The 144179-nt window shown below is 35.8% G+C and overlaps 1 protein-coding gene across 1 annotated transcript; it reads left to right on the top strand.

Moving 5' to 3' along the window:
- Positions 1–53638: 53638 nt before the first annotated feature.
- Positions 53639–118734, top strand: LOC149812053 (phosphoglucomutase, cytoplasmic 2-like). Its single transcript, XM_089993508.1, has 19 exons — positions 53639–53729; positions 53841–53956; positions 55334–55415; positions 58834–58889; positions 79703–79816; positions 80747–80809; positions 102195–102314; positions 102393–102493; positions 104977–105036; positions 105164–105263; positions 105364–105521; positions 105616–105711; positions 114582–114645; positions 114725–114806; positions 115409–115584; positions 115692–115768; positions 117767–117899; positions 118332–118448; positions 118528–118734. The coding sequence occupies exons 2-19, from the start codon at positions 53876–53878 to the stop codon at positions 118597–118599; spliced, it is 1752 nt and encodes a 583-aa protein (XP_089849634.1). The 5' UTR covers positions 53639–53729; positions 53841–53875; the 3' UTR covers positions 118600–118734.
- Positions 118735–144179: the final 25445 nt, after the last annotated feature.

Genomic DNA, 144179 nt, shown 5'->3' with positions numbered 1-144179 from the left:
AGTTAATTTCATTTTAAACTCTGTAAAGGCACTAAAATATGTTTTATTCTTTATTTGAATTTAAATATGATTATTATATAATATATTTTATGGCCTTACTCAGAAATGTATTATATTTTCAATCTTATTTTAATTCACTTAAAGAATGAAATATGCTTTTCAATATCCAATTTTCAAAATTCATTGATTCATTCATCATTTAGGATAGAATTATATCGTTTTTCAAAGTATTTCAAGTTTTTCTTCAAAATCCAAGTGATTTTGAGAGAATTCTTCAAATATCTTCTTCATTTCTCAAATCAATCTTCAATTCTTATTTATAGATTCAAATTCATCTTTATATTCGCAATCATGTTCTATTTCACAATTCAAACTTCAATTTCAAAGTCCAATTTTACTTTGAAATTACAAATTCACTTCTAGATTCAAAAATTCAATTTCCAACTCGTATCAAATTTCAAAGTTTGATTCAACTTTGAAATTCCAAATTCATTTTTAGAGATTAAATTTCAATTTCAAATTCAATTCCAGATTTTAAATTCAATCAAAAAATCAAGATTCATTTCAAATTTCAAATTCAATCTCAATTTCAAATTTTACTTTTAAAGTTCTATTTCAAAATCTAAATTCAATTTCAAATTTCAGATTCAATCTAAGTTTCAACTTCTATTCTCATTTTCAAATTCTATTTCAAACTTTCATTGTCTATTGAGTCTTCCTTTTTCAAATCAAAGATAAATTCATTTCAAATCTCGGATCTCAGAAATAATTTAAATTTCAGAATTTCAAGTTATCTTTTCAAAATCTCATATTCATTTTAAACTTCTAAGTTTGCATTCAGATTGCAAGATTTCCGAGTCAAGTTCAAACTTTGTAAAACCATTCCTTTAAATATTTTCAAACTTATTTCAAAATCACCTGGAAAATCCAGATTTTTTTGAAGTATTCTTCTCAAAAACATACATCTTTGCATTGGCATTGCACAAGCATGATTCTTTGTGCATCCTAGACTTAGAATAAATTCTTAGATAATATTAAGGCAAAGCAAAAAGGCATAAAATCGATCCTTGGTTTGATTACCCTTGGTAAAGGCGCCAGGAACGGTTGAACCTCGTACCGACGAGCGAATCTCGTCTCTCCATCATTTTCTCGCAAATTTTTAAAACAGAGGCGAGTAATTTCAAAAACATTTTCAAAATTTAGGTCAAGTGAGACCCTGCAAAAGAGTTTCTCTCTCTTCTTCCTTTTCTTTTCTCTCTTCTTTTCTATCTTTTATTCCCTTTTAAAAGGGGAATGGAGGCTAGAAAGGCAAAGAGAAGGAAAAGAGGAACGAGAGGAAAAAATTTTGCGTGATCACAGAAGTGGCGACCGTGATGGGATCTCGTCTTCGTCCGATTGGATTTGTGCATTTGCTTTTCTTTGACATTATCTAAGTCTTTATTCTACAAATGTCAGCTTCATTTTCATGCAAACCTTAGGAGCCTAGATTCTGTCCTAGCTGACATCATTGCATATAGGTTTTAAGTATGGTTTGGTAGGACTATATTAAGGAGATCTATTCATGCTCACTGAGACTTAAGTATGAAATACAACTCTCCTCAATTCTAGGGATTGAATGCAAACAATGTAAGCAAGTGTATGCTTCTCTTCATTTAAATTCTATTTCTTTAGGACTTGCATTAGAGCTATCTTGTTTATTGCATGTTGAACATGTTTTCAAAAAACATCCCTACCTATATTGTCTTGGTCTTCACGTTGTTGGGTTGTCTCACTGAACCGTAGTTCGGGAGAGAGCCTCACAACTGGACCACCTATTTGGGTTAGTGCCCCCCTACCACGTACCTAAGGGCCTTAGTCCGAGGTATATCGGTAGGTCCTCAAGGATGTTGGAAAACCATTACCTTAAAATCGGAGAAATAATTCTTATGCCACGTACTTCGAGCTTCGGCTTGAGTATATCAGCGTATCTTGATTGGAATCAGATGATCTGAACCTTAGAGTTATGATTAAGGTCCTACAAGCCTTTTTCAAATATTGCATTTTAGAGTCAGCTTCTAGGAAATGCTATTTTGTGCATCATTGCTTGTATAAATTGATTCTTTATGGATATTATCTTGTAAATTCTTATTTACTTCACTATTTCCAAAACCCTTGATGCTTATTTCACAAAATTTCTTTTATTTTCTCAAAAATCTAGGATTGTATATTTCTCATTTCTTTATTCTTTCATAATTTTCATGGACATTCTTTTAAATGTTTCCTCTATCTTTCAAAAGTCCAGGTGTATTTTTCCTTTTTTCTCCTGATTTATTCAAATTCTTTTGATCTTACCTGCAATTTTTCAAATATCCAAATCTTTCCATCTATTTTCAAACTTTTTCTTCTTATCTCTCAATACATCTTTCAATTTTATTCTTTGTAATAAAACCTTTTTGTCAAGAGATGTCCTTTTTAGCATTTGTTCATAATTGTTTATTCCTTCTCATAAAGAAACAATGTGATTGTCGCAATTCCTGTGACGACCCAATCCCTAGTAATGGGATACCTTTTGTCAATTTGATTTCTTCTTTCATCAAAATTTCTTCCAAAATTTTTCTAAATATCCCATTTTATTCTACAGAAAACATCAATATTTCATCATGGTTCAGACAAGGGCAGGAAAAAGGACAGTTCAACAAAGTGACAGTGAGGTAGAGGAAATGAAATCTCCTCGATCATCCAGAGGACGTGGCCCAGAAGTAGAAGATGATGTAGATCCGGCCATGTACAAAGTATTCCAAAAAATGATGGCAAAAATGATGTCTGAACAAGCTGGGGCAGGTTCGAAGAAAACATCCTCTAAAAACAAGATCAAGAGAAAGCCAGTGAAAAAGCATGTCAGAATCAACAAAAGGAGAATCCAGCAGGACATCACTTCTAAGGGTACAGAATCGGCAGAGGAGGACTCCGAGGAAGATCAATTTGTATTCATTCCAAGACATCTGCGACAGACCAAGAAGATGGCAGAAGAGCCTGAATCCATAAACAAGCCTAGAGATGGGGCCCCGACAGAAGATTCAATCCAAGCACTGACTAAGATAGTCAAGGATCTACAAATCCGAGATAAGGGAAAGAAAGTATATATCAGGCAAGACTTCTACCTCGGTTTAGATGGGGACAACAGCTTGGAAGACCTCCCCAGAAAATTCATTAAATTTGATGGATCCGACAACCCAAAAGCTCATCTTGCAATGTTTTTCGCAGAGTGTGCCAGATTCAGTGAAGACAACCACGCTCTTTTCTTGTGTTTCCCTCGCAGTTTGGAGGGCATAACAGCTAAGTGGTATGCAGAGCACATCAATCTCGTTGAGCTGCGAGATTTTGACAAAGTTGTTAATCTGTTTATGGAGCGATTCATGTTCAACACTGAGGCACTGCCAACCCTCAATCACTTATATAATCTGAAGCAGGAGGACAAGGAAAAGGCCATAGATTTCATTCGGAGGTGGAGAGACACATGCAACAAAATGAGAACCCCCATCTCAGAGGAGCACGCTCTCCAAGTCATCCTGAACAACTTTTTTCAGCCTCTCAGGAGTCTTATTTCTACCTACCCATCAAAGTCGTTCATCGAACTTATTGAACGAGCTGAATGGCTCGAGATGGGAATGGATAATGGAGTCTATGATGGTATCACCCTGGCAAGGAGCAATCAAGATGGGAAAAAGAAAGCCCATTTCACTCTTTCTGCTAGTTCCTCATCCGACAACAAGGGTAACAAGAATGATCATGGCAACAATTCAGAAGGTTTCAAAGGTCAAAAGGGAAAGTTTTTCAATAATTACAAACCTTCACAATCCAATCCTTAGCAGTGGGAGAAAGATCAGGATAAACCAAAGCGCAAGGACTGGAGTCCCGACAGCGAATTCACCCCTCTGGAGCAGACGCTCGAGGAGGTTCTGGAAAATTTGCTCACGAAAAATATGATCCGTCTGCCAAAAGTTGTCGATCCTCCAGCAATCATGGGCAAGTTCAAAGAACAGTTCTGCAAGTTTCACCGAGTAGTGGGGCATGACACAGAGCATTATTTTTTTCTCAAAAATATCATTCAGGACTGCATTGATAAAAACATTCTGATAGAGGATGAAGACGAAAAGCAGCCCGCTGTCCTGATCGAGCCTTTCCCAGACCACTCAAGGAACAGATGATACCAGAGTTTTTCTGCTTTCCTCCTTTTTCTTTTAAAACAGTTGTCTTGTAGGGGCAAGTTGGCCCTAGTCTTTTGCGATCTTTTGATCACGTACTTGTAGATATTCAAGTTTTTGTTTCCAGTTTTTTCTTATCAATGAAATGTCAATTTCCTTTATATCTCTGGTATTCAATTCTTCTTTCTTTTGCCATACTGAGCATCTTTTATTATTAAAATTATGTTTACACTTCAAAAAATCTTCTTTGCCGTCAAATTCATATTCTTTTCAAGATGAGGGACAATCCCAACATCATCCACGAGAGAAATGAAATTACCTATGAGGGTTTTTCAAAATCATAAAATTTTCTGCAAAATCTTCATCATGATCATAAAAAGTTCAAAATTTTGGTCCAATCTTTTTCAAAATCAACCATCGTGTTGATCTTCCTTTTCAAAATCGGTTTCAAACCATTATCTTCAAAAAAACAACCCTCATGATGATCTCTCTTCAAAATCAACCCTCGTGTTGATTCTTCTTCAAAGATCAGCTCTCGTGTTGATCAACCTCGCAGTTGATACTCTTTCTAAAAATGATTTTCTCATTAACATTCTCACTTTAAAGATCCCACGTGCAGGCAGGATCAAAAAATTCTTTTCCTCAATTTTTTCTTTTCATTTGTCAATTTTTATCAGTCTTATCAATTTTATTCATCTTTATCAATTTTTGGCAATTTTATTGATTTTTCATTAATTTCATTAATTTTTCTTGTCAATTCTTATTTCAATTACCGTTTTCAGGTTAAGGGATAAACCTGATGCCTCTTTTCAATGTGGTACTCCTTTCTTCTAATTTTCCATTCAGAATAAGGGATAATCCTGAGACCCCTCATAGGAGCAATAATGCTACCTATGAGAATTCTTTTGTAAATCAATTTTTCATCAATTTTCCTCGATTTTATAAATTTCTGTCAACTTTTATTCCTTTTAAAATTTTCTCAAAATTCTTATTCATTTTTCCATTCAGGATAAGGGATAATCTTGAGACCACTCATAGGAGCAACAATGCTACCTGTGAGAATTCTTTTACAAGACAATTTTCATCAATTGCTTCAATTTTCCTCCATTTTTATCAATCCTCCATCAATTTCTATCTCTTTTCATCAGTTCTTCTTAAATATTATTCTTTCTCGTTCAGGATAGGAGGTTAATCCTGAAAATCAGACCACATACAGCTAACTATGATGGTCTATTTCAATCCACAAGTTGAACTCTTCTTTTAAATTGTGATCCTTAGGTTGAACCCCTATGGAACCAATAGTTTGTAGGTTGAACCCATGCTAAACCAGAGTGATTTGTAGGTTGAATTCTCGCAGATCCCAGATCCTTAGGTTGAACCCCTATGGAACCAATAGTTTGTAGGTTGAACCCCTGCCAAACTAGAGTGATTTGTAGGTTGAATTTTCGTAGATCCCAGATCCTTAGGTTGAACCCCAATGGAACTAATAGTTTGTAGGTTGAACCCCTGCTAAACTAGTGTGATTTATAGGTTGAATTCCCGCAGATCCCAGATCCCTAGGTTGAACCCTTATGGAATCAATAGTTTGTAGGTCGAACCCCTGTCGAACCAATATGGCTCACCGGTTGAATCCCTTTGTGAACCAAAAGTCCTTCTCAACTTAGTGGCTCTTTAGGTTGAACTCCTACGGATCCGCAGTCCTTAGGTTGAACCCCATTAGGACCATTCCTTCAGTCGATCTTTAGGTTGAACCCCTACTGATCCGCGATCTTTAGGTTTAACTCCTACTGATTCGCAGTCCTTAGGTTGAACCCCTTTAGGACCATCCCTTCCATCGATCTTTAGGTTGAATCCCTACTTATCCGTGATCTTTAGGTTGAATCCCTACTTATCCGCGATCTTTAGGTTGAATTCCTACGGATCCACAGTCTTTAGGTTGAACCCCTACTGATCCATGATCTTTAGGTTGAACTCCTACTGATCCGCAGTCCTTAGGTTGAACCCCTTTAGGACCATTACTTCAGTCGATCTTTAGGTTGAACCCCTACTGATCCGCGATCTTTAGGTTGAACTCCTATTGATCTGCAGTCCTTAGGTTGAACCCCTTTAGGACCATTCCTTCAGTTAATCTTTAGGTTGAACCCCTACTGATCCGCGATCTTTAGGTTGAACTCTTACTGATCCGCAGTCCTTAGGTTGAACCCCTTTAGGACCATTCCTTCAGTCGATCTTTAGGTTGAATTCCTACTGATTGGCGATCTTTAGGTTGAACTCCTACTGATCCGCAGTCCTTAGGATGAGCCCCTTTAGGACCTTTCCTTCCATCGATCTTTAGGTTGAACCCCTACTGATCCGCGATCTTTAGGTTGAACTCATACTGATCTATAATTCTTAGGTTGAACCCCTTTAGGACCCTTTCCTTCAGTCGATCTTTAGGTTGAATCCCTACTGATCAGCGATCTTTAGGTTGAACTCCTGCCGATCCGCAGTCCTTAGGTTGAACCCCCTTAGGACCATTCCTTCAGTCGATCTTTAGGTTGAACCTCTACTGATCCGCGATCTTTAGGTTGAACTCCTACTGATCCGCAGTCCTTAGGTTGAACCCCTTTAGGACCATTCCTTCGGTCGATCTTTCGGTTGAACCCCTACTGATCCACGATTTTTAAGTTGAACTCCTACTTATCTGCAATCCTTAGGTTGAACCCTTTTAGGACCCTTTCCTTCAGTTGATCTTTAGGTTGAACCCCTACTGATCCGCGATCTTTAGGTTGAACTCTTACTGATCCGCAGTCCTTAGGTTGAACCCCTTTAGGACCATTTCCTTCAGTCGATCTTTAGGTTGAACCCTTACTGATCCGCGATCTTTTAGGTTGAACTCCTACTGATCCGCAGTCCTTAGGATGAGCCCCTTTAGGACCATTCCTTACATCGATCTTTAGGTTGAACTCCTACAGATCAGCGATCTTTAGGTTTGAACTCCTACTGATTCGCAATCTTCATTTTGAACCCCTTTAGGATCAATTTTCCTTCAACAAGTCAATCTTTAGGTTGAATTCCTACTGATCACGACCCTTAGGTTGAACTCCTTTTGGACCAATTTTCCTTCAAAAAGTTGATCTTTAGGACAAACTCCTTCTGAACCCATCTCATTTTCAAAAATTCATTTGTAGGTTGAATTCCTACTGATCAATATTCTTTTGCGGTTCTCAGGTTGAATTCCTATTGAACCGAATTCATTCTTCAAAAATCCAATCTGTAGGTTGAATTCCTACTGATCCACATTCTTTTACAGTTCTTAGGTTGAATTCCTATTGAACCAAAATTCAATTTTCAAAATTCCAGTCTGTAGGTGGAATTCCTACCAATCAAATATTCTTTTGTGGTTCGCAGGTAGAATTTCTATTGAACCAAAATTCATTTTTCAAAATTCTAGTCTATAGGTTGAATTCCTACTAATCAAATATTCTTTTGTTGTTCTCAGGTTGAATTCCTATTTGAACCAACTTCATTTTTCAAAAATTCCCTCTATAGGTTGAATTCCTACCGATCCATCTGTCTTTTGCGGTTCTTAGGTTGAATTCTTATTGAACCAAATTCATTTTTCAAAAAATTCAGTCTATATGATAAATTCTTACCCATCAAAAATTCTTTTGCAATTCTTAGGTTGAATTCCTATTAAATTAACTTCATTTTTTTAAAAATTCAGTCTGTAGGATGAATCCCTACGGATCGAATATTCTTTGCGGATCTTAGGTTGAGTCCCTATTGAGCCAATGTTGTCTGATAAAACCAATGTTTTCATGTTATTTTTTCCAAAATTCTGCTAAAGGTCCTATCAAAATCTATATTGAGTAATTATTTCACAAAAGATTCTCGAAAATTTTGCCAATCTATTAAAAATGTGTTGATTCCAATATGTTACTGCACAAAAGAATCACTTCAGACTACCTCTAGTATTCTTTTCAAAAGGGTGAAGCTTTTTGCAAAAAAGAGTAAAATTCAAATCTTTTCTCTGTTGATCAACCAAGAGGATGTAAGAAATATTCTCGGTATTATTAGCGAAAGAAATATTCAATGATGTTGAAAAGCCAGAAGCGAATCGATATTGATCATAGCTATGGCGCGTGTTTAAAGACGATTTTCTGGCAATCAGACAGTGAAAATATCCTGAGCGATAAAAAGAATCCACTCAATCCATATCTCCTCATTCATTTAAGCTGCAATCAAATATCGGCAATAGGGATCTCTCAATTGTCGTCAAGATGAAGGCGAACATGCGAGCTAGACTCTCGGGGCCAAAGAAGATTTGAATCATCTCCGAGATGAAGGAGTTTGTGATGGATCCTTCTAGGGAACGTTCAGATCACCGTCAAGATGAAGGCAACTGCGTTGAACCTCCCGACAAACCCTAAAAGATAATTGATTGTTGCTATCATCAAGAGATTTTTGACCAATGAGCCAATATCACCAGTATAATTCCTAAGAAAAAGAAGGATAGGAGCATCTCCAAGATGAAGGAGCTTGTGACGTACCCTTTCCCGAAGAAAAAAAGAAAAGTCAAGACATCTCCAAAATAAAGGATGATGTAATAAACTTCTCCTGAAACCCAAGAGAGCTTAATGTCTCAAAAAGAGTGCCAGAAAGATCATTATAGAAAAAGTCTCAGGATATCAAACTGTCAAAGCTACCAAAAATCATCTTTTCTCGTGCAAAATCCTTTCATCAATATCTTTTCACTGCTTGCTTTTATGAAATTAAGAGTATTTTTTCTCTATTCATGTCAAGAAAATGGATAACTTCCTTGAAGAAACTCAACAACTTTAAAATTTGAATTTGACTCTGGAATCCGAGAAGTTAACCTCATTTTGGAGGAAGTAATCTAGGTAAAAAGAGGGAACATCTTTCGCACATGCATGCACACTTTCAAGCATTTGAATCGATTGCAATTTCATCTTATTGACAAAAATTTCTAGTTATCCAAAAATGAGATAAAAGCTTAATATCTATTTTGATACATCTTAGCGTTGTTTATAATTTTTAAAGAGGATTGCCTCATTCTGGTGAGGTATTTCTCTCAGTCCCATCATGGTTTTCCCCATCAAGGAATCCATGCTTTGTATATCCATTCAAATAAAAATTATACCTGAACCTCGTCTCACGAGGTATTTTTCAAAAAATGTCCCATCGCGGTTTTTCAAATATCTTCGTTCCATCCAGAATAAGAGCTAAACCTGAGTCTTTTCAAAAAAACTTGTTTTTGTCTCAGCCATGAGACTTCTTTAAAATCTCTCCTTCTTACCATTTTGGGATATTCATCCCAAAGTCCAATCACGATTTCATCATTTTCTTCTGTCCAAATTATCTTCATTCTCGAGGATCTCGTTTCTTCCCAAAACCTTTCAGGATAAGGTATCAAACCTCAGAATAATGTTTTACAAAAATAAATTCCTTCACACCCAGTTCAGACCTTCTAACTGTGCATTTTAAGAAAATTTGGTGTGTTTTCTTTGCCGCTAAGCTCAGCTTACAACAAGCTTAGCAGCAAAGAGGGGCATCTGTGAACACCCCAAAATTTCTGAAAATTTCAAAAATTCACTTTCTGCCCTTAACTTCCAGCTTCTGAATAAATCGAGTCAATCTTTAATCAAAATTCCATTTCTGACCCAATTTCTGATTCGAATCGGATATCTGGATCCAATTCTGATCCCGGATCTCTTATTCTTCAAAAAAAATCAATTCTTTGAATTTTCTCGGATGTTTTACCCAATATTTTCTGAAAATCTTGGATCCAGATCCATTTTGAGGTTCATTTTCTGAAACAAATCCTGCATTTTTCATAAAAAACTCATTTTAGAAAATTTTTAAAGTCTTAAAACAAATATTTTGTAAAATTGCTTCCAAAAACCTCATTTGGGTCCTGCTTGTTAAAATCTCACATTCTCCTTACATTTTCGGATCTTTCTTCCAAAAATTTAGAAAAAGGGTAGTTTGTCCACTTTATGAAATCCCCTTTTAGCTAAAACCTCTTTTTGAAAAGCTCTTTTTCTGAAAACCTCTTTTTAAATTTTCTGAAAAAAGAGAAATCACTGTTGTAAAAATCGTAACCGCTCATCGTTATAAGGAGTCGAAGGCTCCTCTTCTATTCATCCGTCTTCACCCTACCATTGCCTTATTTTTTTTTTACTCATCTCTCCCCATTTTCTCTGCTTCTTCTTCTTTCTTTGGTTTCCTTACCCATTTGGTTGAAGGGAGCCAACCTCACCTTGTTGCAGCATATAGGAGCCACACTTCCTTTCCCTCAATCGAAGCTTAGTCACAGTGAGCATCCCTTTGCCTCTGTGTTTTCTCTGATTTTCCTTAATTTTTCTTGTTTCCTTTTCTTGACCCCATTAGCGCACCCTTGAAGGAATTGGGTTGTTTATTGCAATATCAATCCCTCTCTTGTGCAACAGCAAAAAGGAATTTCCTAGTTCCTACATTTTTTTTCTCTTTCTTTCATATTTTGTTTATTTTCTTTGCTTGTTCTACGATTAATTTCTATTCCGCTCATATTGTTGGACTCCATGATCCAATAATCCTAGTCCAATTCTTTTGCTAAACTGTGCTCTTCTTATGAATTTTGAATTTTCTAGATGATCATTGTTTTGGCGTTTGATTTCTCGCCCTTGTTGTTCATGATATTTTGATTTCCATTGGTATTACTGCTGCTAGATAATGTTTAAATCTAATATTCATTGCATTTCGTTTAAAATTTTATGTGATTTTCATGTTCAGACCCTATGTTGCAATATGATGTCATTTTCTTTCATCTGTGTGATTTTATCTATTTATTTTCCATTTAATTTTTGGTTTGAAATTTTACCTTATCACATTTTTTTTGCTTTAATTTTGTTTTCTCTTCTCTTCATTTTTTTTAGGGCATCAAGGATGGGTTCGATCTGCATATAGCAGGATCGATCCACTTATTGCTATATCAATAGGAAGCCTTCGATTCCAACATATTTCTTTCTTTTCTCTATTTGTTATATTTGTCTTTATGAGTGATTTCCATTCTGTATCTTACATTTTTTTCCCTTTCGGCATAACATACTATATCTTTTGTTACCCATCCGCTATGTATTTTCCCCACCTCTGGATTTCATTGCCAATAATCATTTTGATCCATTGCAGTAATCTGTCTTCATCAGTTGATTTCGCTTATTTCGTGTCTTATAGTTTTCTCTTTGGGGTATGATCGATTCATTTCGTTTTGTTTGATTCATATATTTTGATTGATTGTCGCCAAGAACATTCAGAATCGATTTGATTTTGTTTGTATTTTCACCATGTATTGGTTATGTTTTATGCACATACTACCAACGCCTATACTAGATACCATCATCTGATTGGTAACAGTACCTTGTGTATTGTATAGCAAAAACACTTGAGGTACTAACAGCCCACAGCAGGAAGTCAGGGGACAGGGTATCCCATTGCATCATCGTTGAGTATAAAGGGATACATCTTCAAAACTTTGTCCAAAAGATGCATAGTCCAATGGGAGAACATGTTTAATAAGAAATTTGAGAGATACCACAGGGAAAATTTTCAAATTCTCTCTTTAGGCATAGACTACTATGGGTCCCTTTGCTCTGATTGGTTCCATTGGAAAATTAAGCCTCATAAAAAGTTTCAGATGGACCTATTCGTGTGATTATTCTCGAATCATCAGATACTCTAGGCTGTATGTATCTGAAAACTTTTGGTTTATTGTTCTATATCCTCTCTGTGTCTCGGCTACCCTCTTACCTGTTTCCTTTAGAATTTGACACTTGATTGGTCAGGAATTGTTTACCCGATTTTGCTCTTACCTTTGTTCACTTTCATTTATGGTAAAATTTTACTGCAATATACCTAGAAAATGTTGGTCTTGCTATAAAAATAAGTTGATGATTATCATAAATATTGTTTGCCAGCTCTGTTATGCTTGGCGTTGAGCAAATCATTCAATACAGGAGAAGATGTTCATAGTTGTCATCTTCCATATCGCCTTTCTCCACCCCTTAATATATCAAGCGTGCATATGATGCTGCGACATACTGATATTTTGTATGGGTGAGCATCACTGTTGATGTTAATCTAGGAGGCATTTATTGGTCAACCCTCATTCATTTGCCCTGATGTTGATGGTATATGATACCTACGACTGGGTCATAGCGTGACAAGTGACCATTGGGTCTAGATGGCATGGATACCCTTGCTAGTTTTCAATATAACCCCAGAAGTCTTATCATGGGGCTTTTAATCCCATATGTGCTTCTGGGCACAAACATGTCTTTCATTTCTGATACAAGGGGATAAAATTCAAATACTAGGATCCCCCACAACTTTGGCAGTATGGTGCCCATCGAGATTCAGGTGATATTTTTGAGAAGCATTGTTTATGGGTTACTGCAGTATGCAACTCGAAGGCTTCGGGAGTGGGGTTTTTTGTTCATAATTTTGTGAAGTGTATCTCTACTGAATTCCTATTTTATATCAGTCTTTTAATTTCGCTGATTTTATACTCTTAGTCAGTAACCGGATCATGTGTTGCAGTAATGATGCATCTTGTATTTATTACATTCTAGCTTGCATAATAGTTTTTTTTTTCATCGTCTAGATCACTTCATTCTGAGAGTTCTTGCAACCCCATCAGGTGATTGCTAACTTAGTTACATATTGTAGCGAGTTACCTGACATTCCTTATCATAAAAAGATCAGCACATAGGTTAGGGCTAAGATGTGTTCTGATATCAAGCGTAAATTTGCATTTTTCCTTTCTCCTGGGCCGTCAAAGTGGGTTTGTTCACTACTGGATTGGATTCTGGTTAAACAAGAAATGTACATTTTTGCTGCTAGAACAGATCTCCAGTTTTATTGTGATACGCATTAAGCTATTTGATTCACTGTATAATATATATCCTATATATTGCACAATATTCATCATCTTACAGCATCTCGGTCTCATCAAAGCCCAATACAACATCGGTTAAACTTGCAGCTATGGTTCCAATTCAATCTGCCCTAATATGTGTTATGGGAGCAGAATGATTCATTTTGATAATCTTTGATCAGTTGTTGTCTGATATGGAACAACTTGATATATTTTGAATTATGGAGAAAGGTAGGTATTGAAATCGGGTTCATGTTGCAACCACCCATCTCATCACATTCCATCATTGCTATTCGGCCTTTCATTTCACATATCTTACTGCAATTCTATCCTTCTGCATAGCAGTCACCTGAATCATACCTTGTGCATAACTGATGTATGCTATGCAATCCATTCAACAGTACTATTTCCTTACCTTTCAAAGTACACGTATTTTAAAACTACTTTTGCATTACATTTCACCACATGTGCATATCATACTAGGTTGAGGTTGTGCATTTCATTACTTCATTAGACATTCCCTCTTAATCCACTGTACTTTCTTGTATATACATATTATATTTGGTTCATTACCTTTTTACCTAAATATGACTCCATTCATCCACCCTCCGCAGTGAATAATTTCCTGCATTTTCCATTTCATATATATTTCCCTGTTGCATCCATCATATTTCATGATCGATATAGTATGATAATCGGCTCCTTTGGTCATACCCTGCTCAGGCAAAGTCAACATTGTAGGCACCGGGAGGATCAAGTTGTTAACTATTTCTATAAATTACTACAATTTGGTTACATCTCCATTCGTTGGCACTTGCGCTAACTGCCTTTGAGACAGCAATGGCAATAGATTTGAGCAATATATTCTTTATATCTGTGGCATTTACTGCAAATCGGCCTACTACATTCCACAGCAGCCAATATCTTCTCATCTACGTATGCACAGTACCCCAGCTCATAACCTGTACCTATCTATCCATCACCATCACCATCACACTGCACAGGTACATTGCATCATTCATCTGCAATTTTCTTACACTTGCTATCACCCTCTGCACTCTCATTACCAATTGTACATAACACCTTTACCTGCACCCCACATAACTGCCCTTCTCTGCTACCTGACAGCATCATACCCACCTTCACAAGCCACAGCTCTGCACACAACATTCACTTCCTGCACTATCTTCACAGTATGTATACATGGCTATCTACCCATGAACGATGCTTTCATAACCCTCCCTATTGATTATGTTTCATCGTTAGCATATCCCCATATATGCATTGTTCACCCTTCATCTATTGCACTCTTATGCTCTCCTGCAACTTCTTGTGCTCACTGCACATCACCTTCCTCACTGCACAATATCTCACTTTATGAATTTTCCATTTCATAACACTTGGCATCACTCACTGCCTCATCTCACCACTACATAATATCTTCATACCTCTTACCATATCCATCTTGCACTTCACAAATGCACAACAGCCACCCTACAGTTTGTTGTATCTTCATAAGCACAGTAACATTGTGATTTCATGACATAGCAATGTTGTATTTCCTGAATTAATATTGTGGCCCTTTGGCATTCACAACAGTTTGCAAACTGTTGTGATTTCATGCATATCACACAACAGTTCGATGAATCACTATGATATCATTGGCTTAATGCAATCTCATAGGCATATCACGGCAGTTCTGCTATGATATTCATTTGCATATGGCCGAAAGTCATGGCTATACTGTGACCAAATTGCCTTGATTTCATGTCTCCCATAACAGTTCCATAAACTGATACACTTCCATCATCATTGTATGTACGCTTCTCATTAGACATACACGTTTTCTCATTAGCTTGGTGCATTATATACACATTCCAACATACATTTTATCATTAGCCTAGGCATGACCATATGCATGTGAGTTCTTAGCATAACATTTCCTATATCTCTTCATATGTTGCATTTTGCTTTAGGCTAACCCTGTTTTGCAGAAAATGTATGGGAAATGTTTTTTCTTTCCTTAGCTTAGAAATTGTCATTTTCATTTCAATCTCAGAATTGTAATAGCTAGATTATAATGAGAAATTTACATTCTTTGCACTAGATTAGAATGTATGAGCATGCATATCTTCTAGAATTGCTTGTTTTCATATCATTTTATCTTTTCTTTCATAAATTCACAAATGGTGAAACACGAATGGCACGTGCACCATTCTAATAAAAGATGATTAAATCCTAAGTTGACGATTTGCATTTATGGCCTTAGTCAAAATGTGAACAAAACTTAGGGTTTTCATCTTTTATGGAATAACATTGGATTCACACTAGATCTTCTTTCAAAAATCATCATATTTTTTCTAAATATTTTCTTTCTTTATCAGAGTTTAACTTAAAATTAACTCAAAATATATATCAGTGGCCATAGTCAGGATATAAATTGAGAGTTAATTTCATTTTAAACTCTGTAAAGTCACTAAAATATGTTTTATTCTTTATTTGAATTTAAATATGATTATTATATAATATATTTTATGGCCTTACTCAGAAATGTATTATATTTTCAATCTTATTTTAATTCACTTAAAGAATGAAATATGCTTTTCAATATCCAATTTTCAAAATTCTTTGATTCATTCATCATTTAGGATAGAATTATATCGTTTTTCAAAGTATTTCAAGTTTTTCTTCAAAATCCAAGTGATTTTGAGAGAATTCTTCAAATATCTTCTTCATTTCTCAAATCAATCTTCAATTCTTATTTATAGATTCAAATTCATCTTTATATTTGCAATCATGTTCTATTTCACAATTCAAACTTCAATTTCAAAGTCCAATTTTACTTTGAAATTACAAATTCACTTCTAGATTCAAAAATTCAATTTCCAACTCGTATCAAATTTCAAAGTTTGATTCAACTTTGAAATTCCAAATTCATTTTTAGAGATTAAATTTCAATTTCAAATTCAATTCCAGATTTTAAATTCAATCAAAAAATCAAGATTCATTTCAAATTTCAAATTCAATCTCAATTTCAAATTTTACTTTTAAAGTTCTATTTCAAAATCTAAATTCAATTTCAAATTTCAGATTCAATCTCAGTTTCAACTTCTATTCTCAGTTTCAACTTCTATTCTCATTTTCAAATTCTATTTCAAACTTTCATTGTCTATTGAGTCTTCCTTCTTCAAATCAAAGATAAATTCATTTCAAATCTCGGATCTCAGAAATAATTTAAATTTCAGAATTTCAAGTTATCTTTTCAAAATCTCAGATTCATTTTAAACTTCTAAGTTTGCATTCAGATTGCAAGTTTTCCAAGTTAAGTTCAAACTTTGTAAAACCATTCCTTTAAATATTTCAAACTTATTTCAAAATCACCTGGAAAAAACCAGATTTTTTTGAAGTATTCTTCTCAAAAACATACATCTTTGCATTGGCATTGCACAAGCATGATTCTTTGTGCATCATAGACTTAGAATAAATTCTTAGATAATATTAAGGCAAAGCAAAAAAGCATAAAATCGATCCTTGGTTCGATTACCTCTGGTAAAGGCGCCAGGAACGGTTGAACCTTGTACCGATGAGTGAATCCCGTCTCTTTATTATTTTCCCGCAAATTTTCAAAATGGAGGCGAGTAATTTCAAAAACATTTTCAAAATTTAGGTCAAGTGAGACCTTGCAAAAGAGTTCCTCTCTCTTCTTTCTTTTCTTTTCTCTCTTCTTTTCTATCTTTTATTCCCCTTTAAAAGGGGAATGGAGGCTAGAAAGGCAAAGAGAAGGAAAAGAGGAACGAGAGGAAAAAATTTTGCATGATCACAGGCGACCGATACAAACTGTATCATTTTGAATGGTGTAGTGGGCTGCCATTACGAATGTGCTCGTTTGGTTGCAAAGGCTATGTGGGATCTGACCCCTGATACAGATTTGTTGTCAGAACTTTTGCAGAAGAACATGGAGCTACCACCTTCAGATAATACTTTTGCATCTGTTGTTGTTGATTTAATATCTGAAAGACCCTCTGCTGCACGACAAAGGGTGGTCCGATAATAGACGACGATAAAAGGTGGTCCTGCAGCATACGACAGTAAAAAGTGGTCCGGCAACGGACAACCGCTAAGGGTGCTCCCGCAGCAGCAGACAACCACATTCATTTATAAAATGTATAAGTGCTACACATTCTTTGCTTCTCATGCAAAGATCTGCAATGTTGGGGAAACAAAACGCAGGCTTGTGGAAGCAAACAGACAGATCGAGTCTTCTCCACAAGTGTGAATAGATGGAAACGACGCAACGATGATAGTGGAAGTAAAACAAACCAACTCAACACAACACATGGTGATTTACGTGGTTCCCTCTCAACTGAGGTACGTCCACGGCGATAAATAGATCAACACCTTCCATTATCTTTAAACAAAGATTACGAAGTAGCCAAAAAGGCATAAGCCTTACAAACACACAAGGTGTAACAAATGAACAAGAGGATATACCTCACTCAAGAACAAGGAACGAATGATCTAAATAACTAGCTTGATGAAGCTATCCTGAAAGAAATGTAATAACACTTCTTGCTCTTGGTCTCTCCACACCCTTTCGCTGCTCTTAAAGTGTTTCTCACAGTGTCTCTCTAAAGTTCTGCACGGTTTTTGTTTCTCACTCAACCAACTCTAAAATAGAGGGCGAGACCCGCAATAAATGCGAAAAGACTAAAAGTCTTGCACAACTTAGGAAGCGCCTGCAGCGCCATATAAAAAATCGCTATTCCAGCAATATTACAAATCGACACTCAGCTGAACCCAAAAATCGCTAACCAGCAATACTGAAAAAACATTATTCAACTGAAGTCCCAAATCATTGTCCAGATGACAACACAAATTGCTAACCAGCGATACCCGCAGATGCCACAAATCGCTATCCAGCGATACTCTAAATCGCTATTCAGGGATTACGAGTTTCTACTTACGCAGCTCCAAGCACTAACCACAAATTGTTGCCAACAAATCACTGATCCTCGAACTCTGATTAGCTGAATCGTCATTCAGCTGAGAGGACTTCCAATTATTGCTATCCAGCGAATACGAAAAACGTAGATGAACATCAACATCACCCCATGCAGAATATTTGCGCTTGCTCTGGTATGGCGGCAACAATTCAAGATGATTATGGTTTCTGACCAATGGAGGGTCCAACAATAAGAATAGATCAAAAAGTAGGGTTTAGGGTTTATGTTGTAGGGATTGGGGTTTCAGGTTTATGAATCTACGATTTGGGGTTTAGAGTTTAGGGTTTAAGGTTTAAAGTTTAAAGTTTATGGTTTAGTAATATATTAAGGGTTTAGGGTTTAGCATTTAGGGTTTAATATTTAGGCTCTAGGGTTTAGGGTTTATGTTGTAGGGATTGGTGTTCACGGTCTATGATTTAAGGTTTGGTGTTTAGGGTTTATGTTTTAGGGATTGGGGTTTAGGGTTTGTGAATATAAGGTTCGGGGTTTAGGATTTAGGGTTTAGGTTTAGGGTAATATATTTAGGGTTTGGGTTTTGAGTAATATATTTAGGGTTTGGGTTTGGGTTTAGTGTTTGTCGTATCGATATGTAGTACATTATGTGATATGTATATCGATTTGTGTATTTAAATCGTTGCTTTGTTAGCAATTTCTAATAAAATTGATGCACAATATTTGAAGTATGAATCGTTGTAAATATATATTATGTGTTTGCTAGAGTCAATAATTATGATATTTGTCGTATGAATCGCGTCAAAATAAATCAATTTTGTTCACAAATAAAAACTTCTCTTATCGCTGTGGACTATTATAATTTACAAAGGGCGAACATTAAAAGCCTTTATCGACTGAAAGAATCGCAAATCACTTATTGTGATGTTCATTCAAGGAGGGTGAGCAATACAGCGATTTCTGAACAACAAATATTTCTTATCGATGTTGACTTTTATCATTTTTGAACGCCGATTACATGTCTTTGTTGAACGCATATATCGCATATGGGTTTTGCGATTTGCATTCAATGACAATGAGGAAATTGTGATTTCTAAACAACAAACATTCCTTATTGTTGTTGACTATTATCATTTAAGACAGGTGAACTTGGCCAACCATTATTGATCGCGTACATCGCAAATCTCTTTTGCGAGTTTCATTCATGGAGGTTAAGCAATGCAGCGATTTACGAACAACAAAATTTTCTTATCGATGTTGACTTTTATCGTTTACGAAGGCCGAATATTACAAGCCATTGTTGACCGCATGAATCGCAAACCTATTTTGCGATTTGCAATTACGGTGGATTGGCATAAGAGCAATTTCTGAGTAGCAAATGTTTCTTATTGTTGTTGACTTTTATTATTTAAGACGGGCGAACATTACCATGCTTTGTTGAGCGCATACATCGCAAATCTTTTTTTGCGATTTTCTTTCAAGGAGGGTGAGCAATACAGCGATTTCGGAACATCAAATATTTTTTATAGATGTTGACTTTTATCATTTCTGAACATCGATTACATGCCTTTGTTGACCGCATGAATCGCATATGTGTGTTGTGATTTTCATTCAATGATGACAGAATATTGCGATTTCGGAACAACAAACATTTCTTATCGTTGTTGACTATTATCATTTAAGGCGGGCAAACTTAGCCAGCCATTGTTGACCACATACTTCGACTGCCTCTTTTGTGATTTTTATTCACGGAGGTTGAGCAATACAGCGATTTGCGAACATCAAAATTTTCTTATTTCGAAAAATATTTTTATTTTCTAAGGACGATAATTTTTAGTTTTTCCATGGTAACAATTGCGAGATTTACTACCATGATTTACGAGCTTTGCATTTTAGGTTTAGGGATTTTTGGTGGAGGAAACTGGCGGTATAATATACGATACAAATATTATCTTACAAATCGATATACAAATCGAATAATATATTTCCAATCGATCTCGATGCTATGATTTGTCTAATCATGATATCTTTTGACGAGCTTCATTTATTTAATGATTTTCCTATCGATATTTACACAATCACCGTCGAAAGACCTAAAAGATGATGAAAAACATATCCAAATGAGTCTTGTAATAGTGATTTGACTAATTTGCCTTAACTCTTTGATGAGTTTTTTAAAAGGAAGATGAAATGACATTTTTTAAACTTCATGACTGCGAAATGCAATTTATTGGCGCTCGTATATGAAAACTGGCATTATTTGTTTGAATACTGGGGCCTGTGAAACGACATTGTCCTTATATAAGAATGACACGTCGCACAAGTACTGGATGGTTTGATTATCATATGCTTCGTGAACGAGCAACAGACAAACCGACAATTCCTTTATAAACCTCGAGTTCGTCATTTGAACATATAACTAGCTTCATCGTGAATGGGGTATCGTTGAGTGAGACGAAGACAGCTACACGACCCGCGATGGTGAATCAGGCGTATATTGTCTAAACATCGTGTCCATTTTCATCAAAAATCATCTCTTTTATGTCGTTTATGTGATTTGTGTTTTGTACTGTATAATGTAATTTCAATATCGTTCATTGAAAATTCTGCTAGTCAGTGGAACATCCACCGAAGAAGTTGGGTGAAAACTCAGTCAATCACTTCGGGACAACATCAAACGGATGCACGATGAATTCTCACAAGGCAACATGATCAGTAATTTTGTTCGTGTGAAACCAGTAGCAATTATCTATTTACCTAAGCCATGTGTATGTATGTTAACAAGTTCATATTTGCTGCAAATAGACTATGTCCGATTTCGTCAGTTATATTAAATGCAACGCAACAAGCAAAACTATAAGCATCGTCATCCCTTATTTCATGGTATATTGGTTCTATTTTATGTTTATTTTAGTTATTGATTTACTCTTGTTGATTTGTGTTTTAACATTATTTTAACAATGTTTCGGTCTACAGACTATCGTACGTCGATTGTCATGCTCCAATGGATTTCAAGACGGCCTACCATACTGGGTTAACGATAATCATTGTGGAGACCTTTTGTGTAGTGAAAAGGTAAGTAAACAAACCTCTAGTGCAAGGTTACAGTATAACAGTCCTAACACTCTGGGTTAATGATAATCATTGCAGAGACCATTTGGGTTAATGATTTGCGGATATTGATTCCTACACTCTGGCAATCTGAAAAGCATTGGGTCTTATACGTGATGGATTTACATGAGAAACAACTATGGTGTTACAATTCGTTGGATGTAGACGGTGGTTCACGGCTTGACATTTCGCATCTCGTAAGATTTCATCTATAAGAGTATCGTATCATGTACGGGGGTCATGAATTTATTTTCGTATGCATCAATCTCAGATCAGTTTCGTCAAAGCCATTTTGGGAGTCGACATTAGCGAGTGGATCTATCGCATGGCTTACAATGCTCCTTTACAAAATAATGGCGTCGATTATGGCTTATTTGTAATGAAGTATATTAAAGTGATATACAACGGTGGAGAACCTTATTTCGACGTTGTATGACATTTATTGCCCTCTGTTATTGGGGATTCAATGTATATCTATTGGTGCCACATTACATTTTTTTGCAGGTTGATATGTCTGGATGGCAGAATGAAGTGATCTATACGAAAAATTGATGGCATTTCTAATTGTGGAAGAGAAAATAACACAGCTGGCAAGAGGATCTAAAAGGCAACGAACGACGGGACCCACAACTTGATGTTCATCAATTTCAAGTTGGTGAAGCACTATGAACGCAAAGATTGTTCAGCTTTGAATATTTGCATGAGAAGCAAATAATGTGCAGCGCTCATATATCGTGTAAATGATTATGGTTGTAACGTATCATTGAAGTTAACTTGATTTATAGAGACAAGAAAGAATTTGACTGTTATATAGTAAAAGCAAATCGTTGATATGTTCGCCCCTCGCAACTAATAATTGTTGAAGCCCTATCGATCGAAAAAAATGTTGGGTATACATGATAAATCACCTTAAAGTATAAACATCTTGTAAAATACGTTATCATTTTCTTTGTCATCATTTACGAATCAGTGTGATCATTGCAAAAATTTTCCTCTTCCTTTTTAGGGAAAGAGAGAAAACTTCTCGCAAGGTCTCACTTGACCTTTGGAAAAAGATTTTGAAAATTTACTCACCTCCGTTTTGAAAATACGGGAAAATGGAGAGACGAGGCTTGCTCATCGGTATGAGGTTTAACTGTTCCTAGCGCCTTTACCAGGGGTAATCGAACCAAGGATCGAATTTACGCCTTTGCTTTGCTCAAATTTTTCTAAGTAATTATTTTAAGTCCTAAATGCACACTGAATCAGGCTTGTGCTATGAAAATGCAAATATATATGTTTTTGGAAAATACTTTAGAAATTTTGGATTTTTCTGAGTGATTTTGAAATGGATTTGAAAAATATCCTTTAAGAAATGGCCTTGAAGTTCAGAAATTGATTTTTGTATTGAAATTTACTGAAAAACACTATAAATCACGCATCGATTTACTGAAAGACAATGTAAATCACAAGAGTGATTTACTGAAGAACATTGTAAATCGCACAATGATTTATTGAAAGATATTGTAAATCGCAATAGCGATTTACTGAAGAACACTGTACAACGATTTATTGAAAGACATTGTAAATCACATGACGATTTACTTAAAGATGTCATAAATCAAATGACAATTTTGAAGATCAAGAATTTGAAATGAATTTGAATTGAAAGTTTTGAAATCGAAGATTTGTAAATCGAATTCAAAGTCAAGTTTTTAGAATTCGAGATCTGGATTGAATAGAGAATCGAGATTGGGATAAAGAATTGAATTAAATATTTGAAATTGAAGGTTGGAATGTAAAAATGGAAGTTTAGAAATAGAATTGAAAAATGGAGATTGAAAATAGGTATTTAGAATAGGATTTAAAGTTAAAGGGATTTGAAAATGAAATTGAAAAATCAGTTTGGATTTATGAAATGAAGTAAAACAATGACTTTGAATTTAGGAATGAAAAACATTGGCCTTTTATGCCTTAGAAATAAAGAAAATTAAACAAAATACACACATATGATGCATGATTTTGTGAAAGCATTTGAAAAGACATTTTTGGAGTTTTAGATTTTCGAAATTGGGTTTGAAATATATAAGTGATCTCCCTTTTTACATATTTGAAAAATGATCTCCCGTTGGGGAGATATGATTCTTGCAAAATGAACTAAAAACCTGTTCAACTCAAATAATATAGAGTATGATAGAGTCTTGGTTTTTGACCCAAAATAGGTATGAAATAACCATAAAATTTGATAGAAAATTGGCAGAAATAAACTAGACTCAATAACAAAGACACCGCTTTTTACGGATTTGAAATATGATCTTTGGTTAGGGAGATATGCCCCCGACAAGTTGGTCTTGATTTAATTAGCGATTTACGCGTGATGACTTACTGAATAACACTACAAATCGCTATAGTGATTTGCGTAAGATACTACAAATCACTTTAGGGACTCGTTGAAGACCTGACAACACTATAAATCGCTAATGGGACTCGTTGAAGACCCGACAACACTAAAAATAGTTATAGGGACTCGTTGGAGACCCGACAACACTGCAAATCGCTTTAGGGACTCGTTGAAGACCCAACAACACTATAAATTGTTGTAGGAACTCGTTGGAGACCCGACAACACTACAAATCGCTGTAGGGACTTGTTGAAGACCCGACAACACTAAAAATTGTTGTAGGGACTCGTTGGAGACCCGACAATACTGCAAATTGCTTTACGGACTCGTTGAAGACCTGACAACACTATAAATCGCTGTAAGGACTCGTTGGAGACCCGAGAACACTACAAATCGCTGTAGGGACTTGTTGGAGACCCGACAACAGTATAAATCATTGTAGGGACTCGTTGGAGACCCGACAACACTATAAATCACTATAGGGACTCGTTGGAGACCCGACAACACTAAAAATTGTTGTAGGGACTCATTGGAGGCCCGGCAACACTATAAATCATTGTAGGGACTCATTGGAGACCCGACAACACTAAAAATCACTGTAGGGACTTGTTGGAGGCCCAACAACACTATAAATCACTGTATGGACTCGTTGGAGACACGACAACACTGCAAATCGCTATAGTGACTTGTTGGAGACCCGACAACACTGTAAATCACTGTATGTACTTGATGGAGAATTTAATAGGTTTAAAAATCTAAGTTAAATAAAATATGAATAAAAACAGAAGAATTTTGAAAATAACCAATTTCAATTTGATCTAAGATCCAATTTGATTTTCAAAATCCAAATTGAGTTAAAACCTGGATCAAGATTGAATTTTGAGAAATTTTGCAAAAGTAATGAATTTTGGGTTTGAAATTCAAGAATTGTTTTTGAATTGGGGATAAAAATTGGATTTTGAAATTGGATCTGGATCTGGATCTGTGGTTTTTAATGAAAACTAGATCTAGATCTCGATTACAGATCAAAATGAGGGAAATTATTTTGAATTGGGTTCGAACCTTGGAAATGAATTTATAAAAATGAAAAATCCAGGCTTATGACGGAGTTCGGATTTGGATATTGGATCAAACCTAGAAACGAATCTTGGATATTAGATCAAAACTTAAGAAATAAAGTTGGATCTCGGATATCAGATGAACTTGAGATCACGAATTGATTCAAATATACTCCTGAATGAATCAGGAATGCAAAAGGGGGTTTGGCATCTATAGAAGGAGGTGTCCGAAAAGGATTTGAAAATTTTGGGGTGTTTACAATAAGTCATTGTGTAAATTGCAAATAAAAACATCTCTTATCATTGTGAACTATTATAATTTACTAAGGGCGAACATTAAAAGCCCTTATCAACAGGAAAAATTGCAAATCACTTATTGTGATGTTCATTCACGGAGGGTGAGCAATACCACGATTCCTGAACATCAAACATCTCTTATCGCTGTGGATTATTTTTTTTAAAGGGCGAACATTATAAGGCTTGTTGAGTGCATAAATCGCAAATCTATTATTGCAATTTTCATTCACAGACGGTGAGAAAGATCATGATTTCTGAACAGCAAACAACTCTTATCACTGTCGAATATTTCCATTTACGAAAGGCGAACATTACAAGCCCATGTTGACCGCATGCATCACGAGTCTCTTTTGTGATTTTCATTCACGGAGGGTGAGCAAAACAATGAGTTAAGAAGAAGAAGAAGAAGAAGAAGAGCAATACAGAAGAAGAAGAAGAAGAAGAAGACGGGCGAGAAAAAGCAGAAGACGAAGAAGAAGTTGCGATGCAGCAGTAAAGAAAGAGAAGGAGATGTTAAATAGATTTAAAATCAAATCGCTGATATGTTCACCCCTCGCAACTAATAATCGTTCAAGCGATTCTGGTTGTGTAAACGGGAAATGATGAGTTTTTTTGAACTTGCCTTTATATAAGTGTACAACGCGATTGTTATCCACTTGTCACCGACATAGAAATGAATTCTTAAATCGTTATACCATGGCATTTTACAAAATGATGCCTGTCAACTGGACAAAGAGGTTTGTCTAAATGAATGATAACCACATTCGTGATTTACACCATGACCTATGAAGGATACATGTTGTAGCGATTTGCTAGTATGGCAAATGTCTACGTCAATGATTTTTTCTATTTGCTTTTATGGGCGATTGGGAAAGATGGTTTAAGGATTTCGACTTTTTGCTTCAACGATAAAAAATGAGTTAACTGGAAATGATGAGTTTTTTTTAACGTTCCTTTATATAAGTGTAAAAACATTATTTGCAAGATTATTAATAAATGGTGGAATCAATTTGCACAAGCACTCACAGTGCACCTTTACCATGATTTGTGCTCATGAACAGTGCGATTGTTATCCACTTGTGAACGACGTAGAAATGAATCCATAAATCGTTATACCATGGCGTTTTATAAAATGATGTCTGTCAACTGGACAGAGAGGTTTGTCTAAATGAACGATAACCACATTCACGATTTACACCATGACCTATGAAGGATGCATGTTGTAGCGATTTGCTAGTACGGCAAATGTCTACGTCAATGATTTTTCCTATTCGCTTTTACGGGTGATTGGGAAAGATGGTTTAAGGATTTCGATTTTTTACTTTAATGATAAAAAATGAGTTAGATTCTCAAATAAAAATGATTTCGTTTGGAAATAAAAACAAACACATATCTTTGTCGTTGTAACTTTGTAACTATAAATCCACATGAATTACATGAGTTACAACCACTTTCGTATATAAAAAATATTAATAGTTGGTTACAATGTCTATGAGCAACTGAGGATACATCTTCCCCAATGTAAAGGAAATCAGTAGTAATGGCATCCAACTATACCCTATTTCTTAGTAAGCGAGCTCTGCTGTTTTGTTTAACTCTTAACAAATTCAACAATGTGGAAATCAGGTCATGCAAAGAGGCATGACAACTAAATTAATAGTCCACACGAGATTCTTGTATCCCATAACTCGCTTTCGAATTCATCTGAGCCTGTCATGAAACAGAAAATCTAAGACACTGCATTAAGTTTTACAAAAAATGCAAACCTCCTCCCAACATTGATTACATACCAAAAGACTTGTAAAACTGAAGCCATCATTCCCAAAAATCTGGTCGGGAGGAATGAAGGTTACAACATTGGATATTACATCTTTAGGGTATTATTGCATGTTGGACATTACACAAGTTATATATTGACAAGCTTCACATAATGCAAATAACATGGGAAGCAATATAATGTTTTACATACCTGTTCATGTGAAAGCCTTTGTTGTTTTTTATTACAGGTTGGTTGTTTTTTAGACCTTTTATTGTCAACCAATTCTAGTGCACCCTTTGCCCTCCGACGACTGCTATCAGAGGCAGGTTTTCTTTTGATACCCTTCGCTTGATGAATATGTGCATCATAATCAACAACGTTCACTACTGACTTGTTGAAGATGATATTTACACTTCGACGCAACTTCTCAGAAGTGTCAAGGAAAGCATGATTTTCACTTACGTTGTTCGATCCCATTATCTTCGACTGGTATTCATTAGCTGCAATAGACTGAAGGTGAATTAACTGCGCATTTTCAAGTAACTCCTTTGATGCTTTTCTCATGCATACATAGCCTTCACTTTTCGACGCCAAATCAGCAACATACATAAATAACCTACACAGTTGTTGGTAACGGGAGGCTTTGTGGCACTTCTCGTCAACACCAGATTTATTGACATTGTCCATATCCAGTATTTTAATCTTTGCTTGTCTCCTCCATCTTCGCATTACATAAGACTCAGGTATTTTTTGTATCTTCTCTTGATTAAGTGTCTTTAATGCATGACGGCATAAAATACCTTTGAATTCATACATTTTGCACGAACATTCAACTTTTTTGTTGTCAATATTGTACGTGACATGTGTTTTTTGCCTTTTCTGATGCTCTTGGCCCTCCCATAAAATATGGTATTTGTGCATATTCTCGATTTGCACGAGTCTTTCTATATTGCAATTCATGACATGTATAACATCTTTCTTGATTCATTCAAATATAGTTAATATATACAAATCTGCAGGTCGCATCAATATTTTCATGCCCAAAGTTAAAGGTTGTGTATTGAAGCATTTCACATCTTGTTCAAGCTCATTCTGTCTTAGGCCGTCTACAAATAATTCATATTGTTCCATGAAGCGAAACATTGTTAAACATGAATACATGGTTTTCTTCAGCGTGGCATGCATGGATTCAGCTCTTTGTGTGCTTATCATACCTGCACAAAAGTATTGTCTTCCATATACCAATGCCCACTTTTCTTTTTCTGCATATAAATTTTGTAACCAAGGATAGTCTTTAAGGTTGTATATCTTAATCATTTTCTCCCAATCTGACATAAAGGTGACATCGTCTACGCTCTCAAGTACACACCTTGTAAACTTTTTGTGAAACCTTGTCTTCTGATTAAATATGTGTCCTATGTTCTTTGTTGCATTTTAAAAGATATGCCACAAACATAGGCGATGATGTGCATTTGGCCACACATGAAACACTGCAGCCGCAATTACATGATCACCATCTGTAAGTACAGCTTCAGGTTGCTTCACATTCATTGCCTGTGTAAATACTCTGAACAACCACTCAAAGTTTTCCTTGGTCTGGTCATACAAAAAAGCGTCGCCTAATATATAACTCTGTGAGTGATGGTTCACTCCGACAAACTGTGCAAATGGCCATTGTTCAGTATTAATCTTCATTGTAATATCAAATACAAGCACATCATTGAAGCATTCATAATCTACTCTTGACTTTGAATCTGCCCAAAACATATTCACAACATATTCATCTTCATCCAGTTGCATTGCACTAAAGAAACCAGGGTCAATGCTTGATTTCTTCTGTAAGTAATCTACCAAAGAACATATTTCTTCGTTCTTCATGTTATTTATCCTCTTCCTTCTCAAGTGGTTTCTTAGATCCAAAGGTGTGAATGGCAAACAAATGGTATGTCTTCCTTTGTGCAATGCCAGTGATATCAGCTATTTCAGCCATTGCAGCATGCAATACAGTTACTTTACGATATGACATTAGCATAGGAGTCATAAATGATGCAGATAAATCATGATTATGATCACTAATTAAAGTATGAACTATAAATTTCCCATTCGGAAGTCTTCTCAACACCATTCTCGCTTGACATCCATATCTTGATTCTAGCATGCTTCTTGTTGGATTTCCAATTGATTTCTTCCAACCTTGCTTGGAATAAACATATGTCTTTCATACCATGACACCCTATGCATTTTTGGACCAAGAAAACCTTCTAACACTGAAGCCAACTTTTAAGGCATAATCATTGTAAAATTTATATGTAGTTTCATCATTATTAAATTGCATTCCTTCTACTGGAACATAGTCAAGTGTACTTCCATGTACATTCCTAGTGCCTACACTTTTATTAAGTGTATTGTCGTGATCGTCTACCTCATTATCGAATTGCATTTCTTCTACTGGAACATTCAAGTCAAGAGTGAATCTAATGTCTGCACCCTTCTTATCATGTGCATCATTAGTGCACATGTTCACTTCTTCAGGTGCGTCATTAGTATAGATGTTCAATTCTCCATATCTTTCAAATGATTGAGATAGATCATCTTCATTACAACCAGATGATAAGCTCACCATTGTTATAAGCAAGATATCAATTTGTGTTAGCAAGTACATATGTTTACTACGATTTAATCAGGATGTAAATAACAACGGATACTGATAAGGTTAAGCAAGTCAAAGAAAAAATTTAATGAATCACAGTATAAAAGCAACTGTGGTTTGACATTTGCTTATACTGAGCATCGAGTTGTTACTTACCATGCCAATAAAAGAAACAACATGTCATCCATGTGTGTTGACGATAATGCTTTCATTATATCCACGAGGCTGTGAAGTGAGTTCAATAGAAATCACAAACTGAGCAGCGATTTGAATACGAAAATCGCCACCGCATCCGTGTAACAATGTGTTTTTGCATGCACACATTTTCAAAGTTTGTCTACAAATATCTTACAAATACATACTACAAAACATATAATATCTTACAAATCGATATACATATCGAATAATATATTACAAATCGATACGGCAATTCAGCATAATAACTTACAAATCGACTATACAAAATCATAATATCTTAAAAGTCGATAAATATATCGCAAAATATATTACAAATCGATACGGAAGAAATTGAGCATAATAGCAAACAAATCGATATTAACTAACAAAACAATACCTCACAAATCGGTAGTATATTACTAATACATCGGTTTGAGATACAATACATATACTAAGTGAATGGAGGATACCTGATGGGGTAGAGGCCCTTCTTAGCATTTGTAAACAAGCATTCTTGTCAATAGGTCCCAACGTCTTACAAATATCGCTAAGTTTTCAACCATCGTAAGGACAAGATCTACCTGCAATAACAAAACAACGCCTTAATGGCACACAAGATGACATGTGTTCTTCATCGATAGCATGATGAGATGGAAAGCTACTCACGACACCTTAATGGCACTGGTTGAAATGTTTGTGCATCATTGCTTTCTTCCATAATGCCTAACGACAACGAAAAAGAAGAGAAGACACGGGAATGTTTTGTAAGCAATATATCAATTTGCGTTAGCAAGCGCACACGTTTACTACGATTTAATCAGGATGCAAATAACAACGGATACCGATAAGGTTAAGCAAGTTAAAGAAATGATTTAATGAAACACAGTATAAAAGCAACTGCGGTTTGATATTTGCTTATACTGAGCATCGAGTTGTTACTTACCATACCAATAAAAGAAACGACATCTTGTCCATGTGTGTTGACGATAACGCTTTCATTATATCCATGAGGCTGTGAAGCGAGTTCAATAGAAATTGCAAACTGAGCAGCGATTTGAATACGAAAATCGCCACCGCATGCATGTAACAATGTGTTTCTGCACGCACACATTTTCAAAGTCTGTCTACAAATATCTTACAAATACATACTACAAAACATATAATATCTTACAAATCGATATACATATCGAATAATATATTGCAAATCGATACGGCAATTCAGCATAATAACTTACAAATCGACTATACAAAACCATAATATCTTAAAAGTCGATAAATATATCGCAAAATATATTACAAATCGATACGAAAGAATTTGAGCATAATAGCAAACAAGTCGATATTAACTAACAAAACAATACCTCACAAATCGGTAGTATATTACTAATACAGTGGTTTGAGATACAATGCATATACTAAGTGAATGGAGGATACCTGATGGGGTAGAGGCCCTTCCTAGCATTTGTAAACAAGCATTCTTGTCAACGGGTCCCAGCGTCTTACAAATATCGATAAGTTTCCAACCATCGTAAGGACAAGATCTATCTGCAATAACAAAACAATGCCTTAATGGCACACAAGACAACATGTGTTCTTCATCGATGGCATGATGAGATGGAAAGCTACTCACGATGCCTTAATGGCACTGGTTGGAATGTTTGTGCGTCATTGCTTTCTTCCATAATGCCTAATGGCAGGAACGAGAAGGAGACAATGTGGTGTCGATCAGAATAAAAAACAAGGCGGGAACATCAACTGGAGATGACGGCAAAGTTTGCGTTGTCAATGGGAGCTACTGTTACAGCAAATGGTGCAAGAGTTTAATAAATAGTTAACATCAAACTTTCTGGTTGGAAGACTTTTTTGTCAACCGTCGTTTCCCAACTTTTTCATGGAGAACTTTTTTGTCCTTTTCTCGAACTGTGGTTTCCCAGCTTTTGAATGGAGGATATTTTTGTCATTTTCTTGAACCATCATTTCATGGCAAAAATAGCAAGAAAGCGTACTTAAGTCTTTGCAACCACAACAGACTTTGATGCTAAGTGATGCTGAGACACACGGGAATACGAGCTCCATGTGCTTACATATGTGGTGCTCATTCGAACCCCCGAACACGAGATGTGTAATCCAGTGCATCATCGGGGGAGAACATACACCACCCTCCCCCAAGAATACGTTCATTTGTTTTTCACATTCACTTGTGTGCAGCCAAACAACAGTGGGGAAGGGATAGGGATCGGGAGAGGCAAGCAAAACATCATTGGTGAGCCATAGATATAGAGGCATGACAGAGTCTTCACAATTGGACATTTAATGTTTGGTGTGATTAAGTTGCATGATGGCAAAATTTAGGGCAAAAGACTGAAGTATTAACTTTGAGCCTAATTTACTTGCTTTGAATGAAATGGCTGAGCATGAGGAAGTTGCTCGAAGTTATGAAGGAGGTGAGGCGAGAGTTGATGTTAGGGCTTCAGAACGGTGGAAGAATTTTAAACGCAGAAAGATTTCTAAGCTTTATGAAGCATTTAATTCATTGGAATCAAAGTTTAGGCAAATCCTCACTGAATTCAGGCATTTACGTAAGAGTATCGGGTCTTTGCGTTAAAGTGAATGTGGAGTTTTCTGATATTGGCTCCCAAGACCAGAAGATGACTAGGAAGACACCACTCACTATGTTCTAGGAGAAAAAACAAATGAAATAACATTATTGTCTATTTTGTATGTTATCTATATAAAGATTTCCATGATTTTTTTGTGTACTTGCTTTGATGACATACATACAAATGTGTACGCAGGGTGACTTGTGTTCTTTATATTATTTTAGTTGTGTAGGTATGTTTGTGTGATTTGTGTAATGTGGATCCCAATTTTTAAAATTAAAAAGAAGGGTTTTCATGAGAAAAATTTTAGAAATGGGGTTCAAAAATCGAATTCAAAATTGAGAGTTATGGGTCCATTCTGCAAGGTTGTTCCTCTTTCCTCCTCCATTGAGTAGGGATCAACCGCATCAGGAGCTCAAAATCTTTATTTGTGGGTCTTCAACTTGCGAGGTCATGTAATTTGGACACGGATCCTTATAAAAAAATGAGATTGATAGTGTAAGCCACCAAGGCTTAGGAAAAAGAAAAAACAAACACAGTATACTGAAGTTAGGAAATTATAAATTATATGAACGAAATGTATAATAAAATACAATGAATCTCATGTCAGACTTAGGTAGCCTTTTCTATGTTGTTGACGAGCATATGAAATCACAGACAACACTTCGTCTAGGTGCATACTCTGAGGAAATGTGAGATATGGGATCTAAGTCCTAGGCTAGGCTAGGTAGTCACAACTAGGCTAGGTGGGGTAGGTCTATTTTCGCAGAAATTTTGGCAGGATGAGGATGCAATTAGGACTTGAATTTAAGATACTAGAATAGGGTGTGACCCCCTATTTATAGTTTTTTTGGTAGATCCGAACAAATTTTTTGAATTTTCAGGATCTGCATTTTTGGATCCGTTCGAAGTTGACATAGAAGGCTCCTATTGATTGATTTTTTTATGGTTTAGTGTGATTGGCTGAAACTACTCTAGCCTAGATTTAGGGATGAGATTAGGTAGGTGCTTTGGGATTTGAGAATATTTTAATCTTGGTTTGGAAAGAGGGTAGAGATAAGATCTGGGCCGTTTATCAAAGTGGTGTACTTTTCAAAGTTGGCAGAAAATGCTGACAATAAATAGTGTTGATGACAAACACTGAGTGTCATTGGCAGAAAGAGCTAACAACAATGTATGAGGCTGGCAAACTCTTGACAACAATGCATGCGATGGACATGCACTTAATGACAAATGCATGTGTCATTAGGGAAGTCTTGACAACAAATATGTGAAAAGCTTCACTGCTGACGATAGAGTTGTAAAATGATGATGGCATTGTATGTGTTTACTCTTAACAACTTGTTTTGGTTAAAACTTTCGATCCCAGTATAAGATCGATCTGATTTTTTGCTCGTTGGAAAGTTGAAATTTGCTATTTTAATTCTTCTTTTGGTAAAAACCATAAGGAAGTTGGTTTGAAGAACAAAAATTAAATTGAAATTAGCCTTGTTCTGAATTGAGCCAACAAAATTAGTCCCTTAATATATGAAATGTCTCGGTCCAAAATGGGGTGTCTATAGAAACCCCTTTATTGTCGAGTGTGCAAAACCCAATAACAAAAAAGTAGACACACTGGTTTTTTAAAAGAGCAAAAGATTGGTTCTGAAAATATATTTTTGAAAGAGATATTTTTAGAAGACAAAGGCATAGATGGCTAACGGTGCAAGATGATAGCTAAAGGCATGTACATAGCCCTACATGAGGGTCTGCCTATGATGTTTGTTTGTATAAAAAGAGAGGTTTTGCCAAATGTGGTTGGACCGAAGACTAAGTCAATACCTTGTTTCATGTGAGGGCTTTTCTTTGAACTCGGTAACTATGAGCGAAAAGTCTTTGTTGAGCGAGGTCAGACAAAAGATAAAACAAGTGCTTTATCAGTTGAAATTGCATGGAAGACGATTGATTTGTTTCTAAAGACAAAGACTTATTTTGAAAAAGACAAAGACAGAGACAAGATTTTTGAGGCAAAAAGCATCAGAATATGACAAAGACATTTTGGAATATTTTTTCTAAAATTCATACACATTTTTAGATAAAAGTGGTATGACAGGTTTATGTGCTCATCAAATGAGTTTCACATTTCTCCATCAATCTGTGGAACAACCTATGAACCTAATGTCTATATGATGATCCTAAGATGGGACTAGATAAACTTAATGGGACAATTGGATTCCTAAGAACTATGTCAACTACAAAAAAAAATTATTAGTACCATGCATAAAAATGTATATGACATGAAATGTTAATGCATGATGAAATGCTCTGATTTGACCTATTTTGATCAAGGTGATCATGAAGCAAGTTTTAAGATAGAAGAATATTTTCAATGATCAACTATTGGTCTCAAGACAAAGTAAAAATCTTGTTTCACAAGGTCTCTCCAGCGTAATGAATACTCATTCAAGGTGAGAGGTCATGTTGATGACCAACCATTAGTTTCAAGACAAAATGTAGTAAGACAAAGACATATTTTCAAAAGATTGATTCAAAGTGGCATTTCTTGCAAAAGCTATGACAAATACAAATTGAAAAAAAAATTCAAAACAAATCTTGTTATAGATCAACTTCTAGACCTTTATGAGACAATATGAATGAATGATTGAAATATGAACGTTATTGATGAGACAATCAAATCATACTGCTAAAAAACTTTATGGCAAACACATGATAAGACAAAGATCACATTTATGACTAACAAGGGTGTATGACACAATGCTGAGTACCATGGTGAGACTTATGAAATGCAATGTAAATGATTACTTATGTCTAAAAATGATGCTCAAATTTTTTTAATGAAAAAGGATATTCTCATTGCTAAATTTTTTTAATGTGAATGCTGAGAATAAAAGTTTTCATCATATGACTAGATGTTTGTCATGAAAAGTGTTGCAGACATGAGAAGAGTGAGTAAGTGCAACTTGCAACTTTTAGTAACAACTTAATTTTTTGTCAATGTTTGATTTGACTTTACTTTTCAGCTTTTTTCTAATCGAAGTCATCATAAAATAAACAAGCTTAAACTTCTTCACTAGAGTAAACATTTTGTTTGATCCTCAAATTTTAAAGCAATTATAGAATCACATATATAAGTTCATGCTTCAATAGTTGTCAATCTAATATCATAAAGATTGAAACTCTAGAAACTTCTAAATGAGCAAGACTGCTTGGCCCTGTAGACCTGAAAATGAGAGCTCTAAGTGCATAAAAGCCTAGGACTTTCTATTTCAATGTGATTTAACCCCATCCCACCAAAGTTTGCATCAAACTTATCCATATTAAATATTTTCAAGTGGCAAACCATTTTTCAAAGACTTTGACAGAAACAAATAGGACATGGGTTATTAAACTTTGAATAATGAGGATAAAAGGTAATACCAATTGTAAGGGATGAAATGGTAATGACTTTTTTTTTAATTTGAGATAAATGAACTTTCTTTCTTTGAACTTTATGTGTTACGAGGCTCAAAAGGGGCTAACAAAACAGGTTGAAGAAGACATTCTTGAACGTGACGCTCAAAGAAAAGAAAATGGGTCATGGAATCTTGAGAATCTCTTACTTGAGATCTTTGATTGTAGGAGAAGCACTGAAATTTTTGAAGTTTTCTTACATTTTTTTAATAATGCTTTGTTTAACAATGCCTTTTTTAGAACTTTTTTTCTTGATGATTTTCTTCATAAAATAAAATAAATGCCCCAGAATAAGGCTTGAATGGGTAGGTTTTGCTTTATACAATGAGACAACCAACTTAGTCCTTCTCATGGGTGTTGAAAACAAGACTTAAGAGGGAAGGAGAAGATGATAAGCATAAGATGGATAAGTCTACATGACCGATCAAAGTTGTGGATGAGAAGAAAAAACAAAACATCCTTCAGCTTGAAGAGCTTTTCCTATGAAATCTATAGATGTGTTTTTAGACTTATGGTGGTTGAGTCATTGTGTTAGGTGGAGGCTTGTGAAAACAAGGAGTGGGAAAACTCTATGAAAGAAGATTTGTATGTCATTAACAAAAAAAATACTTGGGTTGTCATCGATTTACCATCAGGGAAAGAACCCATTGGTGAGACAATCAAATCATGTTGCTAAAAAACTTTATGACAAACACATGACAAGACAAAGATAACATTTATGACTAACAAGGGTGTATGATGTAATATTGAGTACCATGGCGAGACTTATGAAATGGAATGTAAATGATTACCTAAGTCTAAAAATGCTGCTTAATTTTTTTAATAAAAAAGGATTTCCCCCTTGCTAAATTTTTTTAATTTGAATGTTGATAATAAAAGTTTTTATCATATGATTGGATGTTAGTCATGGAAAGTGTTGCAGATATGACACGAGTGAGTGAGTGCAACTTGCATATTTCAACAATAATTTGATTTTTTGCCAATGTTGATTTGACTTTACTTTTTAGTTTTTTTCTAATTGAAGTCATTATAAAATGAACATGCTCGCTCTTTTTCACTAGAGTAAACCTTCTGTTTGATCCTTAAATTTTAAAGCAACCATAGAATCGCATGTATAAGCTCATGCTTTAATAGCGGCCAATCTAATATTACAAAGATTGAGACTCTAGAAACTTCTAAATGAGTAAGACTTCTTGACCTTGTAGGGCTGAAAATGAGAGCTCCAATTGTATAAAAGCTTGAAACTTTGCATTTCAATATGATTTAACCACATCCCACCAAAGTTTGTATCAAATTTATCTATATTGAATATTTTCAAGTGGCAAACCATTTTTCGAAGACTTTGATGAAAACAAATAAGATATGGGTTATTAAACTTTGAATAATGAGGATAAATTGTAATGACTTTTTTTTCTTTGAGGTAAATGAACTTTTTTTCTTTGAACTTTGTGTCACGAGGCTCAAAAGGGACTAACAAAGCATGTTGAAGAAAACATTCTTGAATGTGAGGCTAAAAGAAAAGAAATTGGGTCAAGGAATCTTGAGAATCCCTTACTTGAGATCTTTGATTGTAGGGGAAGCACTAAAATTTTTAGAGTTTTCTCACATTATTTTAATAATGTTTTTTTTAACAATGTTTTTTTTAGAACTTTTTTCTTGATGCTCGTCTTTATAAAATAAAATAAATGCCCTAGAATAAGGCTTGAATGAGTAGGTTTTGCTTTATACAATGAGATGACCAACTTAGTCGAGTGTTGAAAACAAGACTTAGGGATGATAAGCATAAGATGGATAAATCCACATGACCGATCAAAGGAGTGGATGAGAAGAAAAACCAAAACATCCTTCAGCTTGAAGAGTTTTTCTTATGAAATCTATAAATGTGAATCTCGCACTTGAAGCATAGTCGAATGACCTTGATTAAAAGATAGATGATGGTGCATGTCACTTAGTGTTGGGAACGTTGCAAGTTGAAACCCCAACAATACGGTTGTATAACTGGTGGAGGGTCTGCCTAACCCCAGCTTTCTTATCAAAAAAAAAAAACAGAAAGGTGGATGCAAAGAATATTAGTAAATGCAACTTTGATTAACTAATTGATGCACTTCCATATTATTCAATTTAATCTTAACCAAATCTGACGAATATGATTTGTTAACCACACCAGATTTCGTTACCAAATCCAACTAGAAGGTACTTGGTAGGATATCTGAACCAAACGTGGTCCATTGACATTTCTATGTATGGAACCAGCTTTGTGCCTAAATTTACTTAAGGCTTGAAAATTAATATCTTATAATTTTTATAAATATTTAAGCATCCAAAATTTGTATTTTTTCTTTGAGCCATGCTGAAGACAACTGTAGGGTCTGATCAAAAACAAATGCATTGGGCTAAGAAAAGAGTGTAGATATCTGTAAATGTAGTTTCATGAAAAACAAATAAAACAATAAAAACAAAATTCCATGACTAAATGTTTTTCACACACACACACACACACATATATATATATATATATATACAGGGTCACTGGAATATGTTAATTAAAAATATGTGAACGAGAGTGAGATCTAGGCATTCTTAATACTTTATTTGCAAATTCAACCATGCATATGCATTCAACATGGTCCATTTGCTAGGAATCGACTATTCATTTGTTGTGTTTTTCTTTTCTTTACAGCCACGAGAAATTAGGAACTCGGTTTTTCATAAATCAAGTCCCTCCTTTCAATCGGCTACATTAAATTAAATCTCATGCATTCGTTTTTGTTTTTTTTATTATTATTTTATTCATATGAAGCATAGATCAAGGTTTGCATGGTTGTTTGCATTCATACAGAATCAAGAACATTCATCTTTTTTTTTCTTTTATGCATGTTTAGAATATATTTTAATTTTGTTTAACAGTCTTGTAAATCTTGATTCTGACCCTCATATTAGCATCGTTATTTTATGTGATTATTTTCATCGTTTTGAGATGAATTTTTTATGAGAGATATATCTATATGTTTACGTACATCTGGCAAAGTTTCATGATTTTTCAACATCTGTTGACCCGTTTTCAAAAATAAAACTCGGAACCTGTTTTATGCACCATCAAAACGCTATGCAGAATCTAGGTCAACTTGTCAGAATTATATGTCCCTAACCTGAACTATATATATAGTGAAGGGTGACCATCCAACTAAAGGAAGGTCCAAAATCTACAATCAATGAAGATGAAACAGTTTTCCTTCTCCAATGTTTGAGTGTTTCATCAATCGGACTTTATATATTATTTCTTTATAATCTATTTTGTAAGAAATATGCTAAAACACAATGACTAAAAAGATATCTAGACATGTTATTTGAAACATGAAAAAATGATGGCTCACAATCCATTTAATACTTTACAATACAAAGTATTGTGGGCCATTGATTTTTAGCGATTTCAAAAATGCATATAAATATCAAAAATTCATAATCTAAAACATGTTGCTTACTAAATGAATGATAAAAATCCAATATGTAAAGTCCAACAGATGAAAACGATTGTTCAAGAAGAAACACAGTTGATCATCAATCGGTTGTAGATGTTGGATTGTCCTTTGATTGGATGGTTTTCCTTTCTTATATATATAGATAGAGAGAGTTACTAGAATATGAGAACTAATGTGTGAAGCACAATTTTCACAATTTTTAATTCTTTTCTCTTGAATCTAACCAAGTGGATGTGATCTACATGCCTGGTTTTTTAAGAACAGCGCTCTTGAATCATCCAATTTTGATGCATAAATGGGATTTGTAAGACTTTAAAATAATGGCTCATATTCTTCATAAATATTCAAGCATTCAAAAACTAAATTTTTTCATCGAAAATACACAATCCAATAGTTGATTCCTAAATTCTTATGTGTATATATATATATATAATTGAACTGGTTCATGGTAAGATAAGCAACTCATAGATCAATTTGGCTATGCACCGTTTTAGCTTATTTAGTTCAAGGAAGGGACTGTTTTTTAATGATCTATAAATGATGAAATATCATAATGCAAAGAATTTGACCAAGAAATCATAAACAATGAAAAACCTGAATTCACAGCAAATCAAGCATTGAATTTGGCATTTTACCTTGCTTATTTATTGAGGAAAGGCGCCTGGTTGCTTTGTTAGAAGGTAAAAAGAAAAACAAAAAACAAAAAAAAAAGAGGACAAAGAAAGGCTTTAGGATGACCTACGAATGGATATTAGTGGAACTCATGAGATTCTTCAATTCATCTAACAAAGATTGCTCAGATTCAATTTCTTTGATGAACAAGCTAGCACAGACGGTGGGATTCAAACCCAGGACACTGTTAGAATAATCCTTATCTACTGAGGTCATTCTGATTTTTTTTTAGATGAGTAAATGCTACCGACAAACATGTAATGTATCTGTCAACCTCAGGACTCGGGGGGCGTTTGAACACCCACAGACTCGCAGCTTGAGGTTGGATTGCCCCCACTGAATTTGACCCTTACTCAAACGAGGGGTTTCATATCCCTGATTTGAGATCCCCAGAATTTCTTTGGGTACGTTTGGCCCCCTCAACTCGCACTCTGATTTGGAATCAGAATGGGGGAACCCGTGAGATTTGACCCTGCCGCTGCCTGAAATCTTATGATCAGAAGAAGATGAGATTTTAGAATCGCTTTCTCATGTTTCTCTGAAAAAGCAATTCTGTCAGACTGAACCGAACATGCCCTTAATCTCAGATCCAAGCCTTTTGAAAATATATATTCATGTATATATTAAAAAGTGACTATAGATAGTAATAGTAATCAGTCACTGAGGCATTTCTTATTCATCCTTTTCTTTCATTTGTCTTCAAGATGTGTTCCAAAAAAAGAAAAAACCGACCATGACCAGGATGTCACGAGTCACGTCATTTAGCATGTTGCTAGATAGTGATAATAGCAACAGTGACAAACGCATTTCTTTGTCGTCTTTTCTTTAATTAATCTTCAACATTAAAAATTAACCAACCACGATCAGGAGCTCAAAAGTCGCATCGTTTATAAAAAATGCTTTCTACGTTTTTTTTTTTTTTGAAAGCAGCCTTCTACCTAATTTCATTTTTAGTAATCATGGTAAGATTTGTCCAACAAGTGAATCCAAGCCGTCGATTTGAGAGAGGATCATGTGCTTTAGTAATTGACTTGGTTGGTTTACAGAGCAATGCCGCTTGGGGAGTCAATGGGTGCGACATGGGCCGGCCAGATCGTCATCCATCTGAATCCAAATCTGAACACTTTGCAGCAGACCCGAGTCTAAATACAAATCGGCCCAACAAGATTTGAAGGAATATGAATCCGAACTTAATATATAATCATACTGGATTTAACAAGAAAATGGTTAGAATATATATGAGCCACTAGAATATCATAACTGGAAGTATGTGAACTAGAGGTTTCTACTACTTTTTTTGCAAATCTGACCTTGGAAGAAAAGTTCAGCATGGTCCATTTGCTAGGAATCAACTGTTGGCTTTTGTATGTTTTATAAAAGAAAAAAATACAACATTTGGATGCTAGAATATTAATAAAAATTCTGGGTAATTTATTTTCAATCCTTAAAAACCTACTTATGTATTGTAATTAGACTATCCAAGAGCTTGGTCCATATAAAACTAAACATGTATATCACATTTGTAGGATGAAATTTAAGAAATTCTCAGTTCATACTCTAGGTGACGTATTTACGCTGTTCGTGCACTTTGTGGTGGAATGTTGCAGGTTCAAAACCCAATGATATAGTTGTATAACTGGTAGGGTCTGCCTAACCCCAGCTTGCCTTTAAAAAAAAAGCAATATCGAATGAGCCATGTAACTTTTTTTGTTTTTATTTCCAATAGGTCAGAGGGGGGTTAGGCTGAGCCCTTGTATGTGTGTGGTCATAGGCGGAGCTTGGAGGGGGGGGGGGGGGGGGGCGGTGGCCAGTTAAAAATTAAAAGCCCAGCCCTGATTTCATATGAAATAGATAGATTTTTATCCATTTTTGTAGCGCAGTCCTAACCCAGCCCAGGCTTGATTTGTTCATATGAAATTAATTTTTATTAATAATTGTAGCCATTTTTCATTTTATCGCAAAAAAGATTTTTTTGGGGTGCTGCCCCCGAACTCCCAGACTATCACAACAATTTTTTTTTTTGCTACACCCCTGTTCTTCCCCCCCCCCCCCCCCCCCCCCCCACATGAATCCTTGCTACGCCCCTGTGTGTGGTTAAAATGCTAGTACGCAGGAAAAACTCCTGCGAGTTTTTGCTTCTAATGCAGACGTCATAACACAATACCAATTAGAAAAACATATTCAAATCTAAATACTAGCAGATAATAGATACCACTAGGGGCTGGTAAATCGAGCCAAACGAACAACAGGTCATGTTTGGGCTTTTTATGCTCCTTTACCTTTGAGCTTGAGCTCGAGCTCGAGCTCGTAACTCGGCTCGTCCTTGAATGAGACGAGCTGAACATGAGCTGTCTCGTGTAAAAACATTTTACATATATATTTTTTAATTAATAACCTGAAGAAACCACATCCAACACCATGGCCCGGTCGCGCTGACCGTGGGTATGGCCACGTGCAAAACATTCCATGTTATTTATACATGTAATATATATATAACATTGGTTGGACGTGCCTATTGCATCTGTTTTTATTTTGGCAAGTCACAGCGGGGTCATGACCGTCAGAAATGTTTTTTTTTCAACGAAAGAACAAAGTTCTCTGTGTGTTTGATGATACACTTGTCTCATATATATATATATATATATATATATATATATATATATATATATATATATATATATATATATATATATATATATATATATATATATGTGTGTGTGCATTATTTTTTATATATATTATACTTAAAATATATATTATACATAAAAAATATATTGTTGTTATCTATACGAGCTCTCTCAAGCCGAGTTCGACTCGTTTAACGAGTTCCTAAAAAGACGAGTCACCAGTTGCTCGGTTCTTTTCTACTACAAGAAAATTTTTAATTAGCGACGACAATTTATGATGAATTTTTTTCGTCGCAAATTTGCGACAGATTAGCTAGAGAAAACTATCTGTTGCTAACATTCAAATTATTTGTAGAATTAGCGACAAAAAATATTTCATTGCTAATCCATTGCTTATTAGCGACGGATTCGCGATGAAAACTTTTTGTCTCAAACTCTGTTGTCACTTAGCGATGGATCAGTAGCAGAAATTTTTTGTCACTAATTTTCCCCGTAAAACCCTAATGCGAGACCCTTTCTTTTTCTTTCTTTCTTTTTCACCCCTCGACAGTCGTCTATCACCCTTTGCCTGCCGCCCATCGTCGATCGCCTGCCGCCCATCGACCTCCTCCTTTGACTGAGTCCCCCTCTCACCTATACTCCCCTCTCTTTTGCTCTCATCATTTTTCTGGCCGGTGAGCCCCGTTCGGCAACCCCCTTCCAACCTCACCCCATCTCCCTCTCCCAACTTTGGTCTCTCTCCTCTACCGACACCAACGCCAGCTCCTTTCAGTTAACCCGCGACTCCCCTCTCTCTTTCCTTTTTTGTCGGTCGGTGAGCCCCTTTTTCCCTCTATTTCCTTTTTCGCCAAGGAGGGGCCAAGCCCCCTCCCTGTCTCCCTGTCTTACGGGATGCAAGGGAGGGGCTTGGCCCCCTCCCTGTTCTTTTTTCACCAGGGAGGGGTCAAGCCCCTTCCCTGTCTCATTGTCTTACGGGATGCGAGGGAGAGGCTTGACCCCCTCTATGTTTTTTTTTTGTCAGGGAGGGGTCGATCCCCCTCCCTGTCTCCCTATCTTACGGGATGCGAGGGAGGGAGCAAGACCCCTCCTTGTTCTTTTTTCGGCAGAGAGGGGCCAAGCCCCTTCCCTATCTTACGGGATGCGAGGTAGGGGCTTAGCCTCCTCCCTGTTTTTTTTTTTTACCAGGGAGGAGTCGAGGCCCCTCCCTGTCTTACGGTCTCCTTCTTGCTAGTAGATTGTTTTGTATTGTATTGTTTTATATATTTGTTCTTTGCAGGTATGTAGCTTAGCTAATTGCGCGATGCTTAGTGCTAAGCATCGTATGCATTTAAAAATGCAGTGCAAAAAGAAATAAAATATATATATATATATAAAGAAAAAAACAATGCAAATCGAGTAAATATCTGTGGTGAATAAGTGATGCATGCGCATCAGAAGTTATTTAATTTCATAGATGCAATATTTTTTTGTTCATACACTCACTTAGTTGTGGATATCTAGGACTCCTTTGATGGAGTTTGGAGATCATGATTTTAATGTATGAAAATAGAAGTGTTCTTATTTTTGGAGTTCGGATTTCATGCTAGTCGTGCTATTAGTAAGTGGGATATTGGAGTGTGTTTATTGTAGGTACATGTTTGACATTGTTGTGATATGAATGATTTGAATGTATTGCAATGTTTGATGTGATTGTAGCCATGCTTGCATGAAGTTACTTTCAATTTGATTATGACTTCCATGTGAAATTGTATCATGAAAACATGTTTCAAATGAATGTATCGTGTTATGAATAATTTTGCACATGAAAATAAATGATAAGTTATCAATGCTTCAAATGAATGGTTTTGCATATAAAAATATTAAGTTATCAATGCATGCATCATTGCTCTTGTGATTGAATAACATCATATATATATATATGTGTGTGTGTGTGTGATATATATCAAATCATTACATCTATCACGAATACATGATAAATTTGATATTTTCTTCATTATAGCATTCTCATGATTCTCTTTTAACTGGTTAGGATAATATCTGTGACATTATACTACAAAATGACTGCAAACCGTGAATGGATGTACCGTAGGATAGTTGACAATGAGGTATCGCTTAAATATATAGATGGTCTTAACAGTTTTATTGAATTTGCAGCGTCAAGTGTCAGTACAGTGGATCTCACAGGTCAGATTAGGTGCTCATGCATGATGTATAAGAACAATCGATTTGTAGAACCTCATGGCGTTAAACATCACCTATACAGGAAGGGTTTTATGAGTGATTATCAGAATTGGATGTTTCATGGTGAAGAATTAAAGAATAATTTTGATGCATGGGTGGATGTGGTGCACGATAATTCATATATAGATTTGATATTTGATGTTACAGGACCAAAACTGAATTCTGCTATGGGTCCTAGTGATGTACCAACTGTGATAGAGAAAGAAGCACCAAATAATGCAACTAGTAGATTTTGTAATTTACTTAGAGATGCTGATGAGCTACTTTGGGATGGTTGTGAGAGTTATACTATCTTGTCTGCAGTTCTTCAACTACTAAATTTGAAGTCCGAGTATAATTTGAGTCAATCTTGTTTTGACTATTTGTGCTCTATTGTGAAGAGTATATTGCCCACAGATGAGAAATTGCCACAAAATTTCTATTGTGCGAAGGTTATGGTCAACGCTCTAAGTATGGGGTATCAAAAGATAGATGCTTGTCCAAATCACTGCATGTTGTATTTCAAAAATCAAGAAAATAGTAGATCATGTCTGTCATGTGGGCATCCTCGGTTCAAGTCAGAGACAAGAGGCAATGGTAGCACGAGGTCAAAAGAAGTGTCATACAAGTCGTTCTGCTACTTCCCTCTCACCCCTAGATTGCAATGATTGTATATGTTTTCGAAGACAAATAAACATATAAGATGGCATATAAATAAAGTTTGACATGATGAAGACAAGATCACGCATTCTGTTGACGCAGAAGCTTGGAAGCACTTTGATCGTACTCATCAGACCTTCGCAATAGAAGTGAAAAATGTTAGGCTCGGTTTATGTACATATGAATTTAATCATTTGGAGGTAGATGAACTCCATACTCGTGTTGGCCAGTATTTGTCACCCCATATAACCTTCCTCAAAGCTTGTGTATGAAGTGTCAAAATCTTTTCTTATCTCTATTGATCTCTGGTCTGACCTTTCCAGGACAAAATCTTGATGTATATTTAAGGTCATTGATTGATGAACTGAAAATATTGTGGGATGACGGTGTTCTCACGTACGATGCCCATAAAAAACAAAACTTCAATATGAAGGTTGTTGTTCTATAGACAATCAGTAACTTCCATGCATATGATATGTATCTGGTTGGAGCACACATGGGAGGTTGGCATGTCCGTACTGCATGAAGGATATAAAATCTTTTAGATTAAAGCATGGAAGGAAGTCTTGCTGGTTTGATTGTCACTGTTGATTTCTACCCAACGACCATCCGTTCAGACGACAAAAGAATGTGTTTTGAGGAGGCACAACTGAAATGAAAGGTCTACCTATAAGGTTGTCTGACATAGAGATTTTAAGAAGATTGTGATACTTTTTATATGGACTGACAGATGCCCGTAATCTGACGCCCTTCCTTGTATTTAAGAAGGATCACAATTGGACAAATAAATCTATATTTTAGAAACTACCATATTGGCCAACCTTATTGATACGACATAATTTGGATGTGATGCATATGGAGAAAAATGTATTTGATAATATGTTTAATACGATAATGAATGTGAAAGGGAAAATGAAAGATAATTCGAAAGCTTGTATGGATTTAAAAGTAATATGTAAAAAACAAGAATTAGAACTCAAAGAGTACAATGGCAAAGTATTGAAACCAAAGGCAAGGTACGTGTTTAGACCAAATCAAATAAAGCAGGTATGTCAATGGTTGAGACAATTAAGATTTTCAGATGGATACGTCTCTAACATTGCTTGTGTTGTAAAGATACACAAGGGACAATTATATGGGTTGAAGAGCCATGATTGTCATGTCATTATGCAATGGTTGATACCCCTAGCATTTCATGATATGTTAGACAAACCTATATGGGGGTTATTATCTGAGTTGAGTAGATTTTTTAGAACATTGTGCGCATCGGAAGTCGTAGTATCTGAGGTAAAGAATCTCAAAGATTTTGTCGTTACTACTATTTGTCAGCTAGAGAAGATATTTTGGCCAACATTTTTTGATGTTATGGAACTAGAGATGGCAATGGACCGGGGGAAAGTGGGCCCCTGCCTCGCTCCGTTTGGACCAGGGATGAAGGGTATGAAACGGGGGTGGAGGCAGGGACGAAGGTTAAAATCCATCTCCGTTCGGGGATGGAGGCGGGGATGGACATACACTTTTCCTCGCCCTGCCCTACCCCGTCCCTGCCACGATCCCCACCTCATCCATGCCTCGACCCATCCCTGTCACTTTTCCCTGCAATATCCTTGCCCCAACTTGCCTCATCCCTGTTTGAACCGAGGATGGAGTACATAAAACGGGGATGAAGGCGAGGGTGGAGGTTAAAATCCATCCCCGCCGGGGATGGAGGCGGGGATGGAGGTTCTAATCTTGAGGCGGGGCGGGGGTGGAGACCTTGTCCTCCACCCCGCCCTGCCCCACTGTCATCCCTATATGGAACATTTGATTATACATTTTCCATATGAACTAAGGGTTGATGGTCATGTGCAATATCGGTGGATATACCCATTTGAAAGGTATATATATTTTTATATTTTTCTCTTCAATGCTATTGAGAAATTTATTATAATCTGAGAAGTATATTGTTGACAGATGCATGTTTGACCTAAAAAAAAAGGTTCAGAATAAAGCAAAAGTAGAGGGCTCTATTTGTGAGGCATAGACTTTAAAAGAGATTTCAAATTTCTTATCTATGTACTTTGAATCACACATTTCAACACATTATACATGCCCACCTCATAATAATGATGGAGAACAATTTACTATAGCTGACAAACTGACGATATTTCAAGCACTTTGACATGCCTTTGGCAGTTGCCGGTCAAGACTCTTGGAAGATCGAGAGCAAGACGCAACACATATCTATATCCTTTTTAGTTGCTCAACGATCGACCCATATATCAAGTAAGTATACTTAATTTGTAATACTAAGTTCTATATGCGCATACATGGTTCAGTAATATAAGTATTTGTTAAGTGTAGATGATTTGATTTCGAGTTGCGAAGAGAAATTCCATATCTCACTGATGTAGAAGTACAAAAGAACGTGAAAATAAGTTAGTTGCATGGTTGAAAGAGTTGGTAAGAACGATGACATACATTCTTTCCGTGTAAACAACAATAAGTTACTTAATTGGTTGTGATCACATGTCTTGTTTATGCTTGTAGGTCTGCCATGGTGATGTTAAAGATCAAGAAATATATGATTTACAAAATGGTCTGATCAAAGTTGTGCAATGTTACAACAGATACATCGTAAATGGTTATCGATTTCATATAAAAGACTACGATGTAAACAAGTCAATGATGAATAGTGATGTGTGTGTCATGGGTAATAGCTACGATAAAAATGAACATGACTACTACGATATTATAGAAAAAAATAATGGAGTTGACTTACTTAGGCTTAAATAATAGAGTAACTTTATTCAAGTGTCATTGGTTTGATCTCACAGCAACAAGAGTCGGCAAAGCCTCAGGCATTGTGGAGGTGAATCAAAAATCAAAGTTTAGAACATATGAACCACTCATATTAGCCTCGCATGCTCAATAAGTTTAGTATACTTCATATCGAGTACAAGGAAGTCAGAGAGAAATGAATGGTGGGCAGTTTGCAATGTGAAGTCTAAACTATACCCCAAGTATGATTAGTTACAAGAAGACAAGTTAACTGAAGAGAGTGATTACTATCAATCAAATGATATGTATGACTTCTCTTATGGTCACGATATCGCACATGATATGCATGTCATATCACCATTGGTCGATGACACATGCATAGAAGAATGTGATTCAAATGATATACCAAGTGGATAGGCACCTAATGAAGAAGAAGAAGAAGATGACGAAGATGAGGAGGAGGAAGAAGAAGAATATGAAAGTCAAACAAGTGATGAGGAAGAATTCTTGAGCTAGTGAAATACATCTTGTAATATATACCTCTATTTGATGTGAATGATTTAAACGTATTGAAATGCATTACAATGACTTGAATGGTTTGAATATATTGCAATGTTTGAATGTATTGCATGATGTTATTTTTAATTTGATTATGTATCTTCGATAGGTATAGAGTTATGATTTGAATATATTGAAATGTATTGCAATGACTTGAATGTATTGTATGAAGTTATTGTCGATTTGATTATGTATCTTTGATAGGTATAGAGTTATGATTTGAATGTATTGCAATGACTTGAATGTATTGCATGAAGTTATTTTTTATTTGATTATGTATCTTCAATAGGTATAGAGTTATGATTTGAATGTATTGAAATATATTGCAATGACTTGAATGTATTGCATGAAGTTATTTTTTATTTGATTATGTATCTTCGATAGGTGTATAGTTATGATTTGAATGTATTGAAATGTATTGCAATGACTTGAATAATTTGAATGTATTATAATGTTTGAATGTATTGCATGAAGTCATTTTTGAGTTGTGTAACTGATTAAATTATATTGCAAGTTAAGGATAAGTTATCCATGAGTAGCAAGTGATGTCATATCTTATGTTTTAATGTATTGCAATATTTGATGTGAATGATTTGAATGTATTGAAATGTATTATAATGATTTGAAGGTATTGCGATGTTTGAATATATTGCATGACATTTTTTATTTGTTAAAATATGATTTGTGGAGGTTACAGTGGTCGAGTACCCAGTGGTAATCAGTCTCAGCCTTCATCTTCATGGGCTACTTCGATAGGTATATCATTTAACTAATTGTATATTTGATTAGTTTAAATGCGTATTGTGTGAATTTCTAACTCTTTTTTATATAGATGATGTTTCGCTTGCATATGACCCACGTACACCAGCTGCTTATACAAGTCAAGAGACAATGCTGAATACAGGGTCTTCTCAGTCTGACACACGATCACTCATTCAAATAGTGTATATCGATAATCGATCATAAGTATTTCATTTTCACTTATCCTATACTTATCTTATAAATATTATATATTGATAGTTAATGTATACCAATTCATGTGCATCGCGAGGTTCGAGCTATAATAAGTAATACGAGAGATTAGGAATTCACTAGTTCAACATCTATCAGGACCGATCGCTCAATAAAAAGAGTATTTGAAGGAGATGTTGGACAGATTATGGTCCTCATTCATGATATATAATTGTTTCTCATATTTAATATGTTTTATATTTATTTTTTTTGTTATAGTCATGTCTACTAATTTTCTGAAATTATTTGTAGGCTTCGAATTGCTTCGTGACTACGATAGAGGAACAGGACGCGAGGAAGGTGTGGCAGAAGGTGACTGCCAGTCAATTTGCATACATGCAGAACAATATGAAGACTGCAGCAAGAAAAACATTTGGCGGGATAGATGATCCACTGCAGTGGAAGGGCCATGACCCTCCTAGTATCAGGTCAGATATTTGGGATACAATGTGTGACAAGTGGATAGGGCATAAATTTCAAAACTGCTCAGCGAAAACTGCACAAAACCAAGCGAATATGCCTGATGTCCATCTACACATAGGTGGATCTAGGACTTTTGGGAGCCACCTCAAGAAAATGGTAACTCATCAATATATATATTATCAATTTTATAAGTATTGTTGCATACCTGTTAAATAATTTTTTTATCATTTAACTTCACAGGAAGCAGAAAAATGAGGCATTGTGCCATACAAAGATGTGTTTGTTGAAACACATAAACGTAAGACCACGAGAGAGTTCGTATCAGATAAGGCGAGATAGACAATAATATATAATTATTGTATTAATAAATATTATAATATACAAGTTATCATAAATAATATAATTATTAATTATTAATTTATATTGTAATCATTACTTTGTAGGAGTCATACGAGCAACAGATGGTAGAACGATATGACAATGACTCCACTCAGCATCCGCCTTTTGATCCTGCAGCATGGGTGACTGCAACAGGTCAACCCAAAAAGGGTCGAGTGTTCAGTTTTGGGAGTAATATGAACACCTCACCAGTCGTTGCCTTTTTCAATCATGACTCACAAAGTTCTCCCACCAACATCAGCTCCAAGCATTCGACTGACCCGCCTAATTCTTGGGATGGTGTCCGACAACTTGTTAAGGACACAATGTGTGACTATTTACATGAAGCAATTTCTGACATTGTCCGTAATGAGTTGTGGAATTTGTTTTAAGACAGAGGAACTTCGTCTACAAGTGTCTGTCATGTATGAAAGTTTCATGTAATTTGTTTCATGTCGTTAGATTTCAAGCTAGTGTATGCATGATTAAAACACATATTTGCATGATTGAATCATTATGGATTTTTTATGTCAGTCTTAAAACACATCTGAATTCTGTTAATATCCTTCACTTTATTGCTAGCTAGATCATGTGTAATTCACTCATGTTACTTTGATTGCCTTAACTTAGGTGCATTGCATATAATTTATTTTATTATATTTTGTTTATCAAATACTAACTTTTTTTTCTCTTGTAGGATGCTGGAAATAATTAGCGTGGAGGAGCTGAAGGAGCAGACCGAGACAATGAAGAAGATTACACACTAAATCTTGGCGATGATTAGATTCATGTGTTGAATTTGTTGTACCTTCTTGTTGTTTCAAAAGAAAATCTTGGTAAATGTTCACTTGTAAACAATTAGAACTTGACGAAGATTATAGTGGATCGATAAATTATTTTAGTTGCTTTTTATATGTATTTTTTATACACAAAAAATATAAATTATACATGAAATATAAATTGTATCATGAGAAATTTTTCTCGATATTTATATTTAAAAAAATGCTTGGGAGAGAAAGGTTTGGAATGGTTGACAAATCTTTTTAACAAGATTTGGCGGACAAATAAGATGCCTAATGAGTTGAGGAAGAGTACTTTGGTGCCTCTATATAAGAATAAGGGTGATATACAAGATTGCACAAACTATCGTGGTATAAAACTCATGAGTCATGCTATGAAACTTTGGGAGAGGGTGATTGAGTCTAGATTGAGGAAGATTGTCATGATATCGGAGAATCAATTTGGTTTTATGCCTGAAAGATCAACTATGGAAGCTATACATCTTCTTAGACAACTTATTGAGAGAAATAGAGAGAGGAACAAAGATTTGCATATGGTTTTTATTGATTTGGAGAAGGCTTACGATAGAGTACCTAGGGACGTTCTCTGGTGGACAATGATGAAGAAAGGTGTTTCTCTCAAGTACATTAGTATAATTAAAGATATGTATGAAGGAGTAGTAACCAATGTCCGCACTTGTGGAGGGGTGACAACCAATTTTCCTATAACGGTTGGGTTACATTAAGGATTTGCTTTAAGCCCTTTCCTATTTGCTATAGTGATGGATGAGCTTACGAGATCAATTCAAGAAAATGTGCAGTGGTGTATGTTGTTTGCTGATGATATTGTTTTGATTGATGAGTCTAGAGCTGGGGTTAATGCTAAGTTAGAATTATGGAGATAGACATTGGAAGCAAGAGGTTTTAAGTTGAGTAAGAGTAAGACAGAATACATGGAATGTCGATTTAGTAAGCAACGAAGTAGTGATGGGAGTGTAGTGAAGCTTGGTGAGCACGAAATACCAGTGGATGATTCTTTCAAATATTTGAGATCTATCATTCAAAAGTATGGAGAAATTGATGGAGATGTAAATCATAGGATAAAGGTTGGGTGGATGAAATGGAAGAGTGCAACTGGAGTGTTGTGCGATCGTAGAATGTCATTGCGGTTGAAGGGAAAGTTTTATAGGACGACTATTAGGCCCGCTTTACTATATAGTACGGAATGTTGGGATGCCAAGAGACATCATATTCAAAAAATGAGTGTAGCTGAGATGCGTATGCTGAGATGGATGTGTGGAAATACAATAAAAGATAAGATTCAGAACGAGGAGATACGTAAGAAGGTAGGCGTTGCACCCATTGAAAATAAAATGAGAGAGAATCATTTATGGTGGTTTGGACATATTCGACGAAGGCCTAATGATGCTCCAGTTAGAAGGATGGAGAAATGGACAAATATATTAGTTAAAAGAGGTCGGGGTAGGCCTAGGAAGACATGGATAGAGGTGATAAGAAAGGATATGAATGCTTTGAACCTCACCGAGGACATGGCATTGGATAGAAATGAATGGAGGAGAAGGATTCATGTGGAAGACCCATAATGATTTTCTTTGTTGGTTCATATCGCCGACCCCAATTGTTTTGGGATGAAGGCATAGTTGTTGTTGTATATTTAAAAAAAAATCATAAATTTTTTTATTGTTTGTGATGGATATCATCCGTCGCTATTTAGTATCAGTGTCTAATTTCGTGACGGATTAGGGACAAATATTTATCCATCGCAAAAGTGAATCAGCTTATGATTTGCGATGGATTTTAATCTGTCGCTTATTCCGTCGCTACAATAGCGATAAATTAAAATCTGAAATCTGTCGCCAAACCAAATCTCTGTAAATTAACGACGACCATGCGATGAATCATGACATTCGCTAATTCATCGCAAATTAGCAACAGGACTAGCAACATATAGTTTCTGTCGCTAATTAGCGACTAAAATTTTGTGATAAAAGTTAGCCGTCGCTAATATGTCGCTAAACTCTACAACGATGGATTGAGGCCGTCGCTAAAAACGTTGGGATGCCACATATCTCCCTCTCTCTCTCACATTTTTTTTTAGAAATTAAAAGATAAAAGCGTTCATCGTCAACCTCAAGATCCCATAGATTCAAGAGTGGAACTTTGTCCATTAGAAAAAACGAGCTATTGCTTGTCTTTTTATTTTTTATTTTCAAAACGAAAAAGAAAGGTGCAGAGTCTTGCATAATCGAATAGGCGTGCATCATGCGCGCTTATGTAAATTGAAAGTAAACGAAAAATCATCACCATAATATATATCTGAATGGCTTCACCAGCCTAACATTTTGTACTCATTTCTCCTACTTAATAAGTCGGTTTTATTTTCTTTAAAAAAAAAAGACTGTTGAAACTTTCTCTAGAACGGTTCCGCGTGAGAGAACCAGATCCGGATGTATCGTAACTGCGTGCATGTGTGTGTCGCTCAAGGGTGGTGTTAAAATGAGGCGTCGTTTTGCTCTAGGTGAGCTCCATCTTAGATTCCTCATCTTGTGCTTTATTTGTTCGTGGTTTCATCAGAACCCTCTCTCTCACGCGCGCTTGCGTAGCGTGTGAGCTACTCCTCTCCTCAGATTGCTCATCTTGTTGTTGGATCTCTTTTATTTCCAATTTCGTTAGCGTCTTGAATTCTTGGCTCAGAATGCATTGCTTGTGTATCGCAGAGTAGGTTTGAACCGAAAGGAGAGGAAAAGAGAAGATGGTGGGGTTCAACATCAGGAGGAAGGAAACAACCCCCTTCGATGGTCAGAAGCCTGGGACCTCCGGTCTCAGGAAGAAGGTAAAGCGACAGAGACGAATGCACCCGCTTTTCTATTTCTCTTGATCTAATTCTCGTCCTCCCCTTTTTCCACGTTCAACGTGATCGTTTGTTTTGGCCGAACCGTTTGTTGTCCTTGGGTGGGTGGTTCTTCAATTTACAGTTTCGTTAGAGATATATTGATGTTTCTTTCATAATTTTTTTGTTGTCTCGAAAACCATGTCATCCAGATGAATTATCTAACGCGAAATGACGGGATCTGAGTACCTTTTGTTGTGCATTGAATGTTCGATCCGTATATATTGGGCCCTCCTTTCGGCTGATTTTTTCGATCGACCGAGCAATTAAGACCAATTCGGATGGTTCTCTGGAAATCGATGATAGGAGGGTTTGCTCGATACCATTAGGTTCAGTGAACGATTGATGCTAGGCTGCAGTGAATCTGTATCTTGATTCTGTTTGCTATTATTGAGCACATGACCCCATCCATGTTAGCAAACTCGGCGAGTCAACTCTCGGTCGAGTTTATCATTGAGTCAGCCCAAATTTTCACTGCCATATAGGATAAATTAGTTTTGCTTAAAAATCCAAATTATTAATTAAAAACATTTAAAGCTTTCTATTTTTCAAAGTTCCTCCACGCACTTTCAAGAAAATTGTTTTCTATTATTGGTCATGGAGAGAGAGAGAGTTAATGAATTAAATGATAAATATTAACATTTAATAATAGAATCACGATAAGAAAGGGAGATTTTACCAAGGATGACACTATTCAGTGCATCTTAAATCACTCATGCAATTCTTTGAAACTTTCATCTTTAGAATACAAATATCGTAATTAAATTGTGATATTTACATTTTTATCAATTATATCATAATATTTTGTAAATATCACTCTATTTTACAATTTAAAATAGTGAAATAGCGTATCATGTTGCATGTATTATATATAATAAATCACACTTATATGTTGTTTTTTGTTTTTTTATTATATATTATATATTTATTATTATTTTTAATAAATTAAACAAAAAACCTTGACTCGCCCGAGTCGTCAAGTTACATGCAGTCGATACGTTACCACTCTACTCCATGGAGTTACAACAAAATAATTTCCCATGGGAGAGGGGATTGTCTTCTGCTATAACACCTTCTGCAGAAGCCTTATCTGTGGGGATGTTTCTTGGTTCAGTTGAACAAACATGTAAAGCTTGTGTTAAACTAATGGCAGTAAGAATCGTTAAGCCCCATATTTTTTCACTAGTTGAATGCACAATGTTGTTTTTCTCACTTCTTCCCATCATTTCCTTTAGGCAAAAAACATTTGCGCCTATGCTTCTTCATGTGAAGCCTACTTTCTAGTCAATATTTTTAATGCACTTTTTTTTCCCTTTCCAGGTGACGGTTTTTCAGCAGCCAAATTACTTGCAAAACTTTGTTCAAGCAACTTTTAATGCTCTTCCGGATGACAAAGTGAAAGGCAAGCTCTTGTTTTTTTGTCCCTTTTTCTTTTTTGTGCTTGGCAATCGTATTTCTGTTTCTCAGACAGAATATGCCCCAGGTGTTTGCATTTTTAAGATCTGTTCAGCTTAAGAAGATTCCAGTTTCCTATTTCCTGTTATTCTAGAGAAATGTTTTGGAGTCATAAATCATAATTACTGTAAAGTGAGTAGAGTCACCAAATGAGGGCAAATGTCCAAAGTATCCAAATGGACACACGTAAACAGCCACTTTGGGTACACTTACAAAGGCCACTAATGACACACTCCAAGAGAGCTCTCAAAATATAAAAAAATATTTCATTTATCTTCACAAAAGGTATGCTAGAAGTATACTTACAAAGGGATAAGATCCCTTATTTATACACAGAAGAAGGGAGACTAGCTGTTAGACTAGTTCTAAATTTCTAATGGCTAGATTTCTAGCCGTTGGACCTAGTCTAACCAATAGTGAACTCTTAGTTGACTACGATAAAAATAAAAAAATAAATAAAAGAATAAAAATAAAAATTGATAATATATATATATATATTTTAACACTCTCCCTCAAACTTAAGGTATAATGACCGAAAGTTTGCTAAGATTGAAGTAAAACCTAAGAGCAGAGAGAGGTTTGGTGAAAACGTTTGGTAGTTGATACTCTGATGTGATGTAGGGTAGATCAATATTGCCTTGAAGATACTTCTCTCGAACATAGTGACAATCTATTTCAATGTGCTTTGTTCTCTTGTGAAACTTGTGAAACATATGGTTATTGGTGATGTAAATAATACTCTTATTGTCACAACATATCTTCGAAGCTCCTTTTACACAAATCTCTATGCCAATCAATCATTTTCTTAGCCAGACCATCTCTATCATACTAGTGGCCGTGGTCTAGTATTCGACTTCCGTTGATGAAAGTGAGACCTTTTGTTGCTTCTTACACCACCACGAGATTGGAGATTCATCTATAAAAACACAAAATCCCATGGTTGAGTGTATTATTGAGATCCCCTCCCTAATGTGCATTAGTACGAGCAATTAAATCTAATATAGATGAAGAAGACAAAAAATGCTTTTAGAAACAAAATTTTTAATGTATCTAATAATTCATAAGACTACTCTCATGTGAACAAATGTAGGAGTAAACCGAAATTGACTAGCTGTGTGAAAAATGTGTCCTATGTTAGGTCTAGTCATTGATAAGAGAGTGTTTCGATCATTGTCAGTAAGGTGTTGGATCTTCAAGGGGTTCTCCATCATCATTTCTCATATTGATATTTGTAACCTTAGGGGTATCTACTCTCTTATCATATGTAATTCTAGATCCGAAAATAATATCAGAAGACTGAGACAATAAATACCCTTTAGGGTAATAAGCAATATCAATATCTATAAAGTATCTTAAAAAATCCAAACCATTTATTTCAAAATCGTTTTTAAGGAGATTTTTAATGTTTTTAACTCACTGTATGTCTTCCCCAATACCTCTCCCTCTCTCCTCTCTCTTTTTATAACATCCACTCACACCGCCTCTCTCTCTCTCTCCTTCGTAACCCTTACCCACTGTCTTTTTCTCTCTACGAGTAAGAGAAGAAGAAGAAAGTAAAGGTGGTACCTCTCTCTCTCTCTCTCTTATTCTTTTTCTTCTCCCCTCTTGTTGTCGAGGGTGGGAAGGGAAAGAGTTTCAACAAAAAAAAGAGAAAAAACAAAAAAAGAAAGATTGTGGGTTTCAGGTTGGATCTTAGTTGGATCCGACCCAACCTATAGGCCCACATACCCGTGCCACACTCAGTACCCATACACGTGTCGGGCTGTGTCGACACAGGTGCGTAGCCTATTTTACCGTGTCTATGTGACATATGTTTGAAGTCATATGAAATGATGCACCATAATCAAGGAGCTAAGGAGATATACCGGGATCAGAATAGGATGAGACTGCGGCTTCATTTGATGAAGATGATCCTTTAAGAGGTTGAAACGCCTCCACCGATTGAGATAAGGACATGTTTTCGACGGATGCATTTTAAGGGTTGTTTATGTCCTTAGTCTCTTGAGGTGGACCAACCGTAGCCACTTTATTTCCTTCCATTTTTCTTAACTTAGGAGACAAGGGTTTGATGTGTCCCAATTCATAACAATAATGACATGATTTTTCTTTTGTTGTCATACTCATTACCTTGTTTCCCAAAATGAGGTGGTTTGTACGTGTGAGCATAAGTTCTCGACCTAGATACGGCTAAGACGGATTTATCCTTATTCTTGCGGGTGTATCTTTTGAACCTATTTTCCTCCATATTTAGCTCTTCAATCATATCAACAATAGAGGAAATGTTTCCTCTATGGAAGAGAGCCAACTTGGTGGTTCCAAACTCAGGTCGTAATCTATTTATGAATTGGTAAAAATGCTTAGCATCTATTTGCTTTTGTCAGAGCTCAATATCCAAAGGACAATGCCACTTTGGTTCAAGTAGAGCCAATTATTTCCAAAGTTCGGATAATGCATTATAGTATTCTCTAATGCCTATATTGCATTGAGTCATGGTTCTAGTCTTATCTTGTAAATTGCATATACGTGCAATATGTTTGAATGAATATATAGTTTTAAGATAGTCCTAAGCATCATTGTCATGCTCAAACTTCAGAAAGCTAGAACATTTTTCTCAAGACATTATTTTTGCATGTCCTATTCTTCACTTTTTCACTTTCTTTTCATAATCGGGTTATAGCCTTAATCTTCTCTTCTCTTACATCCTTCCCATTCTCCACTTTGGTGAAGAGAAGCTTAGGTTCCCACTCAGATCATCTACTAATCTCCACAAACCCTTGCCTCAAATATGATGCTTCATGATAGAAGACCACATTACATAATTAGTGTCATTGAGTTTGATGGGCACAATGGTGGCACTCTCCTTGTCCTCTATGAGAGATTACAACAAAGAATAAAAGTGAGAGAGAGAAAGAGAAGAGATAAGAGATAAGAGAGGGAGAAGTAGATGTGAAGGAGCACTCTCACTTGAACCACCACGAATGCGCACCATGAACACTTGAGGAGAAATCCATGAGCACACGAACAAAGAGATTTCCAATCTTCAAAGTCCAAGAGCACTATGGCTATGATACCATGTAAAGTGAGTAGAGTCACCAAATGAGAGAAAATGTCCACCAAAGTATCCAAATGGACACACACAAACGGCCACTATGAGCCGTTGGATACAACAAAGAATCCCAGTTTGCAGTTTCTTTAAGCGGTTGATACTTGTCACCTGACATCTGGTTCCAAGATGAGGACATGCATTTTTTTGTGATTTCTTTGATCAATAAGTTCCAGTGCTATCTTCTTTCATATGATCTGCTTGTCTCCTTGGTGTTCTGTTGCTGTCCTGCAGATGGTAATTTTTTTGATGTGGAATGTAGGTGCCACGATTGTTGTCTCTGGTGATGGCCGTTACTTCTCAAAAGATGCCATTCAGGTAGTTTTGTTTATAGTTTTCTTTGAGCTTGAACATTCTATTCATTGGCTGGTTACATCTTGCCTATTTGTTTGCTTTTTGGAACATTAAGATCTGATAGACAAATGCAACTTTCTTTAGGTGTCATTCATGAGCAAGAGGAAAAATGAAATGATTCATCTCCTCTGATTTATATTGTCAGAGTAGTTCCATAAATCTGCCACCCCATGTTGTTCAATGAATACATATAATGTATGTATGTGTTTTTTTTTGGGGGGGAAGGGGCAGGGTTGCACACGAGAGAGAGAGAGAGAGAGAGAGAGAGAGAGAGAGAGAGAGAGAGAGAGAGAGAGAGAGAGAGAGAGAGAGAGAGAAGTATGATATCTAAAGTTCTAAATTAAGGTAATTTTTCATGCATGCTTATTTGAAAAATTAGCTCTATCAAACTACTAAAATCACACATCATAATCCATATCTACACTTGGTCTCACAAATAAAAAAACAAACGTTTTCATTTAACATTTTTTTTTAATTTGTATGATCTAAGAGTCAATTACACGTATATGCACAGTCACATGCAAAAAGAAGAATCGAAAGAAGGAGAAGAACGAAAGAAGCAAAAGAAGAAGACTGGAAGAAGGAGAAGAACAGAAGAAACAAAATGAGGAGGCGATGGAAAAGGAGGACAACAGAAGAAAAAGAAGAACTAAAGAAGAAAATGAAGGAGGGAAGAAGAAGGGAAGAAGAAAAAGAAGAAAGAAGAGAGGAAGAAGCAGCAGATGAACCGAAAACAAATGAAAGAAATAAGAGAAGAAGATGGAGAAAATCGAAAGGAGAAGAAAACGAAAGAGAGAGAGAGAGGTTACATACCTCTTCTTCTTCACCTTCTTCGTCTTCGTCTTCTTCTTTCAGAGAGAGAGAGAGGAATTGCCTAACCATCGGGCCTCCCCTTTTTTTTATTTTTATAAGTTGGATTTGGGTCAAACAGGGGCTTTGATCCGTTTGACCCAATGAATTTGAGGCGTGTGCCTCATCCTGAGGCGCACACTGTTAAAATATGTTATATATATAGATTATGACACATACACATATATTTTTGTGTCTATCTACATATATAAATATATATATTTCTTTTGTAATACCCAATAGGGGCAAATTAGTCTTTTCACATTATTCATGCATATCCTAAAGGATATGCCCTTTTTCCCTTTTCTTTTTTTTTCCTTTTTCTTTTCTTTCTTTATTGGTTGAGAGGGGTCCACATAGAGTCGTTGGACCCCTTCAACGGTCATAAATATGACCGTTGGAGGGGCTCCAACGACTCTATGGGAGCCCCTCCTTGGGTCCCTTAGTGTCTATAAATTAGGGGCTTGGCCCCATGTATTCTTCATGCTTCTTTGAAGCCTTCTTGAGTGTAATATATTTTTTTCCTCTTCTTTTGGGTGTTTTGCCACTTTTGTGGTTTTGTTGTAGTCTTGCCCATTAGTGGCCATTTGCGTATGTGCATGCTCTCTTGTTAGCTCTTGGAGATATCGCTCCTCTTATTCGGCACTTCATTACACACACCTCAAGGCCTTTTGTGCTACACGTGACTCAAGGCACAAAGGGCCTCACCTTAAGGTGAGATGCGCTTTTTGTGCCTTGAGGCGCGTTTTTAACATTGATTGATTCTATGTATCATGGATACTTCAATATGTCCAACACGTCTGTGTTGTTGCTTTTGCTCTCTCTCTTTCTCTCTCTCTCTCTATATATATATATATATTTGTTTGTTTGATAGGCAAGCTGGGGGGTTAAGCCCCATGGGATTCAAAAACAAGACCCTTGGTTATGACAGTTGGACCCAACCATCCATGATCCAGCTATCTCTTTTGACCTCGCTTCTGATATAATGATGTATTTATCATTTATATTTTCTGCCTTTTTTCTTCATTTTGTTACTGGACTTCTCTATCAGCATTGCATGTGCCTGTGTTGAATGTACACAACAGGGATATACCTTCACACCCTTCTTTTTGAAAATGACATGCCATACCCTATGTTTCATAACCCAGCAGGTTGACTTGTTGGCTCCTCTGAGTTAACCTGAATCATTCATTTACTTTGTTAACTTAGTGCATGGACTTGAGAACCAGCAAAACCGAGTAAGACTTGGCCAAGTCATAGTTTGACTCGTTGAGTCAGACCAGGTTTTCCTCTCTCTCTCTCTCTCTCTCTCTCTCTATATATATATATATATATATATATATATATATATATATAGGGGTGGCAATCGGGTCGGGTTAGCGGGTCAGCATACCTCAACCCGAACCCAACCCGTTTATTAAACGGGTCCGCTGTGCCAAACACGAACCTGACCCGTTTATTAAACGGGTAACCCGACACGACCCTCTTAATAAACGGGTTGGGTCGGGTAAATGGGTTGGCGGGTTAGCGGGTCAGGTTGGCGACCCGCCCGCCTAACCCGTTTATTAAACGGGTCAGCTGGGTTGGCGGGTTGGCATACCCCTAACACAAACCCGCCCCGTTTAATAAACGGGTTAGGCGGGTTGACCCGTTTATTAAACGGGTTCGTTTTTGCCAAACCCGAACCCGCCTAAGAGGCGGGTTGGCGGGTCGTGTCAGGTTTTGCCACCCCTCTCTCTCTCTCTCTCTATATATATATATATATGGGTACTTCTATGGTGGTACACACTTGATTTACATAGATCTATGCTCCAAAATCTAATCGTTGGATCATGTTTAGTATATTCTATTTATTATTTTCATGTGTTAAAGTTGACTCAAATATGTTTTTTTTGAAAGAAAGTTGACTCAAATATGTTGTTTTATGCCATTTTTACACCGCCCTTATTTTTATGAATTGTGAGTCGTTGATTTTCACTATCTCAAAAATGGAATCTAATGGTGTATTAATCATGATAAAACCTTTTTTTATATTAAATAAATAATGCTAAACACATATGTGTGGTTAGATTTACCATTTGATGGCTAGATCTATGATAACAAGAGTATGTACCACCGGATGGTAACCACCATATATTTTCCCTATATATATATATTAATTTGTAGCTTCTAGACCATTTTCTCCTAGATTGTTCTAGACCTTTTTAAAAAATGTATTTGCATGCTTTTTTTGCTTAATCCAAACCTGTGGATGTGTTTATCATTACTTATTCACTAAAACCATGCTTTGAATTGAATCAATTTAACAAAAACTCTTGAATTTTAGTTAATCAAGTTTTTGGTGTAATATGAACTACTATGGGTTTAAATTAAACAAAAAACACATGAAGGGGGTCTGAGTGTAATAAAGTATGCAGAAGCACGAAAGTACTAGCCACTTGAGGGCTTACAAGATTACAATCATACAAGTGCACATGCACAAGTCCTCTATAGGACAATGCAAACATCAATAAGGCAAAGGAAAGATACACAAAAATATAAAAATATAAGCCTTTATTGATCAAATGTTTAATATAGGCCTTAAGGAATAGAGGGGAACACACCTCTATATATATACAACAAAAAAAGAGAAGAGGGGGCCATTGGGAGCTCCCAATAGAGTCGTTAGGAGCTCCCAACGGTCATATTTCTTATCGTTGGGAGCCCCAACGACTCTATGGTCATTTTGGACCATAGAGCCCTCAATGGCTCTATAAAATTATATATTTAAAAACAATAACTGTTTAATAAACAGTTTTATTACACATGTGAAATAACAAAAATGCCCCTATAGAGTATGCACCTATATATATACACACTATCTTAACACCCCCCTTAAAGTTGTTGGAAGGGATTGTTAGAAGGAAGAAGCTCCAGACTTATCTACACAGGGGAAAGAAGATGATAGAGAAGAGAATAGGGGCTGCAGAAGGTCATGGCTGAGACTAACTCAACGTGACTGCTCTATTCAATAATATATATATTAGTGAGTGATTACAAAATTTAGGGTACTGAAATACCCTTTAATGAACAACTAATATTACAACATAACACAACATTGTGTGTGGATACGTGAATGCATATGGATACGGGTCTGGGTCCGGATCCATGGACGACTTCTTTTCACCCTTCCTCAAGTTGTACATGGTCTTAGATCATAAACAACTTGCCTTTTAACATCCAAAACCTGTCCTTCGTCAATCCTTTTGTGAATATGTCTGCAACTTGCTCTTCAGTGCAGACAAAATTGGGTTCAATCTCTTTTTCTTCGACATTTTTCCTCATAAAGTGTTGATCTATCTCAATGTGTTTTGCCCGACTATGATAAATAAGATTAAAGGACATATTGATAGCACTTTGGTTATCACATAGTAGGAGTGATCGAGCAATCGATTCTCCTATTTCTGTGAGAAGATGCCTTATCCATGTAGCTTCCACAGTCGCGGTAGCCATTGATCTGTATTCGGCTTCTGTGCTCGACCTAGCAACGACTTTCTGCTTTCTACTGCTCCAAGAAACCAAGTTTGACCCAAGAAAAACACAATAACCAAATACTGATCGACATTTATCTGGATCACCTGCTCAATCAACATCAACATAAACAATGATCTCATGTGCACCCTGATTCAGCCCACCCTTTGTGTACACAAGCCCATCACCAACAATGCCTTTTAAATACCTTAATATTCTCTTAACTGCCTTTATATGTGATGTACGAGGTTCATGCATAAATTGAGACACATGATTGACTGAATATACTATATCAGGTCGAGTGAAAGTTAGGTATTGTAACATACCTACTATGTTGCGATATCTGGTAGGGTCTTCATATAGGTCTCCTTCTTTAGAACTTAGTTTCTGATGTATGACACTTGGAGTTCCCAAGGGTTTGCAATTCATCGTACCTGCTCTATTGAGAATGTCCACTGTATACTTGTGTTGAGTGAGAGAAGATTACATGTCTTGTCTACTTCTACCCCCAAGGAAATATCGCAGATCTCTCAAATCCTTCATCTTAAATCTCTGATTCAACAATTTCTTTACTTCCTCAATATGAGTTTCACAATTTCCTGTAATGATGATGTCGTCTACATATATCAATAGGAGTGTGGTCACATTCTGCTTCTTGTAGATGAACAGTGAATGATCTAGAAGAGACCTAGAGAAGTCGTGTCTTTGTATCTCAAGGGAAAAACTCTCAAACTAAGAACGAGATGCTTGTTTCAAACTATATATCGCTCTTTTTAATCTACATACACACTGATTAGCATCTTGTTCTGCATATCCAGCGGGCTGCTCCATATAAACTTTCTCCTTTAAATCTCCGTGTAGGAAAACATTTTTAACATCTAGCTGACTTAATGTCCAGCCATGCTCAATAGCTAGACCTAACACAATTTGAATGGTCCTCATTTTCATTGCAGGACTAAAGGTTTCATCAAAATTCTGCCCTTGTTCTTGCGTAAACCCTTTGGCAACAAGTCTAGCCTTATACCTTTCAATACTCCCATCTGGTTTATATTTGATCTTATACACCCATTTCGATCCAACCACATTTTTGTTGGATGGTCTGGGCACAATCTTCTAAGTTTCACATTCATGTAAGGCTTCCATTTCTTCATTCATCGCTTCAATCCACTTCTTGGAGTTGACATCTTGATAAAAGGTGAGAGGCTCATCTTCTTTGCTTATGGATGTCATAAACAATTGAAAATCCAGTGAAAAGTTTTTGTAGCTGACCCATCTATCAAGTGGATGCCGAGGGCGAGGTCGAGTAGACCTCCTGACAACCAACTCCAGTGAGGGAGGCGAAGTTACATTAAGATTTGGATAGGAAGCAAAGACGAGTGGAGGTTCTTTTTCACGTCGGGTGTAAGTGATGCCCTTGTACCTTCCTGTTTCCAAGGGTTGCACAACAACTTCTTTTGGCTGTGGTGTATTTTCTGACTCACATATTTCCTTTTAACTACAGTCTGGAGGACAATCATCATTAATGTTGGAAAAAAGTTCAACGGTTAACCATGGATAATATACCTCAACATTAGATCCTGAACTTGAGATGTTAACTGGTTGATTATCAAAGTTTATCTCATCAAAAATAACGTTTCTGGATACTTTGATGCGTCTGCTCGAAGGATCATAGCACCTGTACCCCTTATAGTCATCCGCATACCCCACAAATCTGCACTTCAAGGCTTTGTCTTAAAACTTATGTCTTAACGAGTTGTCAATATGCACATAACAAACAAATCCAAAAACACGTAATTCATGATAATCGGGATGAGTACCAAAAAGAGTAAAGTATGGCGATATGTTTTCTAACAGTGTCATGGGTAGACTATTTATCAGATGCACTATAGAATGAAAAGCCTCTGTCCATAAAGTAATAGAGAGATTACTATCATGCATCATGCTCATTGCACTCCTAACAATATGTCGATGCTTCCTTTCAGCTATCTCATTTTGTTGAGGTGTGTGTGGGCAAGACACTCTTCTCCTTATTCTATTATGCTGGAGAAAATCAATAAAATCACTAGAAGAAAACTCTCCACCTCCATCACATTGAAAATGTAAAATGTTTTCAGAGAAATGATTTTTGATGAAATAATAGAACTTTCAGTACAATCCAAAGATTTCAGACTTATGCTTCATGAAAGAATATCCAAGTGTAACGTGAATAGTTGTCAACAAAGATAAGATAATATCTGCTACCTGAATCAGAAGCAATTGGGGCAGGGCCCTAGACATTAGAACATATGATTTCAAAAAGTCTTGAAGCTCTTTTATTGATTGAATTGAAGGGTAAAACACGACTCTTACATAAGTGACAACTTGGACATTTTATTTCATTTATTTTTGAACCCATACTAGACTTAGGAATCAAATTATTTGAGACAAGTTTTTCAATAAAATGACGACTACAATGACCCAATCGACTATGCCAATGAATTGGTTTATTACATTCAGAAATGACGAACACACACTCAGAAGAAAGTAATGGAGGATTTTGATGAAGCTTCAAGGATGAACAAATAGAATGAATTGTGGAGGAGGGATCTTCTTGAAAAATGTACATGTTGCCTCGTCTCTTTTCCTCAGCGAATGTCTCCCTCGTGTGAAGATTCTTGACATAAACAGAAGGAGTAAATTTAACTGAGGCATTAATATCATCAACCAATTTTGAGATGAAAACAATATTTTTCTGAATATTTGGTGCATAGAGAATATTTGAAAGCTTAAGAGGAGACTTAGACAAGGGTATAATAGCATTTCCAATGTGTGAAATGGAGTGGTGAGAACCATCTTCTGTAACTATACTATTTTTACCAACATAAGGAATAAGGTTTAGGAGTTTACCTGCATCACCTGAAACGTGGGTTGTTGCCCCTGAGTCAACATACCAAATGCCTTTATCATTCTGCTTCATATTCAGTCCTGCCCCCAGCCTTTGAGACTCCTGAGTCTTTCTTAGTCTCTGTTTGCAAAGGTTTTCCTTTATTTTGGGGATTGAACCAACAATTTGCTTTAATATGCCCCATTTTGTTATATAAAAAACATGTAGGAATGGACCTTTCACTTTGTTGATTGATAGGAACATTAGGTGTCAGAAGTAGCCCACGACCCCTAAAGCCATGTCTTGCTTGTCCTCCTCTGCCTCGAGGCACACTACCTCCTCTTCCTTTTTCATAGATCAGTCCTATAGCGAGTATATCTTGAGTCCCTGAGTGCACATAATTTTCTTTAGAAAAACCCTTCAAATTCATTTCATATTGCAGTAATTTTGCACATAGATCTTCGATCTTTGGAAGCTCTAGAAGACACAATAAGGACATTGTCAGAACATGATAATCTGACCCTAGCCCGCTTAGAGTCTGTTGTACTTTATCTTTATCATTAACCACACATCCCACGATAGCTAGCTGATCTTTAATGCTCTTCATTTTATTCAAGTATTCCATGATAGACATGGAATCTTTCTTTAACATCTGAAATTCCCGCTTAAGAAATAGAACTCTAGCCTCAGATATTTGCGAATATGTCTGAAGTAACTTGTCCCACAACTCTGTAGCCGAACAATCATCAGGAATGGCTACAAGAACCTCTTGCGACAATGTTGAGGTGATGTATGCCACCAATGCTTGGTCTCTCTTCATCCAAGCAACGTAATCTGGATTTCTGAGAAACACATTTGAGGCTGCCCCTTTATCATCTTCCTTTTCCTGAGAAATAAATTCTGGAGGGGTTGGAATTGATCCATCCAGATGTCCAAAGAGATCTTGGCTCCTTATGAAAGGAACGATCTGTCTTTTCCAAGTCAAGAAATTGGTGTTGTTTAATTTCTCAGAAACAAGTTGACTAAGAAAGTTAGAAGAAAGGTCTGTTTATGACAAGGGGTAATCCATTGAGAAAAACACAAGAAGAAATCAATGTTGAAGAGGAGGGAAAATTTTCTAGATCAGATCCAGTCTATTGAAGAATCAATCACTTTTGATATTTTTTTTTTGCAGAAGTTAAAACCAGGAAAATTATCTTCTGATGTGATCGACGAGCATGACTGATCTGATCGTGGTTACACTGAATCAGTTCCAAATTGATAAAATCCCTCGAATAAATAAAAAATATCTCCAAGAAAATCTGTAATCTGGAATAATAAAAATGACGAATATAAAGCAAAGGTATTCCAAATAAAGGCAAATCAACAGTAGACGATTCTGTCAATGATCTCCTTTAAATAAAACAAGGATAATTGACAGATGAAAGGAGGTAAGAATCAATATTTTTCAATATGCAGAAACGTTTTCGATTTTCAGAGGGGATTTCAGAAATAAGCAAGAATGAGGAGATCTCGGTTGAAGTAAAAGAGACACAGATGTGAGATGCAGATTAAGAAAGAAAAACGTTGATTAAGAGACAAAAAATCTGAGATTGGAAAATCCAGATTTGGATTTAAAAGAGAATGATTTGAAGAAAAAGGCAAGAAAACACAGATTCAGAGAAACGCTGATCTGGGTTTAGAAAAGAAATAGATTAAGAGTTAGATCTGGATTTAGAACAAATTGAAGAGAGACACAAATCTGGATTTGAAAGTTAGACCAAGAAAAATGCTGATTCAAAGAAGACGCAAGAATAAAACTCACAATTTTCTCGACTTGGATTTGAGATCATCTCTTTGGGCATTCCTTTTGGAAAGACAACTCTAGGCCCAACTTTCACTTGGCTCCTCTATACCATGTTAGAAGGAAGAAGCTCCAGACTTACCTGCAAAGGGGAAAGAAGATGATAGAGAAGAGAATAGAATAGGGGTTGTAGAAGGTCATGACTGAGACTAACTCAACGTGACTACCCTATTCAATAATATATATTAGTGAGTGATTACAAAATTTAGGGTATTGAAATACCCTTTAATGAACAACTAATATTACAACATAACACAACATTATGTGTGGATACGTGAATGCATATGGATACGGGTCCATGTCCGGATCCATGGATGACTTTTTTTCAAGGATACTATATATATTTACCGAAAGTTTGTTGAGAAGAAACATGAAACGTGGAGCAACAAGAGCTTTAGTAAAGAAGTCCGTAAGTTAAAATTTTGAAGTGACAAAAGATAACTCAATAGTTTTTCTCAGGAATTCATCATGAATATAATGACAGTCCATCTCGATGTGCTTGGTGCGCTCATAAAAGGTGTGGTTGCTGACAATGCAAATTGCACTTTTATTATCACAACACATCTTTGAAGGTTTGAAGACATCAATACCCATATCTCTAAGAATATTTCTTAACCATACAAGTTCAATAGTTGTAGTCGTCATAGCTCTGTATTTAGCTTCAGTAGAAGATAATGAGACCTTTTGTTGCTTCTTGCATCTTCAGGCAATCAGAAAATCTCCTAAAAAACACAAAAACCAGTTGTTGAGATTTTATCATTGCGATTTCCTTTCCAATCAGCATCACTATAAGCAAGTAAATCTAAAGATGAGGATGAGAATAGAAAGAACCCTTTAGTTATGGCATTTTTGATATATCTGACGATCCTTAATACAACACTCATGTGTACAATTGTGGGAGTATGTTGAAACTGACTAGAAGAGTGAACTGCATGAGCTATATCTGGTTTTGTGATAGACAAATAAGTGAGAGACTCAATTAGCTGTCTTTAAGGTGGGGTCTTTAAAAAGAGTCTCATCTTCAAGTTTAATTTAACATTCACCACTTTAGAGTTTTCATTTTCTTATCATCTGAAATACCAGATTTAGCACATATATCTGCGACAGGTTTTATTTGAGAAAATATATATCCTCTAAGAGAGTATGCAACTTCAATTCCTAAAAAATATCTTAAGAATCCTAGGTCTGACATATCAAAATTATCTTTTAAAACATTTTTACCATTACTAACTCTTTTTTTGTCGTTCTCTGTTATAATCGTTATCATCTACGTAAAGTAAAAGGATAACAATGCTAGTACCTTTATTTTTCACAAAGAAGAGTGTCAGTATAACATGAATGAAAACTCAAATTAATCATAACATTACTTAATCTATCGTACCAGGCCTTGGGGGCCTCTTTGAAACCATACAAAGCTTTTAAAAGTTTAATAGATTTTTTTTTTAATATCAAATCCCAATGGAGGATCCATATAAACTTCTTCATTTAGTTCTCCATTAAGAAAAATATTTTTAACATCTAATTGGTATATATGCAATTTTTAGTTGATACAACTGCTATTAGAGTCCTAACACTAGTCATTCTAGTTACGGGTGCAAAAATTTTCTCATAGTCAATTCCATATTCTTGGAAGTATCCTTTAGCCTTTAAGTGGCTAGTGCTTTCGTGCTTCCACATACATTATTGCATGGTATTAGAGCGAGGCTCTTCTATAGGTTCACCATATTGAGAAATTTTTTCTAAGGCACTAGTATGATTATTTTGCTCACGTCGGGTATAAACTTTAATATTTTTAGGAGAATTATTAATGATATCATCACTACTCAGTGATGTACAAATATTATAGTATTCATAATTAATATCATCTATAATTTTATAATGATTCAAGGATTCATCATTAGCATGTATATATTCTCTTGAAGAGAGATCATACAAAAACATATAGTCTATTTCCTCCCTCTTATCATATTCTTTAAAACTATTTTCATCTTCTAACAATGTCACATCTTTGGAAACATAAAGTTTGTTAATTTTGAAATTAAAGCATCTATATTTTTTTTTATTTTCACCATATCCAATAAAAACACATTCAATTACTTTTGGTGATAAGTTATCTCTTTTGTGTAAAAGCACAAAACATTTACAACAAAAAATTCGTAAACGATTGAAATCGGGTGTTATTTTGAGAAATTTTTTATAAGAGAACATTTTTTAAAGTGGATGATGACATTCCATTTATCGAATAAGTAGAAGTTATAACGGCTTCGACTCAAAAACTTTTGGGAATATTTTTAGAAATAAGTAAAGTTCTAGCGGTTTCTATTATATGCATATGTTTTCTTTTCTCTAGCCCATTTTGTTGTGGTGTCCTAGAGCAAGATCTTTGATGACAAACCCCATTTGGTTTTAGATAGTTTTGAAATTCATTAGATAGATATTCCTCACCTGAATCCGATCTAAGAATATATATATATATATATATATTACTTTGAAATTGATTCTTAACTTTTATTTTAAATTCTTTAAAGAAGGAAAAAACTTTCGACTTAAGATTAAGAAAGTAAACACATACATATCTAGTAAAGTCATCAATAAAAGTCACGTAATACGAGTAACCACCTTTAGATATGATCGGATAAAGACCCCATACATCCGAGTGAACCAATTCAAAAGGTCTTGTTGAGACAAAGGTTCTATTTGGAAATGAGATAGATTTTATTTTTTTAAGAATATAATCTTTGCAAGTCATATTTTTTTCATTACAAAATTTGTTCTCAAAAGAAAAAAGATACATTTTAGAATAACCTGAATGTCCAAGTTTCAATACTCTTATCTTGAACATAAGTACAAAAAGAGTTTAAAGGAAGTGACAAATAATCTATAAAGTAATGGTCTCCCTTCCTATGGCCTTGCCCAATCGGCTTCTCGGGCCGGAGATCCTGCTCAAAGTTACCATTAAATGAAAAAGATATTTCACATCCATAGTTAGTAATTTGAGAAACCGAAAAAAGATTTAAATTTAGTTTGGGAACAACTCTAACTTTTGGAAAAAAAAAATTGATTTTTTTTAGAATCTAATGTTCTTATACTCTTAATTTTCAAAATGGTTCCATCAACTGTAAAAACATAAGTTAAATTCGAATTGGTGCATATATTGGATAAGGCATTCTCATGAGGAGTCATATGGAAAGATGCTCTCGAATATAGAATCCAAGATTACGTACTGGGTGAAGATACGAAGGCAATGGCGTCACACGATGCAGAAGAAATTGCTTTAAGAATTTGTTAAAGTGCCATGGATATTTGACCAAGTGTGTCTTTAAGATCCTCTCTACTTTTGGCTTCTTCTTCCTTCTTGGGAATAAATTCTTCAATGGAATTAACCTTATACTTGAAGATTCCATTCACCTTAGGGCAAACGGGTTTAATGTGACCCGACTCATTACAATGATGACAAATAATCGTTTTTCTTCCTCCAATATAGTTATTATTATTACTATAGTTATTTTGCCTCCTAAAGTGTGGAGGCTTATAGGTCTTGACATTGTTGCTGGGTTTAGACACCGCTAAGACTTCATCACTACTTTTACTCATACCAAGACGAGTTTCTTCTTTAATGATTTCAGCAATAACATCTTTTAAGGGAAAAAGAGTAGATCTATGTAAGAGAGAAGATCTAACTTGCTTAAATTCAAGACGAAGCTCAAATAGGAATTGAAAAAATCTCTCTTGTTCCATTTATTTTTCCTAAGTTTCACGTCTTCAATAGCAACCCACTTAGGCTCTAAGAGTGCTAGTTCATCCCATAGAGGATTTAAAATACTATAATAATCTTGGACACTCATTTCACCTTATTTGGTGGTCCTAACCTTTTCTTGCAAGAAATATGCCCTTGCAAGTTCTTTTTTAGTATACATACCCTTTATAAAAAACCAAGCTTCATTGGTTTTGCGGAATTTTGCAATGTTAGCACATACATTAAGTTCGGCGTTGTTCATGAACCATGCAAGAATTTTCGCATGCTTGCTCTCCCAATCTTTCACTTGTTTATGATGATATTCAATAGCCTTAGTAGAGTCATCTCTCTCTAAGGCTTTCTCTTTACCTCCTTCTAGTTTTGTGAGCTTGAGTTGGGGTTCAGGGATAGTGCCCATTGTAAAAGTATCTTCAACAAGATACTTTAGTCGATAACACAACAACCTTAAGAATAAATGTGTGAACATACACACCCAAGAACACTTGTGCACAACAAACACAACACACCGAATCACAAATGTGCACTTGCACCCATAAGTTTCATAAACACTAAAGAGGTTGGGCTATAATCCCAAATCCCTTGGAGAAATACAAGAGGAGCTGCCCATATATATAGGGCTTTGGAGGAGGCCTTGGGAGGGGCTCCACATAGTCGTTGGAGCCCCTCCAACGGTCACAAATGTGACCGTTGGAGGGGTCCAACGACTAGTGGGTTGGGCCCCTCCCAATGCATGTACAATGCATTAAATGAAAAAGCAAAAATAAATAAAGAAAAAAGAAAAAAAGAAAATACAAAAAACATATTCTTGAAAAAGAATATGTGTAAAATTCCTAAACTACCCTTACTATGACTATATATATTTTATATATATAATTGGTAAATACATATACATATATTATATATATGATTATATATATGTATATGTATTACCTTATATATATAAAATATATATACGAAATTACAAGTTTGATTACATAATTTAACACCCCCCCTCAAACTTAGGGCAAGATGACCGATAGTTTGCCAAGAAGGAAGTTGAACCGCGGAGCACACAAGGCTTTAGTAAAGAAATCTGCCAACTGATATTCGGACGTGACATAAGGAAGATCGATAACTCCTCGGAGATATGCTTCACGAACATAGTGACAGTCCATTTCGATGTGTTTTGTCCGTTCATGAAAGGTGTGGTTCTTTGCAATGTAGATTGCACTTTTGTTGTCGCAACATAGCTTGGTGGGTCCCTCAATTTTGATCCCCATGTCTTCTAGCAGTTGGTGAATCCAAACAATCTCCATAGTAGTAGTGGCCATGGCACGATATTCAGCTTCAGTTGAGGAGAGCGACACCTTTTGTTGCTTCTTGCATCTCCACAAAATTAGTGAGTCTCCTAAGAACACACAAAAACCAGTGGTGGAGTGACGGTTATTTGGATTACCTCCCCAATCAGAGTCAGTATAAGCAATCAATTTTAAGTCAGAGGAAGAGGACAGAAAAACTCCCTTATTTAGAGTACCCTTTATGTATCTTACGACCCGTAAGATGGCACTCATGTGAACGGATGTAGGCGCATGCTGAAACTGACTTGCAGTATGGACTGCATGGGATATATCTGGTCTGGTAATACTCAGATACATCAGAGATCCTACAAGCTGTCTGTAGGGTGTAGGATCCAACAGGGGAACTCCATCATCAATTTTCATCTTTGCTCCTACAACCGTAGGAGTTTCACACAGCTTCTCATCTGTAATACCTGACCTCTCAATGATCTCAGAAGCAAGCTTAGTTTGAGATAAGAAATATCCTCTAAGAGAGTATGCCACTTCAATTCCCAAAAAATAAGTTAAAAAACCCAAGTCAGACATTTCAAATTTATCTTTTAAGATAGATTTTATACTTTTAACCCCGTTAGAATCACTCCCAGTGATGAGCATGTCATCAACATACAGAAGTAAAATTACAATCCCTACATTGGATTTTCTAACAAATAGAGCAGTGTCAGTAAAACAAGAGGAAAAACCATTCTCAATCATAACAGAGTTAAATCTATCATACCAAGCCTTGGGAGCTTGTTTTAGGCCATAGAGTGCTTTCTGAAGACGAAGCACCTTTCCCTTAGGAGTCTCCATTCCAGGAGGAGCATCCATGTAGACTTCTTCGCTTAAATCGCCATTTAAAAAGACATTTTTCACATCCATTTGATAGATGTTCCATTTGTTGATAGAGGCAATGGTTATAAGACATCGAACAATGACCATACGAGCTACAGGAGCAAAAGTTTCTTCATAGTCAATACCATATTCTTGACTATATTCTTTTGCAACCAAGCGAGCTTTATACCTTTCAAGGGATCCATCACTTTTAGTTTTTACTTTGAAAACCCATCTGCACCCTATTATTTTCTTGCCTTTAGGAAGATTTTGGAATTCCCAGGTTTTGGCTCTTCTTAGAGCCTCAAGTTCATTGTTCATGGCATTAATCCATTCAAGGCATTTACGTGCTTCTTCAAAATTTCTAGGTTCTATATAAGAGTGGATGGCACTAAGGCAGACTCTATATCTTGGGGAGAAAGAGTCATAGGAAATGAACCTAGGAGGAGGCCTTCTACTTCTCTCAGTTCTACGAGGGATCACTTCATTCTGAGAGGCACTGGGACTGGCATCATTATATCTGTCAAGAGCACTCCTAAAGTTGTTTTGATCTCTATGAGAGTAGGTGATAGAGTCTCTAGGTAATTCAATAGGTTGATGTGACGAAGGAGACAAGGAGATGTTTTCCTCGGTTTCAAGTTCATTTGGGTTACTTTGATCTGACTCATTATCACTAGTATCATCGTCCTTATTCAATAAATCAAATAAAAAAGAATAATCCATATTTTCATTATGGGGGTTACAACGTTCAAATCCACTAACATTTTCCAAAAAACTCACGTTCCTGGAAACATACAATTTATCACTTTTGATATCATAACAACGAAACCCCTTTTGGGTTTCAGAATAACCAAGAAAGGCACAAGGAATGGCTTTTGGAGAAAGTTTGTCATTCTTATCAGTAAGAACAAAACACTTACACCCAAAGACCCTTAACCTGTTATAATCAGGTTCCTTATCATACAGTTTTTCAAAGGGAGAAATTTTGTTTAAATTTTTCGATGGAAGTCGGTTTATGAGATAGACAGAGGTAAGGGCTGCCTCAGCCCAAAGATTTTTTGGAATGTTTTGAGAAATGAGCAAAGTCCTAGTTGTTTCAATGATGTGCCGGTGTTTTCGTTCGGCTAACCCATTTTGTTGAGGGGTTTTCGGACATGATTTTTGGTGAAGAATTCCAAAATTTTCAAGATAACTCTTAAATTCATTTGAGAGGTATTCTCCTCCAGAGTCAGACCTAAAGATTTTTAAACATCCATTGAATTGATTTGAAATCATCATGTGAAAACTTTTAAAGGTTGAAAAAACTTCATGTTTATGTTTAAGGAAATAGATCCAACAAAACCTAGTATAGTCATCCACAAAGATCACATAATATGAAAAACCTCCTTTTGACATTACCGGAGCCGGTCCCCATACATCGGAATGGACAATTTCAAATTGTTTTGTCGTAAACATGGATCTTTGAGGAAAAGGCAAACATTTCATTTTCCCAAGAATGCATTCATTACACAAAAAGTCACTTTTACAAAGATGTTTAACAAAAGGCAAATACGAGATTTTAACAATATTGGGATGACCCAATCTCTTATGCCATACATGAATGTCTTTGTTTTGGACGACGTTGCAAAATTGACTCTTGGGAACTTGAAGAAAATCTACGTAGTAGAGGTCTCCTCTTCTAGAGCCTTCCTCAATCAATCTCCCGGACTGGCGATCCTGTATCCAACATTTATTAGAAGAAAATTTTATATCGCAACCATGGTCCGAGAGTTGGGAAACGGAAAGAAGATTTAGGTTAAGGTTTGGGATAAAACGAATTTTTGGAACAAAGAAGTCTTGTTTTTCAAAATTACCTATTCCTTTAATCTCAAGAGATGTACCGTCCGCGGTTGATACAAAGGATGAAAAAGCACTTTTAGAAAAATTTGAAAGAGTGCAATAACTAGGGGTCATGTGAAAGGATGCCCCGGAATCTAAAAGCCAAGATGTCTTATCGGGGGAAGAGGATGACATAGCGGCTCCGGAAGTACCTCCCTTGAGAAGAGGTTGTAGGGCTTCCACGATTTGTTGAAGAGAAAGAGACTCACTTGATAAAGGGGGTCGTTCTTCAACTTGAGATGCCATAGCCGTTGCAATCAATTTCTTCCATTTAGGACACAAGGGTTTGATATGTCCGGGTTCTTTACAATGATAGCAAGTTACTTTGCTATAGTCTCTTTTGCCATACCGATCATTTCCTCCTTGACCTTGATTCTTGAAATGAGGAGGTCTATAGGTCCTCATGTTATTTCCCGGTCTTGACACTGCATTAGCCATTTCACCATCTTCTTGAGTAGAAGAAGTAACAAGAATGCTAGGGTTATTTTTGCCAATCCCCATACGAGTTTCTTCACCACTTAGCTTGGTGATAACATCTTCGAGTGAGGGGGATGTGAAGGCGGAGAGAAGAGAGGACCGAACTTGTTCAAATTCGGGTCTAAGGCCATTTAAAAAATTGAAGAACCGGTCTTCTTCAAGTTGTTTGTGCCTTAATTCGATAGCCTCACCACTCCATTTAGGTTCAAGAATTGCGAGCTCGTCCCAAATAGAGGATAATTCGGCAAAGTACTCCCGAATGGTCATGTCATTTTGTTGGAGAGTCAAAGCTCTCTTTTGAAGAAAGTACTTGTGGGATAGATCTCTTGAGGTGTACATTTTCTCAAGATATACCCAAGCTTCGGAAGCCCTTTTAAATTTGATGATGTTGGCATTTATCTTGGTCTCAACGGATGAGAAAATCCAAGATAATATCTTGAAGTTCTTCATTTCCCAATCATCATGTTTCTTAGAATACTCTTCAAGGGCCTTTTGTCTTTCATCCCCTTCAAGAATCTTAATATCACCTCCTTCAACAATGGTAATTTTGGGTTCCGGTTCTGGTATGGATCCATAAACGTAACCCCAAAGCCCCTTTCCTTTAATATGGGCTTCCATATTACCGGCCAAACATGATAGTTTGAGCCATTAAGCTTAAACCCAAGAGAGAAATGGGAGTCTTTTTCGCCCATTAGAGAGGAAAGAATGCAAGAGATAGTATGTACCTTAATTACTTTTTGCGTCTTTCTTGACAAAAGGAGCTCCTAAAATATTGCTCGAAGAAGATGATCCTCTTTGATTTCAAAAAACTTGAAGGCACGCTTCCCGAGGAATGCAAAAGAAGGCGAGTCGCAATTCTTCTTCTTCAACGAGGCTCTGATACCATGTAAAAGTATCTTCAACAAGATACTTTAGTCGATAACACAACAACCTTAAGAATAAATGTGTGAACATACACACCCAAGAACACTTGTGCACAACAAACACAACACACCGAATCACAAATGTGCACTTGCACCCATAAGTTTCATAAACACTAAAGAGGTTGGGCTATAATCCCAAATCCCTTGGAGAAATACAAGAGGAGCTGCCCATATATATAGGGCTTTGGAGGAGGCCTTGGGAGGGGCTCCACATAGTCGTTGGAGCCCCTCCAACGGTCACAAATGTGACCGTTGGAGGGGTCCAACGACTAGTGGGTTGGGCCCCTCCCAATGCATGTACAATGCATTAAATGAAAAAGCAAAAATAAATAAAGAAAAAAGAAAAAAAGAAAATACAAAAAACATATTCTTGAAAAAGAATATGTGTAAAATTCCTAAACTACCCTTACTATGACTATATATATTTTATATATATAATTGGTAAATACATATACATATATTATATATATGTATATGTATTACCTTATATATATAAAATATATATACGAAATTACAAGTTTGATTACATAATTTAACACCCATCACATAACCCCAAAGTTTTTTCCCTTTGAGATTGTTTTCCATGACGGAAGCCCAAATCATGTATTTTTTTTTAATTTAGCTTGAATGAGAGATCAATCTTAGTTTCCATGGCGTGAGCAAGAGAGGAAGAAAGTGAAAAGGAGAAGATGAGAGCACAATCCCTTAGGAGACTTTGTCACGAACACAATCACTTGATGACAACCTTTCACGTCCAAGAACACTATGGCTCTCATGCCATGTAATGAAGTATGCGGAAGCACGAAAGCACTAGCCACTTAAAGGCTTACAAGATCACAATCATACAAGTGCACATGCACAAGTCTTCTATGGAACAATACAAAAATCAATAAGGCAAAGGAAAAATACACAAAAATGTAAAAATATAAGCCTTTATTGATCAAATGCTTAATACAATCCTTGAGGAATAGAGGGAAACACACCCCTATATATATACAACAAAAAGGAGAAGAAGGGGGCCATTGGTATTGCTTACCGTTGGGAGCCACAACGACTCTATGGTCATTTTGACCATAGAGCCCCCAATGGCTCTACAAAATTACATATTTAAAATAAAACTAAGAAAAAAAACTGTTTAATAAACAGTTTTATTGCACATGTTAAATGACCAAAATGCCCCTATAGAGCATGTACCTATATAACTATATATTGGTTAGTTATGGCTTAGCTTAATGTTATTTGACTTGTTTATTGATGTTAGAAGCATTTATGCTGTTATTTTATGTTTATTTCTATTCGAATGACAATAAATTCCCTATTTTTACTCAATTTTAGAAGTTAACAATACCCGTATACCAACACCTGTATGTATGTGGCTAAACCTAGGTAGTATTAGTAAATCTTAGATTGTTCAACTCAGTAGTTTAAAAAAGCTGCAGGTTTAGCTGTGAGGTATCTTAGCAAGTTTCAATTAATTGCATAGGATCATGTTCAAAACTGTAATTGCCTAACATGGGTTAAGGAGCATCTTGGTGACATGGATTATGAGGAACCAGTTGCTGGTACCTTTCTAGGAAGTGACAGATGATGCCAAAATTGTATAATTATGAATATAATAGTATGGTGGATATTCCCAGAACTCCAATTCTACCTAATTTTGATGTCATCTTACTAGGCTGAGAGGTATACAAATGTAAACTGAAAGCTTCTGCTTTCTGCAATGGTAAGATTGAGGTCATTTTGTTCTGCATTTTTTGGTTGTCATTTATTTTGTCTCATCGTGAAGACCAGAATTTTGCTCTTATTGCCACTGAATAGAAATTTCCTTGTGAGCGAAAATGTAGAGATTGTGTGCCATGCATTTACTAATATCTTAGGTTGTGGTTGTTTCTTGACTGTTGGCCTTTCTTTCAAGATGTGTTTGTTTTTGGTAATCATGTAGCAACATTAGCTGTAATTTGTCATTTGTACATGATGTACTTTTATATATACCACTTATGATGCAATTTGGTTTCATTGAAAATGTTTACCAACCTTAATATGAACATGATATACATGTTTGCTTGGCCTCAAATGAGAATTGTTCTCTCACAATGGTGAGAGAATGGTTCTTCTTTGCCCCAATTATCGCATGCAAGCAAATGTGAGAAAATGGGGCATTGAGATTCAAAATCACATTCGGTGCCATTTTATGCACTTCTCATGTGATTTAAAATCAGATTGTCCACCCTGTGATTTGAAATTGTATACTTTTGAATCACATGAGATGGAAACATGTAATTAAGATCAAATGAGATGCAAGCCAACATGCCCGATGTATCTAGCTAGATCATTCCATCTGCGACATATAGACACAGCCCATAACCATTTGCAGATATGAAGCATTTGTTCAAGTATTTACATGAATAATATCAAATGCTATTTATATTCAAGTTTCTCTTTGAGATGATGTTTATTTCCTTATCCAAGCCTCAATTCATCAGCTGTGTATTCAAAGTTTTAAAACTTATGGTGTTCTATCAAAATGCAGATAATAATTAAAATGGCAGCTGCAAATGGTGTAAGACGTGTTTGGGTGGGGCAGAATGGGCTTCTCTCAACACCTGCAGTTTCAGCTGTAATACGTGAACGTGTTGGTCCAGATGTATGAAAATTGTTTCCGCTTAACATGCCTGTCATTTAGTTTCCATGATTCTTCAGTTATAAGTTTTCTTCAACTATATTTTGTAATTAAGTTTTGTATTTTAACCTGTAACATGGACACTTCACTAAGCATGTGTCCTGTGTTGACACAACTACACTAGATACAACATCTAACACACCATGAAAATTCACGGGCACAACTAGACCTGTCAAATGTGGTCAACCTTGTCCTTAACTTCATCTTTTTTTGAATGATATCAGTCCTTTATTTGTAAAATAGTCACATTATATTTCAATTGTAAACTTAGATTTATCATATAATGTTTAATTTGAACTGTTATTATTGAATTTTCTCTTAAGATGATAACCTTAATTATATAGGTTAAGATTTTGGCTATACATGAACATGCTTATTATGGATGTGATTAGTCCTTCTAACGAGTCCTAGTTGCTTCCAAACCAATAGTTGCAGGTGTTTTTACCTTAATCCATACCTGTACCTGTAGACATTCATAATTGATTGTTTACTAGAAAACACCAATGCTTTTATCATAAAGTTTCTGCTGAATATGGGGTTATTGATTTTGAAATCGCTTTAGAAACCCATGTAAATTTACAAATTCCGTAGTCTAGTATGTGTTTTCCACTAAATAAGCTGTAGAGATCATTTGTACGGTCTGAGTTACAGCACATCACTTGCATCTATGGCTTTTGAATCAGTTAGAATCTTACTGTTTAGTACTCATTGGAGATGTAAATAACTACATTATGTATACAACGTGCATGTATGTGTGTGTGTACTGTGTTCCTGTGTCCTTGTTCTACATAAGTCCAATGTTGCACCAACCATGTTTGAGTCATGTTCCGTACCTGTGTTAGTTCTTAAGTTGGCAATAGATTTCAGTTTGTCATTTGCTGGTACAAATTGCAGGGATCAACATCTTCAGGTGCTTTTATATTGACAGCAAGTCATAATCCAGGTGGACCACATGAGGTACATGATTGAAGCATATTCTTTAGATTTCTCTCAATTGCATTAAGATTTATGAATAATACTTACACTTAGATCTCCACTTTTGAGTAGATGTTCTATGCCAATTTTGATTTTGATGATCAGTGTTCATTCTTTTCTATATTATAAAACTTAAGCTTCTATATCATGATGAAATTTCTTAGTACACTGCATGTACTAGTTAGTTAGGGCCTTTCAAGTTGCCCATGCTAGCAGTTCTTCTGTTCTATTTGCAAAAATCATGGACAATGACAACTAGTAGTGCATTGGTCAGGCCAGGCGCTGCTGCCTGGACCTGACAGGGGTTGGCCTGCAAGGTTTTGATCCAAACCTGAAAGGACCGGCTGAATAAATACCAGGCTAGGTTTAAGTCCAGGTCTTATATAGTTTCAGGCAAAAAGCTAGGCCCATGGCCCACCTAATTGACCTGCTGAGCAAGCTAATCAGTTTGGGGACCTAGCCCAAACCTGACTCAATGTGAAAAAAAAAAAGAATTGTTTCGGCTTCACAGGCCTGATCTAATAAATATTAAGTCAGGATTAGGCATAGCTCCTATTGGGTTCGCGGGAAGGGGTTTTAGGTTGGGGTGGGTGGCCCCATCCCAGTCCTTTGCCTAATGATAACTGGTAGTTTTAAATGTTTTTTTTTTAATTTCTACGGCATTGTTCTGCTATTGCCATTTAAGGATCGGCTAGTTCCAAGCTAAATTTTAGCTGATTGTTTGCAAAAATAATTCTCTAGGCATAATGGGCCCAAAGCTGGCCTCAACATTATATTCCCCATGATGCAGCCATTAGCATTTTCAGACCTTCCTGGACTGTGCAAGGGCTTTAAACTATCTAGTAAACTAGCCTTATGATAACCCAGCCCTAGTGCATCAGCATGAGTATTAAGTCCAAAAGACTAAAATGGTCCTTGACAATCATGTCTATTGGGCTGCTTGGTGCATTTGGATTTTGGACCTTCAACTGATATACGCTTGGAAGCATGATTAACCACACTCAATTATTTTATACCACCAATGCTTGGACTATTGATTTCACTTCAATCCCACTGGTTGGAGGGGATCCTTCTCTTTTTCTCTTCTTAAAATCCTGGAGATAGCATGATTGCCCATTCTCTTTATTCAATTCTCCGCTGTGGAGGATAGGCTCCTGTTGTTTGTGGCAAAGTTTAGGATTTTTATAAGTACCTTACCAACAATTTGAACCTTTTACTATCATTGGAAGGAAATTTGGCAATTCTTTATCACATAATTAAGTTTTTTGTCACATAATCATTCGAGTCTTTCAATAGGATGTGTTGATCAACAAAAAAGAAAGGGTCAGTTGAACCCAGGATTACCGGAAGTGTTATATGACCTGGGGAAGCGTGCTTCCCTGAAGCGCAAAATGTGGCACTTCTGAAACACGCTTCCCCTAAATGGGAAGCTCGCTTCCTCTTCTTTTTTTCTGTTTTTTCCTTCTTTTTTCTCTGTTTTTTTCTTCTTATTTTTTCCTTCTCTTTTCTTTTTTCCTTTTTTTCTTCTTCCTGTTTTTTTCTTCTTATTTCTGTTTCTCTCTCTCTCTCTCTCGGTCTTCCTGTTTTTGCTATAGTTTATGTTTTTCAGTTATATTATATATTTTGTATTTCAGTTATTATAATATGTATATTATATATATTCTGTGTTTGTGTGTTTCATATATATATATATATATTTTCTGTGTATGTGTAATTCATAAATAATCTGCTTGACTGTTTCTGAGTTATATTTCTGTTTGACTGTTTCTGAGTTATATTTCTGGTTGACTATTTCTGAGTTATATAACTTATATTTCTGGTTAACTGTTTCTGAGTTATATTTATTGGGGGACTTTTAGTCTTATTTATGTGAATTTTTGTTTCCCTTTCAATTCATACTCGCTTCCCCTTCAAATCCATATTCACTTCCTGTTTGCTTCCTAGGTCACTTCAAGTTCACTTCTCTTCTAGCTTTCGAGACGATTCCTGGTTTGCTTCTAACTCGTCCCGCGCTTCCCGCTTCCTAAAACTTTGGAAGTGCATCACTTCCCACTTCCGCTTCCCGAATCACTTCTTACTCCCGCTTCCCCGATTGGCAACTCTGCTTGAACCTATATACTTGTGATAGTCCTGAAGTGAGTGTTGACTGAACTATTGAGCCTGTAGGACCCAAAATGAGTCAATTGTGTAATGAAGTGGATTGAATCCGATACACATGCAAGAACACACTTTCAATCAAGTAAAAATACTTGATTGAATCACGAAACCACCCACACAAGGGTCTACAAACTTGTTATTGCATAGAAGCACTCAAGAATGAGTTAGGAATACAAGGCTACAAGAGGCCAATTTATAATACAATGGAGCCAATGGGGTGCAACTCAATATGGCTGTTGGGGCTACACTCAACAGTCATAAATATAGCTGTTGGGGCAGCTCCAACATCTATATGGAGCTGTCCCATCAAATCTAAAAAAGACAAAAAGGTAAAAAAAGAAAAAGACAAAAATAAATACATGAAATAAAATACAGAAATGTCAGCCCCTAATGGGCTGACACCTATTATAGAGAAAAGACTGAAATACCCCTAATGGGTATTTCACTTAACAATAAACACAAATATACATATACATGTATATATACATATATATACATGTATATGTATATCTTAACACCCCCCTCAAACTCATGGTGCAACAACCGAGAGTTTGCCAAGTAGGAAGTGAAATCTGGGTGAAGGAAGTGCTTTGGTGAAGAAGTCTGCGAGTTGATACTTTGATGGAACATAAGGCAGTGTGATAGTCTTCTGCAGAAATTCTTCTCGAACATAGTGGCAATCCATTTCAATGTGTTTTGTCCTCTCATGAAACATGATTGCTCGCGATATATACAACACTCTTGTTGTCACAGCATAATCTGAAAGGTTCTGTGGTGTGAATTCCCAAATCCTTTAGTAGTTGTTGCAACCATACTAACTCAGACGTAGTCGTTGCCATGACGCGATACTCAGCTTCAGTTAAGGAGAAATACACATTCTGTTGCTTCTTGCATCGTCAGGAGATTAGGGAGTCACCTACAAAAACACACAAACCAGTAGTTGAGCGTCTATCATTCACATCCCCTCCCCAGTCAGAATCTGAGTATGCAATGACTTCATGACTTATAAAATTCTTAATATATCTAATAATTCTCATTACAACACTCATATGTACTGTAATGAGAGCATGCTGAAATTGACTGGCAGAGTGAATAGCATGAGAGATATCAGGACGAGTAGTAGAAAGGTAGGACAAAGCTCCAATCATTTGTCTGTATGGGTTGGATCTTGTAGAGGTTCTCCATCATCCTTCTTCATTTTTGCATTTATGACCTCTGGAGTGTCAACCCGTTTTTCATCTGAGAGTCCTGATCTCTCTATGATCTCTGTGGCATACTTAGTCTGTGACAAAAAATAACCACGAGGTGAATAAGCTACTTCAATTTCAAGGAAATACCGTAAAAAGCCAAGATCTGTCATATCAAAGTTGTCTTTAACCACATCTTTGATATGGTTTAATCCCTGCTTATCACCTCCTGTGATTATCATATCATCTACGTAAAGCAACATTATAACCATCCCTGCATTGGAAGACTTAACAAACAATGCAGTGTCAGTAAACCAAGATTTAAAATGCAGTTGAGTCATCAGATTACTAAATCTGTTATACCAAGCTTTGGGAGCTTGTTTTAACCCATACAAGGCTTTTCATAGACGAAGAATTTTCCCATGTGCTAAATTCAAACCTGGTGAAGGATTCATGTAGACCTCCTCATCCAGATTACCATTTAAAAAGGCATTTTTCACATCCATTTGAAAAATTGGCCATTTTTGGATTGATGCTATAGAGATGAGAGTTCTAACAGTCGTCATTCGAGCAACTGAGGCAAAGGTCTCATCATAGTCAATTCCATATTCTTGACTGTATCCTTAGCTACTAGTCTAGCTTTATATCTTTCCAATGTCCCATCCTATTTGGTTTTGATTTTGTAAACTCATCTACATCTTATAGTTTTCCTTCCTTTAGGTAATGTTTGAATTTTCTAAGTTTTTGCCTTTTCTAATGCTTCTAATTCATCGTTCATGGCTTTAATCCATTCTTGATGATTTTTAGCTTCATAGTAAGATGATGGTTCAAAATATGAGTGTATGGCCATTAAACATGCTCGGTATCTTGGTTCAAAGGAATCATAGGATACAAATCTACTAGGGTCTTTTGAAATTCTTACCGATTTTCTAATACTAGTAGAATCAATATATTGATTTTGAGAATATCTTTCTAAAGCACATAGTGCGTGCCCTTCGGTGCGCCTAGTATATGTTTGTATGTTACTATGGGATGGGTCGATATTGTTAAGATTATTGTCTATATTTTCACTTGCATCATGAGAGTCAGAGTCTTCATGTTCACTTTCATGCTGATTATAAAGATTTTCATACCCTTCATGTTCATTGATGAAATAAAAAAGAAATGAATAATCATAGTTTTCTTTGGTTTTTTCCTTGGTAAAACCATTTTTATTTTCAAGAAATGTAACATTTCGTGAAACATATAATTTGTCCCTTTCCCTGTCATAACATCTATATCCCTTTTGATTTTCGGCATAGCCCTAAAAAACACAAGGGATTGCTTTTGGGGAAAGTTTGTCATTTTTATGGGTAAGAACAAAACACTTACATCCAAAGACTCAATCTTTTATAATCGGGAGGGATTTTAAGTAATTTTTCAGTATAGGATATATTTTCAATAGCTTTTGAGGGCATTCTATTTATTAAATAGACTGCCGTAAGAGCAGCTTCGGCCCAAAACATTTTTTGAACATTTTTGATATAAGAAGTGTTCTAGTGGTCTCAACAATATGTCTATGTTTTCTTTCAGTTAGTCCATTTTGTTGAGGAGTGTAAGGGCAAGATTTTTCATGAATGATGCCATTTGAATTAAGAAAAATTTTAAATTCTTTTGATACAAATTCCCCCCCAGAATCGGATCTAAAAATTTGAATATTGATTTTGAATTGAGTCTTTATGTAATAGAAAAATCTTTTAAAACGATCAAGTACTTCTGACTTTTGCTTAAGAAAAAAGATCCAAGAATGTCTACTATAATCATCTACAAATATAACATAGTAAGATATCCCGCCTTTAGATATAACTGGAGCCGGTCCTCATACATCCGAATGTACTAACTCAAATGGATTTTTGGATATAAATTGTCTTTGCCCAAAGGGTAAAGCTTTCATTTTGCCAAGAATGCAATATTCACAAACCAAATTTTTTTCTTTATAATAAGTAAGAAATGGAAACAAGTGTAATTTGGTCACACTAGGATGTCCTAGTCTTTTGTGCCAATTTTCTATATCTTTATTTTTCATAAAATTACAAAAAGATTGTTTTGATAACTCAAGATTGTCCATTACATAGAGATCTCCTCTTCTATGGCCTTGCCCAATCGGTTTCTCAGACTGAAGATCCTGTATTAAACAATTATTAGAAGAAAATAAAACTTTACAACTATGATCCGTAATTTGTGAAACCGATAAAAGGTTCAAATTTAATTTTGGCACAACCCTAATATTTGGTATGTGAAAGTTTGGTTGTTTTTGAAAGATTCCATGACTTTTGATTTTTAAGGATGTTCTGTCAGCGGTTGAAACATAAGAATCATTTGAGTTAGAATGACATTCGGATAATATCGACTCATTTGGAGTCATATGAAAAGAGGCACCGGAGTCCAAGATCCAATAAGTCTTACCAGGGTCACCACTTGTGGATACAGTCGCTCCCGAAAAGGAAGAAGCTTGAGTTTTGAACATTGGTTGTAGCGTCTCAATTAATTGAGCTAAAGATATGGAGCCAGTGCATTTGGAGTTGTCAACATCATTCCTTTCCACCGAAGCAACTCTCTTATCATTTAGGTGATCTTCTTTCTTTCTTTTTGGATAAAACAGCTTGATGTGCCTCGATTCATAACAATGATAGCATATGATTTTGCCACCTTTTTTGTCATTCCTCTCATAGTTGTTAAGATTTCTCCCATTCTCATTTTTCACAAAGTGAGGAGGTTTATAACTCCTAGTATGATTACCGGGCTTTGACATAGCAAGCACATTTTCTTCATCCTTTGAAGTGGATGGCTTCTTCAATCTATTTTTTTCCATAGTCAATTCTTCAAGAGTTTCGACTATGGATGGCACACCTCCTCTATGAAGGAGAGCCGATTTAGTTCCCTCAAATTCGGGCCTAAGCCCATTCACAAATTGGTAAAAATGCTCCGTTTTAATTTGATTTTTACGGAGTTCTACATCTTAAGGACAATGCCATTTTGGCTCAAGAAGAGCCAATTCATCCCAAAGGAGAGAAAGTGCATTGTAATATTCTCTAATACTCATTTTTCCTTGGGTCTCACCTTGTTTTGGACATTGCATATGTGTGCAATATCTTTAAGACTATACATGTCTTTAAGATATTTCCATGCATCACTAGCGAAATCAAATTTCGCTAAGCTAGAACATTTGTGGATGTCCACACTATTGATGAGCTATCTAATTATTTTGGAGTGGCCCATCCTCCACTCTTTCTATTTTTTCTCGTAATCGAAAACGACTTTACCCATTTCCTCTCCTTGAAGAGCAACCTCTTTCCCATTCTCATTTTTCGTAAGAATGAGCTTGGGTTCTCTTTCGGTACCGTCCATCAAACCCCATAATCCCTTTTCCTATATTTTGTGTTTAACTATGGATGCCCACATCACTTAGTTTGTATCGTTTAGGCGTACAGGAATGAAGACCATTACCTCTCTTTCATTCTCCATTTCCTTACAAGGCTAAGAGAAAGGGTAGAGAACGAAGAAGAAAGAAAAAAGAGTGAAATATGAGCACTTATTTGAGAGATGGCATGCTTCCCGATGCAACAATCCTCGATTTGTTGTATCCCCTAAGTGTACGATTCTCCTCTTGATATTGTCACGAACTTTCTTTAAAAAACTTGCCTTTGGACCACCAAAGCTCTAATACCATGTAATGAAGTGGATTGGATCTGATACACATGCAAGAACACACTTTCAATCAAGTAAAAATACTTGATTGAATCACGAAACCACCCACACAAGGGTCTACAAACTTGTTATTGCATAGAAGCACTCAAGAATGAGCTAGCAATACAAGGCCACAAGAGGCCAATTTATAACACAATGGAGCCAATGGGGTGCAACTCAATATGGCTGTTGGGGCTGTCTAACGACCCCAAATTATACCCTTTGAAAATGCGGAATATTTTTTTTTTCAATGCGGAAACCTTCCCAGAGATTCGAGGTCCTCACAGTTTCAATTTCCATTGGATAACCCAATCACCACAAACGTACTTGCAACCATCATCCATAAGAACCAAAACAATTTCTTTGTTTATGAGTAAGAGTAAATTGTAGAGACAATGTTTTATTCGACTGAAAGTAAAGTAACAACTGAAAAAGCAAGAAGGATTGAAGAAAGAGCCACTATGTCCCCTGCTGAAGCTGACAAGCCCAAGTATGACTTTCATCCCTTCCCAGTAGGCAGTCCAATCTCGCTGCTCATCATATCCTTTGAAAAACCAACAAAGTAGGGTGTCAGAACCGAAATTCTGAGCACAACTATTTCTAAAGAAACCAGGTGAGACAAAGAACATGGATAAGATTTCATGAAATGATTTGAGTGAGTGCAGTTATAAAAATTTGCAGAATCTAAATAACCATTCATGCAACCAGTTACATATGCTAAGCAGAAAGAAACAATAAGGCATGAGCATATACAAGAACTAAGTAATAAGATTTTTCAGCATGATCGAAAGGAAGTTGATAACATACACCCACCATTCTATCATGATTTATAGAACAATTGAATTATGCATGATCTAGTGCATATCTGGAAAATGATGATTATGTGCAATGCATGATTCCTTTTTTATTATCTTTCATTTAAGTTTCATCTTTCCATATGTATGCCCTATTAAATGCACACAACTTTAAGTTCCTATTTTTAATTACCGTTACCTGCGGATACACCAAACGGATACAATTCCCGAGGTCAAGTAGGTTCCCATGATAGGTTAACACACAATTTGTATTTTATTACTGAGTTCAAACTTAGCCATCGATCGAATCACCTTCGGAATATTAGACCTCCAGATCTAATGTCGGGGACACAAGGGACACCCCACGTCCACATGTGCCACTTCCTTGGTATCATAAACAACAGCTGTGTCAAACATACCACTCCCGGGTAAAGTGACGAACTCTCCCTAAAACCGTGGACAGGAGAAAAAACTTCAATATCGGGTTCAGGGAACAAAATTACAACACACAGAGTTTTTGTATCCTCACAGTCTCCCCAAGACCGTATCTCTAATATTCTCATACTCCAGATGAGATATCCCAGAAAGTATATTACACTGTTCTTATTATATTTTTTTTATTAAAGTTAGTTCTTTAAGTTTGCAACACCATATGCAAAAGTAAAGTGAAAACCCGCATCCTCCCTTGCGGGGACCTACACGGCACTCCAACCCGTATAAACAACTAGAACAATGTAGTAATGTGCCAAACCATCTTATGTGGTTTAAGTGATGCAGTTAAAAACATATGTGAAAGGAAACCAAACCCAAGAACAAAATTCCAAGAATACGATGCCCAATTTGAAACAATGAAATCAATTTAAACAAAAACTGTGGTCTCAACAAAGAGGAAGTCGATTCTTTTTGAAAAACCATAAAAATACCGAAAAACAATTATAAAGAATACAGGTAGTTCCTGCATTATGCGAATAGGGTTCTCATGGACCCTCATCTCAAAGGATTACACGAGATCGAACCCACATTCGATCCCTAGCCTAGATTCTAGAGAAGCACCGTACCTTTCTCCGATGAGTTTTCCGGTGATTGGAGGTTGCAGTCGTGAGGGCAGTGCCAGCTGGTGTCGTTCCACTCCGTTATCAAGCTTGGGTCGAGGGTGGTGCTGATACACAGGTGGGAGGTCGTCGGCGACTATAGCTCCGGATCGACCGGCGACGGCGGCTGTTGCACGGCAGGGAGCGCACGAGAGAGAGGGTCAAGAAGAGGGCCGAGTGAAGAGGGCGAAACCCTCTCCACCTCCTCCTTTTATCTCACCGACCCTCCCCCCCCCCCCCCCCCGCGAGACGCGGGGTCGGTTACACCTTCTGTAACCGCCCCCTCCTCCCCTTTCTTTCCTGCAACTTCAGTTAGGGTTCTCTTTGAGAACCCTAACTCTTTTCAGGTTTTATCGGGCAACCCTTATCGGGTTGCCCATTTAACACCTTATGCGTTTTTGTTTTTGTTTTGTACACAGGATGTGGCCCGGGTCCGGAGCCGAGACCCGAAACCAACCCCAAGATACGGTGCGCCTTACCACCATCAATATGGATCCCCAAGTTGGATCCAAGTGGATCCAACTGTGGATCCTCGAGTTCGCTCTCTCTCTCTCTATATATATATATGCATATTTCTCTTTTATTACTAATATTAATATTATTTTTGTATAACGCAACTAATTATGCATAAATACCCCTTTATGGGTCCTAGATCCGAAATATGGATCTTAGGTCCAAATTGCACGTTTCTAAACGTTTTATAAAAAAAATAATGGCAAAAACTTACGGTTTTTACATCCTTACCCCCTTAAAAGAATTTCGTTCTCGAAATTAGAACGTACCAAATGTGAGTAGTACCAAAATCAATTATCACACGAGTCCTAACGATTGATAACTAAGAAGATACCTTAGACCAGATCAGTCTGATCGTCCTGTGTAGTAGTCGTAACGGTATAAACCCTCCCATTAGTCTTCCGCTGACACTGTTGCGGCTGAGGTATCTGTTGCTGCTGCTGCAGTGGTTGTTGCCCTTCCTGAGCCACTGGCTTGTTCGGAAAAAAAAGAGCAATGTGCCCTGGCTGCCGGCACTGATAGCAAACTTCCTTGAGCAACGAACAAAAACCTAGTGGATGGTTCTTACCGCACTTGCGACATGTTGACGTGGCCTTTCCGTGTTGTTGCCCCTCATGGGTTTGCTGTTTCTTGCCACCCTGAGTCTTTCCGCCTGCAGGTGGGTCCTTTCTCTTTCCGCCTGAAGCATCCCCTCCATTTGTACCTCTCTTTTGTGATACATTCCTAGACCTCTCCCAGTCCTTGGTCAGAACAGTGGCTGACTTAATCGCATTAGCCAAAGTAGGAGGCCGACCTGTCAGGACACGAGTCCGCAACCCATCCTTTAGTCCGTGCACATACTTCGTCGCCCTAGCCTTCTCATTCTTGAAGAGGTTCGGGCAGTACCTCTCGAGACTCCGAAACTTGGTAGTGTAATCTACCAGACTCATGGTTCCTTGAGTCAAATCAAGGAACTCTCGTTGCATCTGTTCCTCGGCGTAAGAGGGAAAGTATGCGTCCAGAAACTCTTCCCTGAACGTCTCTCAGGGGATCTCATCCCAATGGGCAAACTTCACCCTTCGTAGGGTGTCCCACCACTTCTTGGCATCACCCCTCAGATGGTACGTGCCAAACGGTGTCTTTTTGTCCTCAGAGACAGGTAAGACGTCGAACACCCACTCAATCTCCTCGACCCAGCTCTTTGCAGCCTCTGGGTCCGCCTTTCTTGAAAAAGTTGGCGGATCCAACTTCAGGAACCTTTCAAAGGAAACACCGCTCATGTTTGAACCAACGTCGATAGGAGGATCACGCGCAGCTGCCTGCGCCGCCTGCGCTGCTCGTGCTGCCTGAGCAACTTGTGCCGCCTGCAGAGCTTGAGCAGTTTGAGTTGCCTGAGCCGTCATAGTCTCGGTCAGGGTGTGAATGACCTCCATCATAAAGTCCCTCTGTTTCTGCCAGTTCGCGGGAGCAACAGTAGAGGACGAAACACCTCTGCGAGTATAATGTGACATCTACAACGTACATCCTTTCTACAAATTAGACTCTTACTGATCTTACCCCCTTAGGGTTGATCATAAACAATAATCGTTCATGTAATCACACCAGACTTTTAAATCCACACCAATGAATATTGAACTATAATTGCAATCAATCACACAAAATTCACATAATTTAAGTAAAAGTATTAAATAGCCATACCAGTGAAGAAGACTGCTCTGGAGGACGAGTCACACTTGTCGACGCTTCAGGACAGGGCTCATATACCAAAAATAAAAATTTAATACTCAAAAGATGACAAGATTGCAAGTCTTTGTGGTGGGCTCTGATACCAAACCTGTAACGACTCCAAATTATACCCTTTGAAAATGCAGAATATTTTTTTTTAATGCGGAAACCTTCTCAGAGATCCGAGGTCCTCACAGTTTCAATTTCCATTGGATAACCCAATCAGCACAAACGAACTTGCAACCATCATCCATAAGAACCAAAACAATTTCTTTATTTATGAGTAAGAGTAAATTGTAGAGACAATGTTTTATTCGACTGAAAGTAAAGTAACAACTGAAAAAGCAAGAAGGATTGAAGAAAAAGCCACTATGTCCCCTGCTGAAGCTGACAAGCCCAAGTATGACTTTCATCCCTTCCCAGTAGCCAGTCCAATCTCGCTGCTTATCATATCCTTTGAAAAACCAACAAAGTAGGGTGTCAGAACCGAAATTCTGAGCACAACTATTTCTAAAGAAACCAGGTGAGACAAAGAACATGGATAAGATTTCATGAAATGATTTGAGTGAGTGCAGTTATAAAAATTTGCAGAATCTAAATAACCATTCATGCAACCAGTTACATATGCTAAGCAGAAAAAAACAATAAGGCATGGGCATAGACAAGAACTAAGTAATAAGATTTTTCAGCATGCTCGAAAGGAAGTTGATAACATACACCCACCATGCTATCACGATTTATAGAATAATTCAATTATGCATGATCTAGTGCATATCTGGAAAATGATGATTATGTGCAATGCATGATTCTTTTTTTATTATCTTTCATTTAAGTTTCATCTTTCCATATGCATGCCCTATTAAATACACGCAACTTTAAGTTCCTCTTTTTAATTACCGTTGCCCGCGGATACACCAAACGGATACAATCCCCGAGGTCAAGTAGGTTCCCATGGTAGGTTAACACACAATTTGTATTTTATTACTAAGTTCAAACTTAGCCATCGATCGAATCACCTTCGGAACATTAGACCTCCACATCTAATGTCGGGGACACAAGGGACACTCCACGTCCACATGTTTCACTTCCTTGGTATCATAAACAACAGCTGTGTCAAACATACCACTCCCGGGTAAAGTGACGGACTCTCCCTAAAACCGTGGACAGGAGAAAAAACTTCAATATTCCTCAAGACCGAATCTCTAAGATTCTCATACTCCAGATGAGATATCCCAGAAAGTATATTACACTGTTCTTATAGTTAGTTATTTAAGTTTGCAACACCATATGCAAAAGTAAAGTGAAAACCCACATCCTCCCATTGCGGGGACCCATACGGGGATCCAGCCCGTATAAACAACTAGAACAATGTAGTAATGTGCCAAACCATCTTATGTGGTTTAAGTGATGCAGTTAAAAACATATGTGAAAGGAAACCAAACCCAATAAGAAAATTCCAAGAATACGATGCTCAATTTGAAACAATGAAATCAATTTAAACAAAAATTGTGGTCTCAACAAAGAGGAAATCGATTCTTTTTGAAAAACCATAAAAACACAGAAAAACAATTATAAAGAATACAGGTAGTTCCTGCATCACGCGAACAAGGTTCGCATGGACCCTCATCTCAAAGGATTACACGAGATCGAACCCACATTCGTTCCCTCGCTTAGATTCTAGAGAAGCACCATACCTTTCTCCGATGAGTTTTTCGGTGATTGGAGGCTGCAGTTGTGAGGGCAGTGCCGGCTGGTGTCGCTCCACTCCGTTATCAAGCTTGGGTCGAGGGTGGTGCTGATACATAGGTGGGAGGTCGTCGGCGACTATAGCTCCGGATCGACCGGCGGCGGCTGTTGTACGGCAGGGAGCGCACGAGAGAGAGGGTCAAGAAGAGGGCCGAGTGAAGAGGGCCGAGTGAAGAGGGCAAAACCCTCTCCACCTCCTCCTTTTATCTAACATATTCTCCCCCCCCCTCCATCTTCTCCGCGAGACGCGGGGTCGGTTACACCTTCTGTAACTGCCCCCTCCTCCCCTTTCTTTCCTGCGACTTCAGTTTGGGTTCTCTCTGAGAGCCCTAACTCTTTTTAGGTTTTATCGGGCAACCCTTATCGGGTTGCCCCTTTAACACCTTATGCGTTTTTGTTTTTGTTTTGTACACAGGGTGTGGCCCGGGTCCGGACCCGAGACCCGAAACCAACCCCAAGATACGGTGCACCTTACCACCATCAATATGGATCCCCAAGTTGGATCCTCGAGTTCGCTCTCTCTATATATGTATATTTCTCTTTTATTACTAATATTAATATTATTTTAGTATAACGCAACTAATTATGCATAAATACCCCTTTATGGGTCCTATATCCGAAATATGGATCTTAGGTCCAAATTGCACGTTTCTAAACATTTTATAAAAAAAATTAATGGCAAAAACTTACGGTCTTTACAGGCTGCACTCAACCGTCATAAATATAGCTGTTGGGGCAGCTCCAACAGCTATATGGAGCTGTCCCATCAAATCTGAAAAAGACAAAAAGGTAAAAAAAGAAAAAGACAAAAATAAATACATGAAATAAAATGCAGAAATGTCAGCCCCTAATGGGCTGACACCTATTACAGAGAAAAGACCAAAATACCCCTAATGGGTATTTCAGTGAACAATAAACACATATATACATATACATGTATATATACACGTATATGTATATCTTAACAAATTGTTAGCGAGGTTTTGGGTACCTGACAGAACCCCAAGGGTCCAGAAGGGATTTGTCCCACTGAATCCAGCCATGTGGTGGCCTGAAGCCATGGCAAATGAGCCTAAGTCCTGAAGTCTGGCCTGAGTCAACTAAAGTTATTCTGGAACTTTGGGTTGACTTAAAGCAGTTTCTATAACCTTGAGTAGTTTTCTGACAAGCGTCGAAGCATTCCAACTTGACTACAAACATTTTTTTTTCTGTTTGAGCTTATAGCACCAGCTGTGGAGTCAATTCGGATATAACTAGGTTGACTTCTAATGAATTAGCGTCCAATTGGAGATATATGGAACTGATTTAGGTCTAGCCGAGTTGGTTGGAAATTGATCTGCATGATGCTAGAAAATGTGGTATGGATCTTGATGGACTTGGAATAAGTTGATTACAGATTAAAAAGACATATACCTACTATAGTAATTTGATAAAAAAGACTTAGAAAATGATTTAGAGTGACTTAATAAAGATTTATGTCATGAAATATTTGACCTTCTATGAAGAATCTATTTTAGGATATTGTAATTTGTAACTTATTTAAAATACAAGAACAAGTCAAATAGTTCTTGGAATGAAAATTCACGGCCAAATGAACCAACTACATGAGATTACTCTCTCTCTCTCTCTCTATATATATATCTATCTATCTTTGAAGCGAGAACAAAGTAAATCTTCTTGCCTACCAAATGGTACATAAGTTTAGCCAGAAAAGGAGCTGACCAATCAACAAAGCAGAGTTGACTTTAATTGTTTCACTTGATCTAGGTCATGTATATGCTAACCCGACAATCTATCAAAATCGAAAGTTTGCTAACTTATAACAAGAAAATTCTGGTGTACATGTGTGTTATTCATCATGCCAAAGTTGCTAGTGATGTCAACAAGTGAAGCTGACTTGATTCACCAATTGATTTTGATGATGTCACTCCACTTTAATTTTGCTTGCTTTTACTCATACTATACTTGGTTGGCTGCTATGAAAATGGTAGTATGCTTGCCTCCCATCACCTTTATCCTTAGATTAAGGAACTTTCAATTCGGTCACAGTGCTTTATCTAGTTCTCCAATGGTAAAAGAACAATTGCCTTAAGTGGCTGTAATCAATTAAATTGACTTGATCTGCATCCATGTATATGTCTACATTAACAATGGCCATGTCTCTGACTTGGATTTCTCTGGCATTTGCGTGTGAAAGTTAAGATTCATGAATAAATTGACTCATTACTGAATATGCTAAGTCAAGCTGAGTGATTAGTGATTTATAAACTCACAACTAAGCATTTCAAGTGTTTTGTCCTTAAAAGTCTTCATTACCCTTACCTATTAATGCATGGTTGTGTTTCACTGGGGTCTCCATAAGCTTGCACCCAAGCATTCTTCAAAATGTTAAAGGGTTTATTTTTCTATGGATTTTTCAATTCATTTAAATTGGCCTTTCAATGTCTATTTCAATGCAATAATAGGGTGCTGCGAAATTCAATGTCAAACATGCTATCCAAGTAATTCTTGGGCATCTGCATTTGCTCTTTATCACCTTTTGCTATCGTTATTATATTGTCAACTTATGCTACTAGGATAGTAATCTCTTTCTTCTTTAAAACTAGGAATGATAAATGACACTTCTCTTAATCTCTTGTATACCCGAACATCAGATTTTGAATTGCTTAACTTTTCAAAGAAACCTTCCAAATAAATGTTCCACATCACAATCAAATTTAATAAATTTAAATACTTCTCCTTGATAATCTTTTGGTACTTTTGGGAGTAGGTGATGCATATTAATTTTCTTGAGGATCTCTTTGAAGGATTTCAACATTCAGTTTGTATAGTTCCTTCATTCATCCGACCAGAGGTGTGGATTATGAGATTGAAATGAAAACAAGATGTGCACAATCACAATGCCAATGAAGGGCTACACAAGTGCACAAATACAATATGGTCTCTAATGGACCGATAACAATCTCATAAAAGAGATATCTAAACCACAAATTTCAATAAAATACATAGTAAACATAATAATCTTTGAATTCCCAACAAAATATACTTAGAAAAGCATACCTTACATGGAGTGGTGAGGCTCTTTATAGAGCAACAGTTGTTGGACTGCCTCCCAACAATCAAGTTTGACTTACATAAAAAACAGAAAAATAAAAAAGAAATAAAAAGACACTACAGTCCCTATTAGATTGTATTTTATTACATGTCATGAAATGACCAAAATACTCCTAATATACATATATTATATATATATATATATATATATAAGTTAGATACAAAAATATATACACTATATTTTAACACTTCCCCTCAAACTTACGGTGAGATCATCGAAAATTTGCTAAGGAGATACAAAAATCTTGGTAGAGGAAGAGCTTTGGTGAAGAAGTCTACAATCTAAAACTTGAACTGAACATATGGTAAAGTAATTGTCCCCTTCAAGTATTCTTATCGAACATAGTGGCAATCTATCTCGATATGTTTCGTTCGTTCATGAAATGTGTGATTGCTGACTATATATATATCACTTTTGTTATCATAGCATAACTTTGAAGGTTCTGAAACATCAACACCCATATATGAAAGTAAGGATCTCATCCACATGAGCTCAATTGTTGTTGTAGTCATCGCCTTATATTCAGTTTCCGTGGAAGATAAAGACACTTTCTGTTATTTTTTGCATCTCCAAGAAATGAGGGAATCACCTACGAACACACACAAACTTATAGTTGAGTTACGGTTATTGGGATCCCCTCCCTAGTCAGAATCAGTATAAACAATAAGATTTAAAGATAATGAAGATGATAAGAATAACTCTTTAGATATAGTTTTCTTGATGTATCAAACTATTCTTAACATGACACTCATGTGAACTGATGTAAGCGTAAGCTTAAACTGACTTGCAGTGTGTACTGCATGTGCAATGTTTGGCCTAGTAATAGATAAGTACATTAGTGATCCGATAAGTTGCCTATAAGGAGTTGGATCATCTAATAAAACTTCATCTTCAGTTCTTATTTTAGCAATTATCACTTTAGGAGTATCAACATATTTTGTGTTTGTGATTCTCGAACGAGCAACAATATCAGTTGCAAACTTTATTTGAGGCAAAATGTATTCTCTTGGCGAGTATACTACTTCAATTCCTAAAAAATATCTCAAAAAACCAAGGTTAGTCATATCAAAAGATTTCTTAAGCATATTCTTAATTTCTTTAATTTTTTTTTGATCATTCTTAGTGTTGATCATATCATCAACATATAAGAACAGTATGATAAGCGAGGTACTTATAAATCTTACAAAAAGAACAATGTCAGTCTAACATGATTTAAATCTAAAGTTCAACACAGTTTCACTAAACCGATCATATCATGCTTTAGGAGCTTGTTTAAGCCCATATAAAGCTTTTCGAATATGAAGAACCATTCCATTTTCAATAGTCAGACCAAGGGGAGGATCCATGTAAACTTTTTTATTTAAATTTTTATTTAAGAAAGCATTCTTAATATCTAAGATATATAGGGTATTTTCTAACGAATGTTGCTGCAACTAGAGCCCTAACTGTGGTCATGCGAGCTACTGGGGCAAATGTTTCCTTATAACCTATTTCATGTTACTGAGAATACCCTTTTGCAACTAATTTTGCTTTATATCTTTTTAGGGACCCGTCACTCTTTGTTTTGACTTTAAATACCCATTTACATCCTATTGTCTTCTTTTCCTTAGGAAGGTGTTGAACTTTCTAAGTATGGGCTTTGTGTAATGCATCTAATTCTATTTTCATAGCTTCTACCCATTCTTTTGTCTTTGACTTCTTTATAATTGGATGGTTCATGATATGAATGAATTGCTAGAAGACATGCGCTATAGTTTGGAGAGAAGGATTCATAGGAGACAAACCTATTTTGAGGTCTATATATTCGTTCAGATCTTCTAACAATATTTGTTGGTTGTCTATACTTCTCAAAAGCACATGGATGCTCCCATTATCTTGTCTAGAGTATTGTATAAGGTTATGAGTTGGTTCTCTCTCTTCACTTGGTTCTTCATTTGACCCAACATTATCACTATCATCATTATCGATATTTTTAATATTAGACTTAGGAAATAAGTCAAACAAGAAGGCATACTTGGATTCTTTCTTAGGTTTTTCAAGATCAAATCCTTTTTTTTAAAGAAAAGTTATATTTCTAGAGACATAAAGTTTATCATTTTTAGAATCATAGCATCGATAGCCTTTTTGATTTTTGGCATATCCAAGAAAAATGTATTTAATAGCTTTAGGAGAGAGTTTGTTGTATTTTTCAAGAAACACAAAACATTTACATCCGAAGAGCCTTAATCTTTTCAAATTGAGAGAAATTTTAAAGAGTTTTTCAATTGGAGATTTGTTTTCCAAAGTTTGAGAAGAAATTCTATTTATTAAATAGACTGGGTGAGAGCGGCTTTGGCTCAAAACCTTTTTGGAACCTCTTTTAAAATGAGTAAAGTTCTAGTAGTTTTAATAACATGATGATGTTTTCTTTCGAAAATGCCATTTTGTTGGGGGGTCCTTGGACAAGATTTTTAATGCAAAATACCATGAGTGTTTATTTAAGATTGAAAATCATTTGAAAGAAACTCTCCCCCCCTATGTCAGAGTAGAAAATTTTAATATTTGTTTTAAATTGATTTTTAACAAGATTATGAAAATTTTTAAAACACGAAAAAACTTCGGATTTGAGTCTAAGGAAGTAAATCCAAGTGTGTCTACTAAAATCATCCATGAATGTAACATAATATGAATAACCAAAACAACGGGAGTGAGACCCCATACATTCGAATGCACTAATTCAAAATTTTCATTAGTCATAGAATTTCTAAATCCAAAAGGCATCATTTGCATTTTTTCAAGTATACAATCTTTACATACAAATTCTTTTTTCTTACAAAATTTTTCTAAGAACGAAAAAAGCGATAGTTTGGATATACTTCGATGTCCTAATTTTTTATGCCAAAGATCTAAATTAATTTCTTTGATATAATTACAAAAAGAGTCTTTAAGTAGACATAAAAAATCTATATAGTAAAGATCTCCTTTTCTATGACCTTGCTTAATCAGCTTTCCTAATTGGAGATCCTGTACCCAACAAGCCTTAGATGAGAAGAATACTTTACATCCATAATTGGATATTTTGAAAATCGAATAAAAAATTTAAATATAGTTTTGAAATAACCCTAACATTTGGAAATTATTATTTTTTAAATCATTGTTGAGATTTTCTATACTTTTAACTTTCAAAGAAGTGCCATCAATGGTTTATACACATTAAAAATATGAATTAGTGCAATCATATAATAAAGACTTATTATGAGTCATATGAAAAGAGGCTCTCGAATCCAAAATCCAAGATGACTTACTCAAAGGAGAAGAAGAGGAGATAGATGTAGAGGAAGTGGCTTTTAGTATTCATGAAATGGCCTTCGCTATTTGGGCAATTGTCTAATCATTGAAGTTACTTCCTTTCTTTGATTTTTGTGATTCTTTACTTACCGCGGCTATCTTTTTGAGTTTGGGACAATCTGGTCTTATGTGTCCCAGATCTTTATAATCATGACAAATAGTTTTACCTTGCTTGTGTCCTCCCCAATTATGTCTTTCTTCATTGAATTTTTTCTCAAAGTGAGGTGGTTCATAAGTTTTTACAAAACTTTTGGGTCTTGATACAACAAGTACCTCATCATTAGACTTGTGCATTCTAAGTCTTGTTTCTTCTTGACAAATTTGAGCAAGAGCCTCACTTATAGAAGGGGTCGAAGTCCTATGAAGCAAAAATGACCTAACTTGCTTAAATTCCGGTCAAAGACCATATAGGAAAGAGAAAATGTTTTCTCTTTCAACTTGTTTTCTCATCTCAATTGCTGAACCTTCCCATTTAGGTTCCAATATAGACAATTTATCCCAAATAGGAGATAAGAGATCATAAAAGACTCTTACACTCTTGTCCCCTTGTTTGGTATTACGTACATTGTCTTAGAGATAATATAGTCTAGTGATATCCTTTTGAATGAATGTGCTCTTTAAGATCCATGCATCACATGCTTTTTTGAACTTGATGATGTTGGTTGCGATCTTGAACTCCATGGTATTCATGAACCATGCGATTATTTTAGCATTGTTAGCCTCCCAATCCTCCATTTTGTCTTGATACTTTTATAAAGCCTTCTCCTTTTCTTCTTTGGAGAGAACTTTGATTTGATCTACTTTTTTCTTGTTAACTTTAGTTGGGGTTCATTAGTGGTTCCACTAACAAAGCCCCATAGTTTTTTTTTCTTGATATGGTTTTTTATTACGGTAGCCCACATCATGTAGTTGCTTTCGTTGAGCTTGTAGGAGATGACGGAGGCAAATTCTCTTTTACCCTTGATGAAGAAGGCTTGAGATTGAAGAACAAAGTTTGAACTCTGCCACCACAAAGAGAGCACACCGAAGATGATTTTCAACAACACAAGAGCCCAAGGCTTCGATACCATGAAATGAAAACAAGATGTGCACAATCACAATGCCAACAAAGGGCTACACGAGTGCACAAATACAATATGGTCTCTAATAGACCGATAACAATCTCATAAAAGAGATATCTAAATCACAAATTTCAATAGAACACAATGTAAAAATAATAATCTTTGAATTCCCAACAAAATATGCTTAGAAAAGCATACCTTACATGGAGTGGTGAGGCTCTATGTAGAGCCTCACATACAAGAAAGGGAGGCAGTCCAACAGTCATTGGACTGCTTCCTAACAGTCAAGTTTGACTTACATAAAAAACAGAAAAATAAAAAATAAATAAAAAGACACTACAGCCCTTATTGGACTATATTTTATTACATGTCATGAAATGACCAAAATACCCTTGATATATGCATATTGTATAAATATACATATATCAATTTGATACAAAAATGAATACACTATATTTTAACAGAGATCACCTTCACAACCTTCTTATTTTGTTCTGTATGTTTGGTAGGGAAATTTGCTTGGTTGCTGCACTGCCCTGACTCAGCCATGACTTGAAAGTAGAAAGAGTTCACAAGCCCTAAATGGAATTTAGCTTCCCGATAAGTGCATGTCCCAAGATTACTTAATACCATATAGTCTTCTTTTAGAAGTATTTTATGAATAACATATCAACCATGGAAAATTCTAATGACCATGACCTACTATTGCAATCTCGAAGGGCTTTTGATAACATCATAAATTCTGGTTGTGGTACAGTTGGTTGTTTCTATGCAGGTTTCTACTTTTGGGCATATTATGACTCATTCTCTTATCTCAGTTTTTCACAGTATCAAAATTTGATAGAATATGTTATTTTGCCTATGGTCATACGACTGCTATTGTCCTCCTGTTTTTTGAGAAGATTATGCTGTTGTCTTTTAACTCATTTAATTTCTGTATTAACAGGATTTTGGGATTAAATACAATATGGAGAATGGAGGGCCTGCTCCTGAGTCAGTCACAGATAAGATCTTTGCCAACACAAAGACAATAAAGGAATACTTCATTGCAGAGGATCTGTCAGATGTATGATTCATTTTAAAGTTTTATTTGTTATATAACTTCCAATCTTTTATGTATGATGATTCTAAAAGAATACTACAGGTTGACATATCTGTGATTGGCTTGACAAGCTTTAGTGGGCCTGGAGGACCCTTTGATGTGGATGTTTTTGATTCTACATCTGACTATGTGAAATTGATGAAGTAAGTGCTCTTCCCAGTTAAAATAATTGTGGTTTATTGAGATTTTACTTATCTTTTCCTTTCAGTTTCCAATTAGCGTCCAACATTGAGTTTTCCGGCTAGATAAGAAATCACTCATGTAGTACAGTACATAATGAAAATGTTTCAGATACTTGTGATGCCAGGAATCAAGTGATGCAACAATAAGAAACTACTTACTAGATGGGAAGGTCATAAGATTTCTTGTCAAAAGACTAAGTTGCCCTAACAAGCTTCCCATGATGAGCTGAACTTGTTGATGGGGTGTAATAAATAGCACATGATGTATGTTGTGACAATCTTAATGATCATAAATTCATATATGACTGAAATTTTTAAAAAAATAATATGATATTGGTGATGATTATTGTTGATTTTAAATTTAGATTAAATCGAAGATGGATATGAGCTATTGTTTGGACAAGGATTTGTTTTTTACGAAGACTTTCTTGTATGCATCTGGAGGGACTAAAATCACAAAAACATTTTATTGGAGAGAACTTATGAAAGTTGAGTTGTTTTTCTTGTTGTTGCATGCCTTCATCCACTTCAACTCCTATATTTTTACTTGAAAAGTCAAGGAAAGATGAACTTTTGAGCTTAAGATAAGATATTTATAACAGATGTAGTTACTGTTTGGAATTTTTTATAATAAAGTACTATGATTTTGATTTATTATTTAGATCTGTTCAGAGATATTATTTGGAATGTAATCTAAATATGGTTTATTATGATTCATATTTAAATGATTTGACGTATAATTTAGATCCAGTTTACTGTTCACTCGATTTGAGTATGTTTTAGGTGTTATTCATCTTTCGGTACATCATTCTGTAAAAATAGATAATGTATCTCTTTCGATTTTGGAGGGATATCTTTAAGCAAGACATATATAGAGGATTAATCCTAGTGAAAAGTTGTAAGGGGTTGCCCCTCACACATTCTAGGTTTGGTGACCCTTCAAATATGATTTAAATGGGAATTGGATTGATCTAGGCCATATGACCTAGGCTGGTATGGTACACACATCTATAAAAATTTCCATTTGTTGAAGCTGTATATTTCAGGTAAAATTCGCAGCTAATGTAATTTTGGATTTTACTATCTAAAATTTTAAATTAATAGCTTATCACTTTCATGCGAGATCAGTAATGTTTCAGGAAAACCATTGAAAGGGCCTTTAGTCAATTTATTATTTAGAAATGCTATGATACCTGGCTGCTTAACATCAACATTTTAATCCTATATTCAAATCATTGTTAATCTCTGGAAAAGATGTTTAAAGTTTAAACCATCCATCTGCTTTCAGGAAGAGGCATAGAAATTTCATGATTCCAGACTCATCCATGGAAGTCAACAGTGACCAAAACTATAACTTTTACAAGAATTTATGACTCTATCCCCATTGTTATACGCACTCACAATCCAAGTTTTCCCCTTGATGAATGGTGAGTCTTATCTTCCCCTAAGTGTTCAACCAAGCATTTTATACACCATCAAGAAATTGCCCTATGATTGCAAATGGAGTGAAATCTTTTTAGAGAAATTCAATTCGCTTCTATATGAAAGGTAAGATAAAAATAAGGTAGCTGGACCAGATATCGTTGCAGCATCTTAACTAAGGGGTTTCATGTTCAAATCCTATGAATAGCCCAAAACTAAACTTCTTGATTCAAAGAAAGAAAAAAAAAGTGAGATAGGATATGTACTACAATGCTTTGATGAAACATTCAAAAATAGGATGTATCATGGCCAATTACTATGTTCCTAAAAAATGGTGTGCTTGGCATCTGATTGACTTCATATGGTGATTCACAGGACAACTCATGTGGAAAATAAGTCAAAGGTGATCATAATTGTGGTTTGATTATGAAACACCTAGATATTTACTATTTCCACTGAAGATGTTTGATCCATAACTTTTGGTTCATTAAAGAAGAACATAAGAGATGAATATATGTTTGTGGATTCGAAGAGGTATAATTGTGAAACAGATGTAAGAGAATAAAGCTTCCATTTCAAGTTCCAGGATAAGGTTTGAAACTTTGAATAGATAAAAGAATGAATAGAAGGCTTTTTTCCCCTCTTTTTCTTTTTGCCCTGAACTGTTGTTTTAAGCAGTAGAGTGGGTTATCTCTAGTAGGGAGGTTTTTCCTCACAAAGGCTCTATTAAGTAACATTCCCTATTCGTTACTTGTCTTCATGAACATAGGGTCTTCTTGCCAATAACCAGTCTTTTTTTTTAAACTGAAACCATAGATAATTTTTTTTTGTCACTCTCATCTAGATGTATATGATGTCATATCATGTGAACAAGGTGCCCTCTCCCTCTTCCACTCAATAACATGAAGAATATTGCCCACTAATGATGCAATTACTGTATCATGGATACTCTTTGGCCCTGCATGTGTATCATTTTCTGGGATTACTGGTATCTAATCATTAAATACTTTCTCCTTTTGTAGGTCAATATTTGATTTTGATAGCATCCAGAAGCTTCTCACATGCCCAAAATTTACATTCTGGTAGTTTCTTTTTCCTTTTTTTATTGTGTGGCATATCATGTGACATTGCTTATTCTACTTGGCTCATTATATATTCATTTTGTTTCACATAGTAATTATAGCATTACTTACTGCTGTGAACTATTAGTTATGATGCCCTTCATGGTGTGGCTGGAACCTATGCTACACGTATTTTTGTGGAAGAGCTCTCTGCCAATGAAGGTTCATTGCTAAATTGTGTACCTAAGGTATATTGGGTTGTCATGGACTATATTTAAGTGCAAAAGTTGTAGGTCATTCATTTTTGTGAAGCTATCTAATAGCAATATTCCTATTGTGTTTATACAGGAAGATTTTGGAGGAGGCCATCCGGATCCCAACCTCACATATGCAAAGGAACTGGTTGCATGCATGGGATTGGGTGAAGGTAGCCATGAAGGTGAAGCACCAGAATTTGGTGCAGCTGCTGATGGTGATGCTGATCGGAACATGATTCTTGGAAAAAGGTAAGACCTTATCCTTTTCTGTTTTGTTCCATGTTAGTGTTGATTTGTTTTCAATCCAAGCTTGTCTTTATATTTTGATATCTTGAAATCACAGATTTTTTGTAACTCCTTCGGATTCTGTTGCCATCATTGCTGCAAATGCTGTTCAAGCTATTCCATACTTCAACTCTGGACTGAAAGGAGTTGCAAGGTATACTTGTTTAGTTAATATTTGACTTTAAGGGTGTGTTTGAATCCCCTGTTTCTGAGAACAGGGGTATGCTGTTATGTCCATAATCTGAGAACCCTGGTTTTCAGATTGTGAATCTCTTACCTGAACCCAATTCGCCTGCCAGTCGGGCCATAAAACCATGATTTATGTGAAGAAAGGGGGCTCTCGGATCAGGGATCTGAGATCCCCTGTTTGAGTGTACCTTGGATCTGGCATGGGCCGCATGCTAGATACAAGGTTGAATGGTGCTTGAGGTTTTCAAACATGCCCTAATTGTTGCTAGGGTGAAAATGGGAGAGACTTGACCCAGGTCTGGAACCATGGTTTGGTGTACTGGATCTGAGCTAATCTAAAATGCAGAATGGTACCAGATTGGTTTCTTCCATGGTAACACCATGCATGGACTAAATGGGTTGAAAGTGGTTTCTTCATAGTAAAAAGGACTGGTTCAGATCCAGTCTTGATCTGATTGAAATATAGTATTCTGGCTATAGAATCCAACTGAATTGCTCATATCTGGCACCTATAGTTGTGTCCATTGTCAAGTAGACTTCTTCTCAAAGCCTTTCATTTAATCATGGATGCAATAAAAGATTTTGTTTTTGGGTTTGGCCCGGGCCTAATTTGTCTCAAACATCCAGAGAACCTTACCTGATCTGTGTGTCTAATCCAGAGTTGCCAGTCGAGGAAGCGGGAGCGGGAAGCGATACGGGAAGCGGGAAGCGAGGCACTTTCAAAATTTTAGGAAGCGGGAAGCGTGGGACCACTTAGGAGCGAACCGGGAAGCGTCTCGGAAGCGACATAGGAAGCGTCTCGGAAGCGACATAGGAAGCGAACCGGAAGCGACCTAAGAAGCTATAAATTTCTAAATTCTAAATTATAAGCTACAAAGTTCTAAACTCTAAGTTTAACCTTAAAATTAACATAATCCACTATTTCACTTCATCATGCAAGATTCAAAATAAAAGTATACCAAAAAAATATTATAAGACCATGACAAAAAAGTAACATAAAAGTTTTTAAGTTGGACTACTCCAACTACATCATCAAAAAAACAATTAATAATTCAAGAGTTCATTAATCTGTCATCTTTCTCTTCCCCTTCAAGTCAGCAATAGATCGTGAACTTTCTGCATCACGTGCGTCTTGTCCTCCACGACCATGTCTTCTGCTCCTTCCTTCATTTCCTATAATGAATACCTTAAAAAATTAAAATGTTCAAAAACCATAATTTAAAATATAAAAAACACAATATCAACATACCTTGCCTAGGTCTCCTGCTAAAGAAACGATCAATCCGACCTTGAGGAACTGATGGTCGCTCTTGTATATCTGCAGTTCTACTAGCTCTGTTGGATTGATTTGTATCCTCTTCAACTTCATTTGTACGTATGATTATTGGAGGTAATGGAGCTCTTGGTTGTGCATCTTTATGTTTGGATTTGGAAATAGTGCTTGATTGTTGTGCACTATCATCCAAATCTCTCCATCGCATATCCTCTAATCTCAACGTATTTTCTTCTACAATAGGAAGTCCTGGATTGATATCTCATTTTCGACTAGGCCCTTCTTTGTAGCGATCGTTGCACCTTTTATAACAATAATATAAAATATGAATGTTAATAAACAATCAATGATAGAAAAAGAGAAAAAAAAATACCAAAACAAAAGTACAACACAGTTTAATTATACCTGTCAATCAATCGAAGATTGGAATGAATATACACTAAGGTATCAACACGATCTTCATTGAGTCTATTTCTTTTAACATTGTGAATGTAACTATAGGTGCTCCACACTCTTTATGCAGAAGATGTGCTAATAGGTTGAGATAAAACTTTAATGGCTAATGCTCTCAACTCAGGTGTATCACCACCATAAAAACGCCACCAATTAAGCACCGACATTGTAGGATTCAGTGCATCTATTCTTGCTACATTTCGGCTAAATCTTCCACTTCTTGATGCAAAAGCCATAAGTTGTGACCTATAAAGTGTAGATAGCTCTTCATTTCCAGAAGATATGACTTCAAGCGCGAGCATTGCACCGTCTAAGATATCATTATCCTTTTCTGCAAAAAAAATGTTTAGTAACTATAACAAGAAAATGCAATTGAAATAATAAAATAATTAAATCATTAAACTTTATTAAATTGATAGAATAAAATTTTTACCAGGAGAAACTCGTTTGACCCCTCCTGCTGCTGGGATTTTGAGATACTCCGACTCGTAATATTTTGGAGTAAGCATGTGGGCTAGACTATGGAGAGGCACATTCATTCTATCCCATCTATTTGAGACAATCTTATGAATCTTTTCATATAAATCTGGTTGTCCTTTTAGATTGTCTTTGATTTCCCCCAACATGTTGTCCATGCCTTCATACACTTCACCAATTATAGGGCCTTCCTGATCACAAAATTTAATCATCTTATAGATGGGTTTTGTAATCAATAATGCTAAACGTACAGAATCCCAATATTCTTCATCAAGAACAGTTGTTTCTGTTGTAACAGCCCTTTTTTTCATAGTGTCATCCGTGCGTGATTGCTTCCAATCGCTCCATCTATCTGAAATTACTGTGAGCCTTAAGCTCTCCCTCACATCAAGCAAGCGTTTCAAAGTAGTATAATGTGAAGCAAACCTTGTTTTTGCAATCTTTATTAATTCTAATTTTTCATTACTTCTAAAGATTGCTAGTGCTTTTGAATGATTTGTGATATACTTCACAATTTCTTTACTCTGCAAATATGTTTCTCCCAACCAATGAAACTCATGTGCCAAATCCTTGAAGATCAAATTAAGTGTGTGCACAACACAAGGTGACCAAAAAATATACTTGTACGTTTGTTTTAATTCTTCACCTGCTAACTTGCAATTTGCTGCATTGTCTGTAATCACTTGCACTACATTAGAAGGCCCCACAAGTTTAAATCCGGTCTTCAAAAACTCGGCAATGTTTGCAGCTGACTGTTGCACATTAGAAAAATCGCTTGCATATAAGAACATCGAGCCAAAACAGTTTGAGGCAAGTATATTTATCAAGTGTTTGTTCTTGATATTTGTCCAACCGTCTGAGACAATGGAAACTCCAAACTCCCCAAACTTTTCTCGAAATTCATTTAACTCCCTGTGAACACACTCTTTCTCACTGTCAAGCAACGTTGTTCGCGCTTTTTCATATGATGGGGGTTTATATCCTGGCACTTTACTAACTGCAGATATCATCTCTTCCCAATATGGTGATCGAAGCACATTGAAAGGTATGCCATTTGCACACAAAAATCTGATAATTTTGTGATCTACATCATCTCTTTCTACCTTTTTAAAGGTATCACGAATATCAACTGTTTGTCGGCTTCCACTAGATGATGTAGTCATACTAATAGGCTTCTTCGGAGTATCAATTCTTGATCTCCTCAACTCAAATGCACTTGATGAAACCTCCACTCGACGAACTTGCCTCTTAATTTTTTTTGCCAATTCTGCATTTTTTGCAACTACAGGGCAAAAGACAATCCCAACACTTTGTCCCTTTGGAGATCCCATGAGATGTGCAAAAACTCGAGTATATGACCCATGATAAATATTTTTGCAGTGCCTGCACATAAAAACTTGGGTTCCACCTTGCTTTCCTTGCCCACTCTTCTTTTGTTTCAATACATGGCGCCATAGCACTGTTGTTTTATGCATGCTAGGTGGTTCATCATCTTGGTCATCTTCAGAATAGTAGTCATATTCTTCTTCATCTTCCTCATCAAAACAATTTTCATTTCTGTTCTCAAACTCATATGGAATCTTGCCTTTTCTTGCATTATCCTTCCCAACACCACTAGACGATTCATGCTCCAAATTGTAAAAAGAATCATCATCGTCATCATAATTATCGTGATCATAGCTTGTGATGGTCATTAATGAAGCAAAGCTGCATCATAAAAGTATAGGAATCATTTTAGAACACTTTAAAAAAACTATTATTAATAGCAAAAGATGGAGAGTGGAATGCGAAAACAAAAGGAAAAAAAAAGACTCAAAGTGAACCATGAACGCCCCTTGCAATCGAATTCCCGTAAAATACCGTGGGGTTTACTAAACTAATCATGCTCATTTCTTAAAATAATCCAGACAATATGTATCACACAGCTTCGCAGTCACAATCTAAATTTCAGAACTATGAAACCAATCAGATTTCCTTTTTCTAATAGCATTAACACCCGTAATGAATACAGAGGAAAGCATCAAGCCTTAAAATTCAAGTTTAATCAAACTAAATCTCAAACAAACATGACAGTTGAAACTTGAAACACCACAGATTTAATTTAACCCAGGAAATCACAAATAGGTAGAAGCTTGATAAATCCAATCTAAAAAGAACTGCAGACTAGTTCTATTTATTTTTATCAGAATATGCCCATCAAATCAAATTTAACGAATCAGTACATGAATCAGCCAAGAGTCCAAGACTCAATGAATATAGCAAAATTTGTGAATCAGCCAATTTTTTTTTGACATAAAATAAAAAATGGCTACAATTATTAATAAAAATCTATTTCATATGGACAAATCGAACTATTTGTTGCAGTCAGGGCTGGGTACTGGGCTGGGCTACAAAAATGGATAAAAATCTATTTCATATGGAATCAGGGCTTGGCTAGGACTGGGCTTTTAAAAAAAAATAAATAAATAACTGTTTCGGGAGGCTACCGTAACAGTTATTTATTTATTTTTTTTCAAAGCCCAGTCCTAGCAGGCTAGCCCAGCCCTGATTCCATATGAAATAGTTTTTTATTCATTTTTGTAGCCCAGCCCAGTCCTACCCAACCCTGACTGCAGCAAATAGTTCGATTTGTCCATATGAAATAGATTTTTATTAATAATTGTAGCCATTTTTTATTTTATGTCAAAAAAAAAATTCGGGGACGCTGCCCCCGAAGTTCGGGGGCAGTGTTGTGAGAGGCGTGCGCCTCATTACCTACCTGAGGCGTGCGCCTCATTACCTGAGGCGTACGCCTCAGAGGCGAAGCGAGGTGCTTCGCCTCATTGATTCAGTGCAGTGGCGTAGCAAGGATTCATGTGGGGGGCAGTGTTGTGAGCCTCAGAGGCGAAGCTAGGCGTTGAGCCTGCGCATTTACAACCTTGCTAAGCAATGGAGGAGGTCGCCGGACGTCAGTGGAAGAGAGGAACATACCTGAACAGAGACATTGCTCGATCGCCGGTCGTCGGAGGTCGCCGGTCGTCTGTCGTCGGAGGTCGCCGGCCGTCGGAGGTCGCCGGTCGTCGGAGGTCGCCGGTCGTCGGAGGTCGCCGGTGGCCGAAAATGAGAGAGAGAGAGAGAGAGAGAGAGAGAGAGAGAGAGAGAGAGAGAGAGAGAGAGGAGTCGGGTGAAAAAGAAAAACCCTGCCTTCGCCCTTAAGTTTTCACGATTTTTTGTAAAAATGTCTGTTTTACCCTTATTCAGATTTTTTTTTATTGTTTTTCACGTGTCAATTTTCGTTTTAAAAAAGGGTAAATTTGGTATTTTGTAAAGGCGTCCCCCTTTAAAGGGGGACGCGATTTCCTTTAAAGGGGGACGCGTTTTCCTTTAAAGGGAAACGCGTCCCTTTTTAAAGAGGGACGCGTCCCCCTTTAAAGGGGGACGCGTCCCCCTATAAAGAGAAGCGCGTCCCCCTTTAAAGGGGGACGCGCTTCCCTTTAAAGGGGGACGCGCTTCTTCTTTTTTATGTGCGCTTCCCTGTGCGTTTCGGAAGCGCCGCGTTTCGCGCTTCCGAAGCGCGTCTCGGGGAAGCGCGCTTCCCCTTTTAGCTAGGCGCTTCCGGTAACCCTGGTCTAACCAGATTTTGGATAATTGGATCCTGCTCTAGGTCCTAGTATGTATAGGTATGTCCAAATTCATCGTTATTAGGTAAAACCAGAGTTATCAGAAAAACCTTAGATAGGTGGGAAGCGTGCTTTCTCAGAAGCTTACTTTGAAAGCATGGTACTCCTTGCTTCCGGGTGTGATGAGGTTCTTGTTTCTCATGCACTTTTCCCACACTTGTTCTCACATTTTGCATGTACTTTTGCTCATGCTACTCACACATTTCCCATGTGTTTCTGCTGAATTGGTAATCATGGTTTTAGATTTTGAGAAAAAAATAATTTTTATACTAAAGAATAATGATATTTAAAATAGCCAATTTTATTTTAGTTTTTAAACCAAGTATTATGATTTGTTTGAAAAAAGGTAAATTGTAATCTTAATTAAAGAGTTGAAACTATTACAGAGAATAAAATTAGTTTGTGATTTTACATTGTTTCTCCATTCTTACTCTTCTCTTCTCTAGGCATCCAATAATTTCTAAGTCCATTCTTTAATATAATACTATAAAATTAATAAATGCTAATAGTCTACGTATTATGATAGACTAATTATTTTGGTATTGAAAATGCACTCATCAAGAGAATGAAATATCAAATGACTTTTTGGCATTTAAAAGACAAAAGATAAAGTTAAAGAAACATAATACATATTTGTTTCTCATTCTATTTTATTTTTACTTCCAGTTTCTTTCTCGTTTCATTCTTGGTTTGATTCTTATTTTGTTTTCTCTTGTTTGATTCCCGTTTCATTTCACATTAGATTCCCATTTTGCTTTCTGTTTGATTCTCGATTCGCTTCCAAATCAATTCTTGCTTCCTATAAATTTTAAAATGCCTCGCTTCTCACTTCCGCTTCCCATATCCTTTCCTGCTTCCACTCTCCAAGTTGACAACCTTGGGTAAAACCGGTTTCTCTATACCTGCTGACTGCTTTGCCCACTACTTTTTAGTGGATAGCATGTTCCTTGACTTGTGTATGAATGACATATGTAGGTTAGCCGAATATCTATGTGAGTTAGGTGGAATGTATGGCAAATTTCATATAGTCATCACATAGTTATTCTTATATATAGGACAAAAAGAAAACATCACATCTCCTCTATTTCATGCTGCTGGTTGTGCAAAATTCAGGGATACTTTTGCCTCGCTTCTCACTTCTGCTTCCCTTATCATTTCTCACTTCCGCTTCCCTTATCGTTTCTCACTTCCACTCTCCAAGTTGACAACCTTGGATAAAACCGGTTTCTCTATACCTGTTGACTGCTTTGGCCCCTACTTTTTAGTGGATAGCATGTTCCTTGACTTGTGTACGAATGACACATGTAGGTTAGCCCAATATCTATGCGAGTTAGATGAAATGTATGGCAAATTTTATCCAGGCATCACCAATTTATTCTTATATGTAGGACAAAAAGAAAACAGAATGTCTCCTTCATTTCATGCTGCTGGTTGTGCAAAATTCAGGGATACTTTTGAGATTAATGAAAATATTTGATGGTATAGAGAAAACTTTCCATTCATTGCATGTGGCAGCAGCCAGCTATCTATTTATTTTCTTCAAACTCATACACAGGCACACAATCACAGTCGCATATATTGATCTCGCCTATATTTCTGCAAGGAAAATTCTTGGGATTATATAAGGTTTTTATAAATCTTGAGAAAATCTCAGCATTTAAATATTAGAAATATATAAATATGAAAAAATAATATGTTTAATTATGTTTTTTCTATAAAGAAAAGATAGAAAATAAATAAATAATAAAAATTCATGCATAACTCAAAAATAAGAAAATTTGTAAAAAAGCAAAATTGTCATGATATTTTACTTTTTATTGTGTCATGTTAATATTGTGATTTTTTTTGAAATATTGTGTGTACGTACGTTTGTGTATAGGGGAGAGAGAGAGATCTACATTAGACATGTTTTGCATGTCCTATTATATATATATATATATATATAGGCTTTCACCTTTTTGGATGCATGTTTCAATTTTACTTGTCATTGGTCTGCTAAATGTGCACTTTTTATTAGTTATACATGTCTACGTCATTAATAGAACAAGATGCTTTTGTGATCATCATAATGATCTAGAATTTCTTATGATCTTATAATTTGTTTTCCAGATAATCTTATAGAAAATATTAAAAACCGAATTTAATGAAAACTTGTAGATTTTGAAAATCTTCTATCTAAAAATCAACATTTTTTCCTATTTGGTTTTCTAGGCATTGTGTAGGCCCCACCAATGTGCCTTGTCTGCTTAGAGCCTTTGACTGCATAGAACCTGACTAGGGACCAAGATTCCTAGCAGACTATTTTTTTCAGTGCAGGAGGTGTAGAGGTCCACTAGTTGGCAGCGCCATTTATGTGCCATCCTTTGATTTATGATTTAATAGATGTCATTGTTTCCTTCTAAATTTTTGTGCCTTGTATTAGCATGTATAGGAATAGAATATTTATTATTGTCTGAACATTTAGGAATTAGGGCATGTTTGGTTGAGTCTCATGAGATTTGGACTCATCCAAATGAGAGAATAAACATCAGAAAATGGGTGGTGAGAAATGGACTCTGATTTGGATTTACAAATGAGAGTTTCTTTCTCATTTAAATGAAGGATCAGAATCACGAGGAACCTCATGTGATTCTGATTCATATGACACCAAATCAAATTTGATTTCAAATCACGTGTGGCCCAGCAAACCAAACTTACCCTTAGTAATTTTACTTTTTCCAATGATAAGTACTGTTTTCGCTCTTTCATTGGTCATCTATATAGAGTTGCTCACTCTACCAGGATAACTTAAACTCCATCGAGTTTTGCCTATGAGCAAATTCCTTCCTAGTTTCACTTTTTGTGCTTAGGTTTGTTTTATGGAAAAACTTAAAGTCAATAAATTTGTGCTGGTTTTGGAAGTCATAACATTTTGTGGACATTTCACACTCCATTCATGTTTTGGGATAACTGAAGACTTCTATTTCCTTGCAGGAGTATGCCTACATCAGCTGCACTTGATGTTGTCGCTAGGCATTTAAATCTGAAGTTTTTTGAGGTATGTCATACGAGAATGGGGTCTTATGTCTGCAGGCTTTGCATTTGATGTACATCTCTTCAATGTACTCCAATTCCAGGTCCCCACTGGCTGGAAATTTTTTGGAAACTTGATGGATGCTGGGTTATGTTCAATTTGTGGAGAAGAAAGTTTTGGCACTGGTGGGTGATATGTTCTTTGTTTCTCTTTGACTTTCTGTATTTGAAGGTCTATACACGTGTTAATCAGATATATTTGATGCACATGAAGTGCTTGTATTTCATTTTCTTGTTTTTTTTCTTTTAGTTGTTCCATTATTAAACATGTATGGCATTATCCACCCGTCAAGTGCATGAATCTTGGAAGTATGATGGTGTCAACAATGAAACCATAGGAAGGTTAAAGTATGTGTTACTGATGCTGGAAGCTAGAATCACACACTGGAAACTCCTTGGATCATTTGATTAGAGGCGTAGGACTATGGCAAGTAGATGTTCAAAAAACCCCCACAGAAAATGTGTCAAATGCCTATGTGACTATAAGATTAATCGAGTTCAAAATGGAAAGTGCTTATCAAGCAACTGGACTGTTTGGGTGATTGGAGATGGCCACCCTTACCATTATACATTTGTAAGATAAATATTAAAGGAACAAAAATACTTTAATATCCATCAAGAGGTATTTTCCTTTTTTATTTTTCTGCACCATTTAAATTGAGCATAAACTTTATTGGAAGAAGATAATCAAAGCCTTTTTGTGAATGATGTTTTTGTTGCACTTACAGGTTCAGATCATATCCGTGAGAAAGATGGCATCTGGGCTGTCTTGTCATGGCTTTCTATTCTTGCTTTCAAGAATAAGGACAAGCTTGATGGAGAAAAGCTGGTGTCTGTGGAAGACATTGTTCGCGATCACTGGTCTATTTATGGCCGCCACTACTACACAAGATATGACTATGAGGTAAGATTGTTCCCTTTGTCTTTTTTGTTTTGATTTTACTATTGTCAATGGTTTTCTTGCCAGCATGTGAAGTCAATCTTCTTAAAAGTTATGTACCTTCCATGAAGAATGTTGATGCAGGATGTGCAAAGGATCTCATGGCACATCTAGTTGCTCTTCAGTCTTCTCTTCCTGATGTCAACAAGTATGTATGCCTAATAGTTTTTATATTTTGTCAAAAAGATTGAGCTAACTTGTTTAATATGTACCATGTTGCATAGGTTCATTTTCATTATTTTTACAACTTATCTGTTTTCATTACCTGATTTAAAAAACCTCAGTTTATCCCAGAGTTACCGAAAGCTTCCCGGAAACTCGCTTCGGAAGCGCGACACTCTTCACTTCCGAAACTTCATGGGAATCTCGATTTCCCCACACTTCTATGCTTCCCACATGCATGGTCTAAGATTTCTATATGCTTTTCTCACATTTCTTTTCATGTTTTTCCTCTCACACTTCCACTCACTTCCCACATACTTTCTCTAAATTGATAACCATCATTGTTAGATTTTAACAAAAATTTAACTCTTTTACTGAAAAATCATGAAATATAAGAATGATCAATTTTATTTTAGTTTTTATTTGTTTCTTGTTTGATTCCTATTCAGTTACCATATTTTTTATTTTTTATTCATATTTTGCTTTCAAAGTGATTTCCCGCTTCCTATAAATTTTAAAATGCCTCGCTTCTCGTTTCCGCTTCCCGTATCATTTCCTGCTTCTGCTTCCTAGTTTGGCAACCTTCTTTTATCCATCTCCCTTTTGAAGCAAAGCATTGCATCTGTGAATCCAACAGTTACATCTTTAAAGCAGTATTTGGCATTTGTTTGTTTCCTCAGGACACAACTGAATGTGACAGCTGATTATGATAATATATGATGTTTAAACCATAGTCACCAGTATCGGTCTCGGCTATTTCTTCGTGTAGGTTTTTTCTTGGGGGATTTTATTAGTGTTTTTTTATTGGGAAATTTTCAGCATTTTAAAGATGAAAAATGCAAAGAACAATACAAAAATAAGAAAAAAGGTTTTACTAGTATTTTTCTTACAAAAATATGAAGAAACAGTTACAAAGTTTTTAAAATATAAAAGAAAAAAGAATCACAAAAAATACATATACATAAAACATATAAATAAAAAGAATTTTTTAGATATCACAATATATCGTGATATTAATTCGATATTTAAGTCGTGGTGATACTTTTGAAAGTATTGTGGCATTTTGATGTTTTTGTTGGCTATTTAAAAAAAATGTTAATATCTTTCAAAATCAATAATATTAATAACTATGGTTTAAGATAAACTTTGATCAGTTATAGCCTTTACAATCTTGGTTCGAGAAACTGTCACTTTAGTTCAACTGTTTTCAGAATTGTTGGGTTCAATCCTGTGGTGCTGATATTTGAAGGACTCGTACATTTATCCCTTGCTCTTGGATTTCCAATTTTGGTGGAATACTGGAAATAACTGTAATTTCGTTGATGGTTTTGCTTCTGCTTATGATATTGCAAAAGAATTGAACATGAAAACGCTTAGCTTTTAGCATCTCTTTCATAGTTTTTCAATTTCTGAGAGTTGAATGTACAGGCTATTTCTTTAAAAACTCCATATCTGTCAAGGAATCAGCCATCATTACATATCCTTTGTGCACTGTTTCAGCACACAATTTTCTTTCCATTTGTGTTACATTTTCATCTCAGAATCTCCTGACTTGTCCAAAAGCACATCCTTACCTGTTAGAAGAGTAAAATAATGTGGTTGATTAGGGGTAACAATCAACCCCTTCCTATATTTCTGTCGCTTTTCTCCCAGCAAATAAGAGCCCTGTGTGCATGAGTGGAATTTTATCCAAGGCCTACGCTTTATATTCCACTATTTTCCTACAACCATGCAGTTTGCATTGGGATGTCAATGTTATTTGCAACCCATGTGCATGATAATGCTTTATAAATAATTATGTACCTCATGTTTTTGGGTGGTTAAACATTGGCTTTGAGAATGTTGTTTCCACACATGAGATAATAATTTGAATGCAGATCTAGTGGATGATGACATTACGTACTTACAAAATGAAGCAAACAAGTCCCCTGTCATGCAATGGAATATATTTATGTTATGGAATATTTGGTGCTTCTTGTTGCAGGATAATAAAGGGAATAAGATCAGATGTGTCCAATATTGTCGAAGCAGATGAATTCGAATACAATGATCCTGTTGATGGCTCTGTTTCAAAGCACCAGGGTATACGATATCTCTTTGAAGATGGATCACGATTGGTAAATAACCTGTCCTTGGATACTCGTTATTGTGCCTGCTGCTGAAAGTTGTCCAAATTATTGTGAATCTTTCTGAAAGTGGATTCTGTGAAGTAATTCTCCATGTTCCATTCAAGTATACCAAGCACAAGTCCTTCAATGAGGAAACAAATATACCCAACACAGAGGATTTGTATTGAGTTGGAAGCATTATTGTCCTTTATGTTAAAGTTTCTCAATATTTGTTGAAATCATGTCTCTTCTCAAAGGATCAATGCTTTGCAATTTATCCCTTTTAAAAAACCATTGTGGGATTGCAAGTATCTAGAATAATAGTATATGCAATGAATGCCTAGTCCTTTGCTTACTTCTCAAGGGATTGGCATTTCACATTCAATTTCTTGTGTTTTTTTAGTCAAAGTTGCTTAGCTAAAATTGTACAAATTTGCGCAGGTGTTCCGTCTCTCAGGGACTGGCTCGGTAGGTGCAACCATCCGTCTGTACATAGAGCAATATGAGAAGGATCCTTTAAAGACTGGACGGGATTCTCAAGAAGCACTTGCTCCTCTGGTACAACTTCACATGGATGTTTTTTTATATGCTATTGCAAATTAATCCATGTCATGATCATTGTAATGAAATTTTACAGGTGGAAGTTGCATTGAAACTTTCCAAAATGGAGGAGTTCACTGGTCGCTCTGCTCCTACAGTTATAACATGACTTGGCAAGTCAAATAGTCAATTTTGTTTGAGAACAATATGTTAAGAACCATAAAGCCACTTGTTACTAAACTTGTTACTAAGTTACCGAGTTGTCGGTTTTGTTTGAAAAATAATATGATAAGAACCATTAAAGTTGCTTTGTCTTCTGGGTTGCTTGCACTGTAACGCCCCTAAAATTTAACCTTAATTATAGTTCAAATATTGAAATTTTGAGACCAATTTTTTTTATAAGTATAAGTAAATCGGAAATGATTTTTAAAAACGGTTAAGATTTTGAGCGTTGTTATAATAAATATAACAATCAAATCAAAATGTACGGGATATATACATTTTAAATTACGTACAATATAAGACTGAAATATTAAGAGCTTTAATTTCATTTCAAATCAAAGTATGAAAACAATACTTCAGTCTCTACATGATCAAGTACTTAAAACAAAAAGATCATAAATACCAAGATCGCAAGGTAAGAGTAGACTCTCGAAGATGTAGCTCGACCAACCCTTGGTTCTAATTACTCATCATATTTTATGTCTTCCATAAAACGGGGTCAGACTTGCTAAAGTCTGGTAAAGCAACCCAAACTCAAACTTAAAGAAAATATATAAAGCATTTAAATGTAAAGATATATTATTCATCTATCGTCAAGTGATAGACAAGGGAACAATATCTTACGAGTCATTCATTTCAAGCATTCAAACATAAAGCATTAAAAACATTTCATCACTTAATATTGTATTCAATCTTAACTCACGTAATAAAGCATAATTTATATACATTCAAGTCATCGTATATATATATATATATATATATATATATATATATATATATATATATATATATATATATATATATATATATATATATATAAAGACATTCATTTTCATATGCATTCATAATTCTTATAAACAATATGTCAAATCACATTTGATCATTTCAACGTGAAACACACACATATCTTATAAGTAATTTAGTTAGATATTTATGATACACATCAATCATGATACATATGTGTGATATATTTACTCAGACAATCATAATGCAATCATTTGCAATAAAATTATGTAGGTATGATGTATCATTCACCTAATAAGTCAAGACTAGTCATTTGTAGGTGTGATGTGTCATTCACCTATACGCTAACATAAACATCATAATCATAACTTTATATCAAGATCTAAAATCAATAAAGATCTGATTATCATATATGAGTTCAATATATAATCATGCTATAATAGAAAAGTCAAATCTATAGATTCATAACTGGCTATTTCAATCAACCCAGAAGATCATCACGATTTATTATAACATTTCATCGTAACATTTTATTTATTTATAATAAAGATTTACAAAATCCATGTCGGATCACCTAGTTTGGGAAATGTACAACCTCACAAGGAGTTACTGCCCTAGACGGATGGTCTGCCTGATGTTGGACAATATACTTCCTCACAAGAATATACCATATTTGCGGGCTACCCGTTCTTAGACAATGCATTTTCTCACAGAGACTTACCACTCTAGCCAGATTACCTGATCTGGTTATGCACACCCTCACCTAGAATCCTTTGACTTTCTCAACGAGTACCATATCTAGTGAAAACTATTGTGATACATGCATCAATATAATTGACCATTCTTAGGGTTGATAGTCATCAACACGGGCATAAGCATGTATATAAACAAAGCATCACATTATACATCACTTCATATTGTATTAAAATTATAAAATCACACATTTAACCAATAAGGCTTCATGAACCCAAGTTCATTATTGAACTTAAACATTTATCGCATGCATTCAGAATTTTATTTCACATAGCATTTAAATCATATCATACATAAGCATATTATCTTACACATCATATCATTGCCACAAAGAACATTGCACTTTGTAAATTGAACTTTGAAGCATGCATAAATAAAACATGAGTTCTATGCATGAATACGTGAATATGCATATTTCATAATACGAAGCAACTAAATTTCAACATACATAACTCTTACGTAGTTCGAGATTTGCACACACGATAAAAGTCATATGCATTTTTTACCACATGAATCGATATATCACCTTAGATATAATTGTGTAAGGGTTGGTCAAAATCTCATTGACCGTCCTACCGTACATCATGCACATATATTTCTCAAGCAAACAAGACATACAAGTTCAAAACAATTTATAACATTCGCATGCATTCTTCTATACAAGAATAAATGAGTCCATGATATGACAAAACAATATATATAACATTCACAGTATGCATCGAACACGACTTATACATATCCATAGTAGTTATATATGCCCCATGTATCAAATTCATACAAACACACAAAGCAACATAGTATGCGCAAATCAAAGTATGATAACACACATTGCGTACATATTATACATTCATAAGTGCACAAGCATTCAAACCCACACACAGGTGTACCTGCAACAAACACACTCCTTATTTTGCTAACTACAATCATGACAAGCATGATCTCTCAACTACAATCACAAGAGTCCTAGATATCTACAACTAAGTGAAGTGTGAACATAACTTGTATTTGCAATTCATTTAGATATTCAGTGCAACATCATGCTTACACAATTAGTGCCTAAACATGCTCTCTATAAATTCAATTAAGATATCTTACTTTAATAATATGAAGAACAATGAATCAAAACTTAAAAGATTGAGGAGTTTCGAAGTTCGCAAAGACCGCTACCCAAGCAATACAACGAACTCTTCATGTGCGATCGCAAATGCCAAAAACTAAAAAAATATCAATTATAACAAGATTAGCCAAAAATAACAAATTACCCTATAAATCATTACCAAGAGCCAAATAATACACAAATACACTTCAATAATTTACAAACTCCATCAAAAATATATTTAAATATATATATATATATATAGTGATTTATAGCCCAAAATAGTTTTGTAAATACAAATTATACCCTGATTAATTGAATGAACAAATGAATATGTAATAAATAAATAAATAAAATTCAAAAGCTAGAAACACATTTCTAATTTGGAGATAAAAAAATATGAGTTCTTTATTTATTAATAATCCTTAAAAATTACAGGTTTTACATTCTACCCTCCTTAAAAAAAAATTCGTTTTCGAAATTTATACAATCATTTAAACATGTGAGAGTATTCATCAGGTCATTGACCCTTCTTACCCAAACCATCTGACGAAGAAAAGATCACAAAATAAATATGAGTCTTAGGCATATTTTTAGGTTAACATCAACAATATTTCAAGCATCACAAATCATACAGGTCTTTCACATTTAATATTGACACCTTTCATATATGTGCATCTACAGGATTTAGAAATGAATACCTTACTTGCGACGGTCATCTTACTCACATCTTGTGGCCACTGTTACCAAACAACTTTGATACCATGTGTAACGTTTCAAAAATTCAAACCTTAATTATAGTTCAAATATTAAAATTTTGAGACCATTTTTTTTTGATAAGTATAAGTAAATCAGATCTTATAATGCAAAAATCATTTTTAAAAATGGTTAAGACTTTGAGCGCGATTACACTAAAGATAACAATCAAATCAAAATATATGAGATATACACATTTTAAATCACGTACAATATAAGACTGAAATATGAAGAGTTTTGATTTCATTTCAAATCAGATTATGAAAACAATACTTCAGTCTCTACATGATCAAATACTTAAAACAAAAAGATCATGAATACCAAGATCGCAAGATAAGAGTAGACCCTTGAGGATGCAACTCGACTAGCCCTTCGCTCCAACTACTCATCATACTTTACCTGCATTACGTGTCCCCCATAAAATGGGGTCAGACTCGCTAAAGTCTGATAAAGCAACACAAACTCAAAATTAAAAGAAACATGTCAAGCATCTAAAGGTAAAAATATATTATTCATCCATCGTCAAGTGATAGACAAAGGAACAATGTCCTATGAGTCATTCATTTCAAGCATTCAAACATAAAGCATTAAAAGCATTTCATCACTTAATATTCTATTCAACCTTAACTCACGTAATAAAGCATAATCTATATGTATACAAGTCATCTCACACACACACACACACACACACACACACATATATATATATATATATATATATATATATATATATATATATATATATATATATATATATATATATATATATATAAGACATTCAGATTATTGCATCATTTTCATATGCATTCATAATTCTTATAAACAATAAGTCAAATCATATTTGACCATTCCAACGTGAAACACACACATACCTTATAAGTAATTTAGTTAGATATTTATGATACACATCAATCATGATACATAGGTGTGATATATTTACTCAGACAATCATAATGCAATCATTTGCAATGAAACTATGTAGGCGTGATGTATCATTCACCTAATAAGTCAAGACTAGTCATTTGTAGGCGTGATGTGTCATTAACCTATATGCTAACATAAGCGTCGCAATCATAACCTCATATCAAGATCTAAAATCAATAAGGATCTGATTGTCATATCTGGGTTCAATATATAATCATGCTATAATAGAAAAGCCAAATCTATAGATTCATAACTGGCTATTTCAATCAACTCAGAAGATCATCACAATTCATCATAATATTTCATTTATTCATAATAAAGATTTACAAAATCCACGTCGGACCACCTGGTCTGAGAAATGTACAACCTCACAACGAGTTACCACCATAAACTGATGGTCTGCCTAATCTTGGACAATGCACTTTCTCAAAGAAATATATCGTCTTTGCGGGCTACAGACTCTTGGACAATGCACTTCCTCATAGAGACTTATCGTTCTAGTCGGATTACCTGATCTGGTCATGCACACCCTCATAGAGAATCCTTTGGGAGCAGTTCCTCAACGAGTACCATATCTAGTGAAAACTATTGTGATACATGCATCAATACAATTGACCACTCTCAAGGTCGATAGCCATTAACACAGGTATAAGCATGTATACAATCAAAGCATCACTTCATATGACATTAAAATTATAAAATCACACATTTAACCAATAAGGCTTCATGAACCAAAGTTCACTATTGAACTTAAACATTTATCATATGCATTCATAATTTCATTTCACGTGACATTTAAATCATATCATACATAAGCATATTATCCTACACATCATATCATCGCCACAAAGAACATTGCACTTCGTAAATTAAACCTCAAAGCATGCATAAACAAAACATAAGTTCTTTGCATGTATACGTGAACATGCACATTTTATAATACGAAGCAACTAAACCTCAACATACATAACTCCTACGTAGTTCGAGATTTGCACACACGATAAAAGTTGTATGCATTTTTCACTACATGAATCGATATATCACCTTAGATATAATTGTGTAAGGGTTGGTCAAAATCTCATTGACCGTCCTACCGTACATCATACACATATTTCTCAAGAAAATAAGACATACAAGTTCAAAATAATTTATAACATTCGCATCCATTCTTCTATACAAGAATAAATGAGTTCATCATATGACAAGACAATATATATAACATTCACAGTATGCATCAAACACGACTTATACATATCCATAGTAGTTATATGTGCCCCATTTATCAAATTCATACAAATACACAAAGCAACATAGTATGCATAAACGAAAGTATGATGACACACATTGCATACATATTATACATTCATAAGTGCACAGGCATTCAAACTCATACACAGGTATACCTGCAACAAACATACTTCATATTTCGCTAACTACAATCATGACAAGCATGATCTCCGAACTGCAATCACAAGAGTCCTAGATATCAACAACTAAGTGAAGTGTGTGAACATAACTTGTATTTGTAATTCATTTAGATATTCAATGCAACATCATGCTTACACAATTAGTGCTTAAACATGCTCTCTATAAGTTCAATTAAAGTATTTTACTTTAATAATGTGAAGAACAATGAATCAAAACTCAAAAGACTAAGGAGTTTCGAAGTCCACAAAGTCGCTACCCAAGCAATACAACGAACCCTTCATGTGCGATCACAAATGCCAAAAACTCAAAAAATGTCAATTATAACAAGATTATCCAAAAATAGCAAATTACCCTATAAATAATTACCAAGAGCCAAATAACATATAAATACACTTCAATAATTTACAAACTCTAGCAAAAATATATTTAAATATAATATATATCTATAGTGAAACTCCGCCTGTGTATAACTGTTTAGTTATACACTGCCGATCCCAACCCCGGATAAAGGAGGAGGGTTGCGGTAGGCCTGTGACAACCAGCATAAAAACTTAGTCATACCCTATGAATATGAACCAATATGAGAATTTCGTTGGGGCGTTCACTACTGAGCGACGCGCTGTACTCTATAGGCCCGGAGGCAGTGATAAATGGGCAAGGGTTGCTAGGTTGTCGTCCGGAAGCGACGCGTCACACCGACGCCCGGATGTGGTGTCAAATAGGCAAGGGTTCCCTCACTTTGTTGGACGGGTGGGGGTAAAGAAGTTAATCCAAGACCATAACATTAGGTTAGCCACTTGGAACATAGGGTCTTTAACTGGTAAGTTGGCAGAGTTAGTAGATGTTATGTGTAGGAGAAAGATTGATATTTTATGTCTACAAGAGACCAAATGGGTAGGTGAGAAAGCAAAAGTGATAGAACCTTGGGGATATAAGATTTGGTATACAGGAATAAATAGGAATAGGAATGGAGTAGGGATTGTTATGAGTCGTGAGTTTATAGATAATGTAGTTGAGGTCCGTAAGAAGGGTGATAGGATTTTACTTATTAAATTAGTATTAGGTACAAATATTATTAATATTATTAGTGTTTATGCACCTCAAGTAGGTTTAGATGATTCCATTAAGCATCAATTTTGGGAAGATTTAGATGGAGTAGTACAATAGATATCTTATGAAGAAAGGCTTTTCATCGGCGGTGACCTTAATGGGCATGTAGGCATTAGTAGGGATGAATTTGAGAGTATCCATGGAGGTTATGGTATAGGAGAAAGAAACGAAAGTTGAGAAAGGATTTTAGATTTTGGTTTGTCCTATGATATGATCTTAGCAAACACTTGGTTTAGGAAGAGGGAGTCTCACCTAGTAACATTTAAAAGTGGGGTTAATACGAGCCAGATAGATTTTTTCCTACTTAGAAAGAGAGATAGGGGTTGTTGCATCGATTGTAAGGTTATACCGGGAGAAAGTGTAGCTGCACAACATAGAGTCTTAATTTTAGATCTTAGAATTAGACAATGCCGCAAAAGGGATAGACATATGATAGATCCTAGAATTAAGTGGTGGGCACTGAAAGGAGCTAAACAGGGAATGTTTGTAGAGCAGATAGTTAAGGAAGTTGATTGGTGTCTCGAGGAGGACTCAGAATCAATGTGGAATAAGATAGCGGGTGGCATGAGAAAGGTGGCTAAGGAGGTATTAGGTGAGTCTAAAGGCAGTGCACCCCTAGGTAAGGATACATCGTGGTGGAACGAGGATGTCAAATTAACTATTAAGGTTAAAAGAGAGTGTTATAGAAATCTAAGTAAGAGTCGTGATAATGAGAATTTGGAGAAGTATATGATATCAAAGAAAGAAGCTAAAAAAGTAGTTCAGAACGCGAGGGATAAGGTATATAAGGAGATTTATGATAAGTTGGATACCAAAGAGAGTGAGAAGGATATTTATAGGCTTGCAAAGATGAGAGATAGGAAATCGAGGGATCTGGGTATGGTTAGATGTATCAAAGATGAAACGCAAAGGGTTTTAGTCAAAGATGAGGAGATTAAGGAGAGATGGAAAGATTATTTTGATAAGCTATTTAATGAAAGGCATGCTCAGGATCTTGGAGACTTGTCCATTTCTTTTCATGAGATGAATCGTGACTTCATGCGCAAGATTCAAAAAAAAGAAATTGCAGAGGCTTTGAAGAAAATGAAATCAAGAAGGGCAGTTGGCCCAGATGGTATACCTATCGAGGCTTGGAAATGCTTGAGAGAGAAAGATTTAGAATGGTTGACAAATCTTTTTAACAAGATTTGGCGGACAAATAAGATGCCTAATGAGTGGAGGAAGAGTACTTTGGTGCCTCTATATAAGAATAAAGGTGATATACAAGATTGCACAAACTATCGTGGTATAAAACTCATGAGTCATACTATGAAACTTTGGGAGAGGGTGATTGAGTCTAGGTTGAGGAAGGTTGTCATGATATCGGAGAATCAATTTGGTTTTATGCCTGAAAGATCAACTATGGAAGCTATACATCTTCTTAGACAACTTATTGAGAGAAATAGAGAGAGGAACAAAGATTTGCATATGGTTTTTATTGATTTGGAGAAAGCATACAATAGAGTACCTAGGGACGTTCTCTGGTGGACAATGATGAAGAAAGGTGTTTCTCTTAAGTACATTAGTATAATTAAAGATATGTATGAAGGAGTAGTAACCAATGTTTGCACTTGTGGAGGGGTAACAACCAATTTTCCTATAACGGTTGGGTTACATCAAGGATCTGCTTTAAGCCCTTTCCTATTTGCTATAGTGATGGATGAGCTTACAAGATCAATTCAAGAAAATGTGTCATGGTGTATGTTGTTTGCTGATGATATTGTTTTGATTGATGAGTCTAGAGCTGGGGTTAATGCTAAGTTAGAATTATGGAGACAAGAAAGAGGTTTTAAGTTGAGTAAGAGTAAGACAGAATACATGGAATGTCGGTTTTGTAAGCAACGAAGTAGTGATGAGAGTGTAGTGAAGCTTGGTGAGCAAGAAATACCGGTGGATGATTGTTTCAAATATTTGGGATCTATCATTCAAAAGTATGGAGAAATTGATGGAGATGTAAATCATAGGATAAAGGTTGGGTGAATGAAATGAAAAAGTGCAACTGGAGTGTTGTGCGATCGTAGAATGCCATTGCGGTTGAAGGGAAAGTTTTATAGGACGACTATTAGGCCCGCTCTACTATATGGTACAGAATGTTGGGCTGCCAAGAGACATCATATTCAAAAAATGAGTGTAGCTGAGATGCGTATGCTGAGATGAATGTGTGGAAATACAATAAAAAATAAGATTCAGAACGAGGAGATACGTAAGAAGGTAGGTGTTGCACCCATTGAAAATAAGATGAGAGAGAATCGTTTACAGTGGTTTGGACATATTTGGCGAAGGCCTAATGATGCTCCAGCTAGAAGGATGGAGAAATGGGAAAATATATTAGTTAAAAGAGGTCGGGGTAGGCCTAGGAAGACATGGATGGAGGTGATAGGAAAGGATATGAATGCTTTGAACCTCACCGAGGACATGGCATTGGTCAGAAATGATTGGAGGAGAAGGATTCATGTGGAAGACCCAAAATAATTTTCTTTTTTGGTTCATATCGCCGACCCCAATTGTTTTGGGATGAAGGCGTAGTTCTTGTTGTTTTGTTGTATATATCTATAGTGATTTATAACCCAAAATAGTTTTGTAAATGCAAATTATACCCTGATTGGCCTGAATGAACATATAAATATATAATAAATAAATAAATGAAATTCAAAAGCTAAAAACATATTTCTAATTTGGAGATAAAAAAATATGAGTTATTTATTTATTAATAATCCTTAAAAATTACGGGTTTTACATGCACAATGTTGTTTGGGTAACACAACTCCAGATGTGCTTATACATTGAATATATTGTATGTGCAACAAAGTCTTTTTCTAGCTCCACTGAACCTCGTATGAGTCAACTCTTCCTGAAGCACTGCCAGTTTCAATGGAAACATGACAAGTTCAATGGACTGGTATCAGAGTATTTGTCCATGAATGATGACACTCGCCTTGATGACAATATACTTTGTTGTTTATGAGTGTCTTTATTGATCTGCATTTATGTGCCTTCAAGAATGGGGTGGGCGTGTATGAATTTGCTGTTTATGTGCTTTTGTGGTTCCATGAATGTATGCGCCTTCAAGGATGGTAAGGTGGGTCAGTACGAGTTATTCTTGAAATCACTAGTCCTACGCCAAGTCATTTGAGATGATAGTGCCCGTGGCCCTGCCTATTATTTTGTATTCAGATAACGCTGCATGAAGTGATCATTTGATATGTTGATATGTTTAAATAATATGTTCATTGTTTGATTGAAAGTGGTGGTACACTACTACAACAATGTCCAAATAAAAGTTGCTGCCGTTGATGGTTGATGCCTTTTCTGTTGCTTGGTATTATTTTTGAAAAATGACACATTTTTTAAAATGCTCCACAATTTATCAAATATGCCAAATGGATAATAGCATAGGTTCTTAATTTTTTCTTGGTTCTTTTATCCCTTACATGTGCAAATTTTTGAGTTTTGCACGTCATAATGCTAAAATGATATAGCCATTAAACTTGTCCACAAAATCGTATATAAGGTTGCGATATTTCAAAAAAGGTTACGAAACTTGCAAAATTTTCTCATATAAATGTGTGTTTAGTTTTTTTATTTTATTTTTCTCGTTTGTATTTGAAAAGAACATTAATTTCAATCTTCTTCCCTCTAGAACCCTCAACTCTTTTAGCGATTTTCGTGAAAGTTGTTCGCTCCACTTTGTGCAAGGTTGTGGTATCCTTTTCGTCCACTCCTTTGGTTATATGTTAAAGTTGCATTATCTTTTTTTGTTTACTGTTTAAGATTTACGATCTTTAGGGATTTTCGTATATAGTTACTTATTTTTTCTGTTGCTTGTCAATATTTAGTAGGTTTGTTAATATTTATTTTTATTTAATTGGGGTTAGGGTATATTCAATTAGTTAGATGTGGTTGGAATTGACTATGCACAAGCATTGAATAGGGGCTATGGGGGTATTATAGTTTATTGTGGGTTGGTTTTCAGAGTTGTTAACTGAGTAATACGTTGTGTGGTTGGTGTAGATAGTTATGATGGTTGTTGAAATGATATTTGTAAATTATTATAGCACTGAGCACTCTTTTTGAAAATCTATAATGGTCTCTATACACAACAATTATAAGGAATTTGCAACATTAATGTCTTATAAAACTGTATATATATGAAAGAATTAATGGCCCTCCAGTATAAGTGCACTCTAAAATTAGATAGTGAAGATATATAGATACATTTCTTGGATAACAATGATGTACAATCAATGTTATATATGAGCAATATTTACTTGGTTGCTTGTAAAGTTACACAAATTGAGAATATTTGCAAAGTTAAACACGAATTTGGAAGATGCATAGTTAAATATCAAATGACAATATGAAATGATATACAAAAATATAATTATGAAAATCTTATAGTTAATGTGCATCTATCTCCGCCACTAGCAATTAAGTTCATTCTTTTAACAAATATCCCACCGCTCTCAATAGTTAATGATGAGAGGATCATTGCAAATGATGTAGAACCACTTGGATAAATCAATGCCAATGTCCATCGTAGAATATTGTATAACACCCAACATTCTAATGCAGATGACAAATCTAGGTAAAGGTTGCCGATCTTTCTAATTTATGCTTGAACTGAAGGTATTATTTTTTCGATTAATCTTAAAAGTTGGAATGCAGAAATGTTGCATTTTTGGAAGCAAAAAAAGCCATAAATACGAGTTTTAATTTACTTTGTATAGTCGATCAATCATTTTTTGCTAGCAGCGATGACAAGCACAATGCAAAATCAGATAATAGCGATGATACTGAGTATACCATGTTAGCTGGGTCAGACTCAGAAATGATATGAGATGACCACATTAGTGATTATTTGAAACACGTACTAGTGGGCAAGAACAATGCACTAATGACATTTGAAAAGTCAAACCCATGGTTCTCAATGAACGAATTCTCATTTAATAAAGTGCAATTGAAAATAATTAATGCAGAGACTTCTCAGTTGTATGATGAGTTATGCAATGAAAAATTAACGAATGCAAATAATTCTTGTGGCTATCAACAAAGTCAAATGATCAAAAAATTGCTTGTGGCAAAAGGTTTACTGATCTTAAACAATGTTGTTAGTTTTTGAGATATTATGTGGTTAGAAATAACTTTAAAACAAAATTTGTGAAGAGTTACAGTAATAGAGTCAATCTTGTATGTATGAAAAAAAATCCACAAACTATGGTAGATTGTCCTTTAAAGATCCACTGCACAAAAATGTGCGAAGCGACATTCTTTAAAGTGAAGAGGTATCAAAGCGAACATACATGTGGTGGATTGGCGAGAAACCTTATTGCATGAAAAGTGCCTTTGAAGTAGATTTCACATGTTATTCATGAACGTTTTCACGATAACCCGAAGATGACTCCAAGATAAATCATGTATGACCTCAGTTACGATGTAGGTGTGGATGTTTCTTACGAACATGCATGACATGGATGTGAATTGACTAGATTGATATAGTTCATTCAAAGAGTCCTTCAAGATGCTTCTCGGTTATTGTCATCATTTGATGATGGTTAACCCTGAATCAATAGTGTTCATTGAGACTGATACAAATAGTAGATTTAAGTACATGTTCATTTCCTTCTGGCCATGCATCAATGGGTTTGTCAATGGATGCCCTCCACTTCTTATGGTAAATGATATCTTCCTAAAAAGAAAATACATGGGTATTTTGTTGTTTGCCCATACGATTGAGGTTTTCAGTGATACGTTTATTGTAGCATTTAAAGTGGTGTATAAGAAGTCAAAGAAGTAATGAAAATGATTTTTGGAGCATGTGAAGAACTAAATAAATATCTATGACGATAATAAGTTCAAGGTTAAACAATAGTTGACAGTTATCTCAGATAGGCATAAAAAGCTTATGTATGTTGTCTCTTACACATGACATAACTATCATCATGGACATTATATGAAGCACCAGATTAAAATCTTTTTAAAGAAATTTGGTGCACCACCTAGTGCACACTAGTGATGTGCCACCAAATCACCTACGAGACAACAATATTATTTTTATATTTTAAAGATCCATTTGCAAAGTGAAGAAGCATACAAATATGTTCTAAAAAAGGTGAAACCGATACATTGGGATAACAATCATTTTTTTGCTAGAAGGTACAAGTGTTTAACCTCTAATATAATAGAGTGCTTTAATTCATGGATTCTCTCCATACATGATAAACCCTTAATCATATTTATTGAGAATCTTCATTGAATGTTTATAAAAATTTATGACAAAAGGACTAACAGAGAAAAAATGATTGACATTATGATGTCGGTAATTACAAAGATTAAAGAATGTCAGATAGAAGCACAAAAGCCATGCATGATAGTAGAGTATTGCCTCTACCATCGTTACGAAGCCCATGACCAGAAACACAACTACAATGTTTATCTTGAGAGTATAAAATGCTCTTGTGAAGAGTGACAAGTTAGCGAGATTCTTTGCGAGCATGCCATCACATACATTTTGTATAAGGGCAATCTTTCAGATGATTACTGCGACAAGTCCTATACAGTTGAATCCTATCAAACTAATATGGTACTTACCCATTTCATCCGATGTTCAATAATGTCTCACACGTCACTCCTTCGACCCTTATTCTCGACTTATCACTAGTGCTAATTAAGAAAGTAATATGACCTAAAGTGAAGAGACAGAGAATGGAAAACAAGGAGGTGGTGCCATACAAGTGCAGTGTATATCACGTGCTTGTCCATAACAGGCAGAAATACAATTAAGAAGTAATGTATGATTATTAGATGAATTTAGAAAGTAGTCTATGACATGTCTTTTTGTAGTTTACGTAATGTTTTTTCAATATTGCGCTTCTTTTGTTCAAGTATTCATTCAGTTTAATATTGTGTTGCATGTTAGTTTTTTTATAGTATGTATTGGTTATGATATTTACATAGAATGATCGGCCACTGTTGTACTGAGCTTGCGGTAATGAATGTTGGAGGTTGCACTTGCACTTGTGGATAAAAACTGATGAAGGCCACCATTGTACTTGCGACAATGAAAGTTGAAGTTGGTTGTTTTTTATTTTTTGAAGAGAATGAATTGTGTATATAACAAAGAATGAAGTTGTTTGATTCTTGTTTTTTAAGTAGAATGAATTGTTTATATAAAAAAAGATTAATTGATTGATTTGTTTATGAGAATGAATTTTGTATATAATAGAGAATGAAGTTGTTTGATATGTGTATATAATAAGGAATGAACATGTATTTGTAAATGATAATTTTTTGCATCAGTAAGGAATTTCACAATGTACATATGAATTTTAGTTTGTTTTTTTTTAAATCACAAAGGAATTTTGTAAGATATGTGCAATTTTTTTTCATTCTTTTTAAATCAGAAGAAAATTTTGCAAGATATATGAAAAAATTGGAAAAGTCTGATATTGTGAAATTCTTTTTTCTTGCAAAATTTTTTATTCGCCTTCACGATTTGCTAGAAAAATCGTTGAATGTGGGTTGTAATTCAGGGTTTGCGAAAATAGAGCATGTAGATGCAAAAAAGGGATTGAGAAATGAAACCTCATTCTTTCACAAAATAGCATTGCTTATACATTGCATTTATTTCATTCTTTCATAAAATGAAGATTCTCGTATATTGAATTCATTTCAGTTGCTTATGCATTGCATTCAAACTATTCTTTCACAAAGTGAAGTCACTCATACATTGCATTCATTCCATTCTTTTACAAGAATGTTGCTTCGCAATGCCTCTTTGATGAGAAAAAATAGAGTATGTGCAATGGTATCTTCATCTCTTGGGCAGTGAGAATGTTGCATATTACCATATTTTTGATGTAGAGAAAACACTATACCCTGTGTTGTTTTCTTGCATATCACCGTATCGAACACTAGCTTGTGGAATTTTGGTTTCCTATTTCACCTATACCATAAGATGTGTGTTTTCATAGTTCGCTAGTGCAGGGGTCTATGTTGCATGTCTCACCCATACCGCTTGATCAAATACTCACTGTGTGATATGTCGACTCTGTATTGATGGGGAGATACATCATCATCGTTCTCCGTCCTCTATAATGAGAATGAGTTACAAATTTTATTTTCAATACCACTCATACTATAAGATGCCCTTATTGAAAAAACTCATCGTCGATGAAGCACTATCGATGCTTGGCCCTGAAAATGGCCATAATTTTGCACTCATTGAAAACCACAAAAAATTTAGTTTCTGTAAAACCACAAAAAGTAATTGCGCAATGCAGGTGTGATTAGAATAAAATTTTTTGCAATATCGTACTTTCGTTGCAATTTTTTGTAATTGTGCAATACTTCATGCGATAAACTTCCGCAATTTCATAATTATCATAAATTGTTTTAAATTTTGCAATCTTTTTAAGAGTATCACCTCTGATGTGATTTTGTTGATCAGTTTCATGGATGTATTATTTTATCATCATCACATGCGAAACTCAAAAATTCGCACCTGTGAGTGGTAAAATCGCAAAGAAAAAATTGGGAACATGCAATATTGTCCATTTGACAGATTTGGTAAATTGTAGGGCATTTTAAAAAATGCATCATTTTACAGTACAATAAGGTCATTTTTTATATTATTTTGTTGCATATTCAGGAAAGATATGGATTAGGGAATCCTCATGTTTGGCAGGGCATATATGGTGACTGTGCAGCAGAAACATGCTAGAGATCTGCCAATGAAAAATGATTTATTTGTCCTCCAATAATGGTCAACTGAACAACCTGCTATTGCCTCAAGTGTGGTCGTTAGGAGGTACCAATAATTTGTTGAGAGTGAGGGTACCACGCATTGTAACAGAGATTGCCTCTCAATTAACGAAGTGGAATGGCTCATTTAGACCGATCAAGATCTATACTAGAGATGGGGGTGGCTTGGTCTCATATTCATTCAAGATTTGATGGACTTTATGTGGGTCTTGGATACAAGGTCCGAATTGAAGCTCAAACCAGTCGCTCCCATGTCTCAAATCAAGTTAGTAATTCCCTCAATTTTAAGAATGGATGGAACTCGTGTTGCCAAAGAAGGATTCGAGGAGGTCTCAAAAGATTGGGTGATCCAATGTTGGTGAAGAGCTCTTAAGTTGACTCAATATGACCTTGTTGACTGGTAATGACCTTGGTGAGGTGTTAGACCGAACTAATTTCTGGTTCGTTTACGTAAGTTTTGAAGGTTTGACAAAGACTGAATCGAGTCAAAGGAAAGTTCACAGAATCAGTGGTATCCTTGGAGCCATGTTTGGTTACCAGTGAGAACTTTGCTTGAACTTTTCTTTTTCACCTCCAAAAAGATTGATAATTATTGAGTCATTTTTATTGCCTTGCCTGCATATCTTAGAGAGTTGCTTGAGTCGATTTATTCCGACTCAGTTTGACAAGTTGCTGCAAGCTGCCACGATACCAATTACAAGATTTCAATTACATTCAAATATCATTACCGGAAGGAAACCAATCCGGTGATTTATCCTTCCAAACTCAATCATAATAGAGGATTCCTAGACTAGCTAAATTTTTGAAAACATTATTACAAATTACAATCCTTGGGAATCCATTTACAATGACACAGTTGCCGTCTGCAAAGAATTGCAGAATGGAGTTATCAATTCTTGAATTGGCCACTCGCCTGATTTAACACATGCATTATATCTTGTCTTAATGATTCAATGATCAGGTTTTGAGCATTCATGTCACCAAGCAAAATTTTCCACCATTTCCATTCTCTCTCCTTTACTGAATACCTTCTCACAATCCACCCCATACAAATAAACCCCCCCCTCATTATTCCCAACTGCAAAGCCAATTCTCCACTTATTTTTAACAACACTATAAACGGATAGCGTGATTATACCTTCGGATGAGGCCTTCATCTGTTTGCAAAGATCCAATTTCCTTTGATTGGGTGATCAGACTTCTCAAGGTGGTCCCGAACTGCATTAAAAACCTCAGCTATAATCCTCTCTCTAGTGACAATTGCTCTTGATTGAAGAGGTTTAGATTTCGCAATTCCCAAATCTTCCTCACCACCGACTTAGACCACCACCAACCAGCTTCTTTTAATAAATTTATCACTGAAGTTGTATGATTTCCACCGAATGACAGCTTGGTCCACTGAATTATAAGATCTAATATATGTCCCGAACAAGTACCGTATCCATTTCCAAACTTTACGAGCCACTCTACATTTAAGAATAAATGGCTCACCGATTCATCACTTTTTTTTTTTAAAGGCAAGCTGGGGTTAGGCAGACCCCCCCCCAGTTATTATTCAAAGAACCATTGGGTTTTGAACCTGCAACGTCCCACCACAAGGAGTCGTGCATATACAGTTCCTACCAACCACGCGGAGCCCCCGTTTGTAGTGTTCTTGGGGGGGGGGGGGGGGGGAGGGACGTATAACCTGCTTCGCTTTTTAACTGGTGCCACAACGGTTGATCCACACCAGTCCCCCCTCCAAACTGCATAACTCTACAACATTATTCGCAGTATGATCAACAAATTAGAAAGGTAACTGCAGGGTATTGCTGTGATATACGATAACATCCTTAAGTACATCCTCCTGCTAGTCATATACATAGGCTTGTTACCGGATTTCCTAGCAAACAAACAAGAGGCATACCGTAACTCTACCAAACTGCTGTTGGTGTTCATGAAAACGATAACTGGAAAGTAAAAACAAAACATACATACCGGTAGATGCCATGGATGAGACGAGTGTTGGTGCAGGTGCACAACGTTCTCCTTAGCCTATCGATGCCCACGATAAAAACCAGGCCGTCAAGTCGATGATGAGCAGGACTCTAAACCCAATGAAAAATGAAGACACCATGGTTGCTCTCATCAAGTAGCCATGCCTACATGGCATTCATGCCCTTCATATGCCATATTGAATCACGTAACCCCTTCCCTACTAATTCTCCACTGCCTTCATTAGTGTCAAACCGAGTCACACTTAGGGTTGTACTCGATCTGAAATGTCCAATATTCTTCCACTTGACCCGTTGACACAAAAAGATAAAAAAATTGAGGTTCAGATGCTATCTGGTATCATAAGAATGAATCATATGAGTCATAGAGATAAACAACTTTTTATGAAATGTCATATTTTTATGTACTACAATATAATTCATTTTCAGTGCTTTAACATGTTAAGATTACCTTTATGAATATGTTGACCTCTAACTCATTTTATCGGTCCTTTAATATTGTTATTCTTTTATTCTCTCTAACTAAATGGGAGATCTTTTATGCAAAATCAATAATACAAAAAGCTATAGAGATTCAACTTAGTTTCATAAATGTAATCACATATAACCATAATGTATTATCATACATCAAAAGGAATTAAACAAACTCATCCCCTTTACATGTTGGAAATATAATCTCGGTGCTAGCCCTTTAGTAAGGGGATCCACAATCATTTTTTTTTGTACTAATTATATCAATATATACCAGATGATTCTCAGTCATTTCTTTAACAACAAAATACTTTGACTCTATGTGTCGATACGAGGTTGAACTCTTGTTGTTATTCGAGAATGACACAACTGTTTCATTATCACAAAAGATCTTTAGTGGTCTCTCAATAAAGTCCACAATCTCAATACCCAAAATAAAGTTTCTTATTTAAATGACTTAAGTTGAAGTCTCGTATAGAGCAATGAATTCTGCTTTCATGGTATAAGCAACAGTTGTAGACTGCTTTTCGCTTCTTTATGAGACGACACCACCTGCTAGTAGGAAGATATATCCAGTAGTGAACTTTCTACTGTCGAAACATCCTCTCAAGTCCACATAAGAATATTCAATGACCTCTAAGTGGTCAACTTTTTTGTAGGTCAACGTATAGTCCTTCGTTTCTTACAAATAACACATAACCTTCTTCGCTGCCTTTCAGTGCACAATGTCTCGATTTGACTGATATCTACCAAGCATTCTCACAACAAATGCAATATATGATTATATGCAGGTCTGCGCGTACTACAAACTCCCAACCATCGAAGCATATAGGACAATTGCTATCTAAGTTTTTTTATTATCATCGCGAGTACAATCCTTTAGGCTCAATTTATCTCCTTTCACTAAGTGTGCCGATCCAAGAGAATAATTCTATATCCCATATCTTTTAAGAACCTTAAGGATATAGGATTTCTGAGAGAGGCCAAGGACACCCTTAGTTCTGTCATGATAGATATTAATTCTAAGGACATATGCGGCTTCACCCATGTCCTTCATATCAAAATGAGAGAAAAAAAAATCTTTTGTCTCATGTAGTATGCTCAAATCATTAGTTGCAAGAAGAATATCATCAACATATAAAACCAAAATTATGAACTTACTCCTACTAGCCTTAAGGTATATGCACTGATCAACAATGTTTTCAGTGAATCCAAAGTTCATAGTTACCTTATTGAACTTTTTATACTACTAGCGGGAGACTTATTTAAGTCTATAAATTGGCTTTTTTAATTTGCAAAGTAAATGATTCGAGTCATCTATACTGAAACCAGAGGATTGTTGCATATATACCTCATCTTCCAGATCCTCATTCAGGAAGACAGTTTTTACATCCATTTAATGTAGTTTTAAATCAAAATAAGCTATGAGGGCCATGATTATCCTCAACGATTTCTTAATTGAGACAAGAGAAAAAGTCTCATTATAATCAATGTCCTCCATCAATGTGAAACCCTTTGCAATGAGCCTAGCCTTGTACCTCCCCACTTAACATTTAGAGTCTATTTTGATCTTAAAGACCCACTTATAACCAACAGATCTTACTTCATTAGGTCAAGGTACAAGAGTCCACACTTGGTTTTTTGCTATAGAGTCAAGCTTTTCTTTCATGGCATTAATCCAATGTGTTAATCTTTCACTTTCACTGACTTCTATAAAGGTGAAGGGATCATCATCAATGTCTATGAAATCATTGGGCTCTTGCAAATACACCACATAGTCTGGATTGATAGCATATTTCATGGTCCTCATAGACCTCCATACAAGTGCTACAAGTGATTCAAAATGAACCTCCGCATCATGTTATTGTTGTATATTCTCATCAACTTGTTCTATTTGAGATTGATGTTCATTGACCGAGTTTTCTCTTATATTATCCAAAGGGACAATGATAAAAAAAGCTAGGTCTTTATCCTTCGTAGGTATAAAACCTGAATCTTGCATTTTCTCAAATTCAATATTTTGAGATGCATTTATCTTAATATAATCATTTTTAAGAAATCTTGTTTTATTTGTTTTCATTATTTATGGTATATGAGATGCACAATAAAACCTAAAGCCCTTTGATCTTTCTAGATAACCAATAAAAAATTCACTAGTTATCCAAGGATCAAAGACTATTATATGTGGGTTATACAATTTAGCTTCAGCTAGACATCTTCATATGCTTATATATAACAAAGAAGGTTTTCTATCAGTCAATATCTCGTAAGGAGTCTTTTGGACAACCTTCGCAGGAACCTTATTCAAAATATGTATTGTTGTTCTAAGAGCTTCACCTCATAAAGCTAAGGGAAGGTTTGAGTGATTCAACATTGCTCGAACCATTTCTTTAAGCGTATATTTTTTTCTTTCAACTACACCATTCTGGTAGGCACTACCAGACATGGTACATTGAGGTACATACATTTCTCTATTAGAAACCATGCTAATGGCCCTTCCTTTTGTCCCATCTTAGTGAAACAACCATAATATTCACTACCTCTATCAGACCTAACCACTTCAATAATTTTATCGGTTTGTTTCTTTACTTCTTTCTTGAAGTCCTTAAAAACCCGAAAGGCTTGATTTTTTTAAATAATAAGTAGAGATAACATATACTGTGAGTAATCATCTATGAAGGTGACAAAATATTTTTCACCCTTATAATATGAAAAAGGCCCGCAAACATCCGTATGCACAATCTCTAATTTTTTATTATTGTATTTAGCATCTTTCTTATATGTGCTAGACTGCTTAGCTTTTATGTTGTCAACACATGGCTTTGTATCTATGAAATCAAAGGATCCAAGAGTTTCTTCTTTTATAAGTCTTTGGACTCTCTCTTTTGAGATGTGTCCTAACCTTCGTTGCCAAAGCAAATAAGATTGATCTTCCTTTATGATATGTTTATTGCCAATCATTGTGCTCTCAATGGAGTGAGATTTCCAAATTTGAATTTTCTTTTCAAATAATATAAATCATCATACACATATGCAGAAACAATATAATGAAATTTTTAATAATAATAAGCTTGGAGTTTTCAAATTTAAAAACAAAACCAAACTTATCAAGTTTTGAAATTGAAATAAGATTCTGACTATAGGATAAAACATAAAATGTATCAACCAAATTCAAAATAAATCTTGACTCCAACATAACTCTGCAGGTCCCAACGTTCTTAACATGCGAACGTATCTTATTTTCTGCAAAGATTTGGCAATATGCATCATGACACCAGAATCAATCCACCAACTATGCAATGAAACATGGATCAAATTGCACTCATGAGAAATGAATGACTTATTACCTTTATTCTCGAGTCATTTCTTATGCTTTAGATAGTTCACTTTATTATGTCCTTTTTTCTTGCAGAAGAAATACTTTATAGAAGAACCACCTACTTAGGATTTAGCTTTCGCTTGAGAGTTTGAACTTTCCTTAGAGGTTTTCTTCTTGAAGGAACTTTTCTTTATTCTCAGTCTATGTTTTTTCTTATGAGAGACCATATGTGCACTTGACACCTTTTTACCCTTCAGTCTTTCTTTCTCTTCAACACACTTGGTTAAGAGGTCATTAAAAGATCATTCATCGTTATGTGTATTGTAGGAGATCTTCAAGGATTCATATTCACTAGACAATGAGGTCAAGATCAGATGGATTAAAAATGAGTCTAAAATGACAAACTTCATGTCATTCAGCATAAACACAATATTGTGATGTTGGATGTGACTCTCACAAGAATATTTCATAGATACCAATTTTGACATCAGTGTACTAGCCCTAGCCTTATTAGAACTGACGAACTGAGCCTCAATGGCTCTCAGGAATTCCTTCACTGTCCTGCAGTAAGAGATGACGCCTTGAATGTTCTTAACCACTCGAGATTGCAAAAGCAATAAGCTAAGTCTATTCGAGCGCTCTCACTTCTCAGAGGTGGCATTCTATTTGGTTGTACTTTGCTCTATAAGAGCGAAAGGTTCATCAATCCTAAGGGTCAATTCTAGGTTCATGTAACCTACAATGAATAATATTATTTCTTTTTAATATGAGAAATTGGATCTATTTAATAAGGGGATGTTATTAGAACCATCAATGATGAAAGAACCTGATACAACAAGGAATGAAAAGAAAAGACCTTATTATTGCTCAAACGAGACTCATGTTGAAATGGTAAAAACTGAGACCCTTTATTATTTACCACTTTTGAGACAAGCATAATTAAGCCATTATCATTCCACTTTGGTGGAAACGATAATACTCATAGTTGCTTCGTCTCCTCAATGCATAATAATTGACTTTAATTGATGAAACCAGCAAATCATGTAACTAGAGGCAATTCAACACTGTACCTATAGGTACGAACATGCCTCATGGGCTGGTATACACATCTACTATTATACCCTGTGTAAATTTGAAACACAATGTTCTACCTTTAAGTAGAATCATTATTTCATAAAGTCACATATAATCATAATACTAAATCTTAATATGGTCCACAGAATCTTAAATCAATACAACTGAGATCACTTTGGTGATTGCATAAGTCAGTTAATCGAGATCTTTTATCGCAAACATATTCATATTATAGAGCATGTCCATGCACACATAATAATGCATATATATTCATGATGAAACATGTATTATATAATAAAAAAATATAAATTCATGCTTCAACTTATATGCATAAATAAATTTTGATGAAAACACATCACAAATGTCAAGAATTTAGTCATAATTCATGCTTAAAATACTATGCATAACTTAAATAACATAGAATGCATGTATTAGACATGCTTAAGTCATGTTTCCTTAACAATAAACACGTATAAAGCATGAAAAATAACAAAAACAAGTGCTTATGGGTAAAACCCAGAGTTCTTAAGTTAGAATCGGTCTAAAACGGCGTTGAACCAGCCAACTAAGGGCCTTAACTCATTTTTGAACAATCGAATCGGTCTGAAACATGTATAAAAGCTTATAAACCCCTAAATTGAAAAAGAAAATCCTTGTTTATTTATAGATTCATGAAAACAAGGTTTCTACATTCAAGAACCAGTTAAAAATGGCTCTAAATCGATCCCAGAAGACCCCGTATCAATCACAAAACCAATTCAGTTTTAAATGGGTTTAAATAGTACATGTACCTTATTTCGGACTTGATCCAATTCAATCTGGATGTAGGTTCAACTCTTATGGATTCTGGGTCAGATCCCTCTAGTCCGAATCTAGTCTAGATCCAAACCCATGTATAACTGGGTCTCGGGTTGGATCCAATGATCTAGACCCCATTCGGATCCATGATCCAATCCAAATAGGATTAAGGTCAGATTCAGATCTCGACCTAGTCTAGACCCAGCCTCGATCCATGATGGATTTGGGTCAGATCCGGTCATCGACCCAGTCTATCTGGATCAGACCCAGACCAGAAACCCAAGTGGGTTCGAGTTCGATCCAGGGTCAGGTTTGACCCAAACTTGAAACGCCGAATGGATTCGGGTCTGGTTTGATCCCAGGCTTCGGGTCAAACCTAGACCCGGAATCCCAAATGGACCCGGGTCTGGTCTGAACCCTAAGTTTGGGTACGGTCCAGTCTCTAAGATAGGGTCTAGTCACTGGGTCCGGGTCTGGACCTGACCAGCCCGGACCAAGTCTTGTATTTTTTTTTAAAAGGAAAAAAAGGGTTTCGATTTTTGAGAAACCAAAAAAGTTTGGTTTCTCAAAAACCAAAAGGCAATCGTCTCTCCCTGCACCTCCTCTCCGAAAGGCATCAAATGGTGCCAGATGACCTCGCCCCCCCCCCCTCTATTTCAGTAAATGACTGCCGCCACCCCATTTCAGTGGACAACGCTAATGAGGCCGCCAGCGACCGGCTCTCCCTTCCCTCCCCGGTGATAGCAACCAGGTAGCCAGCATACGTCGACGCAAGTAAGGGTTCTCTTGTTTTTTTTTTATATGCATTTGCCACTGGGGCTACTCTCACCACTGGTGGCCTGCCGTCACATGCTCGGCCAACGAGAGTTGGGCGATCACGCCAACGACCTCCATCCTCCAACAACGGAAGAAGGAAACCCATAAACTGAATAGAGAAAAAGGGGATTACTGTTTATACTAGTTTGGTTTCACAAAACATGTCGGACCTCCTCCTCTCTTTCAGATTTGCCACTGCCGATGAAAATAACCTTCTTCTCGACGATCGATGTTCGGCCGAAGCCGACTAATCCCGCGTCCCGACTGGTCCTAGCTCGACTGACAGAGGTTCTTGACGCAGTTCACAGTGACGGCCTCACTGAGCCCTATCTTGATCCAGTCATGCATGCCTGTATCATGTCGTTCCCTATCGTAGTATCGTCAACCTGCGGTCACCGAAACCAGCAGCTGACCAAAATGTTATCGACGACGGTGACCCCCACCCCAGTCGACGATCTCCTATTGCTGAGGATAGAGCGCGGTGGATCCGCTGGTCCGAGCTTATCACCCGCATGAGCTGAACCTGCTGAAAGCAGGCGACCAATGATGACGATGCGAGCACAGTCGAGTAGGTGGCTGCCCAGTTGGGCGACGGATGGGTGGAGGCCATGGAGAATCCAGGGAGGGAGAAAAAACTTCGCTAAGAGTTTCAGCGAGTGATGCAACTTTTTCAATAAAGCATTTTAAAATTATATTTTCAATAAAAATCTTTGTGCAAATTGTGCATCAAATAATAAAGACCGGTTTACACTAGTGGTGAAGTCCGGGTCAAACTCAGAGAATGAGTTTAATCACTTTTATACCCCACACAAAGACGAACTTTGTTGCCTTTCAAGAAAAAAAATAATTAACTAATTACAAAAATTACCCTCTGCAAAGGGCTTACACGAATAAAATGGTCTTATTACAACCCAATTAATAAAATGACTCTCTAACCTTAAAAAATTAAAACTAAAGAAAAGTAAAAATCTGCAAGGCTTCTTTTCCAAATACTTTAGCCTTCTTTTTGTAATGTGTGCATGATCCCTCGCTATTACGCTTTTACTCATAAATGTGAGCCCTCATGAGAAACACAAAACAAAGCAACTACAGGACATAAGTCCTAAAAACCAAGGTTAATAACAAATAAACAAATAAAGAAAAGAGTTTAAAAGTAACTAACTTGCAACTAACTAACAAACTAAACTTAACCAACTACTATAACGCAATTCAAGAAAACATTAACTCTAACCAATTCTACTAACAAGTAGAATCTTAACTAATAAACCATGCAGTGATAACTTACTCACCTAACTACAAATCGTTATCTAGGACTAACTAGTGAATGTCATGCAACAATGTAACTATATGCTATCCTAAACTAAGTCAAATACTTGGCTAAATAACTAACACTGAAAAATTAACGTAGCTAGTAGGAGTTCTAATATCAAACTAACTATTAATTG

This window comes from Nuphar pumila, chromosome 17 (genome assembly GCF_984573655.1).
Source record: "Nuphar pumila chromosome 17, dmNupPumi1.hap1.1, whole genome shotgun sequence".
Lineage (NCBI taxonomy): Eukaryota > Viridiplantae > Streptophyta > Magnoliopsida > Nymphaeales > Nymphaeaceae > Nuphar > Nuphar pumila.
Note: the sequence above shows the minus strand (reverse complement) of the source record. Positions and strands in the feature narration are given on the sequence as shown.

Coding starts and splice junctions, on each gene's coding strand:
- LOC149812053 (XM_089993508.1), top strand. CDS start 53,876: ATGGTGGGGTTCAACATCAGGAGGAAGGAAACAACCCCCTTCGATGGT. Junction 58,890..79,702: donor TCTCAAAAGATGCCATTCAG/GTAGTTTTGTTT, acceptor ATCAAAATGCAG/ATAATAATTAAAATGGCAGC. Junction 105,037..105,163: donor TGCCCAAAATTTACATTCTG/GTAGTTTCTTTT, acceptor GTGAACTATTAG/TTATGATGCCCTTCATGGTG.